Source organism: Pituophis catenifer, unplaced genomic scaffold (assembly GCF_029215685.1).
Source record: "Pituophis catenifer annectens isolate HBS135680 unplaced genomic scaffold, rPitCat1.0.hap2 SCAF_1, whole genome shotgun sequence".
Classification (NCBI taxonomy): Eukaryota; Metazoa; Chordata; class Lepidosauria; order Squamata; family Colubridae; genus Pituophis; species Pituophis catenifer.
Genome location: NW_027256881.1, coordinates 308,757,213 through 308,901,391, shown reverse-complemented (window position 1 = coordinate 308,901,391; position 144,179 = coordinate 308,757,213). Strand labels below are relative to the sequence as shown.

Sequence of the window (144,179 nt, the reverse complement as noted above, 5' to 3'; positions counted from 1 at the left end):
GCGCATGCGCAAGACTACGCAGACGGTCCGGGAAGACATGAACTGGCGAGGAGACCGTGCAGACTCGTTGCGAGCATCCCCACGCCGTTTTGTAACTTTCTGCATTTGCGAGACCACGGACTACCTCAGGTTGTAAGTAATGGACATAATAATGTCGGAAATTTACCCAGTGACTTCCCAAAGCTAAGGATAGATGGCATTAATTTGCAAGAATGGTATCAGCAGCTCCAGGTTGTCTTTATGAAGGAAAACTTACTGTTTTTTATCACTAGTCCCCCAAAAAGACCTTGGACTCTAAAAATAGACTGCTTACACCATAGAGCATTTTTCTTATTAATATCTAGCGTGTCTCCTGCAATGTATCATAGCATTAAGCAAAATATGACTGTATCAGAAATTATTCAATGCATGTTCAATTTGTTTTACAGTGACAGTGTAGCTACCACCACAAGGATGTCTAAAGATTTCTTTTCATCTAGGATAAAACCAGGGGTTTCCATAAGTGAGCATTTAGTATCTTTAAACAAAATAAGAGCTGAGCTGCATTTAAGGGGGGAGGTGATTTCAGATCAAACAATGAAAAGTGTTATTATCAACTCACTTGATCCATCATGGGACAATTATATGTCACATTTAGACACAATCAATCTAGGATACTTATCCATAGAAAGTCTATCCAATAAATTAATAGCAGAAGACAATTCAAGAAGGAATCGTTCTAACAATCACATAGAACACAAACCATATAGGAAAGTAGCTTTCCAAGAAAAATATAATGAAACATTTAAATGTCACAACTGTGGATCCAGGGAACACAATAGAAGAGATTGCCCCAAAATTTCAAAAGAAAGACATAGGTCAGAATATAGAAACAAATACAATTATAGACAGTCTTCCATGGATAGACATAGATACAGAAGCCCACCAAATTACAAAGACAATAGAGGGGGCAGAGATAATTCTAAGGATAGAAAATCTGGTTCATTGAATGGATTAAATAAGCAAGACAACACTAACACACAGCAGAATGAAAATAGTAATTGGCTTATTGATTCTGGAGCAACTAATCACACCACTAATAACAAAGATATATTGTCTTCATTTGTAGAAGATAAATTTGTAATAAAGGTAGCTAACCAAGAAAAGGTTCAAGTATTAGGCAGAGGGAATGTAATACTGCCAGGTCTAGGGAAAATAGAGGGGGTATTGCTAATACCTGAAATACCTCATAACATACTAAGTGCCATAAAACTAAGTAGAGATTCTGATATTAACATAGTTTTTTCTAAAGGAAAGGCGACTTTTAAGAAAAATGAAATAGATATAGGCACTGTAGTAATTAAAGGAGGCCTACCTTATCTAATAACAAAGGAAAAATGGTTACACAACATTGATTCAAATATGGAAGATTGTATTGAAGTAGATGATGGAAACATTAGCAACAGTGACAATGATGAATGTAAAATATCTCATGATCACAAAGATGTACACAATGAAAAAAAACCAAAAATAGGTAAGCCAATTCATGATGAGTGCGCTCACATCTTACATAGGAAGTTAGGACATGCCAGTTTTCCTGTAGTACAAAAAATGACTGAACACGCAGAAGGTGTCAAAATAAAAAATTGTGAAAACTATTTGGAATGCTCAGTATGTAAATCTACAAAACTAAAGACTAGCCCCAGGCCAAGAAAATCCACCAGATCAACCAACCAAATTTTTGATTTAGTACACATGGACTTAGTTGGTCCACTAACTCCATCAATCACTTATAGAAAACGTTACTTCCTAACCATAGTAGACGATTATAGCCGTTATGGATTTGTCTATACATTAAAACACAAGGACGAAACCTTCCAAAAATTTAAAGAATTTTATAAACGCATAGAAACACAACACAATATCAGAATAAAACAAATTATGACAGATAGGGGATGTGAATTCATGTCTAAAGAATTCTCCCAATGGTTAAAGGACAAAGGAATGTTACATTACACGTCTAGTCCATTTTCTGCGTTCCAGAACGGGATTGCAGAGAGGAAGAACTCAACATTACAAACCATGATTAGATGCACATTGGAAGATGCTGGCTTAAGCAAACAATTCTGGTCAGAAGCCTTACATTATTCCAATTATACACAGAATAGAACCTGGTCCAGCATTATAAATAAAACACCATATGAAGTAATGTATAATAGAAAACCAAAATTGGCACACATGCACATATTTGGGGTCACTGCAGACGTACACATACCTAAGCAACTGAGAAGAAAGGGAGAAAACGTATCCAGAAGACTCAGATTTATGGGATATGAGACAGGTACTAAAGGGTACAGATTCATTGATAGTAATAACAAATTTATAGTCTCCAGAACAGCTGTGTTCCATGAACAGGCCAACTGGTCTAAAATACATCTTAATGAAATATTTCCAAGTGACAACAAAGATACAAAATCTCAAGAGAAAGAGACCATAGAAAAACAAAACATCAACAAATATAAAAACAAAAACAAAACATGGACAAATAGCCAACACAAAATAAAGACAGACACACTAACAAAAAAGGAAGCAAGATATTTGCATGATAACAATAGTAAACCTGAAAAAACAATTAGAAACACCAGAAATCAGATGCCAAATAGATATAAGGACTATATAATGCATATGGATGATGAGTCAAAGACACCTAATACATATGAGGAAGTGTTAAAACTCCCTCGTGAAGAAAAAGAAAAATGGGAATTAGCAATGAAAAAAGAAATGGAAAGTTTACAAGGACTAAATGTATTTACACCTGCAATCGCACCAAAGGATAAAACAATTATTGGTACCAGGTGGATATATAAAATTAAGAACTTAGAGGGAGGTAATACCCTATACAAAGCCAGACTAGTTGCACAAGGTTATGCACAGAAATATCCGGAGGATTACACTGACACGTATTCCCCCACAGTAAGAACCGAGAGTGTCAAAACAGCTCTAGTGGTAGCATCAGCACTTAATCTCGATGTATTCCAATATGACATACAGACTGCGTACCTACACGCAAAACTAGATAAGGAAATATATGTAAGAGCACCCCACAGTCAATACACTAACAGAAATGAGACTTGGTTGTTAAACAAGAGTTTATACGGGTTAAAACAATCTGGTAAACGATGGTATGATTGTTTAGTAAAAGTACTTAAAACCATGGACTTCAATGCCACCACTGCTGATAACTGTTTTTTCGTTAAAAAGGGTGATGATTACATGGAATTTGTATTGATTTATGTGGATGACATTTTATACATAGGAAAACATAAAGAGAGAAGAGAAACTTTTGTAACTAAGCTAAATGAACATTTCTCATTGAAATCTTTAGGCAAAGTAAACAAATATCTTGGTGTTCAAATTAATAAAACAAAAAGAGGATTCAAACTTACTCAGAGAGATAAGATCATAGAGCTCTTAAACAAATGCAATCTAAGTAATGCCAAACCTTGCGATACTCCTATGCAAACTGACTTTCTAAGAAATACTGATGAATCATCCCCTGAATTCAAAGATAACACATTTTATAGATCAGTCATAGGTTCACTTCTTTATATATCTAATTGGACAAGACCAGATATCGCTTTACCCCTCAATTTATTATCCAGACATGTCAGCAAGCCAACAATGTACCACTGGGAAGCTGTTAAAAGAATATTAAGATATCTGAAAAGTACACTAGACTTTTGTTTAATGTTGGAACCTAACGATAATAAAGAACCAAAGCTTACATGTTATGCAGATGCAGACTGGGCTGGAGACACATCATGTAGAAAAAGTACATCTGGTTATATATTCCTCTTAAATGACTGTCCAGTTTACTGGTACACTGGTAAACAAGAATTAGTGGCCACTTCAACGACAGAAGCAGAATATGTTTGTTTATCTAAAGCTGCAAATAACCTTGTATGGTTTAATGATTTGATTTCAGATGTTTGGAAAAAACCTGCTTTACCTTTTGTTATGCATGAAGATAATAAAGCAGCTATTGAAATATCCAGATCTGACGCCATTGGACAAAGGTCCAGACACATAGATATAAAATTTAAACATGTGAGACAATTATCTCAGGATGGATTTATTAAAGCTGTGCATTGTGAAACTTCAGAACAATTAGCTGACATATTGACAAAATCTTTACCTGCCAAACAGCATAAATACTTAACTTCTAAATTGTATGTTTTGTACTGTCCTGAATCTGAATGTAATTGGTGTTGTATAACGAATCGGCATTCAGAGGGGGATTTGTCAGATGTAAATGCCTTATTCTGTAATGTGTAAATAATATATGAACGGGGTATCAAGGGTTAACTTATTCTTCACTGCTTAATGTATTCATGATTCACCACTCCCACATCTAGCTCCACCCATTGTATATATAAGGAGCTGTTTGTCCCCTTTTACTCGCTTCTACCTATGAATATTCAGTGAATATAGAATGCCTATTGTAAATAAAAGGAGATATATTTAAACCTTTAACTCTTACTAAATTTATTGAGTCTGATCCTGAAAAATATTGCAACACATCTGATCTGAGCAGTTCCTTGGAATTATGAAACAGAAGCAGATTATTAGTTATTTAACTATTACTACATACTAACTGCAAGGAAGCTCAGTTAAAATCCTGCATTTTCTGTTTCAGATGTAAATAAATAATAATTTAACCAGCTTTAAATGATACACGCTTTGCCTGTATGACTCAAGCAGCAAAATATTTTAGATTGCCATGCCCCCTTCGGAGTCTGAATTTGCGGGGGAAGATGAGCTGGAACAAGAGCCAACAGAGACTGAGAGGGCTGCTCTGTTGTCCTTGGAGGAAACTGGAGAACAGTAGAGTCAATCCGGGCAAGGCTTTTCAGGATCAGAACATCTTGCTGACAGGGAGGAGCAGGAGAGACAGAGCTCAGGCAAAGAGCAAGGACCACCGCCTCCTGATCCTAGAGCACAGAGAGAAGAGAGAAAGTGAGACCAACACAGACTGAGCCAACTACAAGGGAGGAGAGTGCCCTGCTCCCCTTCACAAGGCACACCTGGGGACTGAGATGTAAGGAGGTGCTGGTGGGAGGGGCATTTGTCAGGAACAAATGTTGAATCTGTGGAGCCTCGTGTACACTTGCCAATGCCAAGAGATTACTGTGCTCTGTTTTATGGGGCTTTCCCGGTTTGCCTGCTTCGCTGAACTTCTTGCTCTGGTGACTGTTTGGATAACCTGGCTTACTGGACTGCTGGCCCTGGTTACTGATTGGCTAAACCTCGCTTACTAGACTGCTGGTCCTCTTACTGCTTGGCTAACCTGGCTTACTGGACTACTTGCAGCCAGAAGCTACTGAAGTTGCATGTGAGAGCTTTGCTCCAAGACTTGTAGTAAATGTGGGGACGTTTGGGGCAGTGGTGGGTTTCAAAAATGTTTATTACCAGTTCTGTGGGTGTGGCTTGGTGGGCGTGGCTTGGTGGGCATGGCAGGGAAAGGATACTGTAAAATCTCCATTTCCACCCCCTCCAGGGGAAGGTTACTGCAAAATCCCCATTTCCTCCTGATCAGCTGGGACTTGGGAGGCAGAGAATAGATGGGGGCAGGGCCAGTCAGAATTTTTACTACCGGTTCTCCAAACTACTCAAAATTTCCACTACCAGTTCTCCAGAACTGGTCAGAACCTGCTGAAACCCACCTATGGTTTGGGGGCAAAGTTGGAGCAATAAAGGGGAGTTAGACCTGTTCTCTGGCTGTGGTGCTTTCTTGCCACACCCTGGGTCATCACATAGATACACCTGCAGATTCGCAGCTGCTGTGGCTCCAATGTTATATAGGTACAAAGAAGTTATACAATCTAAAAATGTTCTTGAGAAATACAGTTGACCCTAGTGCTAAATCTTTAAATGGTCATGAGTATCATTTAAGTTGTGGAGCGTACAACTAACATTTTTCTTTTCTACAACTACCATTTAGTTTTCATTTGCTTTTATGTTCCTGATATGTTTGCGGAAAAACTAAAAAACAAAAACTTTCAGGACAAAAACAGATGATATATTTTAAAAAATAAAGTGAACATCTGTAGCAATGGACATCTTTAACTAGACGATGCTTTATTTTCAAATACCAGAATATGCTACTGGTAAGTAATATTCAATGAGGATAGATCCTGATTTTTTTCCATGTCAATTTACTCCTCTATTATTATTATTGTCTGGAAGATGATTTGGGGCCTTAGGACCTAGATTTCAGTTCTGGGATCCAACTTTTGTTGTGCCACTGGTCCTGATCAGATTTAGTTCAACCCAATTCATACTTTTCTCTGTATCCCTTACTTCTCTAAAGAGAAAAAAAAAAGTCACTATCTTTAGCAAAGGGAAAGGAACTTATTCTCTCCATCTCCGCTGATGAATACATTGGCAGAAGAGCCCCTCAGTGAGTTCTGCTTCTGTGTCAGTGGGTGATGGGTTGTGTTCCTCGTAAGGGCAGCCAGAGCTGCAGCGTTTTACAGAGCTTAAGCCCACGAGTCCTAGCAGACTGTCAGCATTAACTAAATAAGCCCTGAGCATGAACTGAGGTGGCATTAAGACTAACAACTTGTCTTCCTAAGAGGAGTTGTTTACCTAACTACAATATATTCCATCCCCATTACTACTGGAGAATGCTGATATCAAGCTGCTGAGGTGTCACATGCTAGCAGCCTGCCTTTCTTTTAGACATTAATCCCCACTTTGGGATCTGCCACTGAATACTCTAAACTGTCATTCTTGGAAGGACGTTGGTTGTGTAATCAGTCAGAGGGAATCATTAAACAGAAGACAACAGAAGTAAACTTTAAATGAGATGCTAAATGAAGGGAAGGGAAAGAATCCATCAAAGTGTCAGGGTTAATGTTTTCATAAAATCAACCAGGGGCTTAGAACTATTAAACTAAACAAAGAAACAAACCTTTAAATTGTTCGCATAAAGTTTTACCCTAGATAATCAGGAAGTAGCCTGCTGGGTTACATTCTCAAAGACTTAGATGCTCTATCAAGCGGCAACAATTTTATATCATGTAGCCATTTGATATAATGCAGATTCAGAAACACAAAATGATGTGAATCTGTGCCGTGCTTTGCTTACTAATATGGCATGCAATTGTCCCATAAGAAAAGAAAATAGAGAAAGCTGGAGGAATGGATAATCCATTTATTGCTGAAATGGAGATGGCCACAAAAGGACATGATATGTGAATTGTATTAAAGCATGACCTAAAAATACAGAAATGTCAAGAGTGTGTGAATCTTTCTCAAAGACGTCATTGAAAATTTATAGTATTCTGCATTCTGCGACACACACACAAAAACTTCCCTTCTCACCCCACGAGTCTTCCTTAGTTTCAGATCCTCTACCAGACACTTAAGTGTTTGAAGGTTCTGTGCGGTAGCTGTTTTTAGCACTGTATTCTTCTGGGAAGAAAGCTCTAATAATTTTCCTGAGATCTGTTGGAGTCAACTCCCCAGCTTTGAAGTCACAGCCCCGAGGGCTATATGGTATAGCTGTATATATGAAGAAGAATCATAACATTAACATCCCAGCTTCCCATAAGATGTCTAGAATTTCCTGAACTAAAACTAAGTTACCTTTCTCCTTTTCTTCTCTCTTCCCACCAAGTCTGTTTTCTGAATACATTAATGTTCGCCTCTCCTTTTTCCCATCTTCCTGGAAGGAAGAAGAAAGAAAAATGTGGCTTTTTTTCTTTCAATCTACCACACTTAGGCCTGCCTATACAAGTAATCCTCGACTTATGACCACAATTGAGCCCAAAAGGTATGTTGCTAAGTGAGAAAATTTTAAAGTGAGTTTTGCCCCATTTAACGACCTTTCTTGCCACATTTGTTGAATGAATCACTGCAACTGTTAAATTAGTAACACGGTTGTTAAGTGAATCTGGATTCCCCATTGACTTTGCTTGTCAGAAGATCACAAAAGAGGCCCTGGGACACTAAAACCGTCATACATGTGAGTCAGTTGTCAAGCATCCAAATGTAAATCACATGACCACGGCGATGCTGCAATGGTGTGAAAAATAGTATGTCACTTTTTTCAATGCCATTGTAACTTTGAATGGTCAATAAACAAACTGCTATAAGTCGAGGACTACCTGTATTTCAAAGGCATTGCTAGAAAGTTGCCTTTCATCAGCTGCAATTGTCAGCCATAGAGCTGCGCTCACAACTATCTTTTTTTCAGGCCTTGAATTGCTACCTCAGAGCAAGTCCATCACTATTGCAAGTAGTTCCATGTTTTTATGCATTTTCTTACCATTCCTATTTAATATGGAAGGCAATCAGTCTTCAGTTCTTTCACAAAAGGGGGAAAAAAAGCAGTGAAACTGTCTTAGAAATTAGTGAGAGGGAGTCAAGATATATGCGTGTTGTGTCTTTCATTATACAGTTATTTCTCTAGCAAGTTGCAACATTCCCAGCTTCCCATGTTTCCGATAAACCCTCAGGGGAGAAATGAAATAATGCTTCCCATAGGTTTGTTGCATCATTAAGCCTGAATAACCACCAAGCAATGGTGAGGATGTATGACAGATAACAAAAGAAACTCAGAATTCTCCTGCTGTAAATCAGACTGAAAATCCCTTCCAAAAGAAGTTGTAAGGAAATTCCAAAAGAATCAGAGTGAGATGCAAAATCAGGAGCCTCATTTGTAAAAGAAGAAATCTCTGGGGATGGTAAATTTCATTGGTCTTAAACTAAACTTATAGAAATCTTAAAGCAGATCTGGGCTAACTACTTCATATGCCTTCAAAACTGGCTGGCATCTGTTTCTGGAGAGTAGAAATAAACATAACCTCCTCAATCTGAAAGTAGTCTCCATGCGTGCCCATTTGCCCAAGTGTCTCAGTTCAAACATTATTTTCTAAATAATGACTTTTGTTGAAGACAGCATGAACTGGATGGAAACAGCTTAAGTGATGGTAGAGATATACCCAACTCTGGAGTTCAAATTAGCCATCTTTCAGTCCTAAACATCCTCTTCTAACATGTTTAAAATTGTTAGAAGAATTATCTGAGCTAGGCAAAAAAAACACGGGTCATGCTGCTAGGAGCAAAGATTGGTTTATTCAACTGCATAACATGGAATATAGCAACAATAAGAAATTTCCAAAAAGAAAATCACCAAAATAGAACATAGAATAACAGAGTCAAACCATGGAGGACATCTAGTTCACCCCCCTACTCAACCAGGAGATTCTATACCATTCCAGATGAATGGCTGTCCAACTTCTTCTTCAATATCTCCAGTGAAAGAGACCTACAACTTTTCCTTCACTAGATATCTCTCTCTCTCTCTCTCTCTCTCTCTTTTTCTCTCTCTCTCTACCTCTCTATCTCTCTATAGCTATAACTATATCTATATCAATCACCAGAAGCTGAAAGTCAAAAGTATGCTACGTTTAATAGCTGTTAGTATATCATTTGTGCAGATTTATCTCTTATGATTCATTATGTTTTCTGATGTGGTAAGTGATAATTCTGACTGCAGGGGGGGAGAGGTTCTGGGCAGTGGTGAAATCCAATTTTTTTAACTACCGGTTCTGTGGGCATGGCGTGGTGGGCGTGGTGTGGCTTGGTGGACATGGCTTGGTGGACATGGCTTGGTGGACATGGCAGGGGAAGGATATGGATTTCACCCCTGGTTGGGTGAAGGGGAGGAGAACAAACAGTTCTACCTATAGACAAAGTTAGGCCCTTCCACACGTATAATTTGATACACCGCAAATGGTTCATTTAGGGACTGAGTTGCCTTTTTTAACTGGTTTATTGGAAACAAGAGCAATGTTTTTGCAATGTTAGGGCTTTCAGACAATTTGTATTTCTACCAACTTTGTTCCCAGTTGTTAGGAGTAGGCAGGCCTCTGGTCACCCAACACTAGAGTTCAACTATATTACAAAAGAAATACAGAAAACCTTCTCAACAAATCCAGTCTTAATCCTTCTTGTCAGTTCCATAATAGTGTAAAAAAACGTCCGTGTTTATCAGCTCCATTAGTCAGTGAACTTACCTTAATTCTTCTAGTTAGTTGTACAGTCCCTATAAGAATTGCCTGGTTTGAGTTTTCCCTCTTATATAAGAAGTGGATCACAGTACCTGTGTATTTTAATACAGCCATATCTGGTATTACTGAATTGCTTTCAGTGCATTTATCAACTGATTTATATATGATCTGTTCTGAAATATTCCCAGGCAAAAATGTCAAACTGAGTGGTCCTTAATTCCCTAGGGCGTTTTTCTAAAGATAAGAACACCCTTCATTTTTTCAGTGAACCAGCACTTCACCCATTTTCCATTATTCTGCAAAAACTCAACTTCATATCCCATTTGCCATGGTGTAAAGATGCCGTGATAATCATTTTTAAAAGACATACCCTCTTGATCTTGTCTCTTGTCATCCCCATCTCACTGTGGAGGGAGCCTGAAATTATACTTCGTTGTTCCATTGTTAAAGCCATATTTTCCCTCTTTCTCACAATTCTTGTCATATGAAGAATCTACAGTGCTTTGATAACAAAGTTGATAGTGATACGGTCAGGATTAGGCCACTCCTTTCATTAGCTAGGACTATTTTTCTCTTTTGGATTGCAAAAGAGATTGGACACTCAACTTGACCAACCTTTTTGTTATTATGTCATGGAAATACCAAACTTCTGGAAAACTGACATTTTCTGACTGATGTATTAAATCTGTAAGAAGAGCACCTCTTGCCTGCCCTGTGAATGGCAGTAAAGCTTAGCCACAGAGGCAGCATGAATTCAATCAACATACTTTTCAGCCAACTATACGATAGGGGGAATGCTTTGTAAGGTGTTCAGAAGGAAGCATCCTTTGCACAATGCATAAGGGTTCACTATAATCCCTACAGTTGTGTCAGATTTTGTTGCAGAAATGAAATCCAGAAAGCAGACACAGGTAACTGAATCAGCAGGATTCATTAACTTCTCTTTATATATAATAACACATGAAATCAATATACAATACCAATGGCAGATTCTCCAATGTGGTAGTAGTTACAAGCAAAACACAGGCAGAGGAGAGCACAGTAGAGATGAGTTTCAGTTTTGGTCAGCAGACTAGTTTCGTTCCTTTTTTCACAGACTCAGAGCTGAGCCAGCCTCCAAAACTGTTTGAGTTTCCAAACAGTCCCCATTGGCTGACCTGTTACCATGTCTATCCAAACAATCCCCATTGGCTGACTTAGTTGCTATGCCTATTTATTGGCTGACCTTGTTACCATGTCTTCCCAGTCTCATACACACTGACAAGTTGCCTGAGATGCAAGCCACATGGGCCTGATGATCTGAACTCATTCAATTTAAATAAGAAACACATAACCTGTTTTTGGAGAAGAGTGGGACACATATTGTAGGAGCCAAGCTGCTTTTCTTTTCTTTTTCATTTGTCTGCATGTTTAGGGATTAAAGACTGTGAAATGTTTGATGCTAGCATATGTTTTATATGTGGTTTATTCTCACCTACTGGCTTTTTAAGTGCCTTCTTTAGATTGTATCTGTTCCTTTATGGATTTCTTCACTGTATAGCATTCTGCAAGCTTTTCCTAGTGGACGTTCTTTGATCAGCATAAAATCATTGGAAAACAAATAAGTCTCTAAAAAACTCTGGATGGCTTTTGCCTCCAATTGTATTCAGAACAACCCTGATTTAACCAAGTCATGTGAAATACAGAAGGGGGCAAGATAAGGATATCCTTGGTCCCATTTGCTTTTTTTATTTCAAAGTTTAAAAATACAAAAAGAGACTTATAAATTGAGGGCATTTGATGATGATCTAGCTTTGAGTTTTCAAGAGCCAAATAATGGCACTGAATACTTAATGAAGAAACTGAAGAACTTTGGTGCATTAGCCAGTTTTAAAATTCATAAACCAAAAGACAAAGACGTTGATTGAAATATGACTACAGAAGATGAAGAGGCTTTGATGAAAATGTCTAGTTACAAAATTGAGAAGAAGGTTAAATATCTTAAATATGAACTACGGTATATAATGTTTCAAAATGACTACAGTAAGACCTAGAATGATATTAAAAAGGATTTGTCAAAGAGGGATAAATTATAATTGTCATTAATAGTAGAATTTCAATGATTAAGAAGAATGTTTACCTAGGATGTGATTTTTATTTCAAATAATAGAGATATTGACATCAGATGTACCCTCAAACCATTGCAAAAAGATATTTCTAAGTTTGTATGGTAAGGAGAAAAAAAAACAAGAATTAAATATAAATTGTTGCAAGATGCCAAAGAAAGAGGAAAGTTAGCATTAGCTGATTTAAAGTTGTATTTTGCAACTTGCTGTTTGGCATGAACAAAAGATGGGGTGATTTGAAAAACAAGAGGTTGTTAGAATTGGATGAATATGATTTGAGTTTTGGGTGGCATGCCTATATATGGTATGACAAATTCAATGATAATAGAGATTTCCAAAATCATTTTGTTAGGCATGACATATTAAAGTCTGGGATGGATATAAACCAGACTGACTCCCCAAACTCCCTTATGGTTACCATCCCAAGAAAATTTTCACAGAAGATAGCTAGACAAACTTAGTTGACTTAGGCTGATTTATCTGACCTTTTTTTAAAGGAGAATCTAAATTGAAAACAAGGGAAGAACTGGAAAATGAGGGTTTTATTTATCAATAGTTCACATATTCAGATGTCAGAAAGATTTAAATTGGATAAGAAGAATTTTGATTTTACAAATGAGAAAATTGACTTTGACCTAGATTTATGATAAACATGTTAATGTCAAGATGTATAGACTTTTATTGAAAATGAATATGCAAGATGAATATGTTAAAATATTGAACATTAAATATTAATGATTTAATGGGCTAAAACTTGTGGATCTAATATAATTCTGGATCAGTGGGAAAATATGTGGAATAAGAGATTGAAATATACATTGAAGAATAATTTGAAAGAGAATATTTGCAAGATGATATATTATTGGTATTTAACACCTGATAAACTGTCAAAGATGTATAATGGTATGTCAAATATATACAGGAAATGTAATCAGTCTGAAGGCACCTTTGGTGGACATGTAAGAAACCTAAGAGTTATTTTAAAATAAGTGTATAACTGAAATCAGATGCTTTTCTTCTAGTGTGATGGATAAGTAATTGGAAAACACAGGACTTGATCCATTGATCCCCACAACAAAAGGATAGATGGTGAAATTAATGAAATTGGCCAAGATGGAAAAATATAGTATTCCAACTTTGTTTCTATGTGGAAATCACTTCTGGATTTTTCCTTGAGACCAAAAGAAGTGCTGTACTAATTTTGGGGTTTGATGATTAGAATTGTTTATGATTATAGAACTACTGTGTATTATTGAATTTCAGGTCAAAAGGTAAACGTATTTTATATCTGTAACTGCATTGAAGAAAGTTGGAAGTTATCTCTATCCCTTTCACTTGTGCCTCTCTATTTTTTCATTTATTACTATTATTTATTATTAAATGATGAAATTTAATAAACTATTTTTTTTAAAAAAAAAAAGAACAACCAAATAATTAAGAAACAGTGGAGCAGGAATTTAGTATTAGATGTGCATGTTCTCATAGAAAGGTGGATTTCTTATGCCAGAAATATGGTTGGACTATTATTTGCTACCATAATACTTTTTAAAATACCCAGTATTTGCAAAATGACATTTTTAGAAAGTAAATAAAAATATTTCCTGTCCTTATTGGGATATTATATGCAAGTTGAACTCTCCACCAAACAGAAATAACAGGGTTACTAAGACCTTGAAAATTAATGAAAGATAATCTTTGCAGATTTCAAAAACATCAACATGCTATGATGATGATGATGATGATGATGATGATGATGATGATGATGATAATAACTTTATTGTCATTGTACGTGTATACACAGTATACCCATAAAACAAAATTCACTTAGCACCCAAAGAACAGGTCCAACACATATAACAATCCCCAAATACACTCCTACCCACCACAAATTCTCCACCTCTAAACCACCCAAACATCCACACAACAGACCAAGTAATGCTATCCAACAGCTCACTGATGGTGGCCCTTTTGTTCATTGTTGAGTGCAATTATAGCTCTGGGATAAAAACTATTCAGAAAACGTGTGGTCCGAGTTTTAATTGTTCTGTATCTTCTGCCAGAAGGCAACAGTCCAAAAAGATTGTAAACAGGATGGGAAGAGTTTCTGAGAATGTTATGCAACTTCCTCAAACAGCGAGATTCAAAGATGTCGTCCAGGGCTGGTAGCTGGAGCCTGATGATATTCTGGGCAGTTTGAATGATTCTCTATAGAGCTTTTCTGTCCGCTACAGAGCTGTTCCCATAATAAGTGATGGGAGCGTGGGAGCAGCACTGATCTCACATTTGGTCTGAATGCCGTTATTATGATCTGGAGAGGCCATGCAGTAATAATGCCCAATGAGATCAAGAATGTGGCAACCTGCAAACACTGGTCTCATTAGCAAAGATGCCTACTGACAGGGAAAGTCCACACAACTGACTTGCTTTTCTGCTTCAGCTAATTAAATAATGTAAGCTGGAAGAAAGTCAAGTTTTATGTTGTCAGAGTTGGAGCATATCTGGAACAGTGACTTTTCCATTGAACACTTTTTAGATATGGCAGATAAGAACAAGGCCTTAATCAAGGCAATTAAAAAGCTGACATTTCTGTTCTATATATAGGTTTTATCCAAACACAGCCAAACCAACTCCATTTTCTCTATCAGTTTCCCTTTTATCAACTTCCCCAAGCTATGTCTTTTAGAAATATTAACAATATTTTTATCTGAGAATCATTATAAAATGTGGTACAGATGGTATCTAGCTCCTTCAAGGCTAGCAAAAATGTACCCGAATGTAAAATCTGTTTGCTGGAAATGTAAACAAGCTCAGGGTACTTTCTTCCATGCCTGGTGGCTTTGCCCGGAAATCAAGAAATATTGGAGGAAAATAAAAACATGGATAGTAGAAATAATAGACGAAAAATTGAATTAGAACCAGAAATCTTTTTATTAGGCATGATTAAAGGGAACATTAGAAAAGACATAAAATATCTAACACTACATATAATTACGGCGGCTAGATTGGCACTAGCACAATCTGGAAAACAGATCGTTTGCCAATGGACCAGGAGGTAATTCAAAAAATTTATACATGTGCAGAAATGGACAAATTAGCCTTAGAATTAAAAAACAAGGAAGACTCAAAATATTTTAAAGTATGGAATAGATGGTACAAGTGGATAAATCAAAAGGAAAAAAAGTAAAGACAAAATTTAGGAAAAATTAAAAGTAATAAATAGGCACCGTCATGTAGATATAGTAGGTAATAAGTCACTGTTTATATATGGATGTATATATAATTACATATATTCAGTTTATTTGTTCGTGGTGATTTGTATTGTATATCTAATTTTATGATTGAAAATAATTTGTATATTTTTATCTTTTTAAAGTTAATAAAGTTTGTTTTTAAAATAAAAAAAACAATATTTTTATCTGGCTGTTAGTAATACTTTCATATAAGGTCTTATATAAAATTATAATAAATACATGGATAGATTAATAAGGGCATACAGCATTGTTTTATCCTCTTCAACTAAAATAGTGAAGCAAATGGGTTTGTTCACAAGAGCAGATATTTAATTACCGTATTTAATTACGCAGTTTGTTTTTTAAACATAGCAAGTGGATCAAAGAAAGGAAGATTGATTCCCCTTTCTATGCAAAATTTGTATTTCCAGAATGGCTATTTGCCCCTGAAAGTGCCATTATCTATCTTTTACCCAATGTAATAACTTTTGCAAGAATTAGGGAGAATGCAGGCAGATAGATATAGAATTTAATTGATTTTACAGTCCTTTCAAACAAAATTCATTACTGGTTTCCTAAACTCTCTTCATTTGCAGCAATCAGATTTAGATGGAAGTCATTTTGTTGATCAAAATGCTTATGTATTGTTTAAGACATTGAGGACAATTGATATTTGATAGTTCACTATAAAATTCTATTTGTAAATTCTGGAGTTTATAATATTTTCATTTCAATATGGATTTATTGGGATTTTTAGATCATTGTTCTGTAAGATTGCCAATGTTCAGGAAAGTGATTAAAAATCCCATGAATATTTACAATTAAAAATAAATAAATAACTCTCTCACCATATCCATTTAACAGAACAAGTGGTGCCCTTTCTGTTGATGCATGTACTTTCTTGAATGTATCTTTACCTGGTCCAAAAACTCTAAGCAGTTTATACCAGGAAAGGTGCCCTAGAAAGGGCAATCCAGAAATTGGATGCCATGATTAAAAAGGACTATTTTCTGCTCACCATCCACCAAAATTCAGATGGTTGGAAGAATATGGTAAACACTCTTTTGTCTGAGGCGCTAATGTATAGAAGAGGCATCTTTGAGTACCCAGCTCCCATGTTACAATAGCTTAAGGCATCTTCTACTCAGAAGCTGGCAAACAAAGAAATAATTTCACTAAACATAGCTTACTTCATTTCTGTGAATATCTTAAACTAATTTACTGGAACCTGGATGAAGAAACAGCATTAGTGGGGACTTGCTTGAATCAGTCAGTGAAGAAGATTTCTGTGTCAGATGTACCAAAGTGCATTTGATAAAAATGTATTAGTCATGCTTGTCTTGAACATAATGAAAAATCATATGGCAACTTTCAAATAATTTCCCATTAGATTTCCTGTGAGGACAGCTATTCAATGCGATCAAAGACTCAGTCTTTGGGTATGGACTCATTGTGTTAGATGGAGAGAGCCAGTTCTGCATCTGCAGGCTCCCTAAATGCCCTCTTTGGTTTTGGGGAGCATGTGAATCTTTCTAATGTTCTCCAAAGTTCCAAGTGATGAACTGAGTCAAAATATGACCAAGCATACATGATGTAAGAATTACCTTGAGGCTGATTATGAATACCCTAAGGCATTCAGTCACGGCAATTGCATGGAAGTGAAGTAGACAAAGAAAGCTTCGTTTGTGGCTTCCATTGCATCCACATGTAGCAGTCCAGTACAAATCTTAAAAATAGCCAGACTGAGAAAATGCATTGTTATGATAGTATTTGTAACCTGAGAAAGTGAACAAAATGCTGCTGAAACCCCAGTGTTAATTAAAGGTAATTGAGGGAAATTAATTGTTGCATCCAGACACTACTGAGCACACCTTTATCTGATGAAGTACTTCCACTGATCCAGTGGTGAAATCCAAATTTTTTTACTACTGGTTGTGTGGGCATGGCTTGGTGGGAGAAGGATACTACAAAATCTTGGGCTCCTGTATCAGGCAGAGACATTCCTCTTTTCCCTACTTGAACATAACTTTTTTTTTTCTGAATATCAAAACTGGCGGGACCCAAACACAATCACAACAGTGGAGTCATTTCAGCAGAACTCATACTATAATGATAAAATTTGAGAATCAGACTACTAGGGAAATTATATATATTTTTCTTCTCTGGCTATGATTACATCTGTAAATCTCAAACTGCCTCATCGACAATACCTTCACAACATGAAATATATATATATATATATATATTATGTATTTTTGAACAAAATTTAAAAATAGATCTAAAGAAATCCCAAACAGACAAATCCCTGTTGGCATCCTTTGCATCAATTTTGCTGCCATAGAGAAATCAGGAAACATGAGATGATGAATTGCAGCACAGGAACTTTACCCAATGACACAAACAACTGCAGGGGGTAAGACTGGTAGCTGTAAAAAGGTATCTTCAGTTGCTCTAAAACTGAATTAGCAAACAATTGGCTCTAAAAATGTCAAAAACACTCTTGTGTTTTTGGTGAACTGATCTTGAGAAATAAAGTTCAATCTTCTAAATAAGAATAATACTGATTTTTGCTTAAGGAAGACTTTTCATTTCTGAGTTAGATTTCTGTCCATTTCTTCTTTTGTATACTTTGCTCCATGTGGAGAGCAACAGGGCATGGCTAATACATAGTATATCTCTATCAGCCCCATAGTCTCATTTGATAGGCTAGGAGCGCCTGCAAGAGTTCGTGCAACTCTGCAAGAGTTTGTGCAAGGCCAACCAAATCAGCCAGGCTTCAGTGGGTTTACATAATATCTCACAAGATTTTCAGCACGATCAGACAAGATTTTATGAGATATTATACAAGAGCTCATAAATGTCAATATCTTGCAAGGTTTTGGAGGGATTATTTTTTTCTATCCAACAGAATGTTGGAACAAACCAATGTAAGGAGGTTGGATATATCTGCTTTTATTATTAATACTGCTCCTGTCTTGTGCAAATGCTGGCTAAACTCTAAACCACTTTAAGGAAATCCTGCCAGGACTGAAGAGACTTTCCTGTCCAGCCTATTAGCTCTCAAAATTCTCTCCCAGCATAAGAAAGGGTCTAGGACAACTCGCCGCAGCCAATTCAACATGGCCAACTTGCCACAGCCGACTTGCTGGAGGGCAACTTGCTGTGGGCAACTCGCCATGGGACAACTCGCCATGCAACAATTCAACCTTGTATTAATTGTTTCGGTCAGTTACTTTTATTATTGGTGACCACGTTTTCAGTGAAATTATTAACTCTTGTATTTCTGCATTGACTGCCTTTATTTTATTATTATTGGCCACAGTTATGTCAAAATTAATTTAACTTTTCGTTAAATTGTCCTGCGGCATGGTGTCCCGCAGCAAGTTGGCTGTGGCAAGTTGACCGTGGTGAGTTGTTCTGCAGCAAGTTGGCTGCAATGAGTTGACCATGGTGAGTTGTCCCTTTTCAGCAAAGGAACTCCAATTCCAACAGTTGGGACTACATCCCTAAATTAGAAAAAGCTCATTGAAGAAGATGGAGCCAGAGTTTTACTTACTTTGAGGCTGGTTTTGCTTGTTTCCGTAGGGCAGGTATCCAATTGTTTGATGTCTGTACATGAAGGCTTTGATCTTGCACTGCTTGTAGCTAACTTCTTTTCTTTAACATAAAACAACCTTGGTATCCTCTGTAGTTCAAATAACTTTTCATAACTCAGCCCCCTCTTTCCTCACTCTCGCTTCCCCTCTGTCACAAAGTTTATTCAACATCAAAGAGGAAAATCTTTTCATCTTTCTTCAAGGAGTCAGGTCAATACCAAGAATTCTTTATTAAGGTAAAACATTGCTTTGGTATGAAAAGCAACAGGAGGTAAGATACATCGTTCCCACAAGGGCAGTATAACCCTATATTCTCTTTAGGACCATGCTAAATGGGCAAATTGTCAATGGCCAAAGGCTCTGCATAATATTTGTGAGGAGATGAGTCAAAAAGTAGGTGGAGCCATATTATGCATGCAGGCAAGATATTTTCCTGATTTTTTAAAAAAGATTGCTTCCTTCCTTCCTTCCTTCCTTCCTTCCTTCCTTCCTTCCTTCCTTCCTTCCTTTCTTCCATCCATCCTCTGTGATACACCTATTTTAGGGCTTGTTTTATACCTTTCATGCATAGAACTTGCTCAGATGGCAAGACGTTCCAAGGGACATTTATTAAGATTGAATTTCCGTTATGAGATTTTTATATTATTGTACATTATTTGAGTTTCTTTACAGAAATATACAGATTTCTCTCTCTCTTGTCAATCAGTTCAGACTTGGAAGTGCCATGTATTAGTTCTCTTGCCTCCTCTTCCTAACTTGGAGGGCAAAAAGATTCATGAGTCACCTGCAATCCACTAATAGCCATCTTGGATCAATTTTGCAATAGATTTTCACAGAATATATATATTTTTTTAATTTGATTTATATGCCTCCCTTCTCCGGAGACTCAGGGTGGCTTACAATGCGTTAAGCAATAGCCTACATTCTTTTGTATATTTTCTACAAAGTCAGCTTATTGCCCCCACAAACTGGGTCCTCATTTCACCTACCTTAGAAAGGATGGAAGGCTGAGTCAACCTTGAGCCTTGGAGAGATTCGAACCAGCAGAAATTGCAGGCAGCTGTGTTAATAACAGGGTGCACTAAACCACTGTACTATCAAGGCTCTTTGCAATCATGCAACCCAATCAGCTCTTTCCTATCCCTATTTCCTTGCAATCCTATCCATATTCCCTTGCATTTATATTTTTACCTTCACATGTCTATGACAGAATTTAGTGACCCAGCAGATCTTAATAGTTAATAGTAAAAATCTTAATAGTAAAACTGATAACTATCCTTAAAAAGAATTAAAGGCACAAATAAAATTTAAATAGGGAAGTGGTTGATTTTTTTTTTGTTATTATATTTATATGTAAAACTTCTAAGAAGTGGTAGTGAACTCTTTTATTCATTTTTCCTTCTTTCTTTCTTTCTTCCAAAATATGATGCAAAGTAAAGCATGTGCTTCCACAACAGAGATGTTAGCTATTTCTCTGTGCTTCCTACTTTTATATATAACTGAACAAATGTCTGCATTGCTGGTGACCCATTTTGAGTTATCGAGCCAAGAGTAATTTCTACAGCCTGAATGACACCTCAAAGATGCACAAAAACACTAACCTCTTTAGCAGCAAGTGTGATGCTGCACAAGGGGAGAATACCAATCAGATTGAGATAAAAATGAGGAAGGGGGAAAAAAAAGAAGTTTATGAGAAAAGTGAGATTATTGCTTGGAGAATGAGAAACCTAATTCAAGTATTAATGGAAAGCCCAACAATGAGAAAAGACTTGTGACAATAAAGTAAAATAGTTTGCTATTAATTAAAAAAAACTTTAGTGTGAATCATATGTATTTAAAGATGCAGCCAAACTTATATACAATGATATATACTATTGATATGATTATAAATAGATTTCTTGTAAATTAATCAATGTTAGGAATTGCTAAGTACCAGAACAAAAGTTTATAATGGTGTCAAAGAACAGTTAAATGTTTGGTAGTCCTTGTATATTTCAAAGAATATAATAGTAATATCTTCATACTTTGAAGGACACCTTCAAGGGATACCTTTGTTTGTTATCGCATATCGGTTGAAATTCAGAATTATTTTCAATATGCACTTGCTTTGAAACAACAGCCAGTATCTGATCTTTGTAATCCTGAAATACTTATTCTTGCCTATTTGCGTGCAGGAGACTGGCAACTCATTGTAACCATCTAGCTTTAGGATTAAAAGATTTTGTATCATAATAGACAAGTTACTGTTCTGAGATCTTTGCCATGTTCTCCTTTGTAAGAAAAATCCATTTTTTGGCCTGTGGAGTCCCTGATGCTCTCTGAGCTTAGTTGTTTTCCTGCAGAGAATTCATTATCAACATCTTCAGTGCTAGAGGGGAGTGCAGTTTGCTCTCTGTTCATATACTTTGGCTTGCCCAGTCAAAGTTGGTGGGGGGTATTGTTTTGTCCTTTGTGGTTCCTTGATTGGGCAGTTGTTTACTGCTTTCTTGTTTCTTTTGAGTTGGTAGTTCCTTGATTAGAGTATTGTTTACGATTTGTTTGTCTGGTGTTACTCCTGGTGTTAAATCCCTGCTTATCTCAGCGTGATTGCTGATGAGGGGTTTTGTTGTTCTGATCCTTTTGTTTTCTTTTTAGTTTTTTTATTGTCTCTTCTGAATGGTGTGCAAATGTGTATAATCTCTATGTACCTGTTGATGGCTAATTTGTCTCAGAGTCAAGGTTCCAGGAATTCCCTAGCATTTTTGGATTTAGTTTGGTCTAAGATGCTCACAGTTTTCCAGTTGAAACTATGGTTAAGTCTATTCATGTATTGTGAAATGAAGGAGCTTTGCACTGTGTCTTCTAACTGCCATTTGGTGTTCATGGGTACACTCTGCTTGTCTTCGGCCTTTCCCACATAGTGGCTGTTACAGTTCTTACACTGTATGTTTTAAATGACTTCTGTTTCTTTTTTCTTCTTCTTCTAGGGGTACTGGGGCTTTTGGCTTACATAAGGTCTTTGGAGAGCATTAGTTGGTTTGTGTGCTACAGTGATGCTGTGCGAGCATAATAGTCTTGTTGTTTCTGAATTGTTTTTGACATATGGAAATGTTATCTTTTCCATAACTTGTATTGGTTGTGTTGTAGTGAGTTGATGGTCAGGCGTTTTTTGATAAAGTTGTTTGAGTACCCATTTTGTTGGAAGATGTTGTATAGATTGTCTGTTTTCTTTTTCTGGTGTTCTGGGTTGCTGCACTGTGTTTGCAGTTGAATTACTACTTTGGTAGTGGAGCACTAGTGTGGGTAGTTTTTACAATATTGTGTTTTTAAGCTGAACCATTTGTTCTGTTGATGAGAATATCCAGGAAGAATAATATGTTATTCTAGTATGTAAACTTTATTCCTCTGAAGATGTAGATGGTTTCATGAATCTTTCCTAGCTGTTCCTTTTTTTTTTTTTTTAATGACAAAGGTGTCCACTACATGCTGAATCCATAATTTTGGTTGTGTTTTCTGGCGTGCAGCAGAGATCTCAGATGAGCCCCTTCCAGTTCTATGATTATAAAGAAGTGCCAAGGACACAAACATTGTTTCACTACATCACAGGCCAAACTTTCCCTAATCATTAGATTGTAATTCAGAGCTCAGAAGCAGGACATTCTTTGTATTTGTGATTCATTGTTATCTGAAGTATTTACTGTGTTTTCATAGAAAGATTCCAATATTCCAACATTCAAAAAAGGCCAAATAGCCAGTGACAGACCAGTCCTGCAAATATTTCAAAGTCACAACTTTTTTTCTTCGAGTTTAGGTTAGGGTTAGGTAACACTGTATTGTGTTATAAGAATGCCAGTGTACCAGTGTGATATACAGTAAAGGTATAAATTAACTTTCTTTTCAGCTGCATTGACCCCTAAAGCTTTTCGGCCAAACTTTAATGCATAAACCAGTGGAGTAAATAGATAGAAATATATTAAATTTGAGCCTATATTCATTCCATAGACTACCAAAGGAATACTGACAGGAAAATCTTAATATATAGCAGGAACAAAGGCTATTTAATCTCATGAGCCAATCTAAATGTAAGTAGAGTGGAACTTTGAGCTCTACTCTTCTAATAAGGCAAATAAATCAATTCTGAGAAACCAATTACCATATAGCTATATAACCGCAGGGATGATAATCTGAGTTCCCAGGAAGTAAACCCCTGGGATTTGATGTTAGGATGCTTTAGGAAAGGGCATTGGGCATTAATGAAACTATAGAATGGTTTGGAGAAGTCCAAATTTTGGTAGAAAGTCACAATATACTGATGGGACAAATAAAATCCAGAAAAAAAAAGTATAAGTAAAATTGCAAATGCAGTTCATTTGGGAGGACCAATTATAAATGACCAAATTTACTGTAGACATTTTTAATGAAAAAGATTGGAATATAAGCCAATCTTTATACACCAGTGAGAAATACTGGGATCTTAGTTCAGCAACATCTACACCAGAGTTAAGTTGGGGACTATGGCATGGCTGGCTAAGGAATTCTGAGAGTTGAAGACTACAAGTCATAAAAGGGCCATAGTTCCCTACCCCTGATATAGACAATAAAGCTAGGACATTCCTAGTTTATATCATAATATTAAGGCCCTTGATGTTGACAATGATGATGATTCAGTTGCACTACAAAATACGGACCAAAACGTATTTACAGATTAATTGATTTATGAAAATAAATTATTCTTATTGATAAAATGTTCAACTATAAACGTATTAGTTTCTCCCAACACTTTCTATTTAAATACCGAAGCACCTAGACAAATCTGAACAGATGTACCATATCTAATAGACAAATACAGATAATCCTGAATTTACAACCATTCAGTTAGTGATTGTTTGAAGTTACAATGGCACTATAAAAAGAGATTTATGATAATCTTCCACACTTAAAACTGTTGCAACACACCCACAGTCACATGATCAAAATTTGGATGTTTGGCAACTGGCATGTTTCTATGTTGTCTTGAAGTCATGTGTCCCTGTCTTACTGTCCCCATTATCTGTATTTACTTTCTTTGTTCATGTTTATGTTCATACTTATACTTGCTACCATGTACATGTTTGACAAATAAATAAATAAATAAATAAATAAATAAATAAATAAATAATATTTTTCAACCCTCTGACAAGCAAAGTCAATGGGGGAGCCAGGTTCACTTAACAATCACGTTACTAACTTAACAACTGCAGTGATTCACTTAACAACTGTGACAGGAAAGGTCATAAAATGGGACAAAATTTACTTAACAACTGTTTTGCTTAGCAATGAAAATTTTGGGCTCAGTTGTGGTTGTAAGTGAAGGCTACCGGCACACAAATTTACTAGCTCTGCTTGAGAAAACCCTTTCACTTCTATACAGCAATTTTATACCTGTTTAAAACTAATCTCATTATTTCTGGCTCAGCTCTGGTGCATTTGAAAACAACAATAAAGCTTACTATAGAGGCTCTGTGCTGCTTACGAGCAATCTATTTTCTCATCTTATCTATCAGCATTTCAAGGTTTTCATAGGGAGGGTGGTATGATGTCCATTTATTTTCAGTCATAAGAGTATTGGGACCTTTTGGGGAATGCCGTGGCACAGAGGTTTAATGACGCTGGATGTGCTGAGCAATCCGGTGGTTTGAGTCCAGTTCCATGGAACAGGGGGAGCTCCTGTCTCTTGTCCCTAGCTCCTGCTCACCTAGCAATTCAAAAGCTTTGTTTGTGGGTAGATAGACAGGTACAGGGGTGGGTTCTACTTACCTTTACTACCGGTTTGCAGTGGGGCATGCGCAGAAACATTTTGATGACGTCAGGGTCAGTGGGTGGAGCCTCCTGCCGGTTTTACTACCGGTTCTATAGAAACAGTGCGAACCGGGGGCAACCCACCACTGGACAGGTACCACCATTTAGTGGTGGGAAAGTGCTGACTGCTTTCTGCATGGGGAACTGGAACTGGCTCTGAATCTGCCCAGATGCTATCAGCAGAGGAACAGTGGAGGAAAGTCCCATATGAGCTGACTTCCTCTGAAAACGCTGCAGGACAAGCTGATGTGAAGTTAGTTCGCTCTCTTGTGGTACACCAGTGCAACAAATGGACTAACAACTGTCGGCTGCCAGAACTTCTACATGTGCATAGCTTTGTAGCCTCCTTGACCTTGTATGTCATATGATTGATAAATAAATAAATAAATAAATAAATAAATAAATAAATAAATAAATAAATAAAACCTTTTTCATACATACATGTTATATATTTTTTATATCTAGAGATCAGACTGAGCCAATATATAGTTTAATAAATGAATACGAAAACCTAATTGGGGTCCAGTAGAGTTCTATGTAACCATGTATACTTTACTTTTCATCATATAATTTCTGGCAACAATTGAGGCAAGGCGATGCTAGCAGGTACCTGGCTCAACAACAGTGACTGTGAGGGCAATCTAGCTGTGCTGGTGGATCACCGCTTAAGTATGGGTCAGCAATGTGCAGCAGCTATCAAAAAAAGCCAACACAGTTCTAGGCTGCATCAACAGGCGACAGCATCAAGATCACAGGAAGTGATAGTACTGCTTTGTACTGTACTAGTGAGCTCACATTTGGAATATTGCATCCTGTTCTGGTCACCAAAGATGCTGAGGCCCTAGAAAGAGTGCAGAGAAGAGCAACAAAGATGATAAGGAGTTTGGAGGCTAAATCATACAATGAATGGCTAAGAGAACTAGATAAGTTTAGCCTAATGAAGAGAAGGCTCAGGGGAGACATGATAGCAGCCTTCCAATACTTGAAGGGCTGTCACAGGGAAGAGGGTGTCAATTTATTTTCCATAGAATCCGAGGACAGGACAAGAAGCAGTGGGTGGAAGCTAGTCAGAGGAAGGTTCAACCTGGAAATAAGGAAGAATTATGACAGTGAGAATGATTAATCAATGGAACAGTTTGTCTTCCAGAACTATGAGTGCTCCATCACTGTAGGTTTTCAAAAAAAGTTTGAACAACCAGTTTTCCAGGATAATATAAGGAATCCTGTCTTGGGCTGGGAATTGAACTAGAAGACCTCTAAGGTCCTTGCCAGTTCTATGATTCCCTGCCATTTAATGGTCTCCAGCCTTTTCAGGCCAGATACAGTAGTCCTAATCATATTATTGTAAGGGAATATTGGAGTACGTCTATCTGGAATCCTTCAGGTCATTCTCTTTGATCAGCCTTTAGCTGAGCAGAAAATGGACACAAGCCTGCTAACCATATCTAAGAGACAGACCTTTAAAGTCCAAAAGGACAAATAAAGCTTACTAAGGAAGTTATCAGCTCTAACACAAAGCTGCCTCTCAGCAATTTCTCTCTTCATGGTAGGGTAAAGAAGATGAAAGATGCCACTTTATCCTTCTAATAGGAAGACAAGTGAAGGGGAAATCTAAAAATATCAGTTTTCTAATATGGGAAAGAAGAAAAACAAAATTCCTGGCTTGTATCTCTACTCTTGTAGAGTAGAGATACACTGGATGTACTGGATAAAAGATGCAAAGAGTTGATGTTTCTTGAGGTGTGGTTCCCAAGGTGTTAGCTTTCTAGTGGTGGGGCATAGGGAGGAGAACACAGTGGCTTTTCTTAACAGTTGCGCAAGGCAGACTTAAGGTTTACTTGGAGATAAAGCCTACGGAGTTTTTCTTTATCAAGATATGTTTTCCTTTTCTGTGTTGTCATTGAAACTTGTTTTTGTAGACGATAAAGCAATTGGCCTCTGCATAGATTTGGCATTGCTTTGGCTAGTATAATGCTAAAAATAGTTCAGAGAAAAACACACTGTTCCCTATTCAAATGCACACAGTTTCTCCAAGACAATAACCAAGCATTCATTTTTCAGCTTAGTAGCACCATCTACTGTTGGTCATCGAGCATTTTGATTTTAAAAAAATTAAGATTACTGTATAATGAAAAACATAAACATTGGATCATGTGTGTTCCATTGTAGAAAGATACAAACAGTACAACCCTGCTTTGTAATATGGAAGCGAAATGTATGTATGTCAGGAAAAGCATAAAAGTAATAATGAATATGGACAAGATTGAGCGGGTATGGAATAGAACTAAATAGAAATAGGAGTGACCTGTATGAAAGAAGCGTTTTGAGCAGTCTGTTCATGACAGAGAGGATTGAATGAAAATTGTCTCATACAACAAATATATGAAGGAAGCGTGAAAGAAGGCACAGGAAGAAGAAAAGCAAAAAAAATACATGTTTGGATGGAGTTCATATGACCCTCAAAAAGAGTCAAGTGAGAAGCTTAAAGTGCAGAGGGCAGTGTCTGAATTCCTTTCTGAATCTAGTATAAGCAAAGATGATTTTCAAGGATAGAAAAGCATGGAGAGGTATATGTGAATGGTGTGATGCAAACTTTTACCTTATCTCCAGTCTTTTATATGCTTGCTACTTTCTATCCCTTTTCAGCACTGCCGTAATGTTGCTTATTCCAAAAGAGATTAGCATGCTAGGGATGGATATGTATCTACAGTACGTATCCATGTAGCAATAGCAGTAACACTTAGACTTGTATATCACTTCACAGTGCTTTACAGCCCTCACTAAGTGGTTTACTGAGTCAGCGTATTGCCCCCAACAATCTGAGTCCTCATTTTACTGACCTCAGAAGGATGGAAGGCCGAGTTAACCTTGAGCCGGTGAGAATCAAACTGCCAAACTGCTGGTTGGCAGTCAGCAGAATTAGCCTGCAATACTGCATTCTAACCACTGCACCACAAGTCTTAAAGTTGCCAATGTTGGAGACCCCTGCTCCAAAGCATCTGAGAGCAGGACAAGAAGTAACGGGTGGAAGACTGTTAAAGAGAGATCCAACCTAACACTGGGAGAAGAAATTTCCTGACCGTGAGAACAATTAATCCATGAAAGTGGCCGCTAGGGGGAGCTGCAATCCAGGACAAGCTCTCTTCTGGAAAGAGAAACAGAACTGAGACATTGATTGACTGTTGAATGCTAGGAATTAGAAGCATCTGCAAAACTATCTGTTCTTTTATGTTTGTCTGTAGAACTATTTGTTCTTTTATGTTTTTGTTTACAGTTTCCAATACCACTTGATAGCAACTCCTCTGCCTAATACGCAGACAAAACATAGAATCATAAAATGTAAACAGATACAATGGAACACGAACCTAAAGGCATGGGAAAACAGCATCAGAATGAAATCAGCAAAAGCAGCGTTCAAGGTCTAAAGCAGGGGTGAAATGCCCCCAGTTCAGACCGGATCGCCCGATCCAGTAGTGATGGAGGCGGGTGGTTCGGAGAACCGGTAGCAAAAATCCCTGCCACTCCCCCCCCCCATACCCAGCTGAGCCGCACAATCATCAGAGGCTTTTTTTTAACTTTTAAAAGCATTTCTTGTACGACCTCTTCAGCTGAAAAATGCTTTTAAAAGTAAAAAAAAAAAGCCTCTGATGATCGCGCAGCTCAGCTGGGATCGTCAGAGGCTTTTAAAAGCATTTTTTCTACAACCTCTTCAGAGGTTGTAGAAAAAATGCCTTTAAAAGCCTCTGACGATCCCAGCTGAGTTGCCTGATCGTCAAAGGCATTTAAAAGAAAAAAAGCCTCTGCCGATCAGCTGGGATCGTCAGAGCCTTTTGAAAGCATTTTTTTACAACCTCTTCACCAAAGAGGTTGTAGAAAAAATGGCTTTAAAAGTAAAAAAAAAAAATTGGCCACACCCACCCAGTCACATTACCCCCCCAAGCCACGCCCACAGAACTGATGAAAATTTTAGATTTCACCACTGGTCTAAAGTATGCTAAGACACGTTTTATTGGAATTCATTCTTGTATGTATTTGCACAAATTCTGCTTTCTTTAGTGAACAAGAGTTTCTCCAGACTAACAATTTGTCTTGGTTTTACTTTAAGTCTAATTATAGTAGTACATAGCGTTTGAATGCCCTCAACATCCTACATGCAAATCCCACATTAATTTTTAAATCTTAGTTTGTCTTGGCTGATCTTTCCAAGATGTATTTCCTTCCTTCCTCCATCCAATTATTAACTGAAAGAAACATTGTTATTAACAAAATAATATACAGTAATCAAAATAACAGAAGTCCCCACAAAAAGAAGACACAAAAGGCTTGGAAAATTATTTCAAAAACAAACACACCTAAGAATTTTTACCAGTTTTCTCAAAGGTCCTCGTTTGTTCCTGTTCCACAAAATACTAATTCAGATACTGACAGGCCACACAGCCTCATCATTTTCATCCAGCATCTGAAAATAGGATGCTATATTTCTAGCAGCTGTTGCTTCATAAGTATTTGTTACAAGCAATTATGACATCTTGATATTATCATAGAAATGAAGTTAGCAATAAGTGGTTTGGTGACCAGTCTCATTCTGGGACTAGTTTCATTGCAATGGTTAATAAAAAAATATTAACTTCAAATTCTATTAATTCTTTGAGTGTGAGTCAGTGCTGGGTTGCCCCCGGTTTGGACCGGTTCTATAGAACCAGTAATAAAACTGTCGGGAGGCTCCGCCCACTGACCCTGATGCCATCAGGAAGCTTCTGCGCATGCGCAGAAGAACATGCGCACGACCCCGTTGTGAACTGGTAGTAAAGGTAACCCACCCCTGATGTGAGTGCTGGTGAATGTATTACCTTAACATTTATCATTAGTAGTGAATCTTCCTCATAATTTTCAGTTTTAGATTTGAAACTGTAGGCTGAATTCCCACCTATTGTACAGAAAGGAGAGTGAGTGAGGAAGAGAGAACAAGAGGAAGGAAGAGTGAGGGAGTGAATGTTTTATTTCAACAGAATGTCTTGTTGAAATAATGAAAATCTACAAGATTTGATATAAAGTCTTGTTAAACCAATACAAATTATATCTGAATGTAGATTAAAAAAACATAATAGAAAGTGCCTATTTTAAAGGCTACTGTCCTGCTTCTAAAAATTACACTGTACCCAAACAACTCTTAACATTTGTCTGCCAGCTATTGTTCAGTCATTTTAACCACTCTCTTGGGCATCTTATCACAGGAAATGCATGAAATTGTTCCAGAGATGCCTGCCAGTGGAAGATGAAAACACATCCACCATCAGGCCCAAAAAGATATAACAAAGAATGAAAAATATATTGCAGTTTTTCAATCCTTCCCTTAATTGTAAACCTAAGGCATGAAATCTGGTGAGGCTCTAAATAATTGGTTAAATTCTGTCTCACTTATAATTTCACTTATAAATTGGTCAGTAGTGTGATTACTCAGTTGAATAATGAAACCTATTAAAATTAAATCTGATGTGCAAATTTATTTGTTTATTTCATTAACTAGTTGCTAGCCCACACAGCTCCAAAACAAGACTGGACAGCTTTACAAAAATAAAAGAATAAGACTGCATATATACAGCAATATATATAAAACAACAACCCCTCTGAGGGAACAGAGCAGTGGTGGGTTCCTCCTGATTTGGCCCGGTTCTTCCAAGCCGGTAGCGGTGACGATATGATGTCACCGAACCAGTTCTGCCCCCCCGCTCCCCTGCCCCCCCCTGCCCCCCACGCCCCCCACTTCCGCATTATTCTTACCTTTTATTTGGCCCCATCCCCAATCTATTGCTGCCTCCTGAGTCCCAGCTGATGGCTAGAGGGGAAAAAACTGTTTAAACTCTTGCCGCAGGGCTTCAAAGGGCCGCCCAAGAGTTGATCAGTGTTAAAAGAAAACAAATGAGTAGACCAGTGCCTGCAAAAATACATGAGTAGATCAGTGCCTGCAAAAATAAATTGGTAGACCAGTGCCTGCAAAAAATAAATGGGTAGATCGGTACAGCTCTGCAAGCAGTTAAAAGCCTTGTAGATCAGTACTTCTGCTAAATCCTAAATAATTGTCACATGACCATCAAGCCACACCCACAAAATAAGCCACGCCCACAGAACCGGTAGTAAAAAAAATTAGAACCCACCCCTGGAACAGAGTCATCCTTCAGCATCCCCCTCCAACTTAAAGAGACCCACCCAGTCATCCTAACCAAAGACCCAAGCCTTTGAGGAACACTTAAAGAGGCAGGCAAAGTATGTGTATGTCTGGGGGTGGGGGTGGGGGTGGGGGTGGGAATACAAATCTCCAGGGGATGCTTTTGCAAGAGCAGATGCAGTGATCAAGAGATTCTACTGCCTGGATCCTGTTATGTGACATTCATTGATGGGACCTAAAACAAGTTCACCTTCTTGGAGCATACAGGATGGGCAGAGAGAGAGAGAGAGAGAGAGAGAGTGGGGGGGGAGAGCAGTCCTCCAAATAGCTATGTCCTATGTTGTATATGCTGCGTAGCAGTGGTGGGTATCAAAAATTTTTACTACTGGTTCTGTGGGCATGGCTTGGTGGGTGTGGCAGGGGAAGGATACAGTAAAATTTCCATTCCCACCCCACTCCAGGGTAAAGTTACTGCAAAATCCCCATTTCCTCCCAATCAGCTGGGACTCGGGAGGCAGAGAATAGATGGGGGCGGGGCCAGTCAGAGGTGGTATTTACTGGTTCTCCGAACTACTCAAAATTTCCATTACCGGTTCTCCAGAACTGGTCAGAACCTGCTGAAACCCACCTCTGCTGCATAGGTGACATGCTATGTTGTACATGTTGCATAGGTGACAAATGCACCTGGAACTATCCCCAGAAGCCAGTCAGTTTAGCTCAGGTAGCAGGAGTGTTATGTAGACATAGCAAGGCTTACCCAACACTGTTCATGCCAAGTGTTCAAAGCCTTTTTATCCTCCCTGCTGTCACTAAGGATTTTGGCAAGTAGAGGAATGTAATTATTTATATAGAGATTTAGACGGGTCTCACTCTGATGATATCCAGGAAGGTATATAAAGATCTAGCTTTTAGGGTTATACGTTGTTTTTGAATTGCTTTCTTGTCTTTTGTACTTTTTAAAAAAATCTTTTTTTTTAATTGTAAGCAGTGCAGAATCATTGGAGTAATGCAATGTACAAATTGTATATAAGGCAAAGGTTTACCTTTTCCAATAGTGTCTGACTCTAAAGGGCATTGCTCATCTCCATTTCTTAGTCAAGGAAGCCAGCATTGTCCGAAGACACTTCTGAGGTCATGTGGCCAGCATGATTATACCCCGAGGCATTTGAAATGCTGTTACCTTCCCACCAAAGTGGTACCTATTTATTTACTTGCATTTGCATGCTTTTGAACTGCTAGGTGGGCAGGAACTGAGGCAAGCTCACCCATTGCACAGCACTCATGTCTCAAACCTGGGCTCAGAGTCTTTAGCCACTGAGCCATCATGCCCCATACAAATTGTATACATAAACAAACAAACAAACAAAAATTAGAAATAAATTGAAGGCAAGGCTATAAAATGGCCAGTCTTTGAATTTCAGGAACCTCCCTAGATGACAAGGTCACTGTCTCTCAGCATATTTTGCAACCCTACTGTTAAAATTAAAATTAGTTTGGGACACCTGAAACAAAGTGAAACAAGTGGGATCAAAGTTGAATTTAGCACAGCCACTGTTTGCTTCTTTAAAGGATATGGGTTATGGAACTGGGTGTCAGGGGGCAATGGGGCATTTTATTTATGTGTGCTGCTCCATTTGTAACTATCAAGCTATTTAAGGGATAGGCAGCTGCTACATGGGATTAAAATTGGCTGATTGTAGACAGAGGGGAGTCCTATAGAAAGTCAGATGGTGTCTGTCATTTATTGCTTGTGACACATTTCCTAGGACAGTGTTTATCAACCCTGGCAACTTTAAAATGCAAGGACTTCAACTCCCAGAACGGAAGTGACTGGGGAAATCTGGGAGTTGAAGTCTTACATTTTAAAGTTGCCAGGGTTGAGAAAAACAATCAGCCATAGAGTCTGCATCTCATGCTTGTTTCCCATTGGGCAAATTAGATGCTATGTAACTCCCTCCCACTGAAACAAATGGGATTTATGATGCCAAAACTTCCTTGAAGCTGTCCCTTTTAACCATTTCCTTTCTTGAGCTGTCTCCTTTTACAAATTCCTTGGAACTGCTTCATCCAATATTCTTTATCATATAATGGTAGAAACAGCAGAGGGACCAGCAATAGAGATAATTTAGTTATATCATAGACTGTATGCATTGTCTTTTGACCATGAATGAGGGAAAATCCCGAATACCAAATTCATTTTTCAAAGTGACATGAAGAGCTTAAACATAACAAAAGCACGGGGTACCCCAATGTTGAGAAGCCTACTGAAGCATTGTTTGAAAACTTTATTGTGGGCTAGGATGCATGCAATAACTTGGGTTTTACATCAACAGTCACACAGTGGTTTAGCATTAATAACTAACTGTGTTAATTTAATTGTGTAGATTGCTTTGAATATATAACTTTAGCTGCTACTCTTCCTAAGATTCTGGAACAGCGTGGGTTACAAATATTAATTACATTCATTGTTTCCTTAATCACCCCTTCAATCAGACTGAAGCTAGATGAAAAAGACAAAAAGAAAACATCTTCACAAATACCCTTTCTTCTTGTTCACCCCATCATGAGACAAAGAAGAAACATGGATCATGAAAACATTGACAATTTAATTTGAATAATTGATTTGACAATATAGTGTTTGCTGCATGAGAGAACCAAGGTTCAGTCCTATAGTACATATACTGTGACAATCAGCCAGATAGTATTTTGATTCAGAGATGGGAATCCAAAATAACTTCAGAAAAAGATACTTTGGTGCATTTGCAACTGTTAGTAACTCTTAACCCAAACACATCTTTTCCAGGTTGTACAGTCCTAGCTACAAATGTAGCTGTTTTAAGTGGCTGTCAGCAGATGCCAGCTAGACAAACACCCCATATGCTCTGAAACACTTTTAAATTCAGACCATCATTCTTTCATACTTCTTAGCAAACATGAATGGGATTGCAGTCTATTCTATAAACTTACCCTAATTTTCTTCCCTTGTAATTGCTATGTGCTGCCTTAGGAAGGAACTGTACTTTAAGGTTGTTGAGAATCGTGAACACTCTTAAATAGCTTAGCACATAAACTAAGTTATCCAGAACTGCAGGAACCATTTATTACTCATTACTGAGTCCTCCTGTACAATAAACGTGAACTTTTTTCAAAAAATGATTTTATTATTTGATACAATAAAAACAAAAGAAACTATACACAAAATTATAAAACAAGAAAACAAAGTAAAACTTGGAAAAAAGAAACAATGAATTTATGCTCATAAATGATGGTCATAGCTCATTGTAAAATCATAGCTAAACTATATTAATAAGAAATTCATTTCTCTGTTGTTAATGATACCAATATTGTAAAGCATTGAATAGTTGGAGCCATGTTTAACCTTCAACCAATGCCGAAGAAGTGTTTTTGCTAAAAGCAGAGCAGAGAACCTATTTTCTTCCAGCAGGTGACAATGTCCACGTGACAGAGATATCACTCAAAAGGATATGAATCTCTTGAGAATATTACATCAGTTAATATTATATAGAAACACAGAAGTTATGGTGAAAAAAGACCTAACGGTCCATTGAGTCTGCCTTTGAGTTGATTTCTTTTTTGTTTATTTTTTTAATTTATACATTTTTAATTATTATGTTTATGTTTTATTAATGTTTGTGTTCTATTTTTTTGTTGGATGATGGACATGTGTTTATCCAAAGCATGTTGAAACTCAGTTACTGATGATTGACCAACTATCTCTGCTGGAAGTTGGTTCCAACATTCTATTATTCTTTCCACAAATATAAATAAATCCTGGAATTTTAATAGCACCTATTAACTGGGTCACATAGTGCTACTTATACCATAGTTTATTATAAAGTTTAATTTCTTTTGACGAAGCTATATTAACAGTTTGTAAATGTTTTTGACTTTCTTAGAAAGTCAAAAGTTCCGTCACTTTTCCTTAGAAAAGTGCGGCTTTTTGCTTTTATTATTTCAATGTGAAATGAATAAATATTTCATAGTATCATTTTGGGAGGGAGGATTGGCTTCCAGTCAGCAGTGACACCTGGTGACTGGACAATTCCATGCAATTTTCTTGGCAAGATTTTGGATCCTGGGCCTTTTTCCAATGCTGAGAGTGAGTGAGAAGGACTGGCCCAAGATCACCCACTTGGCTTTCACCAGACTAGTCTTCTAGTTTCTATGTTGGTGCCTTAGTAGTTTAGTAGTAGTAGTAGTAGCAGTAGTAGTAGTAGTAGTAGTAGTAATAGTAGTACAGTGGTGGGTTTCAAAAAATTTTACTACGGTTCCGTGGGCATGGCTTGGTGGGCGTGACAGGGGAAGGATACTGTAAAATCTCCATTCCCTCCCCACTCCAGGGGAAGGTTACTGCAAAATCCCCATTTCCTCCCCATCAGCTGGGTCTTGGGAGGCAGAGAATAGATGGGGGTGGGGCCAGTCAGAATCTTTACCAGCGGTTCTCCCAACTACTCAAAAGTTCCGCTACTGGTTCTCCTGAACTGGTCAGAACCTGCTGAAACCCACCTCTGTAGTAGTAGTACTACTAGTACTACACGATACTAATTAGCCTTTAAGTGAATTGCTGAAAATATGGCAATTTTTGAATGTCTCTCACGTTTCTTGCAAAGAATTTCCCTCTAATATAGCAACAGCAACCGCACCAAACTGATTCCCCCCTCAGGCGTTTGGAGAGTCAAACTGGGTCTTGTGACCGCCATGCTTTCCGCCACCATTCCGAGTGGCCGTCTCCCTTTTCATCATATAGGCTTCTTTATGCGGTCATCGCGGGCACATTCTGCCCACTGACCGAAATAGGTTTCCAACGGCGCGGGGAGATGGGAGCGGCGAGAGTCGTCCCATACAAACCCTTTCCCCGGCGTGGTCAGGCGAAGTGGAAAAAACGCCCGCACCGCCTTCCCTCTGCTGAGGGAAACTTAATCTGGCCGAGAGCGACGGACAGTAACGGGAGTAGAAAACGACGTCGCGGCCACGGCAGAGACGGAGAGACCGCGGCCGCCAGGAAATGCTGGAAGGCGTCCGAGACCCGCTCAGATGACAGTAAACAATCTTTTAATAGGAGGGAAAAGGAACCTGGGACTCATTTGCGCGGCCGCGGCCTGTGAAAGGCTCGGCCGTTGCGTAAGCTCCGTTCGGTCGCTAAGCGGTTCGCCACTCGGTTACATAAGCGTGCCGCTTTGGCAAGCGCGCCGGGTCTCGCCTGCCCAGGCGTGCGAGGGGGAGAACGAAAGAGCGGAGAAAACCCGGCCGTCCGCCTCCCGAGAATCGCAACTAGCGGATCTGAGGCAAGGGCGCGCAAAGCCGACGGCCGCGATCCTCCCTCTCGGGTCCCGGGCCCTCCCTTTCTCTCTCCCCCACCCCCACTCCTCCCCGAGATCATTTCTGCGCAGCGCTCTGCGGCGAAAAGATGAGTCAAGCGGCGCTTCGCCCGCAGCAGGAAGCGGGCGAGAGACGGGGAAGGCCGAGAGGGAGGAGCCGCTGCCAGCGCCATTGATTCAAACGCGCCGCAGCTCCGGGTCCTGGAGCCCTCCAGCTGCAGGGCGGTCTTGGCGGAGGGGCTCTTCGGAGGCGCTTCTTGGGGAGGTGAGCGGATCTCTAGCCGTCGGAGGAGGGAGCGGGGGGAGTCGAGGATGATGTGGGAGGGGGCCGGCGGGGCAGGTGGCTTGCGTCAGTCCCGACTCTCCGGCTTGTCTGTCACTTTCGCTTTGAAATCGGAATCTGAATAGAGCTGGAAGGGGACCTTGGAGGTCTTCTAGTCCAGCCCCCTGCGCAAGCAGGGGACCCTATAGCGTTTCAGACAAGTGGCCGTCCAGTCTCTTCTTAAAAACCTCCAGGGATGGAGCGCCCACGACTTCGGAAGGCAAAACTGTCCCGCTGGTTAATTGTCCAGCTGCCAACCTGGTAATCTCTGCCCAGCTGCGGTGAGTGATGGGCTGCTTTTATTGACTGGCGGAGGGGAAAGCAAACTTGGCTTCCTCTCGCGGAGTCGGTCACCCGCGGGGAAGAGGAATATCGCCTGTGGAAGCGTGGCGGCCGGGCTGTAATGTAAGGGAAGGCAAGGGGACTCCGGGGTGGGTTGCCCGGCCCAACTTCCCACCTTCCCAGCCTTTTAGTTTTCAAACTGTTCCAGTTCCAGCTGGAAAAAAAAGTTATTTTATGCAAAAAAAGTTACTTTATGCAAAAAGTTACAAATCTCCTGATCTCTTGGGGGGGGTTTTAGTTTTAACGGTCGGGGATTTTAATTGGATTGTTTAATAAAAATAAAAAATAAAATAAATACTTTATGCGTAGGTACTGCTATCGTTGTATCGCAGTTGTCTTTGCCGCTTCCATTTCCCTCTTATTTCCTGCCATAATGACTCCATCCTCAAAACGCCTCTTGTGCGGGCGATGTCGGGAGGCTGTTTGCTTTCTCTGAAATCAATTCCAGGGTGTTTGAACTGGCTCAGTTCTTTGGTATAGAGCAGTGTTTCTCAACCTTGGAAGCTTGAAGATGGGTGGAATTCAAATCCCAGAATCCCCCAGCCAGCAGCGCTGGCTGGGGGATTCTGGGAGTTGAAGTCCACCCATCTTCAAGCTTCCAAGGTTGAGAAACACTGGTATAGAGGAAGAACCGGCCGCGTTGGCTGTTAAGAACTCCCCCCACACACACACACTCCCTTCAAGATAATTGTTGTACCACCAGAATAATTAAAATTCATTTAGGTGCACATTTTGACGGCCCCGCTGTGTTGTTGTGTGACTGCGCAGAGTTAGACTGCAGAATTGGCAGGCGAGTTGGTTGGCGATGCCTGGTGAAAAAGGCACGTGGAGGAAGATGGAAGAGAGGCTTTGAAGAACCAGATGTGTCCTTGCCCTCGCCAGGGTTGGCTTCACAAAATGGGTGTGCCTAAAAATAAGAAAAGAAGAAGAACTTGGCTTTTTTAAAAAAGTGGGTGTGCCTATAAATAAGGGAAAACACCTTCTGCGGGATGGGGGGGGAGTGCTAGTGCAAAAGAGAAGTGAAGGTGGGTTGTGCAACTGAGTACTTGTGCTATTTATATTGTAACTTTGCTGAATCAATTTAAAGAGGTCTAGTTGATACATTTTGTTGAATGTATAGCTCAGAGTTGGGCTGGCATTTTCTGGAAAAGATACTTCTGGTTAATCCTCTGAGAAGATTTACTTATGGGTGTTTCTACTGAAATGTTGAAACATATCTATTCCAGCCTCTAGAATGATTTTTTTTCCTCATTTAGGCCAGGGAATTTCAGGAGCATCAGGAGTTATAATCTTACTATAACTTCGCTTATTTTTTTCTTAACAGATCTTTTATCTGTTTTTCCTGGTATAGCCACAGGGTAGAGTCATTCAGTAATAACGGACATCAGATTTATTAGAAGTGAACTTTGGAAGAATCCTTCTTGTTACCAAAGATGCAGAATAGATCTCTCAATATACACAAAATATACACAAAAATTGCTGAGCACATTGTAAGCCGCCCTGAGTCTTCGGAGAAGGGCGGCATATAAATCAAATAAAAAAAAAATGTTCAGCAGCATTTTCCCCTCCCAATTCACTTGGAATGTATTGAGACTGTCATCAAGGACAATCCTTGGCATGTTCTGGACTGAACTTGACAAGTACAATCCTTGGCATGTTCTGGAAAAAAAAATAAGAACACATGCTGTAAATTGTAAACCTGACATCCTTTAAGTGTGTTTATATCTCCCAAACATCCTTCACTGGGACCACTGACTGTAATAACCATGAGCATAATTGAACACATTTGCAGTGTATCAGTTGGAGAAAGACAATATCCAAGGCTGCTGTCTCTAACTCTTTGGGAGAGAGTCATGTGTTAAGACCTTGGTGCTTTCTGACCTTGTAGACATTTAATTTCATGCACTGGTGATATTACCTAGTTAGACATGAAACATCTGCAAGCAAACAAAGTTCAGAGAGCACCAAGGATTCCATAGTTCAACCCTGAGTTACATATATTCTTTGTGATTGGAAAGAATATATAGTTCATATATACTTGCACACTTATGGCAGTGCAACTGACTGGAAATTTAAAATCAAAATGAGCAAAAATATTTGCTGTGCACACATGATAGGCTGTTACCTCCTGCATGGTTTGTAGTATTAATATGTAGTGTAGTAGATTGGTAAACTCAAAAAACCCAAGTTCAAAACCCCCTTGATTATGGAGATTTACTGGGTAATTTGGGACCAGTTGGTTTTTCAATTTAACCCCATACACACTGTCTTATGTACCATAAAGAAAAGACAGGTAATATATAAATAAATAGGATGAGGGTTTCTGTTCTTTTTAAGGTCGAACAGTATTGTCAAGTCACCATCAAGATTGAAGGCTCCAGATCAATTGTACTAAGAATTGCACTTTTTACAGATGAAAAATACTGTGGAGTATATATGAATTTTACTTACATATGTACTTATTTGCAAAGCCTAAAGGCCACTATAATCTGCTGACTCTGAGCAACAACTAAAGCATTCATAATAATACACGGCAACTCATTCTCCAAACCAGTTCCAAGAGGCAATTGCAATCAACCAGACTTCCTGGCTTGATGGAAGAACCAGCTTTCACCAGCTTCCTGAAAACCAAAAGGGAAGGCGCCAATCCTATTTTTCTGAAGGGGAAACACTGGAAAAGTGTTTTATGTGGTCCCCAAAGGTGACAGTCTCTAACTGGGGAGACATCTAGCGAGCTTGCCATGTTACATTTTATCAGACAGAAAGATATTATATGGAAAAGATAATTTCATAACTGTGTTCTGAACATGAAGGGCTTTAAAGGTGACAACCGACACCTTGAATTTCACCCAAAAGCCAACTGGCAACCAAGGCAGTTCTCAGAGTAAAAGTGTGACATCGGTGCCTCAAAGGACACCCACCATTTCCTGACCTGAGGCATTCTGGACCAGCTGTAGCTTTCTAATGCCCAAGCCCCAGAATTTGCTGGTAGTCCTGCATCTAAGTACTAATCTTGGGCAACCCTGTTTCGGAGATCATCCAAGATCAACTAGGTGTTGCCCTGCTGGTGTATATATATAATTAATAGTAATACAGTCGAACCACTGGTCACGAAGGCTTCTGATCACAACCAAATCGGGTTCCGACCAAAAAATTCACATTTTTTCCCCCGCAGCCGATTTCCCCTTCCGTGCCATTTTTTTTGTAAGTGCCAAATTTCCAAAACTGGTTCGAGTCACAACCAAATCAGTTTGTGACCAAAGTTATGGAAGAGGTTCTACTGTATAGTAGAGAGCCAGCTTGGTGTAGTAGTTGCATCAGGCTAGAAACTATGAGATCATGAATTTTATTCCATTAAATGCCCTGGTGACACAGTGGTTAGAATGCAGTATTGCAGGGAAACTCTGCCCACAGCCTTGAGTTCAATCCTGATGGGGCTTGAGATTGACTCAGCTTTCCATTCTTCTGAGGTCGGTAAAATGAGGACCCCAGATTGTTAGGAGCAATAGGCTGACTTATAAATCCCTCAGAGAGTGCTGTAAAAGCACTATGGAGCGGTATATAAGTGCTGTTGCTGTTAAGGCACGAAAGCAACTTAGGCAAGTCACTTTTTCTCAGCCCTAGGAAGGATGCAATGGCAAGCCATTTCTGAAATCTTGCCAAGAAAACTGCAAGGACTTATTCAAGCAATTTCTCCGAGAATCTGACACGACTGAATAGAAGGAAAGAAAGAAAAGGTAATATGATGTGCTAATCCTTTCAGCCAAAACAAAAACCCTGAAAAAGCAACAATAAGTTTCTGCAATTCATCAGAAATCAGCAACACTGGGCCGGCACTGTTTTGTCATCTGAGTTGCAGTTTAAGAAGATAAACCTGTTCTGTGTTCCAGTAATCAAGGTGATAAAAGGGTGTTCAAGATGAGAGATTTATTAGAAATATTAACTATTATGGACCATTTTTTAGAAAGCAACTCACATTGTACTCTGCTAAGATTGCAGCCTAATATTACTTTGCACTAGATAAAATTATTTAACACCCAATTTTAAGAATTTTAAACTTCTTAAATTTAGTTCTTTGCTATTTTACATTGGTTTTACCATCCTCTGTATTCCCTGTTGACCCGACTTTGTTGAAAATATTATTGCAATGAGATACATAAAGCATTTTTGGTACTTTGAAATGCAGTATTATAATCCACGTTAAGGAAAAGTGCAAGTACAGTGGAATTTACAATAGAATTTAGAAGTTTACCGAAACATACACTTAGCATGTTTGTCTTCTTTTATTAAGTGATTAATAAATCTCTCCAAGAGGAAAGAATATGTATATACCACATATATGTATGTGTAACATTCTGGCTTTCTCTTTATGTGTAATACATTTATTATTAATCTATTAGGACTCTGGATTGGTCTTGATTTTGGTTCAGAGAGTTAACTTGCAAAAGAGCTTCTCTCTTGGATATAATTAAAGCTGGGCACAACTGCTTTTCACATTGTTGACATGTGTTGTTGGCACAGTTTTTTAGGGAATTCTGCCCATGTGATTTAACTGACTGTTGTTGGTATTCTCCGTATGCAAGGGGTAAACATTCATTATTTCCAGAAAGGGAAGAGCTGCTGTGAGAAAGGCTGGGAACAAAATTGTATTTGATTGCCTAAAGGAATAAAAGTGGGTGGAACAAACAGTTTGTCTTTGGCAAACTCCAAACCATGTGTGCCAAACCTCCCTCATTCTTTCTTTGCTTTCATGCTATGTGAAAACAAGCAACCTTTTTATGCTCATTAATTATGAGAACAGATGCCCTTCATTTTTCATGAACTTGGTAACATGAATTTATTCATGTCATTAAAGAAAGAACATATGTATAAATTGGGGGACCAGGACTACATTTTCTCCTGAAAAACTTTGGTTGTGGCTAAGAATTCCTTCAGATAGGCTACAGGGTAATCTGCAGTATTACAAAATGGAACAATGATTAAATACCAGATTAAATAGCATTATTTTATCCATAGTTAAGTAATTTAATTCTTAGTGAACCAAATCAGATTTGATTTTGTCTTTATCCACTTCGTTACTACAGCCCCACCCAATTTTTGTTTAATTCAAAACTAAGTAGCGTGTTGGATTCCAGGTCCATATTATGTTGCTGAGTGTTGGCAGTATTATGAAGCAGGATTGCAAGCTTCAAAAATGGTTAGGAGGAAGTATTTTAGATCTTGTGCAAACTAAACACCCCATTTTTTCTCCATTAAAACACTCACTTTTTCTGTGCAAAGCTAAAATAATGTTGCTGTTACTTTAAGAGTCAAGTTAATAAATCAGGTTCTTAAAGCAGCTGCATATTTTTTTTCAAGATCTCCTAGAAAAGAAAATTGTTTTCAGTCAAGAAGAAATGCAATGAAACACATCCTTCATTTCTATCTTTGAAGAACTCATTTGTTCTGAGTTTCTTGCTCATTCCCAAGTGAGACTGACGCAAACATTTATAGACCAAAAATAGGATTTTTTCGCCTAAATTAAATGCAGATCAGTGCAACACTGACAATTTGGAGGTCATCATGTTGATTAGTCAACAACTTTTTAATACAGGAAATAAGTCTTCAGGTTAATTACTGATGATAGGAACAGAAATCAAGAATTTTAAGTTTGTTTGTTTGTTTGTTTATCCTATTTCTAAACTGCCTATCTCCCTCAGAGGTGTCTTAAGAGGTAGCAGTCTCCCTAAAGTTTGCTGCTCAGAATCATGTTTTTGTGATGGGCAGCCTACAAACTGAATGAATGAATGAAGAATGAGCGAGGGAGTTGATCTTTGTCTAGTACTGCATTGGTAGTAGACAGGTTGGAATAACATTGAGTTACCTATTAATGGTTGTAAATATTTTTTGTAGGTGGCTCCACCCAAAGCAGGGTGAGTATATTGTACTTCAGCAAGCTGTGCTGGGATTAATATATAAAAAAGAGCAATATAATTTTTAGTGATGATGAATCAAAATGTTAAAAAGTCATGAGCTATTTGAGATATTTTTTTTTAGAATCCTAATCTCTGCAGGATTATTAAAGTTGTAGAATATGAAAAAATGTTAGATATTGGAGACCCAAAAAAGCAATGTTTAGTACTGTGCTTGGAAAACAGAATGTATTAGGAAGCTAAATTCCAACAAGAACTGGGGAAGTTAAGGAATACAAAATGGTCTATTATTAATGGCCTATTATTAGGCTGTTAAACAACAGCCTAATCAGGGGACCCCCAAGGAGAAAAAACCACCCCACCAAAAGGACAAGCTATTGTATATAAATAGTTAACAAATCCCATTTTCTTCTAGCAGTAAAGATGTTACCTAACCAGGTAATGAAATGTCTGCAAGAAAACAACCAAACTAGCACCAAGGACTCCACTTTACACATAAAAAAGTACATATGTTCTAAATCTTTAAATAAAATAGACATGTTTTCTGTTAGTAAGACAAAAAAAAATACAAAGAAATATGGGAGATTTTCAACATGGTATTCTTTACTACTTGTCAAAAATTAAGCACTGGGAAATATTCCAAAGAGATTCTGGGACAAGAATTCAATTCCACTCTTCAATACTGGACAAGACAATTCTTCTTTTTCTAAGTAGGTCTTTGACTATCCAATACCTTCCAGAAATGTTGGAATACAGTTACCATCATCTTACGCTGAATGGAACTGACAAGAATTGCAATCTTAAGACTTCTGGAAGGCTACAGATTGGAGAAGTCTGACAGGTCAGCCTACATAATTTAATTTAATTTAATTTAGATAAGATACTTTTCAATAAAATTTTTGCAGGTATAACACTATTAAGTCATTTGAGTTTCATCCAAACAACACGCTGTGCTTTGAGAAATGAGCTTTAAGGATAAATCTAGGTTTTTTCCCTTCCCGCACAAATTTTGTAGTTATTCTATTCTTTTTTTTTTCTATTCGAATTATTGAAAAAATTTTTATCTAATTTTACCAGAATTGTTTGAAATAAATAAAGGAGTCTCGGCAGTATGTTCATTTTTATCGCTGCAATCCTCCCTAATGGAGATAATTTCAATTTCAATTTTATTTTTTGAACTAAAATTCCATAATTGTTCTCCTTTATGTTTGCACATCTGGCTGTCAAAGTTATACCTAAATATTTCACCTTTTTTACCACCTGTAATCCTAATTGATTAACTAATTCTTCTATTTGTCTTGCTGTTATATTTTTCGTTAAGAGTCTTATCTTTGTTAATTTTTAAACCCGCTACTTTTCCAAATTCTTCTATCTCTTTTATTAAAATTGGTCCTGTTTTTAATGGTTCTTCTATGAAGAATACAAGGTCATCAGCAAATTACTGCAGGTTCGAATCTCGCCAAGGCTCAAGGTTGACTCAGCCTTCCATCCTTTCTAAGGTAGGTAAATTGAGGACCCAGTTGTGGGGGCAATAAGCTGACTTTGTATAATTATACAAAAGAATGAAGGCTATTACTTAGTGCATTGTAAGCCGCCCTGAGTCTCCAGAGAAGGGCGGCATATAAATCAAATAAAAAAAAATGCTTGGACCTTGTATTCTTCTCATTTTACATTTAGTCCTTTTATTCCTTTATTTGACCTAATTCTTATAAGTAGATTTTCCAATGTTAAAATAAACATGTAAAGATGAGAGTGGACATCCCTGCCATACTCCCTTATTTATTTCATTTTTTTTCCAATTTTTATTTATAAGTATAAACTAAACAGAACAATGAAACGTACAAAACATAAAAACATATAAACATCCATTTCAATACATGTCTAGTTTGTCGCAACTGTAATATACATTTCCCTTTGTATTTTGACTCTTCCTTATTTGGTCATTCCCTTTTGTCTATCTACTATTGATCTTTGTTGACCTATGTCTGTTCTTTGTTTCCATCATATTATATTTGGTCATTTTGTTTACTTCCTATTGCTTCATCTCTTTCCTATCTTTCAACCAACTATACCACTTTTCCCATACTAAGTAAAAGTCATGTTCTTCCCTATTTTGTAATTCCTTTGTGAGTCTATCTAATTCCGCACATTCCATAATTTTATTGATTAGTTTATCTGGTGTTGGTATATCACTACTCTTCCAATGTTGCGCGTATAGTATTCGTGCTGCTGTTATCATATGTATAATTAAATATGTTGTTTCTTTTTCGTAGTATCCATTCACTATGCCTAGTAAGAAGCTTTCTGGTCTTAGTTCTATCTTTTGGTGTGTTATTTCCTCTATTTGTATTTTGATCTTTTGCCAATATTGTTTCGCCATTGGGCAGGTCCACCACATATGGTAATAGGTGCCTTTGTGGTGGTTGCATTTCCAACATGTTGATGGCGTGGCAGGGAACATTCTTGTCAATCTGGCTTGTGGCAAGTGCCACCTATAAAACATTTTATAGTGATTTTCTTTATAGGGTACAGACATTGTCAATTTATAATTTATTTTCCATAGTTTTTCCCATTTGTCTAATTGAATACTATAACCGAAATTTTTTGCCCAGGTTATCATATTTTCTTTCACTACCTCTTCTTCTAATTTATATCCTCGTAAATAATTGTAAATTTTTTTGATCAGTTTGTCCTGTGTCCCTTGCAAAATTTTATCTAATTCGGTTTGACCTTTTTGGAATTCAAATTTAGCCAAATCTTTATTGTATCTTGATTTTATTTGTATATATGGCCACCAGTCAATGTCTGTACCCATCTCTTTTAGTTCTTGCCTCGTTCTTAGTTCCCCCTGATTGTTTAACAGATCTTTATAAGTTTTCGTTTTGTTATAGTCCATGGCATTTGGATAGATCTGGGCTTCCATCATTGACAACCACTCTGGGATTTTGTAATAATGTGCCTTTTTAATACTCTGCCATGTTTGGTATAATGCATGTCTGATTGTATGTCTCTGAAAATATTCATGCCTTTTGTCTGTGCCCTCCCATAAGAAGGCATGCCATCCTCGCTGAAGATCGAATCCTTCCAAATTCAATAGTCTATAGTTTTTGAGTTCCATCCACTCCTTGATCCAAATTAATGCTGATGCTTTGTAATATATTTCCCAATCGGGCAATGCCAATCCTCCTCTCTCTCTTGAGTCCTGTAGGTGTTTTAGTTTAATTCTTGCCTTCTTCCCTTGCCATATGTAGTCTGCAATTAGTTTATTAAAGTCCTTGAAGAAGTTCTTCCCCGGTTTTATTGGAATCACTTGGAACAAGAATAGTATTCGAGGCAACACATTCATTTTAATGGAGGCGATCCTTCCCAAAAGAGATAGCTGTAACTTTTTCCAAATTTCTAAGTCTTTCTTAATTTGTTTTGTTAATTTATCATAATTATCTTCTCTAATTGATGAACTTTTATTGGTCAGCCATATCCCTAGGTATTTTACTCTTTTTGTCGTTTGTATGCCTAATTTATCTTCTAATTGTTTTTCTTGTTGATTGGTAAGGTTCTTAGTCAATATTTTTGTTTTCTGTTTATTAATTTTGAGCCCAGCTACTCTCCCGTATTTCTCTATCTTGTCTAGTAACTTGTTATTGGTTGTTCTGTAATGAATACAATATCATCAGCAAAAGCTTGGAGTTTGTACTCTTCGCGTTTGATCTTTAGGCCTTTTATTTCATTATCTCTTCTGATTTGTTTTAGGAGGGTTTCCAGGACTAATATAAATAATAGACTAATATAAATAATAGACTAATATAAATAATAATAATACTCCCTTATTTATTTCAAAGAATTTAGTAGAGTCTCCAGTATAGTCTCAAGAATCAAATTAAGTATATTGCAGGACGATAGAACTAGAGGTGGATTTGGTTTGCCAGCATGGGAAACATACTACAAAGCAACAAGTCTGACATGGATTAGAGAATGGGTGAATTTGGAAAATCAAAGACTATTAAAATTAGAAGGACATGATTTGATGATGGGGTGGCACGCCTTCTTATGGAACACTGGGAACAAAACATATAAAAATTTCAGTAATCATATATTAAGAAACTCATTAATTTGTACATGGCGAGAAATTAAAAACAAACATTATATAAAAGTTCCCGGATGGTTATCCACAATGGAGGCGCTAATGCACCCCAACACACTAGCAATACAAAAAATGATAAGATATAAGGAAATACTAGATTCCCAGGGAGTATTAAAAACACAAGAAGAACTTAGAGAACAAGGAATATTGATAGACTGGTGGCCCTATTTACAGATAAAAATAAGATATAAAAAGGATCAAGAGGAAGGAGGAATTGAACTAAAACCGAACCGATTAGATAAACTGTTAGAAGCCAAGGAAGAAAAATTAATTTCAAAAATTTACAAATACCTATTGGAATTCGACCTAGCAGAGGAATTAGTAAAAGGACAAATGATAGCATGGGCAAGAAACATTGGACATAATATACAATTAGAAGACTGGGAAAACGCATGGGAAACTAATTATATCATGACAAAATCAGCAGTTTATAGAGAGAATCAGTATAAAATGTGGTGTAGATGGTATTTGGCCCCTTTGAGGTTAGCGAAGATGTATCCGAACTTAAACCCAATTTGTTGGAAATGTAAACAAGCACAGGGCACATTCTTTCATGTCTGGTGGCTTTGCCCAAAAATTAGGAAATACTGGGAAAAAATAAAAACTTGACTAACAGAAATAACAGCAGAGGAAATAGAGTTGAAACCAGAAATTTTTCTATTAGGCATGATCAAAGGAAACCATAGCAAAGAAACAAAATATTTAATATTACATATAATTACAGCAGCCAGATTGGCATTAGCGCAACATTGGAAAATTGCCAACAGATCATCTAGTAATCCAAAAAAATAACAGTTGTGCAGAAATGGCTAAATTAACATTTGAGTTAAAAGACAAGGTAGACTCAAAATATTATACTGTATGGAATAGATGGTACGATTGGATAAGTCAAAAGAAAGGAGAGTAAATGTAAAATTCTATAAGAAAATAAAATTAACAACAAGCAACAAGATAAAATATCAAATCAAGTACATACAAAATACATTTATATTCACCCCATAAAATAGAAAAACAAAACAAAACAAAACAAAACAAAACAAAACAAAACAAAACAAATATACATACATACATACATACATACATACATACATACATACATACAGTTTGTTTTGTATGTACCTGATTTGCTATTTTATCTTTTTATGTTTAATAGTTTGTTTTAAAACTCAAAAAAAAAAAGGATAAATCTAATCTTTTCATTATTTGTTGAAACCCATATTGAGATCAAAAAATTAAACTGCATTTTTCAAGGAAGCCATCAGCCTGCATAAAAAGGAAGGTAGCGACTCATGGGAAAATGAGCTAGCTGATAAATAGCCTAGCCCTATTTTATGATGGGCACTTCTGGCTTATTTTATAGAAAGAGAAAGTGTTTTTTCCATTAATGACTTTTACAATACTGTAATAATGTTTATGCCTATAACAAATGTGGTTTTTGACCCTTAGCTTCACCCACATTCTGCAGAACTTAATGTTTTAATTGCTTTTCATGGAAAAGGTGGTGTTTTCTACAGTACGTGCAAACTTTGATCCTATTTTCCCCCCCCAGTAAATGACACAGCTTTGATGAAGTACAGATGAATTGGAGTTTAGGAGTTTGTGAGGTAAATTCTTTCCAGACTAAGATGAAATAAGGGCAATCCTCCCATATTGCCAAAGTGCTATGGGTAAATGTATGGATTTGAGCTTCTGGCATTTGAAATTTTTTTTCTGTAAATGGATGGTTCTTTGGGTCTGAGTTCTTGGAAGGGAATTAAAGCAAGCTGTTTGTGCTTTGATCACTTGGGGGTGGGGGCTTGTTAGAACTTCACGCAACCCAAACCTTAAAACAGTTCTTTACTGATGAACCTTGAGGTAGATGCTACTGTAGATAAAGGAGCAAGTCATACAAGATCTCACAATATTGAACAGGACATACAGTTAAATAACAAGGCAAAGAATATGGGGTGGTTTGGAATTAAGAAGCAATAGGATATACATCTGTTTGTATCAGAACCAGTGGTGGGTTTCAAAAATTTTTACTACCAGTTCTATGGGTGTGGCTTGGTGGGCATGGCACGGCTTGGTGGGCATGGCTTGGTGGTGTGGCAGGGGAAGGATACTGTAAAATCTCCATTCCCTCCCCACTCCAGGGGAAGGTTACTGCAAAATCCCCATTTCCTCCCGATCAGCTGGGGCAGTCAGGGGTGGTATTTACCGGTTCTCCGAACTACTCAAAATTTCCACTACCGGTTCTCCAGAACTGGTCAGAACCTCCTGAAACCAACCTCTGATCAGAACATCTTTCATACAGCAGCCTAGCCTTCCACAAGGATTCAGTGATAACATTTTGTCTTCTCACTTTATATTTCATGGAAGTTTCTTTTAATTTTTTTAAGCTTAAAAATATACATATCTGTTTTTTAAAATTTAATTTAATTTAGGAAACCATATATTAGTGAGCAATTCAAACCAGTAACTCTCACCAGCTGCAGCAATGAAAGGTAACTCATACTTCTCCATGGAGATTTAGAAGTCAATTGCAGATGTCCTCATACATGTACTGTATATTAGGATAAAATGGATCTGCAAGTCATTATATTCCATGTGATAAGGAATATAATAAGGAAAAAAAAGTGGATATTTTTGGGCACAAAATAAGTTTGGTGGTAGAAATCTTTTCTAGATCTGTATATTGTTGCTAGGGGCATCCAGAGAGTTAGTTCTGAAAAGGAAAGGTAGCATTAATGTGATCAAAGCCACACCCATTTTAATAGGTGTTGATGCCTACCCACTTTGCTGAAATTATTGAGCATTTTGATAAATTTGTTCTCTTGCAAGGATCTGCAAAACTTCATAGGCTTCCTGTAGGTATGGAGCAAAAAAGCCAAGCACATCTTCAAGGACAGTGTCTTCCCTAGAGTAGGGAACCCTAGCTAAGAAATCCTGCTTTCTAACCCATGGGGAAAAATCTTAAGGAGGGCAGCCCCCTCCCCCATGATCTGAAACGCATAACTGTCTAAATGGACCTTGAAGTCTGCTAAAGTAATATAATGGTGTGTGGAAGTGACCTTGAGGAATGAGGGGAAGAGATGCTGCCTAGGAAATGATCAGACAAGAGAAGGAGGAGTTGACTGTCAGAGGAAGAAACTTAGAAAGGAGGCATCCTAATTGATTGAGCAATTAAAAGTGGTGGCAGTAGATTCTGTTAATGTTGCCTTACAATAAAGTAGAATTAGCTCATCTGGCTGAGTTTTCAGTCTAGTTTATCTGGGAGAGTTGACTGCTTGACAAGCAGTGAACAGGTTTGTAAGGATTTTTTTTAAAATTAGGTCAAAGTAAACTGCAAGGAACACTTTTTCATAGACTTCGGGGAGAAGCTAAACCTGCTATTCTTATAAGACCTGCAATTTGGGAAGTATTTATGAGGATAATTATTTGGAAACCTTGAACATACATGTAGATGTAATGTCATGTTTGTGTCTTAACATGTGAGTGCAATTACTGATCAAAACTGACTAAAGCGATTTTATTGTTTTTCTGTTTTAATATCTGCAGTTTCTAACAGCATAAAGATTACTGATGAAAACAAAGCCAGACAAAGCAAAATATATATTTATGCACTGATTCAATAATTCGATTATCCCCATTAATCAGCTAAAGCTTAGTATATGGTATAGTATTTAGTTTACTGATTAAATTAATTAAAAGCTACATCGTCTGTACTATCATTCATTCTTATCTACTGAATTAATGAATAAAGTTCAAAAAGGCAGTTAGTAATATTTTATAAATATAGTCCCCATAACATTAAAGTAAACTGTTCCATAGAATTTTAATGAAAAGATTTGCAACCTCTAGATGAATGGAACCAAATAAAGTCACCATGGAAGAAATGGGGGCAGGTTAATGAGAGCAGATATTTATAATGTGGTCTGCAACAAGTTTTTCTTTGTTATAAGGTTCTTTGTTATAGGTTGCCAAAAATGCTACAAAGCTTAAAAAGTGACCATTTAGTTTTTATAGAGAGGGGTCCTTGGTACTCTCTGAGCTTGGTTGATTTCTTGCAGACATTTCATTACCCAATATGGTAACATCATCAGTGCTAGAAAGGATTGGGGATTGTTCTCGGTTAGGCTTAGGGTTATGAACCAGTGTACTGTATTAAAAAGGAGATGAAAATAATATGTGTCTTAGAATTAATATCCATAAAAAGGAATTGGATAAAATTCATCACATTTAATTACCTGAATTTGTACAATATGTTCAATCAAAAACTAATCAAATGGGTCACCTATAACAAAAACAATATCAGGGTGATTAGAAAACCAGCTAAGAATATTATGCAAATATATCTATTGGTTCTTTAAATAAATTGCAGAAATGTGTGGTGAGAACACAACCATAGCAGGACAACTAGACTTCATATTATCTCTTCTCTGACTTACTGCTGAGGGTTAGCATAATTGGACAGATGTGAAAATCAGCCTTATAGACAGTGACACATCTGAGTGAGAGTTGGGTCTCAGAGAGTTGAGTTTTACTTATGTTAGGGCTACAAAATCTGATTTGCAAAAATCCAGGTGACAATAGCAATGTTTAAATTTTCTGTACCTATTTTTTGTGATCTAACAGTCATCCAGATTTTTGCAGTCATGTGCCAATATCCCCATTTCTACCTTATGTGGGCTATCTGCATTAGATTTTTCCAAATTATTAATTTCCTCTTGGAGGAAGAGTGATTACTGTATCATCATTATCAACCTGGTTTGACACCAATACAAGATCTTGTATTGGGGGCAATATAATCATGTTCATACTTATATCTGTTATCTTATACATGCTTGACAAATAAATAAATAAACAAATAAAGAAGGAAAGAAGGAAGGAAGGAAGGAAGAAAGAAAGAAAGGAAAGAAGGAAGGAAGGAAGGAAGGCAGGCAGGCAGGCTGCAGGCTGCTATTTCCTTTATATCACACTCATCCTCCTCACTACTCCATACTTATGCCACCAGACTTGAAATTTTGGCCTTAGGCAATTTAGAACTACGCGACTTCGGTCTGACCTAAGCGTAGTACATAAAATTATCTGCCACAATGTCCTACCTGTCAATGACTACTTCAGCTTCAACCACAACAATATACAAGCACACAATAGATGCAAATTCATGGTAAACCGCTCCAAACTTGATTGCAGAAAATATGACTTCAGTAACAGAGTGGTCAATGCCTGAAATGCACTACCTGATTCTGTGGTTTCTTCCCCAACCCCCCCAAACTTTAACCTTAAACTATCTACTGTTGACCTCACCCCATTCCTAAGAGGTCTGTAAGGGGCGTGCATAAGTGCACCAGCTTGCCTTCCATCCCTGTCCTAATATTCCTTTTTACTTGTATCCTTTTCATGTATTCAAATTATGTTTATACTTTTATCTGTTATCTTATATATGCTTGACAAATAAAATAAATAAAATATGCTTTCCCACCCAACAACAGCTGAATCAGCATTTAGCTCTGCTCTGAGGACTCCTTCAAGGATAGGATCCGCCTGTTTCCAGGATCAGAAGCAGTGGGCTTCCAATAAATGCCACGTGTTAGGAAACAAGGAGAGAAGGCTTTTACATATTTTGCATGTGGCTTCCCATAAGTTGGACTTAGCATGACTTGCTAAAATAAAGAATGAACCTTCACCCATGAATACAACTTTGATTTCAATGGCATTTAGACAGGGCAAAATATAACTATATCACTTTTATTTATCCTATTTTAATACCAATATGACAAAGTTTGTCAGACTTGATGGAACTGCCACTGTCTGTCATAGGCTTGCCCAGGCAAAGCATGGAGCTAAGTTTTGTTTCTGCTTCGCTTGGGCAAGTCTGCAGCTGGTTTAGCCAGGCTAAGCCAGGAACAAAGCCCACAGTGAGTTTTGAGATTCTGGGCAAGCGTCTTAAAGTTTAAAAAGATGTTTGTGACTCCATCTAAATGAGACTTCCAGAATGACATAAATGCTCATATTTGCAACAGAGATTTCTGGGTTTCTGTTCAGTTGCTTTTAAATGTAATGACACCCTAGGTGATTCTTCTCTTAGTGCTGGCTATTGGCTTCATATTATAAGCTACCTATGAGTGCCATGGCAAAAGGCTTAGAATCATGAATCAAGATCATGGAAGTCTTCTAGTCCAAGCAGTGCTAGCAACAATGGAATATAGAATAACAGAGTTGGAAGGGGCCATGGAGGTGTTCCTGCTCAGGCAGGAAACCCTATATCCGTGATGGCAAACCTATGGCACGCTTGCCACAGGTGGCATACAGAGCCATATCTGTGAGCATGTGAGCGTTGCCCTAGCTCAGCTACAGGACGCATGTGCATGCTGGCCAGCTGATTTTTGGGCCTTCCGGGCCCACCGGAGGGGCCTCTGGGGGGGTGGGGAAGGCTGTTTTCACCCTCCCCAGGCTTCAAGAAAGCCTCTGGAGCCTGGGGAGGATTAAAACTAATAGCCTGTTATTAACATTCAGCTGCCTGCAATTACTGCAAATTTGAATCTCCCCAGGCTCAAGGTTGACTCAGTCGTCTATCCTTTCTAAAGTAGGTAAATTGAGGACCCAGTTTGTGGGGGCAATAAGCTGACTTTGTATAAATATACAAAAGTATGAAGGCTATTGCTTAACGCATTGTAAGCTGCCCTGAGTCTCCAGAGAAGGGCGGCATATAAATCAAATTTAAAAAAAAAAAAAAGGCCTTCCGGGCCCACCAGTAACTTTTTTGCTGCCGCATGCCAAAAGTGGGGGGAGTGCAGGGGGGTTGCTCTCGCATGTGCGGAGGGGCGGGGCATGGGGGTCATTGAATTATGGATGTGGGCACGGGCACGCATGACCCCCCCATGCTCCCCCCGCTTTTGGCACACGACGGCAAAAAGGTTAGCCATCACTCCCCTATACCATTTCAGACAAATGGTTGCCCGATATCTTGTTAGAAACTTCCAGTGTTGGAGCAGTCACAACTTCTGCAGGCAAGTTGCTCCACTGTTTAATTGCTCTAACTGTCAGGAAATTTCTAGGTTGCTTCTCTCCTTGATTAGTTTCCACCCATTGCTTCTTGTCCTACTCTCAGGTGCTTTGGAGAATAGCTCTTCTTTGTAGCAACCTGTGAGATATTGGAACACTGCTATCATGTCACCCCAAGTCCTTCTTTTCATTAAACTAGACATACCCAATTCCAGCAATCATTGTTTATATATTTTAGCTTCAAGTTCCCAAATCATCTTTTGTTGCTCTTCTCTGAACTTTTTCCAAAGTCTCAGCATCTTTTTTACATCGTGGCAACCAAAACGAGATGTGGTACTCCAAGTTTGGTGTTACTATGGCATGGGTTAATATAATCAGACTGCAGAAGGACAGAATGTGGAGTTGCCCTCTTAGCAGAACTGAATGTGCCCACTAGATGGCAAAGGAATTGCTTCTGGGATTGAAAACATATGTTTGTAATCCAGCACATTCTTAGGCACACACACAAACTCATATGCACAGACTTGGTAGGAGTACTTTATGGAAAATAGAAGTGCAGGCAAAAGTGAGTCATAAGGAAATAGCCTATTTTACTTTATTCCCAAATATACAGTATATGTCTTAGCTCTAAATATATCTGCAATATGAAGGGTGTTGATTTTGTTTCTGAAGAAGCCACACAGAGATGAAGTTGTCAGTAGCTGCCTTATCTACTTGGTCAGGCAAGTTTTTGCACTACTGGTGTTTGTTTTTGTCAGTGCTATTTTGCAGCCTAATCCACTTGGGGCCCAAACTGCCATGAAAAGGCATTGAATGGCTGGATTGTCTAGAAGTATGTAGCTTTGGGACTATTGCAAAATAAAGTTCAGAACAATTTTGGTCAGAGAATCTTAATTAATGAACCTTGTCCCATAACAAAACAGCAAGGATTGTTTTCTTTGAGCCAATTCTTATTGCTTCCAACTTTAATATGATACTTTTGCATGTGAATTTCATTTGTCATGGCAAACATCCATTTTACAGGGCTGATGATTAATATCCAAGTCTAAACACAGTTGAGCTTTACTTTAGAATTCTTTATTTCTAATCTAAATGAGGTTTAATTTGAGGTTTGTAAATTAAGTACGTAAACAACACTTTCTACATTTAGGAAAATTAAATCATGGGTTGGGGTGCAGGAAATGAGTGAAGAATGAACATAGCCACAGAATAATTAAATACAATATATAATTTTTCTTGTAGGGATAAATGGGTAATTTTTAAGCAAATTGTAATACATATCTCCAAGATTAATAATAGTTTGGATTATTCTATTTTGGATTATATCTTTCAATAAAAAACTCTGAAAAAATCCTGGTATTTGGGGAAATTGCATACAAAATTATATATATTTCAGCTAGATGATTTACAAATGTATACTGTATTTGTAAGTACACATACATAAAGTCACATACACACAACTTGTAAGTCGTGTGTTTCTAACAAACAGAAACAAAGCTGTCTGTCTATATCTATCTATTTATTTATCTATCTATCTATCTTCATGCATTCTTCATGCATTCAATTCACTTTGTTCTTCTAATGTAACCAAGCCACATAATTAAGTAAGCAGAAACATTCTTTTGCACACATTTTTGCATGCTTCAGAAATATTCATTCTTCATAATAAACTACACTGTTTACAACTGTACTGCTATCATCAGCATATCATAAAATTAGCAACATTTTTTCAGTGAGATTTAATTCCTCATCTTTATCTAACTCTATACCTGAGCCCGATTCTAATCCAGTTATTATGATAAATGTGTCTAGCTGGAGCTTTAGAGTTTATTTAGAGAATTACTTTGTATTTTTTAAGTAACCAAGCAATATACTATTATGCAACTTGATTTTGTTAATCAGAAATATATAAAAATCACCTGCTATTTGATTTGAAAATAATTTTAATCAAAACACTGATGAGAGCAATATGAATGAAGAAACTGAAAAGTCACATACAGTATATGATAAAATAATTGTAATCAGGATAATTGGAATTATAGCTTACAGCATTCTGAATTTTCAACTATTTCCACTTTTTCCGTCCCTGTTCCATGGTGCAGTTTTCCCTCTACCTAGTCACCTCTAGCCAATTTAGAGTTATGGGAGTTATTCTTCAGCAAATCGAGGGTGGGGGGAGGCTGGACACAGTACTTTAAATATGTACAAAATATTCTACAATTTCCTTCCAAGAGTTTTACAATAGTTTACATTTTTTTATTTAATTCCAAAAATGTCCTTAATTTACAACTCTTTAAAGCAGCTGCACCTTTTCCTGGGATTCCAAGGCACCTGTCAGAAGAGTCTGAGAAAAATGATGATGCATTGAGATTCTTTGAAGTACTTTGAAGCACTTTTTCACAATGAAGTCTGAAGCACTTCAAAGTCCACATGAACCGACAGCTTCCATCCATGCTGCATTTGGGGGTGGGGAGGAGTTGAAGAGTCTTCTTCCATGCATACTAAATTGCCACCACAAAATATTATCTTTTTTCTTCATTATGAAGAAACACACCCAGTCCCTAAATGAACTCTGCCTTCTGTCAAGGAAGCTTCAGTTTTGCGCCAAGTTCCACTTTATTACATGCCTGAGGACATTTGTGCTGTGAGATTGTTAAACAAGAATGAGGAGTGGCAATAAAAACAAAATAATGACTTTCGAACTTCAGGTGTAACTCAGTTATGATAACCTTGATTGAAATGACAAAAGCAGATTTTATCTCAGCATAAATCGTTTGTGATCTCAAAAGACAATGTGTGCAATTATCACCAGTTCTTCTTCCCTCTTGCTCTTCATCCACTGAGGTTTATGGGACTCCCAGAATAATGTAACAATGATTTTTATGTAAGTGGCAGGTGAGAATCTGAGATTTCTCACCTTCCATAAATAGAAGGACTTTATACTAGCACAAAAACTTAATCTATTATGGTAAGCTTAGAGCAGGGGTCTCCAACCTGGGCAACTTTAAGACTTGTGGACTTCAACTCCCAGAATTCCTCGGCCAGAAATTATGGGAGTTGAAGTCCACAAGTCTTAAAGTTGCCCAGGTTGGAGACCCCTGACTTAGAGGACACACAATGCAAGGAACTAAGGAAGAACTGCATCTCTCGAAGAAGAACAAATAGAACCAAGGAATTATTATTAGATACCATAATGGTACAGTATGTGGAAATGACCTTGAGAGATGGGGAAGACCTGCAGGCAGGGGAACAGTCAGATAAGAGGCAGCTTAGCCTGCCAAAGGAATGTGGACATGGCAAACAGAAAGGATCCTCCCTAGCTTTTGTAAAAGTATATTAGTATCACATAAACATGCATGCCATTCATGTAAATCCATGCATACAGTGGACCCATTTAAGAATTAGTCATATAGGTATAGGGAAACATGTAGATTTCAAACCTGAATTGTTTTTATTAGGCATAATATCAGAAAAAACTTGATAAGAAAAATATGTATTTAATATTACCTGTCTTAACAGCAGTGAGGATTATTTTTGCACAATACTGGGAAAAATGAAGATACACCGCGAGAGGAAGAAATAGTCAAGAACATATTAGACTGTGCAGAAATGGATAGATTGACATTGAAAACTAAATAGAAAGAAAACATAGAATATTATCAAACATGGAATCTATTCTACTAATGGTTGGAAAAAAGGGGTGGAGATTAAGAATGTAATCTGTAATGTTAAACAAATTAAATATCCAGACAACATGATCTACATTAAGCACTAAGAAATGTATTTAATAGAAAAATCAATTTTAAAAAAAGAATTAGTCATATAGGTTTCTGACAAAGGGGATATGCTTTCAGTCTGTGAATGGAAATTTGAAACAAAGGTTCAGTTCTTCAAACTGTAGGCATGAGCTAATATAATTAGATTCTTTTTAATATGGCGGTGAAAGTGATGGTAGTGGGGCTGATGATGGTACCTACAGTATATAGAAATAGCAGGGTGAGAAAACTTGCTTTCTGACATGCTAATTTCATAGCTGATTTGGATGTGAAGGTGATTTGGCTGTGACATCTGTCACTGTTGTGGCCCGCCAGCGGCCTGTGCAGATCGTGGCTGATCCCGACGATGAGGAGGCTGGTGTGGGGTCGCGCCAGCAGCCTGCGCAGCTGGCACTCACATCGGACAGTGAGGAGGCTGAAGAAGATGTGGTGCCAGAGGTAGAGACTCAGCCAGGGCCTTCAGAACCTCCAGAGGCTCCTTCAAGTGGAGAGAGTGAAGTGGAGGAGCCTCTCCTCAATGCTCGAGCACACAGGGCTGCCAAAAGGCAGGAGTGGCTACTCAGGAGGAGGAGGTCTCCTCGAGAGTAAGGTTTGAGGATAATTGGCCACTCCCTTAGCCTATTTAAGTCGCACGCAGTTAGTAATTTCTTGCTGGAAACAACATGTAATTATTACAGAGCATTTTGGAGAGTGAGTGTCTTATCGTATCTTGTTTTCTGGGCTGGTTGCCAATCTTTGCCGGGCTTTGTTTATTCTTGGTCCATTATAACTTTGATAAGAACCGTTGGTGTGTGTCACAATCCTTGGGAATCCGGAGCTGGGGCAGAACAGTCATCCCATTGATCACCAGGGTTGACTCAGCTGATCTGGCGGCTACATGGGTGTCTCCTTCCTCCCTTACCGTTCCATGTGTGTCCTTTCTGAAGGTGCATGCTTGGTGGAAGAGGACGACTGCCTCAGATAGAAGGAGTGTACTGATCTTTAGCCAAGGGTATAAGATAGCTGCACTCCCCTACTAGAACTTCCAAACAAGCTCATAGTTGATTTGTGGTAATGATTGGTTGGTTGGTTGATATTTAGAAGATATATTTGGTCATGTATTTGATCGTGACTCCATTTTGAAAATCAGATCTAACGTTTGAAATCTGTATCAATTTAACTGAGCTTAGTTGGACTTATTTATTGATAAACACTATTACTTACATTATTCACACTTTAAATAATGTAAGTGATAGTGTCCCTGGCTTTGATATCTCCACATAACACACCAAATTTGCTCTGAATTAGGGAACATTGCACCCTATCTCTACTCCTCCTGTTTGAAATGTTTTTATGTTCATTTCTCTCTGCCCAGCCTCTTCTAATGCAATGATCCAGCAGTCACAAAATGAATTTGACAGCAGTGTGGAGAAAGCAGAAGATTGGATGAAGGCCATCCAGGAGAGGCTGCGGATCAATGACAATACTAAAGGGCCTCGGTCTGCCTTGGAGGCCAGACTCAGGGACACAGAGGTAAAAGAAACATGTTTGCAGAAACAATATTTTGATAGCTGTGATTATTATATGGAGGCATATTCTGAAATCTTGCTTCAGTTGCCCCTCCTGACTCAGATGTGCAATGGAGACACCAAAACAATTATGCCAATAGATACAGTGTCATACACATAGAGTGAAAAAGAAACCAAGGTCCTTCCCATGCTCTCTAGTTTCTTCTATTCAAAAATACAGGTAGTCCTCATCTTATGACCATGATTGAGCCCCAAATTTCTGTTGTTAAGTGAGACATTTGTTAAGTGAATGTTGCCCATTTTACAACCTTTATTGCCATACTTGTTAAGTGAATCACTGCAGTTGTTAAGTTAGTAGCACGGTTGTTCAGTCAATCTGGTTTCCCCGTTGACTTTGTTTGTCGGAAGGTCGCAAAAGGTTTATCACATGGTCCCGGGACACTGAAACCATCATAAATATGAGTCAGTTGCCAAGCATCCGAATTTTGATCACGTGGCCATTGGGATGCTGCAATGTTCGTAAGTGTGAAACATAGTCATAAGTCACTTTTTTCAGTGCCATGGTAACTTCAAACGGTCACTAAATGAACTGTTGTAAGCCAAGGACTATCTTATGCTATTTCAGTCTATGGAGGTTGCATTTATCACAATTCATTGACAAGCATGAATCTTTTAGTCAGATAATTCCATTATAGCATTCAGTGTTGATGAAGCCTTCGTGGTCACAAGGCCCCTGCTGTGAGAACTTCTACTGCAGCCCAGGACTATGGGGGTATGAGGACCATGCTCTATACCAGTGATGGCTAATCTTTTTGCCGTCGCATGCTAAAAGCAGGGGGAGCATGGGGGGGGTCTCGCACACCTGTGCCCACACCCATAATTCAATGCGCCCTGCCCCCTGCGCATGCACGTGCACCCCCCCTGCTTTTGGCACATGATGGCACAGTGGGTCCAGTAGGCCTGTTTTTCACCCTCCCCAGGCTCCAGAGGCTTTCTTGGAGCCTGGAGAGGGCAAAAACAGCCTTCCCCATCCACACACCCCCGAGGCCCTCTGGAGGCCAGAAACGGCAAATGGGCCATTTCCGGCCTCCAGAGGGCCTCCGGGGGGGTGGGGAAGGCCATTTTTGCCCTCCTCAGGCTCCTAGAAAGCCTCTGGAGCCTGGGGAGAGCGAAAAATGCCCCCCCCGAGGCCCTCTGGAGGCCAGAAACAGCCTGTTTCCTGACTTCCGGTGGGCCTGAAAATCAGCTGGAGCTGAGCTAGGGCAACGCTCGCGTGCCCACCGATATGGCTTCGCGTGCCACCTGTGGTTCGCCATCATGGCTCTATACTTTTCTCTAATTAACTTAAAATTATTAAAGATTTGATGTTAATTTGTAACTATTGCTATAATTAAATTATCCTGGCTAATATCACCTGTTTTTGCTGTTGCCTACAAGCCTCTGTTTACTGTATTTTCTCCTGGGTTGTCTTACATGTGCACACTCTGACACTTTCTAAACTGGACTTTTTATAGAGTCGCTTGTGAGATGAGCAGGTATATAAATATGATGAATAAATAAAATATATTCAAACTAGTCTCTTCCTATAGTTGTTCTCCTTGACTTTAGTCTTAGAGATAGTGAGGAAACTTCCTGACTAATATCCATTATCATGAATATTGAGACAGGAGATTTCTGGAGCTCAATAGCATCATCAGGAAATTTATTTGGGAGGGAAAGAAACCAAGGATAGCAATTAGGAATTTACAGGACAAGAAGGAAAGAGGGGGTTTCGGATTACCTAAATGGGAGTTATATCAAAAAGCTGCAAACCTAGTATGGCTGAAAGAATGGGCAACCCTAAGAAATAAAAGACTGTTAACTCTAGAAGGGTATGATCTCCAGAAGGGTTGGCATGCATATCTCTGGGATACTGGGAAGAAGATAAAAACTTACTTCCATAGACATAAAATAAGGGAGATCTTGATACAAATATGGGGAGAGATGAGACAGAAGCACTATAGGAAAATTCCGAGATGGCTTTCCACCATGGAGGCTATAATATATCCAAATGTATTAGAAATGGGTAAAACGTTCAGATACAATGAATTATTAGATGGGGGAGGGAACCTTAAAACAAGGGAAGAATTGATGGAACAAGGTATTTCTATAGACTGGTGGCCATATAACCAAATTAAATCCAGATATAAAAAAGATAAGGAGGAATTCGGCATTGAAATGAGCATAAATGGATTTGATAAGATATGGATGGGTACGGACGACAAAATTTTAGCTAAATTATATAATTATTTATTGGAGTATGATATGGCAGAGGAAGTAGTTAAAGAACCGATGTTAGCATGGGCCAAAAATATAGGACAGAATATAAATTTGAACGAATGGGATTCAATATGGAATAATAACCTTAAAATGACAAAGGCGACGGCTTATAAGGAAAACCAATACAAGCTGTTTTATAGATGGCATATGGCCCCAGCCAGGATAGCGAAGATCTACCCCAATTCGAGCCCTAAATGTTGGAAATGTGACCATCAGCAGGGTACTTTTTATCATTGCTGGTGGACATGTAATCAGGCACAAAAATTCTGGAGGATGATATGGGTGTGGATTAGAGAAATAATAAAAGAAAATTTTGATTTTGACCCAAAAGCTTTTCTCCTGGGAATTTTGAAAACTGAATATGCAAAAAAGAAAAAGTATTTAATTATACATATTCTGACAGCCGCTAGAATTTCCTTTGCCCAGTATTGGAAAGAAAAACAAATACCACCTCAAGAACATGTTATTGGAAAAATATTGGAGTGCGCCGAAATGAACAAATTGACTTCAGAAATTAATGACAGAGAAGATTCAGAATTTTATAGCGTGTGGGACATGTGGTACGAATGGATGGGGGAAAGAAATAAAGAAGGTAATAGAGATTAAATTTTAACTAATTAACAAAATCTATATGAATAGTATTAGATTTAGTCTGAGGGAGCTGAGCACTATTATTTTTAAGTGTTTGAAATTAAATCTAGCTCCAAGAAACAATATCAACAAAAGACAAGCAATAATGTATGCAGATGTATATATGTATATAACTGCACCAATGAACCGAAAATGTACCGATTGTATTACTATATGTTATAATAAAATCTAATTAAAAAAAAAAAAAAAAAAAAAAAAGAGACAGGAGATACAAGCGAGGGACAAATAATGTCATGCCTATACTTACAACATTATGCAAATGACGCAGTTTATGTACTTTATGTGTCAAACATCATAATGTCATTACATAATTGTGCATTTGTGAAATTATATCTTGACATACCAACTATTTCCAAAGCCACCTCTTAAACTGCATTTTTGGATAAAAATTAAGCTCACAAGTTGCACTGCACTGTAGGCATTAATGGGTGTGGATTTTTTCTACATGCATCAGGATTTGTGAATCATCTTGCAGAAACATGGCATATTTACAGAGCCATCAATTATAATTTGATATCCTTTAGGCAATCATAAATGATGCTTATTATGTGGAGTTGTGGAGTCAGGCTATTTTAAATCCTTCAAATAATAGCCTTCCCTAAAATTGTGCTGTCTGGTCATCTAGATGGGGAATTAAGAGAGTAAAACTGTATTCAGCACTCTTTTCAGAGATATAATTGATAGAAGGAAAGTTTTAAAATTTATTGTATTTACTAATGGCCATTAAGTAAGTCAGTAGTATTTCTCCAAATATTGCTAACAACATTTTCCTAGTGTTTGTCATCTATGATTATCTGCTAGGAATTATATAATTCATTAATAGCTGAAGGGTAACCTGTTCCACCCCACCAGTGGTGGGTTGCTCCCGGTTCGCACCGGTTCACAAGAACCGGTAGTAAAAATTTGTAGTAGTTCCGAGAACCGGTAATAACATTCACTGACCACACCCCCAAACCGGTCCCTGGCCCAGTCGCCGCTCGTTTACCTCGCCCACCTCATCAAAGGCTTTTTTTTTTTTAACTTTTAAAAGCATTTTTTCTACAACCTCTTTGGTCAAAAAAATGCTTTTAAAAGTAAAAAAAAAAAAAAAGCCTCTGATGATCCCATGGCTCAGCTGAAGAGGTGGTAAAAAAAATGCTTTGAAAAGCCTCTGACAATCTCAGCTGAGTTGCTTGATCGGCAGAGGCTTTTCAAAGCATTGTTTTCTGCAACCTCTTCAGCCAAAGAGGTGGTAAAAAAAATGCTTTGAAAAGCCTCTGACGATCCCAGATGAGTTGCCACACCCACAAAATAAGCCACGCCCACAGAACCAGTAGTAAAAAAGTTTAGAACCCACCCCTGCACCCCACCTTTCAACTAAAGGAGCTGTGCTCCACCGGAGCATGTATACGAAACATCAAGATGGCAGGCATGACTATGCAATCTAGTCGCAATCATGTGATCTTTTAAAAATAGACATGGTTTTGATCACATGGTTGTGGCCACCATCATTTTGAACTACGTCTCTGGATGTCCCCCGGTGCCTCAAACTGGGTGCTGCTCCAGAGCCATTGCAGAAAAGTGGATAAACCTAATGTGCCTAAAGACTGGATGAGATACGATTTTTATCAATGGGACCTTAATTTAATCCACTGTTCTTCATTTTTTTCACGCAAGTAGTTGGGTATAGTGTCCGTTTGGTTATATAATCCCCCTTTCAAATAGCCCATAATACATAAATAAGAGCAAGACATATTGGAGATAAATAGAATTTGGCAAATGTTTCCTACATAGCATACAACTCTTTCTCCATGTGTGGATTATCCTGGGACTAACGTAGCACTCATCCATACACAAGAGGAAAGTAGGCATAAACTCGGGGAAACCTCATGCATGCATATCCATTGTGCTATTGTACCTTGCAATTAGCAACAGAAAAGAGCAGAAAAGAGTGTAGGAAAGGAGTAAGAAAGTAAAAGTCAAAAATGTAAGTCAGGAGATAAGAAAACGAAAACTTTACTAAAATTAATTTACAGCAACACTATCCATCATACCTCTCCAAATCTTACTACATTGTCAAGCAACCCTTGCAAGGGAATTCCCAGTGTCAACAAAATCATAAAGAAAAAAAGATATTTAGCAGATAAAACATCTAAAAGCAACAGTGTTCGCCTCACCTGTCAACCACTGAAGTCCTATGGAAATCTGCTGAATGGCTTTAGAACGGGTGTCAAACTTGATTTCATTCAGGGTTGTGTTTGACTTTGGGAGGGGGGCAGAGTGGGTGTGGCCAGTTTGACATCACTCATATCAGGGGGCCTCTGTGGTGGCCTGAGCTCTCTGCCAACAAAAACGGGTTCCTGAGTTCTGTTTTCTGCCGTGACAGCCTCCTGCAGTCCTCTGCCAGTGAAAATGGAGCTTGTGGGGTAGGGCAGATGGCTGCAGCAGGATGTCATGGCCAAAAAAGGAGGGCTGCACATGATCCTCCCGAGCTCCGTTTTTGCTGGCAGAGGCACTGCGGGATAGTCCTTTGCTATTTCCAGGGCGGCCCCATGGGCCAGATCTAAACACCGTGCAGGCTGGATCCAGCCCCCGGCCTTGAGTTTGACACCCCTGCTTTAGAATAATAACTACTAAGGGTAAGCTTGGTATTACAGAAATGCTGAAGATAAGGTTGCATCTGCTTTGAAGATCACAAAAGCAGTTCCAAAAAGGTGGGGGGAGGAAGGAGGGAGAGGAAAGAAAAAAGTCACTATTTTAAAATAAATAATCTCAGCAATATCATCTAACACACACACACACACACACACACACTTTCTTTGACATACATACATGCATCTATCCTAGCAGCTCTTTGTCTCCTGTCCAGTATTTCTCAGAGCAAAATGCACAAAATTGCACCATAAACGTGGAGGTCTAATTCTGCTTATATGTCCTCCTTGCTAGAAGATTATTTTGCAGTTCATTAACTTAATTAAATCAATTGATGTGACTTTCAGTTAAAATGTGCCCCTAATAGCATAATCCTAACCCGGCTTTATTTACTGGGAACCGATGACATATAATCATATAATATATATATACACACACACACAATTTATATTAAATTGTCCCTGTGCATGAATTATTTTAAAGCACAGAATGGGAAGATTGAATTAACCCTATTATGAGAAAGCCTCCTTTATCCATTTTCTTCCTTTCCATTTACTCACTCAGTGCATTTCCTTCTGTTTACTCTGAATGAAGCAACCAATATTCTGTAGTCCGTAATTTTCCAGTGTCAAAAGAGTATGGCTCTAGTTTTCTTTCTTTTTAAGTATGTTTCTGAAAAAAAAAAAACCTCATTAAAGAATATATACATGTTTTACTTTTCATGTACAATTCTTCCTAATAGAAAATTTGTGCATTGGAACCTGAAGGCCGGTTGAAAATGGACCTGGTCCTAATGAAAGCTGATGCTCTGCTTCAGTGTATCAGTGAGGAACAAAAGCATGAAGTATTATCTAGGCTAAAGGATATAAAAGCCATGTGGGAAGAAACAGCCATATACATTACTCATTGTCACAGGTAAGATTCCCAAGTGCCCCCAATTAGGTCTCCCATCAAATGGCTTTTAAGAGTTTTCTGAGCAGAAAACTCTTAAGCCAGACAGAAAATGACAATTTTGTCCGTCTTTGTCACCAGTTTCTGAAGATTCTGAAAAATGTATCTGCTCTAACTAGGTGAAGCTGGATGGGTAGCAAGTAATCGTGGCAAATGAAATCTAATCCTTAGGGATTTATCCAGAGATAATATCGCATCATAATAAGTCAGTTTAGATCATTTCATATGGTTCAAATACCTGTTTCCAGACATCCAGATCATGGGCCCAGATTCCCTTGAAAAAGTGATAAATACGACATAAAGGGAGCATTTGATGCCATGGCATCCTCCTGGTCTTCATTTAACAAATAGGATGCCTGCACTTTTTTTATATAGTATTCTGTATGATGGAAGAAGGCGAATTGTGATAATTGCAGTGGGAATAAATATACGATAAGAATACAAAGAACCATTGGTGCAGTAGCCCAATCTTGACACTACCAGTATTGATAAAATTGTAAAAGACGGCTATTCAAGCAAGAATTTGGTAATTAGGTATGTGATAATTACATACACACAGCAAAAAAGGTGGTATGCTCACCTGGGGAGGATGTCTTGGGATTCCATATATAACAACATCAACTAACTATGGTTGAGGCCACCAGAGGAGCAAGAACCAGAACTTTGTAGCTCCCTTGACACCTGAAGTGGTAAAAGAGGAGGAGGAGGAGGAGGAGGTCGTGGTGTCTGGGACTTTATGAAATTAATTTGAATAAATGTTTGTGATTTTGTAGACTATATTCTTATTTATTTTGTAATATGTTATATGTTTTATTATTAGCCACATTTAAGTAGGAATTTCAGGCAGTAAATTTTCCAGTACTACTGAGATACCAAGGAATGGTCCAAGGCTCTTCTCCATGCAAAGCATGTGATATCTTAGTTTGTTACAAATGCCTTTAACTTTATAGGCACAGGAATAACAAGTCATATTTTCCCAATTCCAAAATTATAGCCCATCAGAAAGGAAAGAAATAAATTGTAGTAAAGGAAGAAGGTGCCCAAGAATACTTTAAGGCTTGTTTGCACAAGATCATGGATTAATATGATGACTAAAGCTAAATTCATTCAAAATCTCTTTAAAAAGTTGAAAGAACAGTAATATGAGGAGAAAGTACATGTGCTGGAACTGGAAAGCAACCATCTTGGCAGTATTTACATGGAACAGGTTGAGGGCCATGGATTGTCACTGGTATGGCAGAAACTGGTCCATGCAAGCAAGCGAAGCCCCATCTATAGGATGCAGGCAGCACATGAAACCATGCCGCCTCCGGTCCATGGAAAAACCTTTCTCCATGGAACCAGTCCCTGGTGCCTAAAAGTTTGGGGGCCACTGCCTTAGACGAATGCCATATTTTAGTGTTGGAATTTATTGGCAAGTACCATTTTTACTTTGTAGACTATCAAGTTTAGTCCCTCTGGATACAAACTATCACCTGCTACTGGTCATACTATCTGGAGATGATGTAATGATGTAGGACTGGTCATACTATCCAGAGATGATTCTCTTTAATGTTGGAGAAGGCAGAATTAATGTACCTAGCTGTCTTTTTTGTTCCAATAGCCGCATTGAGTGGGTGTGGTTGCATTGGAGTGAATACTTGAAGGCCCAGGATGAATTTTACACCTGGCTTCACAACATGAAGGTGACCCTGGAACCTGACATAGAGTTGCAGCTTGGCTTAAAGGAGAAGCAGTGGCAGTTTAGCCACGCTCAGGTCCTACTGAAAGATGTTCAGAATCGGTCATCTTTGCTGGATCGGCTACTAGAAGAAGCCATATCTCTGTATAACCGGATTGGAGATACAAGTGTTGATGAAGATGCCAGGGAAAAGATGAAGGAAGAATATGAAGAAATTAAGAATGAAGCAGAGGTGAGAAAAATTTGGAGTGAAGGCCAAATAGAAGAGCAAAGTAGATGTTGTAGTAGGTGTCTTCTGCTCCTGTCCCCTATATTTAAATTGCCCCCCAGCTGTACAGATCAGCAAATTCCTTTTTGTTTTGATCGGGAGTTGCAGATGTTGGCAGAGATCATATGATTTACCATGATTCTCTTTGGCCCTGATGGTTGAGTAAACCACAATGCCCAGGTTCACACATACTTTACAAATCATAAAGATTAGATTTACACATTAAACTGAGCCACATAAATCAGTCGGTGGGTTGAGGTCTGAGGCAGACAAATTTGATCAGGATAGACATGAGCTCTTTTCTATGTGTTCTTTTCTCATGTTTATGGAATATTTTAGGCCTCTTGTAAATAATGGCCTTTCCTCTCTTAAGCTGAGCGGTTTTAATGCTTCCATTGAATATCAGCTAGGAGTAACATGCATTCTTCCACCCTACTAATTAAGAGTATTTTCACTGTTCTGCCTTCATTCTTCTCAGTTTGGTCAATTGCACTACTGAAATATTTCCATATCTTTTTTCCATCTCTGTTCTCATTACATTTTCAGCTATGTATACCCTAAAAACTTGGGTGACCATTTATTATTACAATAATAGTATAAATAATTACTAGAGACAGCTTCTCATTCTATCTTTAGTTGAAATATCAATGGTATTTCAATAGTTAGACACAGTCTAAATTAGTAGAAAACTTTTGCCAGAAGCCTTTCATTTGGAACCAGATCCAAATGAAAGGCTTAGGGCAGGTGTCTGCAACCTGCAGCTCCGGAGTCGCATGCGGTTCTTTGGGCCCTCTGCTGTGGCTCCCTGTTGGATGATCCCACCGCTGGCTGACCCCACCCCTCCCCCTCCCTTCCCAGTCACTCCTCGCCTGGCCTGAGATGGTAAGGGTGATGGGGGGGATGGAGAAGCGGCCAGGGCAGAGACAGAGAGATACAGAGAGAGGGGGAGAGAGAGGGAGAGAGAGAGAGAGGTCAAAAGGGTTTTGTGGTTCCCGAACCGGTTCTCTGTCCTAATGACCGGCTGGGTAGACGTGCCTGGGGGGGGGTTCATGTGACTGGTGAAACTGAGTGACGTTGATTTGGCCATGCCCACTGAGGTTTTGTGGCTCCTGGTGTTTTCTTTTCTGTGGGAAACAGGTCCAAATGGTTCTTTGAGTGTTTAAGGTTGCAGACCCGTGGCTTAGGGCAAAAGTTGTCTACTAATTTAGAAATATTTCATATTATAGTTGACAAAACTGAGAAGAATGGAGGTAGAACAGTAGAAATACTCTTTATTAGTAGGGTGGAAGAAAACCTTTTTTATTGACCACTTAATGAATGGGTAAGATTATTGATAGACAAGTTGAGTAGAAAATCAGGAACAGTCTAAACCAGGGGTCTCCAAGCTTGGCAACTTTAAGCCTGGAGGACTTCAACTCCCTCTAGAATTCTGGGAGTTGAAGTCCTCCAGGCTTAAAGTTGCCAAGGTTGGAGACCCCTGGTCTAAACATTCTGCAGTATCTGGATACGTGATGTCATACTATTCTGAATCTCATTATTGGTTTTTCTCATCTGTTTATTTTCACATTTCAGACTGAACCTAGACACAGGAATAATTTATATACTGCTCAGCCTCTTGCTCATCCTTCCAAATAACTTCTAAAGCTTCCAAATCGAATTGGGATACCACATCTGTCTTGGGTTTAATTTTAAACCTTCCTCCCAATCACATAATCCCCTAAATCTTTGAGTCATAGAGACATTTATATGAAATGACTTTCATATTTTATATAATGGACATAATAAAGTTACCGCTACAACTCTGCCCCAAATTTGAAAGCAAATAACAAGAAAAACCATTACGATATGCATTTTTTGAAATGTATGCAGTTTAAGAGGAGGCAACCATGACTGAAAAGAAAATATTCATTTGCTAACAAATTTATTTTTTGTCTAATTGTTGCATTGGTTAGACTTGAAGAACAGTTACAGAACTTTATTCTTTGGTTTTCCAAAGCTCTTATTGTACATTGTGTTCCAGAGAAAGTGGTGTTCCTGATGCACAAGGCACAAATCATTCTTTGTGATACATTAATTCAAATTTATGATTCAAAGTAACCTTTTTGGTAGAGCACTCTTTGAGGTGGTTCCTGTGAAAAATATTATAGTCCCTATTCTTCTGACAAATGATTCATTGTATTTCCAAAACACTCTGTTTTCAATAATGATAATTGGTATTGAGAGACACTAAAATGTAGTTTCTTGGTTTTAAATTAACCTTGCTAACATTTTATTTTTGTACTTTATTTTTATTCTGATTTTAGAAAAGTAAATAAATTATCCTTATAAACAAAGAGATAACCAGAAAGAAAGGAGTGTGGGGGTCAGGAGGAAAATGTTTGAAACAAATAAACAGAAAAACAGCAAATCACAAGCAGTTTTTTTTTTTCTGTTAAAATTCATAGCTTTTTTTTTTTTTAACCAAGCAGCCCTTTCTGTCTATTTGTACCAATTCAGTAGAGCCTCATCCCTCAGAAATGAAACAGATCTACACCAAATTACACTTTAGGGATACCCTAAAATATGTTTTAGTCATAAAGAAAACCATGATAGTATTGTAAATAATCATATACCCTTCTTCCTTTGGCAAATAATTCCTTTTGTTTTTTGTTTTTCAACTCTGCTAATAGTCTGTCACTTGCAGGAATCCTGCATTGCTCCCTTCTCACGTTAGCAGTGCAAAATTTTAAACAGCCATTGCTATTTGTTTGTTTGTTTGAATTTATTGTTTAACTCCAGAGGACTCTGTGAAATCCCTTCTCCAGGGTTAGGACTCTTTTTGTGAGATGGAGAAATTCTCAACTGTTTTTTTTCTCTTCTCAGTTGCAATGAAAATGTCTGTCCATGCCGCCCAGGGGTGAAATCCAGCAGGTTCTGATAGGTTCTGGAGAACCGGTAGTGGAAATTTTGAGTAATTCGGAGAACCGGCAAATGCCACCTCTGGCTGGCACCAGAGTGGGGTGGGAATGAGGTTTTTACAATATCCTTCCCCTGGAGTAGGGTGGGAATGAAGATTTTGCAGTATCCTTCTGCTGCCATGCCCACCAAACCAAACCAAGCCACGCCCACCAAGCCACGCCCACAGAACCGGTAGTAAAAAAAAATTGGATTTCACCACTGCCGCCGCCCAAAATGGTCTGAGGTAAGAAGGGGAGAGCCATTCCTACCGGTGGAAGGCTCTCTCTCCAGAGTCTAATAGGAGATTTTGGAAAAAGCATTTTTATCTAATACGTGACAGAACAAGTTTTATTCCTTTTTTATTCCAATTGCAGTCACAAGCAATTGGGGCATTCACAAGAGGGTGTCAAAAAAGTCAAAATGCTGGCTTCACTCATGCAGTTGTGGCTTCCACCTTGACTTTTTTTTTGTTTTTACACTCCCCAAGAACACTCCTATCTGCAGTTGACTTCTGGTTGTAATACTGTTATAAAGAGGAGAGAGTAACTCAGAAAAAATTAAATCTATCTCTGCTTGTAGTCCTGCTAATATTGAGGTCTGAATGGAACTTCCATATTCCAAGGCAGTATAACTGGAAAACATTGGAGGAGAGTTATTGCCTTACTGGCTTGTCAGTAAGTTGCCACTGTAGAAAACTGGATGCTGGATATTTGATAGGTGGGTCCTTGGTCTCATCTAGAAACCTTCTCTCTTGCCTTTAGCAGAAAATTATCCAATTGATGAGGAGTGTGAGCTAACCCTGGAGCTACACTAATACTGGTTTGCATGTTTGCATATTTGCCCTGAGGGAACTGCCTGTATAAATTTCCTTTATATTGTCCCACAAAAGTGTGTGGGGGGGGATTAAAAAAATTGAATAACTCATAAGGGCCCCCTAGTGGAACATTACATTGAAAAACCTGCAGGGATAATGCATATTGAACTGTGTATTTTTTCTTAAATGTTTTCCATGTTATTTCCTACAAGTATTTTTATTTTCAACACAGTAGCTGAAATGCTGTCATTAATGAGAAATTGGCTTATTAAACCTTTCTTCCGGCACTATCTTTCCTTCCTTGAAAAAGAAATGAAAGTCTTTAAAATATTGTATTTACTTAATTAAATGCTAAATAATTACAGTTTGCTTGGACCTGGGATACGTATGTTAACTGTTTCAAATTCCTGAAAACAACCAAATGACATATGAGGAGAAGAGTTCTTTGTGCTCTGAGTTTATTAAAAAAAAAACACACAGTCTGGGATATTTCTCTTGTTTCAGAGAAGAGTGATGTTACTTGAAAAGATAACAACAGAGCACAAGCTATATAAGACCAACGTTGACCAGTTTCGGCTATGGCTGACTCAGCTAACTGAAAGATTAAACTGCTGCCTCAATCAAGAATCAAAGCTGCCAGCAGAAAATAGAATCAAAGCATTGCAGGTATTTGATTGCTGAAGTTAGTTCTGTGAAGGTGTTGTTTTGCTAACATGTTGGAGTTCTGTTTTTTAAGCTTCCAGGAACCTCTATGGAGGAACCTTTAAAAAAAAAAAATCAATATGACTTTATTTCTGCAGTTGTAACCAACTTCTTGACTTGTTTAATTTCTTTGAAACATGCCCATCATTTTCCATAGGCAGGGGGACCTATGACTTACTGAATCCTGCTCCCTGCACTACTTGTATTAACAGGGCATCGGTCAAAAAACACTAGTTTTTCCCCTCATCGAATGAAAAATCATTTGTAGAAAATGATTTCTAAATGTAGATTCCTCCAGAGTTATTTTTATTTTTAAAGAATTGTGCTGTTTTTTGCATGCTGTTTTACAGTTTACTGAGCTTTCTGCTCCAGAAAAATCCAAAGAATGGTAATATCCATGTTGATTATTACTGGAAATGCGTATAATAATAATAATAATAATAATAATAATAATAATAATAATAATAATAATAATAATAATAATAATAATAATTTTATTTCTATACCGCCCTTCTCCCGAAGGACTCAGGATGGTGAAAGCCTATTAAAAGCACAAAGACAAACAACATTATGACAATGTTGACAATTATGACAATTATGACAATTATGACAATTCATTATGACAATGAATCATGCCTTGCACCCTAAAAGTGATGTTGACCGATTATATTTACCAAGAGCAGAGGGTGGTCGAGGACTCCTACAAGTAAAGCAGACTGTGGAAGAAGAAAAATGCAGCTTGAATGATTACATCCAGAAAAGTGAAGAACCAATGATTAAGGAAGTAAATAAAGGAGGCCTTTTAAAGACAACTAAAACAAAAGCAGAATATAAGAAAGAAGTAATTGAGCAGCGAGCTGAAAATTGGAAACACAGAGCTCTGCATGGCCAATACTTGAAAAGTATTGAAGGCAAAGCTGACCAGAAACTAACTTGGAACTGGTTAAGATCAGGAGTACTGAAAAAAGAAACAGAAAGCTTTATTTTGGCAGCTCAAGAACAAGCCCTAGCCACAAACTGCATGAAGGCAAAAATTCAACATGTTACCACCAACAGCAAATGCCGCCTCTGCAATGAGAAAGATGAGACAATCGACCACCTGATCAGTGGGTGCAGCAAAATTTCACAAACTGACTACCTACAACGCCATGACCGTGTTGCTAAAATCATTCACTGGAAATTGTGCCAGAAGTTTGGATTTGAGTACAGCAAAAACCACTGGGAACATCAGGTTGAGAAAGTTTTAGAGAATGAGAAACTCAAGATCCTGTGGGACTTTAGGATTCAGACTGACAGGCACTTGGTCCACAACACACCTGACATAACAATAGTTGAAAAGAAAAAAGTATGGTTCATTGACATTGCAATACCTGGTGATGCACGAATTGAAGATAAGCAGCAAGAAAAAATCACAAAGTACCGGGACTTACAAATTGAAGTTGAGCGACTGTGGAAAAAGAAATCGTGTGTTGTCCCGATTGTAATTGGAGCCCTCGGAGCAATACCCAAAGGGCTACCCCGCTATTTAGAAATCCTAAATTTGCCGGACTTGAACATTTTGACTCTACAAAAAACCACCTTACTCAGAACAGCTTACATCCTCTGACGATACCTTAACAGTTCCTAGGTCCTTGGTTAGGACTCGAGCTGCTGAGCTATTAACCAGCCTCAAAGGCTGTGAATCTCACTAAAGATTAACCAATAAATTATTATTATTATTATTATTATTATTACTATTATTATTATTTTATTTCTATACCGCCCTTCTCCCGAAGGACTCAGGACGGTGAAAGCCTATTAAAAGCACAAAGACAAACAACAATTAAAATAAATTTAAAATTATTAAATAATTTCGGCTCAATATTAAAACCCCCAAAAATTTAAAACATCCAATTTAAAATCATTACATTGAAAAAAGTACCTTTACATCCATATTAAAGAATAATTAATATGTAACATGAAATATAAAATCAAATTTGAATTTATTTTTCATTTCTGTTTTTAAACTGTCTGGATTTACTACAGCCATGAGATCCAGTTTATTAGAATTTGGAAGTTTTGCCCTGCTTCAGAGGCTGAAACTCTGTTACTATAAGATATAAAATATAGAACATTCTTGAAAATATTTCTGGAATCATTTTTTCCTATATCTACATGCCTACCATCCCAATCTTGTAAGAATTTTTGGGACTAGTCAGAAGCATACTTAGAATGGAGTAAGCAACATTGTGAGCCATAAGTTGTTGGACAAAATGATTTTTAAGGAACAGAGTGTGGCGTCAATGCAGTTAAACCAGTCTTTAACTGAGATATATACATTTGCTTCTTTATATGATACTTAATACAGAGTTCATTGTACAAATGCAAAGAGGAGGAGAAAACCAAACTATATGTTAGGGATGCTAACCCAGGAAGATTAGAACCCAATATGACTGGTGTGATCTGCAAGCTTAATACACACATATGTTTTGTATGCACTGATCACAAACACATGTGTAGAGCGATGTTTGGTGATCAATCCAGTTCATGGATTATATGTATTGAGTGAGATCATTGTATATGTATGGAAAGTCTACCCAAGCTGTGTTTGACTATATTTATTACGTTACCTTGGGAAAGTTGCCATTTCTGCCACCAGGATATTGTATGGATTCAAAAATAAAGAATTCTTGTTGCCAAATCCTAAATCCTGCTGAATTGCTAGCAGTCAGGGGTTTTATATTATATTTTGTTTTGATGAATGGACCAAGCATTTAGAGGTGCTCCATCTTTTGAAGATGATAGTACCATACAGATGTATAATCATATCAGAAGTGGTCAGGCACGCTGAACTGGTAAGAGAAGAAGATGCACACAATTGTTCCCCAACAAAGATGTGACATAAATCCAAGAACCAATGTTGCCTGATCCAGTCTTGGTCTGGTGGATTCATGGTTATAACATTCCTGGCATGATGGCCATTCAAAAGAATTTGGTTAACTAGGCACAAGGCATGAGGCCTTTTCTTATGTCCATAGGCAGCAATGCATGGTGGGTTTATGCTGCCTCAGTATGCATATATTCAACATGTGAGATTGGGAATCACTTACTTTGCAGCTCTTTTTTCCTGCAGGACATTACAAAAGATGTAAGGGGTGGAGAAAAGAAATTGAAACATCTGGAAGCACAGTCTATAGATGTGATGCAAAACACCTCTCCCCTGGGTGCAGAAAAGATGAAGGCTGAACTTGAGGAGCTGAAAAAACTCCTGGAGAATATAAAGCTAGTGAGTGTGGAGGAAGAGGAGAAACTGCTGAAGAGCCTTCAGTCCGAAAACACCTACCACACCCAGGCCAGGATGCTCGAAACTGATGTTCAAGAATTCCGTAAAAGGCTGCAAAGACTAGGAAACCACTTTGAAAAGGATGATATTGTGAGAAGTGATGAGGATTTAATTTCTCTATGGAGAGAATACATGGTGAGTAGTTATTGGACAGAAACCAACTGGGAACAAAGACAGATGGCCACATAATGAAATTACAATGAAATTCAAGCTTGTTCGTCTATGCAGATGCGATTACTGTATATTAAAATAAATGGTTGAGACATCTTCATGGCAACATTTTAATGGGTCCTAATGAATTATGCCCTTATCCAGGATGTTCCATTTCATTGGAGCAGGCATACTTTACTCTATTCCCACTAAGAAACTGATATTAACATGAGGTAATTCTAGGTCTTTTTTTTTGTGTCCTAATTTTTTTTAAATGTTGATGGAAATAAGTCACTTTTACCTGTAGCTAATTTATGAAATAATGAAAGACGCCATTGTTTGTTTCCTCTTGAACTTTCATCACAAGCTGATGAGTTTTCTTCAGTTGAAGTTTCGGGATGTTTTTAACGTATGATTTTATGAAGCATTGGGATGGGAGAAGTTGCCACTGTAAGTTTGCTTTTATTGTGAAATGTACATTTATGCTATATTGTGGCTATTTTTTGTATGTCAATATTTCTTGACAATGATTTTGTTTTTTAAGGCAACAAAGGCAAACCTTACAGCAGAAGAGCCAAAGGCTGAGAAACTGAAGATTCAACTGAAGGAGTTGTTCAAATTTTCACAAGACTTGCAGCCTCTTTCTGAGAGTGTGATCCATGCCATACGAGAACATCAAAGGTATTTTGCTGCAGGAAGTGGCACAACTCAGAATAAATGACAGCAAGGGGATTAGATCGCTCCAAAAATACATTTCAATGAAAGGACTGATATAGACAGTTTGTTTCAAAATTAAGAAACATAAATGGGGCGAAAGTTGGAGGAGCCATTTCGTGGATTGGTGGTTTGTGTATTGGGTGACTCACACTCTTTTAATGCTGATTCTGCTCTCAATTCACCTCAGGAACATCCCACCTTCGTCGCCAGTGTTATATTGTTGCAATATATATTGAGGCACTCACGATTGTAACTGTAACTCTTTATTGCTTCACCATGTAACTGTAACTGTAACTGATCAGCTAGAAAATGGCAGTTGACAGCTCTTATATATGAATAGCTCAACTGCTCTAGCCAATGGCTAACAAAAGAATCTTCCGTGCTGATGACGTCATCGGTTTCATCCAATAACAACACTACAACTATAACTAAACCCTGCTAGACATAACACCTTTTATATGTTTCCCTCACTTCCTGCAATAGTTCATCTCATAATAATACTGTGGAGACAGGCTGAAACATAATAACTGGCTCATGTTCACCCGTGGTTGGATGGGGATTTAAACCTGGATTCTTCAGCCCCAATATGGACAAACCATTGTGGAACTCTGGCTCAAATGTAGTTGGTTGCCATCCAGATTGGATTTTTTTTCCCCCACATCGTAGGAAAGAGAGATTTGTAGAGGCATGTCAAAGATCTCCCAGCCCTGGTGAGAAGTTGCTTATTTTAATTGGCTTTCAGTTTCCAGATGGAACATTATGAAATAACACCCATGTAATAGGTAGAATGTAGGCACCAAAGTATGTGTATGAATGGAAAATAATCAGGTATTTTTCAGTGCAATCACTCCATAGTAATCCTCTCAGGAAGGGAATTTGGGCAGATGTAATCAGAGGTGGGTTTCAGCAGGTTCTGACCAGTTCTGGAGAACTAATAGTGGAAATTTTGAGTAGTTCGGAGAACCGGTAAATACCACCTCTGACTGGCCCCGCCCCCATCTATTCTCTGTCTCCCAAGTCCCATCTGATCGGGAGGAAATGAGGATTTTGCAGTAACCTTCCCCTGAAGTGGGGAGGGAATGGAGATTTTACAGTATCCTTCCCCTGCCACGCCCACCAAGCCACGCCCACCAAGCCACACCCATAGAACCGGTAGTAAAAAATTTTGAAACCCACCACTGGATGTAATATAAGGAAACCTGTATCTGCTTTCAAAATACCCCTCTCATCTGGCTGTTCAAATAAATGTCTTTTTCACGTCTTCCTAAACATTAAATCGGTTCCTTTATCATTATATTACAGCTCTTAAAAAAAAAAAACCACCTGAAGACTGAAAATATTCCAACTTTTTGGAAAGAGGCATATAATGTGGTTTATGCTCTCATGTCCTCTAGAGACATTTGCTATCCACATTCCTAGGATATGCTTTCTGACTTTTCTTGGCAGATAGTGACATTGGTGATTCAGGATAAATCATTGGTGAACATACAAAAATGCCTTTTATGGAATCAGTTCTTTGGTCATCTAGTTCTGTACCCTCTACTGACTGACAGTAACTCACCAGAATTTCAGACTAAATTTTTCTCAGTTCTACCTGTAAGAGACCAGGTATTGAATCCAAGTTCTCTGCATCGGAAGCTGTATTGTTGCATTATGACTCTTTCCTGAAATGGTGGTGGGTCCCATTCATTATTTGATATAGAAAGAATGTCGATTTATTTCATCTTTGAGATCTTACTCATGGGTTGATTTTGTAGCTTTTCTTTATCAGTAGCTTTTGATTAGGAAAAGCTATAGTTGTACAACTACCAGTTTCCAAAATGAAACTCTGTCCAACTAGAAAAGTCATCAGAAAACTAGCCAGAAAACTAGTTAATATTGATAATACTGAGTCATCTTGAATAATCTTCTGAGAAAAGTAAGAAATACTTACCATATCTGCTTTTTGCACTGCTGTCTTGTTATGGATGATACAAGGGACAATGAAGAGAGAGGAAAGGAAAAGGGAAGGAAAAATCATTCTAGTTAACTTTGTATCCTACTTTTCCTCCTGCTTTTTGGAAGTCTGGACATGGCAGGATTCTTTGAAAATGGAGCAAAATAATTGAATCACTGGCTCACGCTATATAAGTCATTATCTTATTGTGTGCTGTCTTGTACTTGTGTATATATGTACAATTGTACATATTATCAGAGGTGTTAGCCAAATGTTATGCAGGTAGCAACAGTAATGATAAGAAGGCTTCTTCTCCATGTGTTCTTTCCTGATTTTTTTCCATGCATGTTTTTCTGGATAGACATAGTCCCCCCTCCCGCTTCTAGCTTTACTAAAACATTTTTGCTTCCATGCTAAATGCAGTCAGGAAATTATTTGCATAATCTTTTTTTTCAGATCTGGGAAAAGGGTTGTCAACAGCTGGTTAAGGCACAGACAAATGTTTGCTTGTATCTAAATACTGGCTTTCTTGTGATAAGCATAGACTGTTTTGGCAAGCTAAAAAGGCTTTCTGTTAATGAAATTAGTTACTGCAGGAGAAACATTAATTCAGAGTTAAGGAAGCAAGTCTGGGATTCTTGCCAGTGAGGAAAAGTAAGAATGGAATGTTTGAACATTTGCCACAGTAGAGATGACAGATCATTGGTATCATCTTCCAAAGAGGCATTGCTTCCTTTGTAGGAAATGATAATCTCACTAATGATTATGAAGAGACAGAAGAAACAACAGTGAAGGTAGTGAAGGTAGTGATCAAAGGACTTGTGCTCTTCCAAAAGTATGTTAAACATAGACTGTCCTTATAGGATAGCTACTATCACAAGAGCATTGTGGCATGCTGAGTGGGATAATCCCTTTTCTATTGTTTTGTTTAACTGAAAACAAAATATGTTTCCTAAGGAAAGCTTTATGTTTGTTTTCTAAAAACCTGTGTATTGGCCATTACTGCCTGCCAGGTCCCTTCAAGCTAGAGAATGAAATTAAAAATAAGCTGTGCCTTAGGTTGTGAGCCAGAGACACAAGCAGGTTGGAATTTTCAGCAAGTAAAAACAAGTTTTTCTTTTTCAGTCAGTGGATAGAAGGAGCCAGACACCTGCAGAGAGGATGAGATTAATTTTGTTCAGATTTAAACATAAACCAGTATTTTTTTTAACTAAAACACAAACAGAATCAGAGTTCACACAAAACGCTGTTTCCAGGTATGCTCAGAGGCAAACTGAAAATAACTTCTTAATACAAAATCACTGAAGAATTTTTAAACAGTAACAAAACTGTGCTTTTCGGAATTGAACCGGATACATAGCTACATTTTCTAGGTATTTTTCACCACACAGTTTCAAGTATAGCTAGTTCATTCTAAAGAGTATTTTGACAGTAATACTAAAATTAGGTGGAGGAGAAGCCACAAAACACATCTGTTAACTCTGTCAAATCAGAGTGAACTTTCTGCTTCATGGCTGCCCCTTTTTAAGAGCAGAATGGGGAAATAAAAAGATCTATCATCCCAACCTCATATTTTAAATCCAATATTTTGTACATGCAGACAATATAATATATAGAAAGGGGGTATTCTACAATAAACACACTTAAACTTGTGGCTGCACGTCTTGCTCCAGCTGCTAAATTTTAACCTTGATCACATGCCTTATTATGTAAATCCACCTCATTGGTGAGTATATGATTCAATATTATTTCAGTAACCTACTAAATAAGTTAGTTCAAATGCAGACAAGATGATGCACTGTGCCAGCCTACCTAACTAAGGGATCCCAGAATGGAGAATACTGCTAAATTGGACTCCCTTGATACCTAGTGTGCATATTTCTTGTTAATTGTTATTTGTAAATAAATTAGATAATGTTAATATTATGGCTATATGGCTGAGTTTAAAGCTAGATTTCAGTGGTGTATGTCTTGAATTGTAAATACCTTAGGCCATCTCTGTAATTAAGATGATACAAAGTCACATGAATAAATACCAACAAAATCACTATGATCGTCATTGTGAAGGGAAAAATCCACCTTTTGGTAGTTATTTTCCCCCTTTAGTGTCTCTGTTGTCTTTCTGTTCTAGGCCTGTAATAGATGGTGGGTGGGTGAATCTTAAAGCTGATCTTTAAGAGGCTATTGGGGAATCCAAGCTGCACAGCTAGCTTCTTGTAATTCCCTGCAGCAGGTGCAAAGAAAATGCATCTAAAAACGGTTTTGTGGATTATCTGATTGGCAAAGGCAGCTGTGGAAAGAAGAAGCCAGGAGAATATAGGAAGCAGAAAAAGAGCTGCTTTGTGTTAAGAAAGCAGATTACATGCCCAGGCTTTTCGTCCCTTTCAGTCCAACTTGGGAGTTACTTCTCCCTTCTGCCAAGGAAGAAATGAAATCCTTCTTCGTAGTTCATTAATAAAACTTCATCATTTTGTTAATTTATTTTTTCAGTCTGAAGGGGAAAATGTTTAAATTGAGTACAGAGATTGAAACAGAGTTGAGGCAGCGCTTCCAAAACCCCCTGAGGGAGTTTCAGCTGTGGAAACCATCAGCTCAGCGACTCCTGGACACCACAGTCCATGTTTCTGATCCTGCATTGACAGATGCATTCCTGCGTCAGATTGAGGTGATGACTTTATAACATTTGGAATCTTAAACTTGATGTGTTCAGAAACCAAAACATAAACCAACACAGTAATCTTGTAAGAATTTAAGACTATTCTGTATTTGCATGGGAAACATTTTTAGCCTGTACAACAATCATCACAATGTCAGGAGAACTTGTAAATTGTGAACATTCATATGCATCATTTTTCCTCATCCTGGTCAAATAGTGATCAGTAAGTAAATATCAATAAATATTTGAATACCAGGCTAATTTAACCATCATCGTCATAATCTTCAGCAAGTTTAACAATTTAGCATTGTATATTGGAATAAACAGTTGAAGTAAAAGATAAAGACATAGTAGTAATGCAAGGTTCTAGAAATCAAACAACCCCTATTAATATATTTTGTCTGTTTTATCATTTATTTATTAGTCTGACTAGTCTCTCTCTCTCTCTCTCTCTCTCTCTCTCTCACACACACACACACACACACACACACACACACACAGTCCATGTGTGTGTCTGTGTGTGTGTGTGTACTCTGCAAAAACATCATAGTGTATCTCTAGCCTGTACCAGAACGTATTATAATAGTGCATAGCGGGAAAAGTTCAACATGCATTCACCCTAAATCCCCCTTTGCTGCTAAATGCTTATAAAGTTAACTCTCACCTAATAACAGTTGGAGCAAGTCAATTCCTCTACTTTGTCCTCCTGCCCACTTTGGAATTTCTTTTTTATGTCTCCCTAAATTGAAATGTCAATGTCCTGGAACCTTCTGGAACTCTACAGATCCTCACAAGCTCACCAGGAAACCAGGATTTCCTTAGAATGTGGTTGGAAAACAGTTGTAGGAGATTATTAGAAGCCTTGCATAGCTAAGACCATTCTCTCAAATATAAAGCTCTGAATTCTGAGTCCAAGGCTCTGTTCTCTGGTTCATCTGAAAAAAAAGACAAGGCTTCTTTAATAGCAGAACTATAGTTGTAAAATGCTCTCTCCAGTTACATTCCCCCTTTCCCATTTTTCAGGAGCTTTAGGAACTTTCCCCAATGCCATCTGTATAAAATTGTGCAGTTTTATATTTCTTTAATTTTTGTAGAGATTGATTGCCATCTAATTGGTGCCTGCCCATAGTGACCCCATAGACGTTACTTTCTTTTTTTAAAACTGTTTTTCTACTTCTATTTTAAAAATAATTTTATATTCATCTCCAAAATTAAAATACAGAATAAAAAGAAAAAAGATGTCGGTTGTATATAAACCAGCCAAGCAAAAAACAATAATAAAATGTGTGTAGAACAAATAACAACTATATCATTAATATTAATAATCAACATAAAATGTACACCTTGATTTAAAGCTGAAACATATATCTCAAATATCTGATACACTTTCCTCCCCCTTGCATAACAGGTCTACAACTATTTCGCCATCTATAGTTTCTTACTAAAAATACTATGTTACATAAAAAGATGTCACTGATCTGTTGTCCATCTATCAAGTCGACCCACCATCTCTTCACTTAAAAGAGAAAGTTAATAGGTAACCCCAGAAACAAAAGTAGTCTTCAAATCTTTGTTAACAGTCTGTTATTGTACTTAACATTCTAAAAGGCCGCAAATGACTTCCAATCTCTTATAACCTTGTCTAATCCATTGTCTCTAATCAATGTGGTTAATATAGAGATTACTTTCCAAATAGATTTTTCCCCACTATGATCTATTCTTAACCTTTTCTTCAGATCTTCAAATGAGACACCCTCTGTCATTGAAACTGACAGAGAACTTTTTCCAGAGAAATAGTCTTTGAATAATACATTCAAAGAGAAATAATATGAGTCTGGTCATTTGTGTTCAAGTGAAAATTCTGGGTTGATCCAGTTATCCATTTATTTGTTTCCTTGGATGTCCATAGTACCCTCCAAAAGCAATGTTGAAAAGCATCAACAAACTTTCTGACCTGGTTCTTCATAGTCCAACTTCCAATTTTCATCTAGTGTTACAGAGAATACCATTGCTGCATTGTTCTGATATTTGTAGGTAAAGATACATTACGCTGACATATTTATATGTTGTTATAAATTGCATGCTGATAAACGTATTTAATAATATTTCTGAGTTGTAATTGGGGTTTTTAAAATTATTATTCTAATTATTCCTGTTTGGGGAAAATATTTTCAAAGTAGGAAAATAAAAATGATTGACATAAATGCATAACAATCAATTATTCTCTTTTGTAGATTTTTCTGGTTGAAAGCTCCCATCTTAAGGAACAACTCTTGAAAGTCCAGATGAAAAAAGATTTCCTGGGCAATATTTTCAAACAGGAGAGAGCAAAGTTACTCTTGGAGGAAGTTAGTGATGCTACAAAGGAATTAGAAAACCTGCACAAAGGGCTACTCCAGAGGAAAAGCAGGTTACAGGTAAGCTTCTTCTAAAAAGCCAGCTGATAAGAAGAATAATTGTGATTTAATAGTGCAGCAATTAATACACCACCAACTACAATGATTAATACATCATTCAGTTTTTACTTCAGTCAGGTTGTTATTTTCATTCTGATGTACTCACAGGTCTGTGTTGTGAGTTGGCAGAAAGCATTCATGCTCTCAGGACTGGCATGAAATCAGCTTTTTCTCTCTGGCTAGGCTTTGGTATCACAGCATAAAGACTTTGATGCATCCTTCAAGCTTCTGCAAACACAGCTGTCTGCTCTCAGAGTCAAGCTAAATGCAGAAAAAGAACTGCTGCCAGATCTTATGGGTAAAGAAGCCCGGTTGCAAAGGCTAGAGGTAAGTGGCATCAAAAACCATCCAAAATAATTCCTTTCCAAAATGTGTCATCAATAGGCATAGTGTGTCACACAAACAAAAGCCCCCAAGCTGTCATTTTTGGAGCATTAGAGCAGTGAGACTTGTATCTCCTTAACGTCTTTTTCTTGGCTCGCACAGCAGCCATTCAGTTTCAAGAATAAGTGTTAATTTCTTGAAACTGTATGGCTGCAGTGTGAGGCAGGAAAAGGTGTGTTTCCTGTAAGGAGGCATCAACTGGTACAGGAAGCATGCCTGGTTCTCTGATGCAGCACTTCTTTCCATTTTGGAACTAAAAAGGTGTACATCCCTAATCTATCTCATAATATTATGAGTTTGTTGTGAAGCTTAAAGAAAAGAGGACCGGTGTAATTGGCAAAGGTGGGATGAAAAAGTAAGACGCACATTAAAAGAATAAACATCTCCTTCAAAATAAATTTCATTTGCTAGTCCTCACCTGTGTTGCCACCTGTCTGGACACTACAGTTCATGTTTCTGATCCTGTCTTGACAGGTGAAGAACCAAGACTCTAAAACAGGGCTGTCAAACTCATGGCCTGTGGGCCGGATGTGACACGCACTGGCCACACCCACACCCGGTTTAGCGAAGGGGGAAAAAGTCTCAATATGTCATGTGATGCCACCATGACACTGTGAGTTTGACACTCATGCCCTAAAAGATGTGGAATCTTAAAATAAGTGTGTTAAACGAAACCAAAAAGCACAAAACGCACAAACCAATATAGGAAAAGCATGATATAATTAAAATAGAACCTCCCCCCCCCCCATTTGCAAATTTATTCCAGTGGGTTATGTTGCAGAATATAAGCTTTGAGTCTAGGAGGTGGTAGATTATTCATTTTTCTGCAACTCCAATTAAGGATATAGGTTAGCATGATTAGGACTAACTTTTACTTGTAGATTATCCTCTGAATGTATCCCTTTGAAATACAACAATGTGCATTTTCAAACAGGTTCTTTGTGTGTTCTTTTAAGATGTTTTCAAGTATGCAATGATTCCTTGAACAGCATCGTGCATGGCAACTTATTCAAAATGCAATTTTATTCTACAGAACATTCAAGGACACCTGGATGAATGTGCAATCCAAATGGAAGAAATAGAGAAACTTGTTCAATCAGACCCAGCACAGATGCATAAAATAAAACAGAGTTCTTCTGACTATCAAATACTTAAGAGATCATTGGAGGTAACTCATTTTGGTGAAGGATTCTCAAAAGATGGCAGCACTCAGCTAATCTTTTCTGGGCTCAGAAGCTAAGCAGAGTCAGGCCTTATTAGTATTTAAATGGGAGACATTCAGGGAATCCCAGACATACCAAAGAAGACAATGACAAATCACTTACTGTTGCTAAGATGACTACATAAATGGGTCCAAGAAGCCACCAGGAACTGAACTCAAGTTGAAGGAGGTTTTTTCCCTAATTTTTTTCCTAAATTGTATGATTTCGCCCTGGTGCATGTCTATGGAGATTCTCAGTCATTCTTTCAAAAGGCAACTGGACTTCCTTTGTTTTTCCAAGATGATCTTTCGCTTCTCATCCAGCGCAGCAATTATTGCACTGGTGCAGCAATTGCTTCTTATGCTTCTTAGATGAGAGCCAAGCAGAAAAAACGTGTTCATCAGCCCATACAACCTGCATCTTTTCTTGTGGCTCATAATGGACCCTTATGACAGGGTTTCTACTCCTCTTGGGATTCCAAACAAGCAGAAGAAAATGTGGGGTAACATCCCAATTTTCATGATAATAATAACAGTCCTGTTCTTTGGTAAACACAAGTAAGTAAAATGGTCCATCTCTATAGGCCCTCACCCTCCCACCAATCATTATGTAGATGTTACCATTATGGAGATGTTGCCTCCAGGTCTTCTTTTAATGATTTGTCAGACATGCTCCAAATAGAGATGAATAATAATGAGCCAAAGTCCAGGACCTCATTATTCAGGAGATCAGATTATTTGGGTAAATAAAGGGGGGAATAACATTGATTTTATTGATTTTATTAAATTTTATGCCACCCATCTCACAATAAAGTGAATCTAGGCAGCTGGATTTATGCTAATGCCTTGCGCACGGATTTATGCCTTGCACACGGTCACTCATGCCCTCGTCCCGTCCCTTCCCATCTGGACTACTGTAACACTCTCTACATGGAGCTACCCTTGAAGAGCACTCGGAGGCTCCAACTGGTCCAGAATGCGGCCGCGCGGGTGATTATGGGGGAGACACGTCGCACCCATGTAATACCTCCCCTGAGCGAGCTGCACTGGCTCCCGGTGGTCTTCCGGGTGCGATTCAAGGTGTTGGTCACCACCTTTAAAGCGCTCCATGGCTTAGGACCTGGGCATATATGAGATCGCCTTCTGCCACTGATAGCCTCCCACCGGCCAATACGCTCCTACAGAGAGGGACTCCTCAGGATGCCGTTGGCCAAACAATGTCAACTGGCGACACCTAGGGGGAGAGCCTTCTCTGTGGGGGCACCTGGCCTCTGGAATGAGCTGCCCCTAGAGGTGCATATGATCCCTGACCTGCGTACCTTCCGCCGCGCCCTTAAGACTCTTGTTCCAACAGGCCGGGCTGGCTTAATATGAATTTTAAATCGGGTGTTAGCTTTTAACCTTGTGGGCCAAATTTTATATATTCGTTTTAAATTGTTTTTAAATTTTGTGAGTTTATATGTGTTTTAATATGGCTGTACACTGCCCTGAGTCCTTTGGGAGAAGGGCGGTATAGAAGTTTAATAAATTCAAATTCAATTCAATTCTAATTCTTATAATAGCAATAGCACTTAGACTTATATATCACTTCACAGTCTTTACCGTCCTCTCTAAGCAGCTAGTGATGTATCTTGTATTGGCATTTTTCATTACAATTCAGAAGGTAATGCAATATTGGGAAGAAATTGGAGCCAATGTAGTAAATTTATGTTTGTTACATCTTATGTAACATTTGCTATGTAAAATGACTGTTCTATCTAATGATAGAGCAAACCTTGGAGTGTGTAATTTTATCATCAGTCTACTTCCAAGAAGTTGCTTAGTGATGGAAGTTTAGTGATTGAAGCTGTTGCTATGTGATCTAAAAGTTTCACTTGCAAATGGTGAGCAAATCAAGCTGCTTTTACCAAGGCAAGCTTTGATAAAAGTGTAAAGGAATCTACATGCACTTATAAAATAAAGATGACAAGTTATTTGATTCTGAGCAATTAAAACAATGAATGTAGAAGCACAATAAAAATTAAGTATTAATAATATATTAGAAATACAGTATTTCCTTGGCTGCGTTTCCTTTACATTATTATGTACATTATTACATTATTATGTACATTAGAAAGAGATGCATAAGGCATTTTTATTCGTGGAGCACCACTCTGTGGCCAAATTCAGATCTGCAGCTCTAGATTTTTTTGCTAGTGAAGGTAAAATTATGTTAAATATTCATTCACCTTAACAGATTACTTCACATTTTTTTAATTTAGTGAAATTCTTTTTCTTAATAAGAAAACAATGTATAAAATGAAGATAGAGTATGAATCTGGAACTCATAAAATGTGCAGTACGGTCTTATGCATGCCTACTTTGACGGAAGTTGTATTAGGTTCAATAGAACGTGCTCCTAAGGCAGGGGTCCTCAAACTTGGCAGCTTTAAGACTTGTGGACTTTAACTGCCAGAATTCTCCAGCCAGCTATGCTGGCTAGAGAATTCTGGGAATTGAAGTCCATAAGTCTTAAAGCTGCCAAGTTTGAAGACTTCTGTCCTAAGGAAACACTGCAGACTTAAATTAGCGATTGCCTTCACTTACTGCCTGCAAATGGAACTAGCACTCTTGCTAAGTGATGCAGACGTAAAGTGAAAAATTACATATCAGAGCTTGACTTATGACAGTAGTTCCACCTGCTGTGATCACCCACAGTTGTTAAATGTGATGTCACATGACCACAACTTGCAACTTCCTGCTGGCTTTCTCATTCACATTGCTGATCAGAAGCTGTCTGTGAGGGTAATAAATAATAACTAAGTGATTGAAATGTAGCCCAATAACCAGGTGACCCGGGGACAGTGCACCCATTGTAAATGCACACTGATTACCAAGTGTCCAAATAATACTCACATGACAGCAGGGATGCTGCAATGGCCACAGCTTCAACCACCAAACATACTACAAGTCTCTTTTTTTCAGTGCCATCACAACTTTGAAGGGTAGCTGAATGACTGGTTAGTAAACAAGGACTACCCGTATTTCGCTTTTGATGACTTATAGCATCCTTTAGAGTTGTTGAGATGATAAAAAAAAAAACAGTCCTCATTAATATCAACACAACTCTGGCTGAATGATTCTAGAAGATGCTGTAAGGCACTGGTAAGGTCCTGTCTTCATCTTGGTATGTTCATTTTGGGGATGATAATAAGGTGTATTTTGGAAGTTACGAAGAAAGGTTCTACACAATTTTTTTGATCCAAAGAAAGAAATCCAATGAGTTCCCTTATTAATGACGATGGGTCTTCCTGTGGTTCTTTGCAGATCATGATTGCACAAAGTAAGCAACATATTCAGAAGCACTGGGCTTTTAATGACAAATTATCAGATCTCCAACAGTGGCTTACTGTGACCAAACAGAAACTGGAATATTATTGTGATGCTACAACTCACAATGCAATTTTGGACTTGGAGGTAAAGAACCTTTCTTCTTTTGTGAGGTTACTAGCAAGCTTTCCAGTGGGTAGAAATATGAGGATTCAGCTGAGATTTATATTTCACCTAGAAAGGTCTAGGAATCTGCAAAATATTTGCAAGGTGCCATGTTACTGTTTTTTGAAAGTACTATTTATTTTGAATTACCGTATTTTTCGGAGTATAAGAGGCACCAGACTATAAGACGCACCTACCTTTTTTGGTGAGGAAAACAAGAAAAAGAAATCTGCCTCTGCCTCCCAGCAATTTGCCTTGTTGGAGCAAACAGCAAATAGCCTGCTTTATTTTCATTTTCGTTTTCAGCATAGCTTGATTAGCACAAGAAAACAAAAATATGCTCCAGCAATTTACCTCCTTGCAGCAAGCAGCAGAGGCACGCACAAAAGTCGGGAGGCCGATCCAATCAACTTGTGCTAATTAGGCTGTGTTGAAGCTGAAATACGCTGTTTCTTCTTGCTGCTTGCTACAAGGAGGTAACTGCTGGGAGGCAGAGGCCAAAGGGTGGGGGCCAGTGGGTGGGCGGGGCTACATTCGGTGTATAAGACACACCTAAATTTTCACCCCCTTTCACGGGGGCGGAAAGGTGTGTCTTATACTCTGAAAAATACAGTACACTGTTTTTAAAGGCCATATGAACACTAAAAACAAGAGAAATTTATATACATCTGTATTAATGGAACGTGAATTAATACTGTATGTAGTTGACACAACAGTATAAAAATGGGACCTCCAGATTTAGAGACAATATGCTCCTAAATGTCATTGCTGAGAAGCCATATTATTTGAAGTATATTACTTTCCATTTCTTGCTGGTTGATTTTTTGATTCACATCTGATATCACCAAGGGAAAGAAATTATTAAACTATTTATCTATGAAGGATACAGTGATCTGTAAAAATTGTGTATTCTAGCAGGCTGCCAAGGTACAAACCGATTAATCTTACTAGAAGCTTGAAATGATTACTTCCAAGATTTTTGGAACTTAGACCAAAAGCCATTTGTGGCCTTAACATTGTTCATTCTTCATTGCTAGTTTAAAGGGGACCTTGGTCTGATTCAGAAGAGTATTTCTGCTATTCTTGGACATAGAGTTTGTCATCAGTACATAGGATTCCATTAATAATATTTGGCAGCTTTTCATAGCAAATGGCAAAGATCCTGCTCTAGATATGCACTTTGTCTTTCATTTATATTAATGAAACAAATGCTGTAAATGTTAACAAAAATTAATTTGAATCAGAGCTAAATATGCAAATAGAATAATGATCCTAAACATTCATTCTCATTTATCATCTACATTGATTTGGAGTGCTTGGTACTATTTGAACTTGGTGGTTTTCTTGCAGACGTATCACTACCAAGTTAGGTAACATCATCAGTGCACTGATCATTGCCTAGTTTGGTAATGAAACATCTGCATCTGAAAACCACCAAGCTCAGGGAGCACCAAGGACCCCACAGTTCAACTGTGAACTGCAAATATTCTCTTCCATCAGTACATTGATGTGTTTGTATCTTGTGCCTTTTAGAGATTGCAAACTGAGTTTCCAGGTAGAGAGATCCAGTTACATCTCATTGAAGCCCATGGGCATTTGGTTATAAAAGATACTTCTCCAGAGGGAGCTGTGAATATTCAGGCTGAAATGAAGAAGCTGAAGGACTCATTCAAGTTTCTTGAAAACCTAATGTCAAGGTAAGAGGCTCTTGCACTTTCGTTTCAGCTGGTGAAAAGAGAAAACAAAAGGATGGAGAATATGCAATGACTGTATTGTCATTTTCTTCTTGTTCAATATTTAAAAGGGTTGTGCAGCTGTTTTCCAGATTGTAGACTGTACTAAATACTGGCTACAGCTTAGAACATTATTTATTATTTATTAAATTTCTATCCTCCTTCACTCCCACTGGACCAGGGGTGAAATCTACTTATTTCCCCAACCAGTTTGGAAGTGCACGTGCCATGCGGGCGTACATCCTCTGCGCATGCGCAAACCCTTCTGTGCATGCGCAGAGGGTAAAAAAGCAGAGGGTTAAAACCAGGAAGTAACGACGACTGGGCAGGTGGGCGGAGCCTTGCACCGCCATTGCTACCGGTTCTCCGAACCACCGGCCGCCATTGCTACCGGTTCAGTCGAACCGGTCCGAATCAAGAGCATTTCACCCCTGCACTGGACCCTGAGCAGTGTTAAGAATACAAACATTAAAACATCAGAATTAATAAAATCCAGGAACAGAAAACACATCCACCAAAAACCAAAAAATTCAAAACATCCAAACTGGTGCAAATGAAGAGGTATCAAGCCCCAACTATTCCCCAAAGAGCTTTGTTTTCAACTGCTTAGGGAAGGTAGCTAAGGTCAGGGCTAATCTAATAAACTGAGGGAGTCCATCCCAGATGGCTGGCATTGCTACCAAAAAGCAGCCCTTTTGTGCTTCATTCTCCCACTCCTCCCAAAATGGGGAACCATCAGTAACTTTTCTCAGTAAGAACCAATATATTTATAAATGTTGTCTGTACTACATTAAGAATCTTCCCCTCTTTGGTTGCTATGTTGCTAATTTTAGTCGCTTTCCATCCAAATAGGACAGCAGTTGATGTGAATAAGAAGATAACCTGTTTAGAGAACACGCAAGTCAAAAAAGTGGATGTTTCTGAGCACCTACAGGTAAGAAAACCATATAGGCTTAATGAAATACAGGTAGTCCTCAGCTTACAACTGTTCCTTCAAAGTTACAATGCCACTGAAAAAAGTGACCTATGAATGTTTTTCATATTTAGGACCATTGCAGCATCCCCATGATCACCTGATCAAAATTCAGATGTTTTGCCACTGGTTCATATTTATGACGGTTGCAGTGTCCCAGGGTCGTGTGATCACCTTTTGTGACCTTCTGTCAAGCAAAGTCAATGGGAAAACCAGATTCACTTAACAACCATTTTAATAACTTAACAACTGCAGTGATTCACTTAACAACTGTGGCAAGAAAGACTGTAAAATGGGCCAAAATTCACTTAACAAATACCTGGCTTAGCAACAGAAATTTGGGGCTCAGTTGTGCTCATAAATTGAAGACTACCTGTACTTTTACTATATAAAGGTTTAATTGGAATGACCTTTCCATATTCGTAATGAGAGCTATTTATGAAGTTAGTGCAGTGATGGCTAACCTTTTTGCCATCATATGCCAAAAGCAGGGGGATTGTGGGAGTCACACCCATAATTCTATGCGTCCCGTGCATGCATACGCAATCCCCCTGTGCTCCCCCCGCTTTTGGCACGTGATGGCACTGTGGGCCCGGTAGGCCTGATTTTTGCTCTCCCCAGGCTCCAGAGCTCTCTAGGAGCCTGGGGAGGGCAAAAACGGCCTTCTCCACACACACACCCCTGGAGGCCCTCCGGAGGCTGGAAACAGCCCATTTGCCAACTTCAGAAGTGGGGAAGGCCGTTTTTGTCCTCCCCAGGCTTCTAGAGAGGCTCTGGAGCCTGGAGAGAGCAAAAACCGGGCCTTCCCCACCCCCCCCAGGCCTTCTGGAGGCAGGAAACAGTCTGTTTCTCTACTTCTGGTGGGCCCAAAAGGCCCAAAAATTAGCTGGCTGGTGCGCACATGTGTGCCAGAGCTGAGCTCACGTGCCCACCGATATGGCTCCGTGTGCCACCTGTGGCACACATGCCATAGGTTCGCCATCACGGTGTTAGTGTATCCTAGTTGAATTGGTTAATGCCTTATTTGAATAGAACAATTTCTTTCCTTTATCCCCATTTCTACCACACATTCTATAGTAAAAAGCACATGGCCTAAAAATAAAAACTTTGTGCTACTAACATAATTATTTCTAACCATCGCAGAAAAATTACAAAGCTGCAGCAGTTTTTTAACTGGCAGTATTTCCAAAGGTCAGATAAAATACATTTTGCCAACTTCCCAAGTAGAAACAGGATTGGATGAGTCCTGTGCCTTCTTTGTCAAAATATTCTGGGAAGGTGATCCTTTGGGACTTCCTTATCAAAAATAGAAGCTGTCTTATCAGTACAGGCTCCAAAACTGGTGCTTTCTTTTCAGTTAGCCCTCTTCTCATTGGACTCGATTTGTAATAACACATTGTCATTTCTTTGTTTTCAATCTTTGTTTCTATTCCGGATTAAAAGAGACTAAAATTAGCAACATAGCAACCAAAGAAGGGAGGATTCTTAATATAGTACAGACAAGCTTTTCTTCCAGTAGTTTGTAACTGCTGGCCCTGGTTGCTCAGCCAACAATCCTGAGTCCTATGACACATGCAGGAACTCCAACACCTAACATGGTTCTTGTTGACCCAAGTGACAACTGATCCGGTATGGGTTTCTGTAAATTACCTCCCACCATATTGTTTATGGAGAGACAGTCTTCATCCAGCTCCTCTGATGAGACCTATCCAGTATAAGTTGAGCCTCTGGCATAGCTCTCATGTTCCTGAGAGCACAAAAGTCCCACAATCAAGTCAAAGTAGCCCCACAACCACCTCAAAGAAGTGCCTCACTATTTTTATGACATTTGGTGTGCCACAGGTTGCTTACCCATGATTTAAACTTTGCAATCTCAAAAGTAACTATAGCAAATTATTTAATAATAGTTATTTACCAGTGCAAGTGTGTATAAGGATGATACTTAAAATCTTTTCAATATATCTGTCATTTCTCCCCTAGTTCAATCTATCAATAAGTGTGAAATAATTCCTTTCTCTTCTGTACACTAAAAAGCAATTTACTTTCAGAAAATGTGTGTATATATGAAAGAGATGATTTACTAGTTTGCATCTACATTATGTCTTTTTCTTTGTTTTCTATAATTCAGAGGAAAGTGGCTAAGGGGGAAGATACCAATGAGCTCCAACTTATTAAGAACTTTGAACAATGGTTGCAAAGAGAAAACAACAAGCTATCTAAAATTCTTGCCTTGAATCCATCAAACAATGAAGAGGTTGAGGCAAGGTACAGCAAGCTAAAGGTTAGTTCAACCCCAGAATTTCCACATTAACCTTGAAGCATTTTGGTACCATGTTGTTAAATGTGTTTATGAATTCAGTTTTGACTACTGGGCTAGTTAGAAGTACATTTTCAGAGTTCTCTACAGGGGCCTTTTCTATCTCTCCTTGAAGATGCTAAAACTGAATTTGGACTCTTCTGCAAGCAAATTTCAGTAGCGTCATTAGAAACTCTGATTAGTGAAACTTCCAAACTCCAATGTGGGTTGGGGCAGTGGTGAAATACTCTTTGAATCACCACTAGTTTGCTGCCTGCACATGCGCAGTGTGCGCCAAATGCACGCTGTGCACATGCACGGTGCATGCCAAAAGCATGCTGCGCACACATGCACATTGCACACCAAACACGTGCTTCACACAGAAAAAGAAGACTTCACTAGGTAAGTAGAACAGCGAGGGGGGGAACAGTTGTGCCGCACAATTTAGCTTTGCTAGAAAGCAGGATTTCCTGCTTTCTAGCGAAGCTAAACCGCACAGCAGAGCTGATCATTGGAAATACCAGTTCAGACGAACCAGTAGCTTTTTTAAACTATCGGTTCCACCGGTTTCACTGGTTTTTTAACTACCAGTTCAACCAAACTGGTAGCTAACTACCGGTTTACCCAAACCAGTAGCTTTTTTTAACTACTGGTTCGCCTGAACTGGTAGTTTTTATCACTACTGATTCACCCGAACCGGAGTGAACCGGTAGCATTTCACCCCTGGTTGGGAGTGGGAGGAGGAGCTCTTGAAGCCATGTCTTTCCAGTTGCTCCTGAGCTTTAACTTCCAGTCATGCAGGTAGAGTTGCTGTAGTACAGTTTAGTGACAATCAGAGGAACAAGTTCCCCATCTCTGATTTAAGACTTTCAAGATCAAAACAACATGTTCAAATCCTAGAAACAAATTGGAGGCCAGTAAGATGATTCCAAGAATTGTGTGAATTGGTCTATTTACTGGAGTCTTTGTTGCTGTCTGAGCTTGGTTGTTTGCTTTCAGATGTTTTGACTGGTTAGCATCATTAGTGTGAGTGAGTGTTGGGCTTGCTCCCTGTTTATATACAGTAGCTTGTCCTGCTTGTGTTGGTGGGGGTGTGATTTTCTCCTTGGTAGTTGCTTGATCAGAATTATTTTCTGCTTGATAGTTTGTCTGTGATTAATCCTTGTTTATCTCGGTGTTGGGTGCTGGTGAGGATGGGTTTTGGTCTTTTTGTTTTATTGTTAGCTCTTATTGTGTCCTTTGAATAGTTGTAAATGTTGTTTAAATGTATCTATCGATGGCTGAATTGATGGCTATAAAATGCATTGTTGGGGAGAAAAACAAATTGTGGCTAAAGACAAACACTTAATTATAATCCAAATAGACCCATAAATCTGATCCGATTTTTCCTTCCCCAAAATGGCATAGCTTGTGACCAGCCTCATTCTTAGATCTGATTCCCTGATCAATACAGATCCAAGAATACTTCAAAGTCTATATTTTAAGGTAATTGAAAGTCTGATTAATACTAAACATGAAGTTTCAAGCCAGGGAATGACATTGTATTATAAGTTTATGCTTTAACGTATTTGTGGAATTGATAATCCTGCTACAATTTTTTCTGTTTGAAAATACTTCTGAAATTCTTCCAATATGTACTACTATTGGACCTTGTTTGTGCTTCGCTGATATGCAATGAGAGTCTGTCGTGAACTATGGAGAAGGGTTATGAAAGGAGGCATGCTTGGGAAAACGGAAGTAGAGTGCCATCTTGGGAAGCTGCTTCAAGGTCTGTCAGCTAAAAGAAGGAGGGAGTGGCATACCAGAGCACAATTGAACTGACCATTAAGAAAACAGCTCGCAATAGTTTAATTGGTAACCTTGGGGTGGGAAAAAGTATAACATAGAGATTTTGGCTCAGTTCTGGCTATGCATTACTGCAATACACTTTATCTCTAATAAAATATACCTTTCTCAGCAAATGGAGCCAAGGATTGTTTTCTAATTAGAGGTTTAAGTTTGTGCCAGGTCTGACACTATCCATAAGAATAAATTCCTATATCGTTTTCAAAGTTGGCAGAGCTCTATTCATTCCCTCTCTCAAGCCTTCAACATCGATACCTCTTTTCCCTACAGGAGCTTCAGCTAAGGGTCCCTGAAGGTCAATATCATTTTGAAGAACTTCTCCATCTTCAACCAGCTGGCCGGAACTGGGATGAACTAGAGGAATTGCGTTACCAATGGATGCTTTATAAATCCAAACTGAAGGACTCCAATAAGATATTGGTAGGTTTTATGACTTCTGCCAACCTAGCAGTTCGAAAGTACGTAAAAAATGCAAATAGAAAAATAGGGACCACCTTTGGTGGGAAGGTAACAGCGTTCCGTGCGCCTTTGGCATTTAGTCATGCCAGCCACATGACCACAGAGATGTCTTCAGACCGTGCTGGCTCTTTGGCTTTGAAACGGAGATGAGCACCGCCCCCTAGAGTCGGGAGCAACTAGCACATATTGCGAGGGGAACCTTTACCTTTATTTTTAGGTTTTATGATCTGAGGACAGTAGAAGCAGTGTGATTATGAATTTCTTCAAATTATTCTGTACATTCTTAAATTTTATTTTAAAATTATTCTACAGACTGCCTCCTGCCCAACAGAACAACTATGTTTAATATAAATCTAATCAGTCCACTCAAAAATTGTCTAGGATCAAATATTACAGAAAATACAAAACAGCTCATCTCATAGTGGTTATGCAAATTCCTTGGCAGCATAAAACTAAAGGAACAGCAAATAGCTTATTTATGAAAAAATCAACCATGTTTCTTCCCTCAAAAAATTTACGCTTATTTTGATTGTTTAGTGTATGAATACACATTAGATAGCTGCCATTAAAGATGGTAGTACCTATACTTTCCAGGAGAAGGATGGAAAACAGATGTATCCCAGAAATTGTTAATACTGGAGCACTCAGCAGTCCCAGCCAGCATGGGTAGTTGTGAAAGATATTAATTTGCAACACCTGGAGGGACACAGCCTTCTTTCCATAATTGAATATGATTTGTATAACATTTCTACCTTAGTCTAATAAATTTATTCCATTGGCTCCTCCTCCTCGAGAAATTATAGCTTGTTAGTACTGTATGCCTTGTTATTTTATACATATCATTCGGAAAGAGACGAAAAAGAGATGCCAAATATATATTCTATGGGACTTTTGTTTAGTGTCCTCAAACCTAGCACCACTCAGCTTGTTGGAATTGTAAAGTTGGATTTCTCAGCCAGTTTTGCTTTTCGCTGGTCTGGTTCTAATCTTTGCTTTCTGATATTTAGAAAGTAAAACCTATTTTAGTAGGTGCAGAGTATTTTGTTTTTCCTCAATACCCACGTTTGAATTAAACATAATACCAGGAAAAGTTAATGTGTTTAATTTTTTATGGGTCTATATTTTTTATCCATCTTACTTCCTGCAAAGTAATATCACATCAGTAGGGGTCAGTAATACCTAAATCATTTCTGCCTTAAGCTGATGTCTGATTTAAATTGTTAAGAAACCAAACTATTTAGAATTTAAATGGTATAGTACAGGGGTAGGTTATACTTACCTTTACTACCGGTTCGCAACGGGACCACGCACAGAAACTTCCTGATGACATCCGGGTCAGTGGGTGGAGCCTCCCACTGGTTTTACTACCGGTTCTTGCAAAACGGTCTGAACCGGGGGCAACCCACCACTGGTATGGTACTATAAAATTCAGTAGATAAGCTGTCTGCTCTTCTAAGCCATCCAAATGAAGGCACTTTTTAAAACAGTATCCCACCCTGTGAAGCAAAGTGTTGCACTTTAAATTGTACTAGCATTGATTAATGCTTTATAATTTGTATATTTTTAAACAGATGACAAGCTATTTCAAAGAACCAAACCCATTCAGAAAGGTAAGGCTATTTTTGTCCAAAAAAAAAAGGTAGGGATGTGTATGTGTACATACCGTACATACATACATACATACATACTATTGTATTACATATGCATAGCCTTCAGAGATTCTTGAAGTAAAATTATTATGTTATGGAGAGTATAATTGTTGAATTATTCCTTTAAACCATCAGTTAGATGGCCAATGTCTTTTGGTTTAGGTAATTACAGGTAATAGATACAGTATATTTCTTGATCACTGTTTCCAGAATTGAAAAAGAGAGACGTTCTTGATAAAGACAGAATAATAGTTTGCATAGAGCTATGGAAAGTGTTTGTTTCTTTGGGTGTTTAAGTACATATAAACTGTAGTTCAAGTTTGGCTTTTCTTAGACAAATAGGCCTTTATCTCTTTGTTCCCAAAAGTTTATGCTGTGAATAGAAGAGGAACTAAATTAGACTTCAACAGACAGCTTGTCTGAAGAATTTTCAGATAAGCAGTCAATAACTATTAGTTCTCCGTAGACTAGCCACGTAATCCTAATACTTTAACCTTCATAATCTCCATGTTGGCTTGGATTCATTATAATAACTTTATGTCCTGCTTCATCCTCTGTACTTCTGTGGCCATGTGTTGCTTTGTGGTAAATCATGCTATTTAACAGTACCTAATCATTTGAAGAGTTTACAACCTGTCAGGGGTTAAGTAGGGAATTTTGACTGATGGGATAGTCAATCCATGGGACCTTGCAGACTAGGCATCCCCAAGATGGTGCCGTAGTTGTGAAATTGAAGAGATCTGGAAAACATCACACTGAGAAAATTATTCAGACTGTTGCAATCTCTGATTAGTTAAGCCAGAGGCAGTCAAATTTGGGGGCTGGTATTCATATTCGAAAGCATATTGTGGGTCTCTCACAAGTTAGCTATTACATGGGAAATGTTATCTGAAATGTTGCTAAAGTGGATGTGAATAACTAACAATGCTGAAGTAAGATATCCAAGGGCACATTGGTGCCCTTTTGCACTACGCTGCCTATCTGTGTTGATTCAGACAGAAACGCCTGTCTTTACTTTCACACAGTGTGTCGGTCTGTCATATTTCTACCTCTAAGAGTACACATAGGAACAGCAATATTGATCTTAATTATCCAGTCACAAGCTCTGGTCAGATATCTCAAAATCCAATTTTATGCATTACATAATGAATTTCCTATATGGCAAAACCAAGTAGCTTCAGGTTATCTAAATCTACATTGTTAAGCATTCCAAAATATCCATGTGGAATTCTTCCTCTTCCTTTGATCACATCTCTTATTGATCTTTAAATTCATATAATTATTCATATAGGATAGCTCCCTTGAAACCCAAGGTAGTTTTTTTCCTTCTCTATTAGCCAACTTGCTTTGGATATTTGGGGATTTCCTGGAATAATTCTAGATGATAAAATTTCAAAGCCTTTTTCAGGAAACTTCTCCTTAGCTTCAAATAATTGCTGGGAGCAACCAAGGCAATTACGAGAGTGGTTAACAGCCTTGTTTTATTCCAGGATATTAAAAAAATGCAAGAGATCCTTTAAAATGCTAAAGAGAAAGCTGTTTCTCTCTACCCCCTATTACTTTCCAATGGCTTTTCCAATGTGCGGTTAAGATGTGAGACTATGATTAAGGAGCCCAAGATTCTAATACACCTTCAGCCATAAAAGCCTACAAGGAGATTTTGGATTCCCTCTTGAGTACAACTATCCAAAGGGTTGTTTGATGGAGGGAAAATACAAGGAAAATCCATGTATGGAATATGAATCTCTAAGTGTTCTGAAAAAATACAAGAAAAAAATGCAATAAATCTAGTAAAACAAAGAATGATTAGAGAGTATACATTCCCAGAAATCATTGTTTTTGCAGGATTGCTGGCAACATTCCCAATGGGGAAGCTGAAGTCTAGGATAATTTCTTTCACATTTGTGTCTAGAATCATAAATGGATGCATGTCAGCCAAGGGGTTTTAGATGCCTTGCCTTCAAATAACTTTTTACATATTGACTTGCCATCTACTGAGATAATCATTGAGTATCTGCTGCAAAATCTCAATGTACTGTATCACAAAGGAACCAGGAAATATATATATAGTCTAATTTTACCCATATTAAGGCAAATTATTTAATCCTAATATTTCGGTTACTTTGTTCATTTGTTTGGGGGTGAAGGATCTTCCTGGGATTGAAAATGACCCAAAAATGATCCATTCTGAGAAATGGAGTACATGGACTGCAAAATCTGCAGTTTTGTATATGTTATTGCTCATTTTCAGAAGTAAATCCTAGAATTCTGCAGGGATTATTCCTAGGTAAAGAGGCATCAGATTTCATTCTTGATCAATGTACAAGGACTCAAGGGGGAGTTATTTATTTCAACATTTTAAACAAGCCACAGATAATGTCAGGCCTTACATTCCTAAGGTGGATAAAAACTTGCTTTATTTAATTCTGGTTGGAAGATTGCCAGATATTGAGACAAAAAATCTCATGAAAAGGGTACCAAAACAAAAAGTTCAAGGAACATACCAAGGCCATTTTTCATTATTTATTGTAAGATATATATATTTTATTTGGCTGTGCGGTTCTGGCTGAGAAGCAATAGTTGTATCTGCCTATAATAACCATTTTTTATTAAAAATAGAGGTGGCCATATGCAGTGCAGTCCTATGCATTAATTTCCACTGAGAAAAGTTGTATGTATAGCCTGAAATCCTAAGAAAGGGTTTATACAATCCCCCCATGTAAAATACAGTTGGATAGTTTGTAAATCAGTGGGTTATGATAATTCAACAATCAGAATCAGGATGAATGGTTCAGATTAAAAATATACACTAATGCAATTTCATCATAAACAAGAGATTAGAAGATTAAAATGAGAAATTGAAGATCCTGGATCCTGTGGCTATTCCATAATTCGACAATGAGCAATAATTCTTCGGCTCCTTGCATACCTCAGAGCATTGTAAAAACAAATATAAAAATAATGAAGATAAATGTTTACTTCCCTGTTATGGAAAATATTGCCCAAGTGTACTTACATCAATAAAAAAAAAAAGAAAGATTGGGGTTTATTGGGGTTCAGAAGTTTGATTTGCTTTTCTTTGCACAGTGCACAATCTTATTAAAGTTCTTTGCTATACAAATAATTAAGATTTATTAAATTCCTATTGCCTGACTCGCTTTCTCTGGGATGCTACAGGATGTCATCTCACAGTGTAACTTGAAAGGAAGGATAGGCAATTTAATCTTATTTAGATGTTGTGTTATTACTGAAATTAGTCCAGCTGCCCAGGAATAATATTAGTACAGCCCTTTTTGTCTGACAAGCAATTGTGTTCAGGCGTCCATATAAAAAAACCCAGGAGTTATATGCAGAATGGCAAGAAATATAGTAAGACATTGTCATATATTGAGAACAGTTCCTAGCACCTGCTGCATTCAAAACAGAGACTTTGTCACTTAACAGTGGGGGTTTTTCTTCTTTTTCTTGAAAATAAGAAAATCAGCAATGATAGGAAATCTGTGATCCCTCAAATATGTCTGAATAAAATTCTCCGCACCCTGTATCATTGGCTATGTTGGCTGGGATCGCAGGAATTGTAGGATTGCAAGAACCAGACTTGAAATTTTGGCCTTAGACAATTTAGAACTTAGCTGTCTTCAGTCTGATCTAAGCGTAGTATATAAAATCATCTGCTACAATGTCCTACCAGCCAATGAATACTTCAGCTTCCATGAAAACAATACAAGAGCACACAATAGATGCAAGCTCATGGTAAATCGATCCAAACTTGACTGCAGAAAATACTACTTCAGTAACAGAGTTGTCAACGCCTGGAATGCACTACCTGACTCTGTGGTTTCTTCCCCAAACCCCCAAAACTTTAACCTTAGACTGTCTACTGTAGAGCTCACCCCATTCCTAAGAGGTCTTTAAGGGGCGTGCTTAAGCGCACCAGTGTGCCTACCATTCCTTGTCCTAATGTTTCCTTTTATTCGTATCCATTTCATGTATTCATAATTATGTTTACACTTGTATCTGTTATCAGATACGTGCTTGACAAAATACAAATAAATAAATAAATTGTAGTTTAGCCAAAGTAACAGTGCTATCTTTTGTATTAATCTTGTAGGGGAATTGGTAGCTATTATACAGTATATCTTATTGTATTATATCTCACTGCATACTTAGTAACCCTCTGAGAGCAACAAGCTGAGACGGTCCTTTTCTTTGAATTTCACTGAGCTTCATGCCAGTTTTGAAATATGTTTTTTAACCACAAGAATTGTGTTCTGATGTATCTAGACACAAGAATTAAGGAAGGTTAATGAAGACCAGTCTTCCCCAGCCATTGTCCAATGGAAGTGTTTAGTCTGAGATTTTTAGAATACACAGCTGCATTAGCCAGAAGATGGTGGCTGAAAATTCTGGGAGTCGGCATTCCCAGAGCTTCTGAAGGATGTTGGGTGGAAGACGCTGATGTAGACAACTCTAATCTAGTCAGATTAAGGGAATAACTTGGTATAAAGCAGCTTGTTGTAAACCTGAAAGTCCTTGTTATACAGGTAGTCCTCAACTTACAACTGTAATGGAGCATGCAAATTGTGACAGTTGTTAAGCAAAGCAAACATCTGATTGCCTCACCTAATGACCCCAGTTCTTATTTATGGAGTTTGTAAACTCCAGATTGATTGTACAGTATGGAGACAATGTGATGCTGTTCCAGAAGCAGGTGCCATTTTGGAGCAGCCAGAATTCATTGCAGCCAGTCCCAAAATGGTGCCATTTCTGGGACAGCTCCACATGGCCTCAATGTAAGAAGACCACACAGCAAATTGCCTGCTTCCCAAAGGAGATCTATGGAAAAGGTAAGTGACTGAGCCATAATGAGGGTGTTGGGGTGGGGGGCGACAGTGTGGGATCCAGTGGGTTGGGAAGCAGGCTCAAGGCCCGGGAGGCCCAGTGGAATGGGATGGGGGGATGTTAGGTGGGGGAACCACTGCAGTATACTTGTGGTTGGTCATTAGAGCATGCATATTGCCAAAGACTCAAACTTTGTTCACATTGCTGCAGGGGTGCTAGAGCAGCTGTAACTTTGGGCAGGGACTGTAAATTCTTTTGTTCAGTGCCATCGCAATTTTTAACAGTCATTGAATGAACAGTCATAAGTTAAGGACTACCTGTATTGCATCTATCCTTCCTCTGGTCATTCCCCCTTTTGCATTTAAACTTGCTGTCTTCACAGGCCTTCAAAAGAAGGTTTTGGCTTCAGATAGTGCAGTTCTCTGCTCACATTGCTAAACTAAGAAAGTAACATTTTGACTGACTCTCGATTTGTAATAAGCATGTGTGCTTCCTACTCCTAGATCCTGCAGAGGCATCACAATGCTGAAGTTGTGACAGCCTGGGCATTTCCATGGTAACTGGCCGAGTTATTAACACAAGATAACAGGCTCTGCTGATGATCTGGCAAAAACCAAGGGAGAAGGTGGGAGGCCGAGTATTGCAGGAATGCTAAATTTGCAAATACTTTTTTTTTTCCTGTGGGTCTAACTTCAGGGTAGCAGAGATGGGTTAGAAAATTACATCCTGAGGGCAAGATGCAAGTAGAAAAGACCATTTCTATTTATATCCCACCTTTCTGTGCAAATAGGTAGATGTATGGAAAAAATAGATCTCATAACGGACATGTTTTGGAATAAGACTGAAAATCAATCAGGGCTCACAAACTGTATTAAAAATCAGTCACAGATTAGACTCATACTCAGTGGTGGAATACTGCCAGTTTAACAACCGGTTCAGTGAGCGTGCGTGCCTAAGGCGCTTGCGCACAGCGCATTTAGAAGCTCCGCTGCTTACCTTCCAAGTCAGCAACAGTAAGTAGAACAGCAAGGAGGGGAAATCAGCTGTGCCGCGCAATTGAGATGCGCTACAAAGCAGGAAATAAAGGACAGGATAGCGCGGGGACAGGTAGGCGGAGTCAACTGATCGTCGGAGCTACCGGTTGGCCCGAACCGGCTGAATACCACCTCTGCTCATACTACATTTAATTCTGGGCAGGTTGATCATGAAAAAAGATTGTAGGCATAGACAATCTGTTTTTTGTAGATTTTTCCACCCAGTTTGGAAAAAAAGAGAGGGATATAAATTGAATTAATATTTCCATTATTTATGTCTGATCTATAGGTAGCTTTTGCTACTTAACCAGGAATCAAGTGTTGGATTGCTAAAGGAAGTATTTTTAGCAATGCTGTCTTCTGTTCCAGTCCCCAATTTGCTGGATTTTATCTTCCATAACTTCTTTCTGTCTGCTGATCAAATTTGTCTGGCAAAACTATAAATGTGAATGTAGTGATACAAACTCAGATCGTTAATTCATATGCTTTGTTTTTTGATTTTGCCTCTTGCCTCCACCTCCTCCGCCGCCTCCTCATTTACATTTAGTATAGCCACTTCCACTCCAAAAAACTTATAGGTCAAGGTTGTTTGATAAAATTCTACCATTGACAGCTTAACCCTTTGATGTTTTCTTCTTAGGTCCCAAGAGCAAATCAGTTAAGAAATTAACTGCCTAATTTATTCACTTTTAAGGCTAGGAAAATTCATGTCCAGTTGTCAAGGACATAAAGGTCATTGCGTTTTTAAAACCTCGGTGAGATTGAGGATTGGTATTGTAAAGAAAATACAAAAAATTATTACCAGCACATCAAGAATTCAGTGTTCAAGAGATAGGTCATTCTATGAGCATCTGCCCCTTATGCCTCAAGATTAAGACAACTTTGATTCAGATGCTTTGCATGTTTATTGAAGTTTCCCAGGCTCTGTTTGAAGTTAAGACTCACTCACTCTGAAATTTCATCCAGAATAAAGGAAACACAGGAAGGGCAATGGACCCAAAATAGCATAACCTTTAAAGCATGGGAATATTTCATTTCTGTGCTGAGAACTTTACCTGAAAGAAGGCATTATAACCCTTTTGAACTTGGAATTCCTGTCCCCTTGTTGCAATCTTTTCCCTGCACTGTCCAAACAAAACTGCTAACTTGAAATGAATGGTTATTTTCATTCATCCTAGTTCTTCATCCTAATCCCTATCAGATGTTTTGGACCACAGCTTCCAGAATCCCAAAAGCCATGTAAATGTGCTCTCAACACGTAAGGAGGGCCCTAGGTCATGAGAAGCTGCTACAGTATATACTTTGGAAATATTCCTTGTCTTAGAGTGTAGCCATCCTGTAGAAGCAGTGAATCTGGAAAATGCTATTTATAGTAAGGCCCTAGAGATTGGTAGGCCAACTCCTGAAACTTGTCTATCCATTTATAGAATTAGTGCAGTGTGCTTTGAGTTGTACAAGTAGAAAGGACTGATTTATTCCAAAACAGTCCAGTAAGGTTTTCAAGCAAAATGAGAAATTATAATTCATAGAAACTTTCTCAGGTGGGTTTGCAAAAGGGGTGCATGCACTACCCAAAAGATTCATATAATCTCATTCAAGATGTGATTGTGCAAATATAGCCACTGTTTCCCCTGCTGTCCCCTTGCTACTATTCTGTGCAAGCTGCATAATTCCCCTCCAGGAAAGAGGTTGGTAAAGCAACCAAGTGAGACGCAGAGCAGATTAAATTCACTCTTATCTCCCCAGAGATTGGCTACTCAGAGACAGTTTGGTCAAGTGATTAAGGCACCAGGCTAGAAAGAGAGAGACCATGAGTTCAAGACCCACCTTAGCCAGGAAATCCAGCTGGATGACTTCACAGGATTGTTGTGTGGAAAATAAGAGGAAGGTGTGTTGGATATCCTCACTGCCTTGAATTAATAATAAAGGTGGGACACAAATAAATAAAATGAAAAATAAAATAAATAAAACAGCAACTGTAGCATCCAAGGCCACCTTTTGTGATACCATTGCATTCAATGTGTAGAAGGTGTTATTACATGACACTGTGATGATTTATATCTCTGCTATTGTTAAGAAAAATCAGGTGCCAGCTATATTTTGTGATACAGGTCATGATTTGATTTCGGTCCACATTTCTTTTCACATATCTTTATTATATTGCTAAGCAGCAGAAATAACCAAGGTTACTGAACTGAGTTCAAATTTCACCATCTGTTCCATTTCCTTTTTCATTCCCTTTGCTAAGATTCCCTTTTCCATTCCCTTAGCCATTGCTAAGCAGCAGAAATAACCAAGGCTACTGAATTGAGTTCAAATTTCACCATCTGTTCCACTTCCTTTTTCATTCCCTGGCAGCTTGAAAAATATAAAATTGTACAAGAATAATAATAATTTAAAAAGATTTTAATGGGGGACTTTTCTGCTGCCCTCCAATGATTAAGGTGAGCAAGACAATCAAGTGCTAAATGCTGAACAAGCCAACATGGTAGATGCCTCAAATGCAGGAAATGCACACAAGTAAGAAACTTTTCTGCCAGGAGGAAAGAGTGTGAAACTTGCACTTCCATATAATTAAGTCCCTGCTTGGCATGAAAACCATTTGGAAAAACTAGCCAACACTTGGCAATCACAAAACAAATATTTAAAAAAAAAAACAGTGTTTTCCCTTAAGGCAGAAAAATTGTCTGGAAAAGTTATTTCATAATACAGAACGTTTTCTTAGCGACTGAAGGGTTGGCAAGCTAATACTGAGTTGATCCAGGTTTTTGACTGCTGAAAAGAGGTTTTAGGCACCCCAGAAATGTTTGCCTTTTATGTTCATTACTTGTTTTCTAAAGGCTGTGGAGTAGGCCACTACAGAAGTTTTGCTTACAGTATTTACACAGAAGATACTATTCAATATAATTTTAAAAAATGGCTTGCGTTATTCAGCAATTGTTGAAAGTTGGTTAAAAATCAAATGCCCTATAAATTTACAAGGCATCTGATGTGCAGGGTTTCAGCGTCTGCTTAAGAGATAGCAGCTAATCAAATTGGGTCAGAGAAGAAACAGTGTTTGTTTATTTTGTTCTTTACAGTATTTATAAGGCCACCCCAATCAATTAAGACTCTGGGTAGCAAAGAAATCAAAATAGAAATAGTAATAGCCAAATAGAAACAGTACTATATGTCCAAAAGAAATGCTCATAATAATTTGAACTGAACACCCAATGCTTTTAACAGTCTTGTGAAATGTGAGGAGGGAGGGTTGAACATACCTCTTGAGAAAGCATGTTCTAGGGAGTGCACACTATGCTGGAGAAGGTTGGCCACCTACCCCAACCCCCATGCACTTCTCGTAGGTAAAGAATTATTTGCAGACCTTCACTTGATGTTCACCAGAGTGACAGATTCAATTCTGGTAAGGCTGTGCCTGATATAACCCAGAACTACACCATAGTGAGTTTTAAAGGTGATAACTAGCACTTTGAATTGGACTCAGATGTTTACTTGGAGTCTATGCAGCAATCTCAAAATTTGTGCTATTTTGCAGAAATGGGCTTAGCCCTTCAAGCATTCTGGTTACTCCATTCTGCACAGCTGCAGATGCTGAGTCATGTTCAAGAGCACCCTAACTTACATTACTTATAGTAGCCCAGTTGAAGGCAGAAGTCACTATCTATCCCTAAGGTATGGGTATCATGGACTAGAGGAAATCATAATTGGTGCATCAGCTGGGCAAGGATTTTCCTGGCACAGGATTGACCTACTGCTTGTATGGGAACCTAAGTCCAAAAGGACCACCAAGTACATGAACTAACTTCTTAAGGGACAGCACTACTCATCCAAAATAACTTCTAGGAATGGTGTTACAACATGCTCTAATGCTGGCCAAACAACTTTATCCTGGAAGGTTGTAATTTGAGCACGTTTCATGTCATCCAGTTCTTGACATCTTCAGTTTCAATAGCATTTATGGCACAACATGGAGTGGCAAAGTACCCTTCACCCCCAACTACTAAATGTTTTCCAAATACCTTTATACTACTGGAATAACCAAATGCTGGAGTTCTTCTTAATAATAATTACCAACTGGAACCATCCAATAAGCTGGGAGCAAAACTATCTTAAAGGGTACCCCAACTTTCATCTCTTGCAGGTGATATAAAATATAAAGCAATAACATGTTGCTAATGCTGTTAAATAGCAAATGTTGCTAATTTGCTAGCAGAACCAAAACACACACACTTGCCCACTTAGGTTCTAACAAAAATTATCAACCAGTGCTTAATGTGGTTTTTATCCCATGTTTGAGAGTGCACTGGATGCTAAATAGTAGGAATACAGATATAGGAGCCTCTACAGTTGACTCATCACCACCTTCTCAACAACCTTCCCAAAAGAGAGGTAGGGAAGAAGTTGTCAATGTTGGCTAAATCAAGGAAGGACTTTTTCAAGATATCAAGATTAGCATTAGGTACTACCTTCTTCAAAATCCATTTTTTTAAAAAAATCCTCTATTGCTCTTTTGCTATGAAAAAATTGTACTTCATTTGAGGGGGGGTTGTTTCAAATTTCCATTTTCTAAAGTTTTCTAAATTTATTTTGTTCAACAGATTTCAGTGACACATTCTAAAGACTTTGTTGGTTATTCCTGCTGATGAATTTTTGGATTTTGTGATCTATTTCCTGACAGGGGATATATCTTTTAAGTTAGAGCTATTATTATAGTTTTGAGTGATCCCACAAGTGTTCTAGAGAAATTTGATTTTCTTGACTTACCCTTTCAGCTCTTCATTTTAACTAAGAAGTAACTTAAAACACAATTAAGACTCTGTTGGACTACCTTAACAATGTTCTTAAATTAATTTAGATTAATTAAATTAAATTCTTCTGTGTAAAGTAAATTTGATGATGATGCTGTTATCAAAATTCACAGCTTTACTTAAAATTAAAACTTTGAGGCATCTGCAGAGCTATCCTCCAAATCCCTTAAAGAAAGACTTGGTAAATTTTTCAGATCTGCAGGTCCTGCAAAAAAAATCAAAACAAAATAAAAGACAGCCCAAACCCAAACAAATCTACAAGATTTCAGTAAATGAAATTTCACATGAGAATCTTGAAATTTCAAAGACCCAAAACAAAATGTCACAAGATGTTGTCATCATGCTCGTAGAACATTTTTGGGATTACTTGATCTTTAAATAGTAATACTAGTAATAACGATGATTAAGATTAGTGGACTGTGGATGCTGTTGCATTTTGAAAGATGGGTATGGTATTTATCACTTCTGTCTCAATGCCGTACAAAGCAGTGCATGATCAGCACAACCAGCCAAAAGGCTGAGCTTACCCTGAGAAGATAATTCCCTTATTATTTTACGCTTCCATTGCCTAGGAAATGCCTGATTCAGTTCAGAGTCATGTATTAGCTTCCATTAATGCCTGTGGCTTCTGTCTTTCAGGGTCGACCAGTAAGTGCATGTTCCTTCCTACGTCGTGTGTGCTGTGCAGCTTTACCCCTCCAGCTGCTGCTGTTGCTTCTGCTACTCCTTGCTTTTCTGCTCCCACTAGCAGAGGAGACACACAGTTGCAAGCTCACCAACAACTTTGCCCACTCCTTCAACTTAATGCTGAGACACGATCGCCCACCGCCAATTTAAGTTCTCCTTGCCTGCAGTGCAGCTAAGTTGACAGATTGCATTTTTCCTAGCGGTTTTTCCCCCCCGCAGATCTTTATCTTGTATAAGTCCTTCAAGAATCATGGCAACTGCTAAGGAGTCCATTTAAACTGGAAATTTGGTTAAATGACCGCCATTATCCAATATACGCTCAGGCTGGAGAGATGAAGTATTCATATTTAGAGCTAAATTACGTTTTTAAAATATATGACTATATTTATATTGTATATATGATTTATATATATATATATATATATATATATATGTGTGTGTATCAAAAATGTCCTGACATCGATGTTTTCAACAAATCCTACTCTTTATTTGAGTATGTCTTTGTTGAAAAATAGTCTGTGTTAAGCACAAAAATGAAAAGAATAATATAAGAAGGTATGAAAAATGATTTACCACCCAAAGGCAGCAGCAGCCATGTGTCATTTTCCTTCCTGTGTTTTTACATACATCATGTTTAGGATTGCCATCTGATTGAAAAAAGGTAATCGATTAATTGTATTAGCCAGTTAACTTCTTATTGAATTTATATAGTATGCACAATCCAGATGTGGATTTTCTACTCAATCCTTCCCATTGATCACCATGGCTATTGCTGATAGGATATTCATCTGACAAAATACAGATGTATTCGAATGCCTGAATGCAGAAGATGCACACCTAAACTGGAACCTAAACTAAACCTTAACTTATATCTTGGGAAGGGAATGAGGGATGCCTCTTAAGATGCCATTTGCCCTCTGTAAATTTTATGTGTGCCTGTAATCAGAAACAGTATATTTTTAAAAAATATACTGTCCAGTTAATTATAATTGATTACTGTTAAAGGGAGGGCCATAACATTTTATGTGCAAAGGATTCCAGTTGCCATCTATAGCAGGGTCTCCAACCTGGAGGGGTTGCCATCTATAGCAGGGGTCTCCAATCTGGCGGACTTCAACTCCCAGAATACCCCAGGCAGCAAAACTGGGGAATTCTGGGAGTTGAAGTCCACCAGGCTTAACGTTGCCAAGGTTGGAGACCCCTGATCTATAGCATTGAAGTTTGGGTTAGTTTGAATCTCTGGAGATTTGCTACCGAAAACATTGCACTAAGTGGTCCAGTGGTCTGAATAAATGTGTTGCTGCTTCCTATTTCCCCATATTCATTGGTTAATGTTGTCACCCTACAGATCATGTGTCTTGCATTGTGGCTGTTGCCAATATCCTCATCTCACATCTTTTTATGTGTTCACCTTACTAGCAGAAAGAGAAGCCACCATGGGGTTGCCCTTTGGATCCCCACCATGATATATTTTAAATCACATCTCATTATACTTAATGCTGAAATATTGTGAAAATAACAAAATTAACAAGGGATTCCTTGTTAAATTCCCTTGTTAATGTTATATGATACCAAAATGCTTAGAAATACAGAAGCAAATGGCATACAGTCATATTTTTTTTCTTTTTTTTTTTTAAAAAAGGCTGATTCTTTGGAGCAGAGGTCTTCAAACCTGGCAGCTTTAAGACTTGTGGACTTCAACTTCCAGAATTCTCCAGCCAGCTATGCTGGCTGGAGAATTCTAGGAGTTGAAGTCCACATGTCTTAAAGATGCCAAGTTTGAAGACCTCTGCTTTGGAGCAACCATTCTCTCTCAGCCCAGCCCGTCTCACACCCCTGCTCATATTCCCCAAGAGCAAGTATTAATGGCATAAAACATCTGATCTTCAGGGTGGCATATAGTCAGCATAATTAGTAATTATTGAAAATCTTATTTGTCCCATCAGCTTATCTGATCCCTTTTATACAAGCAGTAGGTGATGAGACTTAGATTCACATCAGTGAAACAGTTCACACTGCAGAGACAATATGATTCATTCCACCAAGGCTGAAGTGAATCATGACCCATATTGCCTCAACAAAACCATTTGGGTGGCCTCCTACCACATGGGTCAGTTTGTAGGAGAAGATTCTTCCCAGGTTTTTCTCAATAAGACAGTTCCCAGGATAGGCAGTTTTGGGATTGCTCACATTGTACCTCAGAACTTCCTGGCCTGGAAGACCTCAGTGTGGGGGTTCTGGCAAATAGTTTGGATAAGACAAGCACCATGGACTAGGGTTGCAGAGAAGACATCGCTTACCTCCTTGAAACTACATGTAGGACATTTCTGGAAGACCATCAACCTGGGCTCCAGGTTGACTGCTTTGGATGCACATTACAATCAGTCACAGTATTCACTGAAATAGCCATACCAAGAAGCCCTTGAGCAATATGGTGGGAGAAAGCTCCTTTAAGTCTTCTCCTGTAGCACTCCACAAGGAGCTCCTCTCGGCCTTCTACCACAGACAAAGCTCTGTAGGAGATTGTTGAAAGGTGGTACACAATATGGTGAGGTGAACCAACATGGTCGCTTCACTCTTAGAACCATTAGGATCACATTGCTTTCCAAAGGTGCTTTATGAAAATCTCTATTGAAGTCAAAACTTTACATAGCTCTATTTTCTCCATGTTGTGGAAAGAAATGCCAATATAACTACATGCTGCATGAAAAAGGATTTCTTTTTGTTTATTCTCAATTTCATACTATTCAGCTAGATTGGATGACTTGGAATTCTCCTAAAAAGTAAACAGGCATTTAGAATATGTATCTGATTGTTCCCCTTAGCATAGTTAAATCAGAGTTGGCAACATTGTAGTTCAGATAGAATCGTATAATGTGCTTTTAAATGTTCTGCCAAAGGGAAGAGAAGTCAACTATAGTTTCATGGTGTGTGTGTGTACTTTAGCTGGGTCCACATATCATGCTAAATCATAGTGTGGTTTTCTCTGGTTTTTAGTTTACCATGTAAATCATGGTTTGTGGCTTGGCACAATTTGGTTTCTTCAAACAGCATTGTTAAAAAAATTAAACAGCTGTGATTTATTGCACTGTACGAACCCGATCAGTTTCTGTAAATAATCAGCTTTCTGTTCCAGGTAGATAACCCAATAAAGGACCTATTAAGGCCTTCTTAAATCTTACAAAATATTAAATATGGTTGAACATGGTATGGATAGTGCAGCTGGAATCCTGAGCTGTAATATGAATCTGCAAAGGCACTCCAGTGTATCCAGGAGATACAAGAAAGCATGAAAAGAAGGGTGGGTGGAGAGAATAGAGAAGAGGGGCAATGAGGGGAGGAAAATTGGCCAGCACGGAAGAATAGTCCTGAGATGCTCTCATAAAATGATTTTGTTAGTTCAGAATAGGACTGCTGGCTTTCCAACAATTCATTTCCAACAATGTTCCAATAACATGACAGATGTGTAGAGGTGAACGTTTTATCTCAAAGATGTGAAAAGCTTCATCGGCCAATTTTTACACATCAAGTAGAGGAGTACAAGAGAAGGTTGGGCTGATTTGTTTCTTTTATTTGTACTTCCCCCTTTATTATTTTTATAAATAATGCAAGTTCAACATACCGTATTTTTCTGGGTATAAAACGCACTTCCCCCCCCCCAAAAAAGGGTGAAAATTTGGGTGCATCTTATACATCGAATGTAGCCCCGCCCACCCATTGGCCCTCACCCTTCGGCCTCCGCGCGTCCTCTCAAACAGAGCTTTTGGAGGCTGCAAATACAGCCTCCCAAACAGAGAGCCTCTCAAGCAGAATTTTATTTTCTTATTTTCCTCCCCCCAAAAATAAGGTGTGTCTTATAATCCGGAACATCTTATACTCCGAAAATTATGGTGTCTAATACTCCTTCTTCCTACAATTTTCCTGACAACCATCACCCAATGAGGTGAGGTGAGGTGAGCTGAGAGATTGTGGCTGGCCCAAAGTCACCCAGTTGGCTTTCATGCCTAAAGTGGGACTAGAATTTATGGCTTTCTGGTTTCTAGTCTGAAGACTTAATTGCTGCCAAATCTTTTGCCAGCTCTAGGCAAGACACTGTTTTCAGGGTCATAGCGTAGGTTGTTTCAGACTACAGACTGATGTAATTGGCAAGATGCAAAATTACACCTGCAAAACAATGTTAATACCAGATTAGCCTTCTAACATGTTTACCAATATTACTCCAAGAAAAAAAAATCCTTCTGCAATTTGAGTTGGTCCCCCAACCCCTCCCCCCCCTCAGAGCATGAAAAATGTCTTGTGCACAATTGTGCAACAGATCCAAAGCCTCCAGCTTGTCTCTGTAAATTTCCTAGAGTCCAGAAAGCAAAAGTAGGACTTCCCTCCCAACTACAGCCAAAAGACAGATCACAAAGGAGCAGCTAATAGAATGTAGGAAAAGTTGTGTCCACTTGACTTCAACCCTAATTCAAGGAAGAAGCTAATTTACCTCTTACTGCCGATGTTTCAGTAATTCCCTAGGTAACACTTAGCTATTGCAGTGAATGTTTTGCTTCATGTATTATGTGGTTTGCAAACCATGATTTCTGGTTTAGTATGTTGGCCAAAGCTATTTATGTTTTATTCAGTATACCACATCTATGGTTTAGCATATGTGAAATCCCAACTGATGTCCCACACAAATCTTTTAGTAAGGTTTTCTGCAAAGGAAAGTCCCAGAGATTCATATTATAAGAATGTATGGATCTCCTGTGGAAAATAATGGTTGCATTCTGTGAATATGTGCCATCAAAGGCCATCTGGGAAGGGAAAAAAAGCCTTATGTGACTCTCCCTCCCCTTTGTACAAAGCTTGGGTTTGCAAGAAAACTCACTGTATTCATTGTTAGCAACAACAACAACAAGACCAGCTGCAGCACATTCAGTCCGAAGGCTTAGAGTCTAGCAAAAGGGGTATTACTAGTTCATTCAGCAATTCCAATCCTTTTCCTTAAATACAGAAATAAGTATTGAAATGCTGAAAAATGGGAATTGGCCACTCTTCAGTGCACGTTAATCTATAATATCTCTTACAGCCTGTTACTCTTTGGAAAGATTATTATTGTTATTAGAGGTAGACGTGAACTGAGACATCATTCAAATGAGTTCAGGTATTTTTCTTTCCAATTTTGCATGGAGATGCATTTCTCTTTTGTAACTCAGAATATTTATGGAGACAAAATTGCATTTCCTGAAGTTCCATGGAATGCAAACATATGAAAGCTGAAAAGCAATGCTTGTATCTGATTTGTTATTTGCCATTTAATCCATGTTTTGAATGCTAAATCCTTTGCCAGGATGCCTGCTAGTTGAATAAGCAAACTGCATGAACAATCCAATGTAAAAACTGATTCCAGTCTTGGGAAAAACAAAAGAGAAAAATGTCATTCTGCTTCATAACCATGTATGGTTCCAGTCAGCTATTCTGACTTTATTAAATATTACTGAGGCCAAAACTTACAGTGAAGAAATTGTGCTTTCCTCTATGAAAACACTCTGAAACAACATACTGTAGTTTGGCTTGCATGTTCAGGAAGGTTGACAAATGTCCTCTTGACATTTTTATTAACCGTTCTCTCTTATTGACCACATAGCCTGGAATTGGTTAATATTGGTCCATACCACCAGGGGGTGCCAGGTTGCCTATCTCTGACAGGAGATTCCTCTCTGCTTCTCCACCGTTTGTATTCCTATCTAGCCCTTCATTTGGACATAGAAGCAAGTTAGTTACGGACTGCATGCATGCCTCAATTTTTTATTCTGTATAATGTCTGGCTTAGTAGTTATCTGACTTTGGCTGACCTTGAAAAAAACAAGCTGTGTTTGATTTGATTAGTAGTTGGATAGGAGACTACCAAGGTTGTGAACCAGATTGTGAAGTCAGAAACATTCTGGGTGAAAGCAATTGCAAACCACTTCCATATTGTTGTAAAGACGGATGCATTCATAACGTCATCAGGAGTTGAACTTAACTGAAAGGGGGCTTTGTATATCTACATCCCTCAGGCATACCAGCTCAGAGTATGAGAGAACTTAAAGGCTAATTCAGCTGTTATAAGACAAGGCTTTGGGCAGTAACATTATTTTTCTGTGAAAATGCTTTTTGCCTTTTTCATATATTTCATCAAGTCTCACTCAGATCTGCATAATAGTCCCTGTGCATCTGCTAAAGTGGAAGATATTATATTTATCATTGTTTATAGCAGTGAGACCAGCACTAAAGATTAAACTTCCCCTTTTAAGTTATTAAAATAAACTTTTCTTCAGTGCTAAACAATAAGTTTTTAGTGTGCATGTGTTGAAATGAATCTGACCTGCACAAATGCACAGATGGCCCTTATTAAATCATGGTTTCATTATCTGTGGTTTCATGATCAGACTTCAGTGGTAACAGTTTTCACATACCTGTGGTTTGGGGCCGTTTTCTAAAACTATGCATATAGCATGCAAGATCATGGGCAAACATTTGTGTATGCAGAAAGTATATTTTTTCAAGGCCTCATTACCTGTAGCATCATTATCCACAGTTGCTAAACTGGATTTGAATCTTGCAAATTTCCCAGTAGAAAGAGGGAATCCCATTATTTCTCCACCTATGCCAGTGGCACATCACCCCAAAACCAGCTGCCTTTCTTACCTTAATTTCCACATTAAACTGGTAAGACATCAAGGTGCAACAGCTTTTTGAAATTCTGGTCCTTCCCACTACCACCACCAAATTTCTTAAAAGAAAATTCAGATGTCTTTACTTGGTTTTGGACTTTCTACACTGTGGATTAAAAGCAACAGCTGTTCTGCACATAAGCTGCTTCAAATGATTTAAGCAGAGGGCTGAAGACTAGAATCCAGAGCTCTGAAGCTGCTGAAATGCACGTCACTTTATTGCATTACTCCAGTAATATTCTGATGTTCAACTTCATTCATGTCTGCTTGCTTAAAACCTAGATATGGTTGGCCTTCTGGGGCTATAGTCACATTAGTTGTTAGTCATTAATCCCCCCCCCTTTCTGTTGATTAGTGTGTCATTTTAAATATTGCTAAGACTTTGTCTTTCATTTATTGCTTTAGTCCTGTGGAATTAAATCTGCATTTTTAAAGTTAGCTGTAATGTGCATATTGTAAATGGAATATGCATACAGATGCTCTTTTTCTCTACTATGCCTCTACAGTATAAAATTTGAAAAGGCTTCTGCTACTGTCTTAATTTTGGAGAGGTGAAAAAAATCCTATTTTTCAAACCACCTTCCTCTTTTTAAAATGAGCCTTCATTTTGTTTAATTTAAAACTTACATGTTTACTAAATAATTACCAGATGTTCCTGTAGGGTAAGATTTACCCTCAAACCATAGGATTTGATCTGTAATTTGAACAGCATCATCATAATTGTATGTTGGATTCATAAGACAAGCAACCTATTGTTAGTCTCTCTGTATTAATCAAAAGGGCCAACACCCATCACATATGGGTGTCAATTACTTCTTATAAGCATCTGCATATTACTGGTGAAGGTTACAATCCAAAGGGAAAAATAGGTGCAAGACTTAAAACAGGAATATCAGAAGTGAAAGCCAAACAATTGAAAGCAGCTAAAAAGAAGGCAGTGGTACTTCTTATATAGCCAAGTATTCATTTTGCCCCATTTCTGTTTTTACCATACAAGGCTTTTTACAGAATTTTTGAAACAGTATTAAAAACAGTGCTAATAATGTTTTTTTTTCCTTGTTATTAAAAATTCTCACCCTTTTTTTCTTAAAAAGTAGAGCCAGATTTGTATCAGAGAACTTAATATTGGAACTAAAACACAATGGTGTTTGGTTTGCTGAATGTGTTTAGTACATTCTGAGCCAGGTATCAGAAGAATGTTGAGCTCACAGTCCTTTTAAACAAAAAAAAAAAACCTTCTGCTTACATGAAGTTATTTTTCATTATAGCAATCTAATTCAGGTGGAACAAAGTCACATTGCTGCTGCTAATATTTGGAAAATAGAAACACTTGTCTGTCTATTGCAAATGAAGGGATCTATTAGTGCAGGGGTATCAAACTGGCAGTCCACGGGCCAGATGCATCTTGCACAGGCCATGCCCACCCCAGCTCCGCGAATGGGGAAAACATCACAAATGTCATGTGATGGCAAAGCGACGCAGCGGGTTTGACACCGTGTATTAGTAGAACCCAGGTACCTTCTATCTAATTCTGCTAGAAATGACCTCATTTTCCTGGTTGTTGTACCATTTAATTATAGGATGGAGAGACATTTTGGGTAGATAAAGGTGATATATTGCAGCTTGTTGCCTTTGCTGTAATGAAGTCTTTACTGCAAGAGATTATGTTTACAAGCAAAATCTTCTTCAGCCAGGCCTTCTTCAAAAATGTGACTCCAACACATACTCCCTAATTATCATATCCAGAAGGCACAAAAATCTAGAGGCTAAATCAATATCTCTGAAGCAAGCTCATAGAATTGCTCTGTAGAGATTCTCCAGGGTTTTGTTTCTGGTGGAGAATAAATAATTATCCCTCACATGCTTTCTTTTCCAAGCTCCAAGAAACTGGTCTCTAATGTTCATTGTTGTTGCAAACTGCTTCAACTCTGTTGATCCTTTTGAGCTTCAACCTCAGTTTCTGAAAGTTGAACTTGAGATTTCCTGTGAGTTGCTGGGAATCTATGAATAATATCCCATTTAGGAATCTTCACACAACAGGATCTTTATCCCAAACAAAATAAGCAATCTCCGTGCTAGCTGCCTGGAGTAACAAGAATTTATAACAAGCTTTTTATAAGCCATGGACAAATGGTTTTATTCCATTCTCCTTGTTTCTTACCTTTGGAGCCTGTACCCACAGATTTACTAATCTAAGCATACCATATGTCAACTCCAATAAGATTTAAACACTGCAGGCTTTGGAGTGGTCTGCAAACACACATATCTCTTTGCTCTGTAAACATAATTTAATGTTACTGGGATCTCTATATAATAGCAAGTGTCATAATTGTACTGTTTTTAACATGGTAACATTCCACTCCTCTATAATTTTTGTGTGCAGCTCTTAGCAAGAATAAAGGGGGAATGCTTTCTAGAAAAGAAGAAAAGGTGCTTACTCCAATTTCCCGTTCTGTTAATGCCTTTGTTTTTGAAAGAACATTACATTCTCATATGTTCATATTTTTTTTGGTTTTAGAATCTAACGATGTGATCTTTTTGTTATATCAGCTTTGGCTTCCTGATGTTTTAATCTGAATACTGTATCACTCTGAACTTAATATGGATGCTAAAGGTTTTATGCAAAAATTATCAGGGATCTTAACTCAAATATATACAGCAAACTGGTTGCTTTGTTTAGTTTTGTTTAGGTTTTTTTTCCCCTTCCCCTTTACTCATTTACATTACAGATGTTCTGTTCCATTACCCATGTAAATTTTTAAAAAAATTAAAATAATTTGAATGGCTTCAAAGAATCATGAAATAAATTTCATGATATATGATGTTATGAATGTATAATATGAGATATGATTTGAAGATTTGGGTTATAATTTCCCCCTTAATCTTGCAACATTGCATCCACGATTGGCATTCCAAGATATAACAGCTTAGAAGTAATTGCAGAGAAAAAGCCATTCATTCTAGAACCTAGTCTAAAGTTTTCCATTTGCGAAGCATTTCAAATAGGTATGGAGAAGAAATTAATGCGAGTTATTTTAATGCAAACTAATATAATTATATTTTTCTAGCAAATATGTAAAGGAAATACAAATATTATTTGAAATGTGTAATTCCCTAAATTTTGAAAAGAGTTGTCAGTAAGAATGCATATTATTAAAAATATTTCATAAAAATGCATATATTTAGAAAAATAATGTATAAAATGTCCAATCAGGGCAAAGCAGTTCAGTATAGAATGTAGATCTTTAAAGTCACACAGCTAAATTATGGCATTAATCTTTTTTATTGTATCTGATGAAATTGTGTCTCAAATTAATCTTCTGGATATGCTTTATGATACCATAAGCAACTTCAGTGCTTTCAGATCATGTATTATGTGTCTAACACAGAATTTTACAGGAGATCCAGATGATTTTGTGTTCTGCTTGCAGCCCTCATTTATTTCTCTACAATTCCTTTTTTCTTCTTCTTACTATCGAAACTGTTGAGGAGAGAAAGGTGGAGTAACTGTTCAAAAGCTTTTTAATAGCAGTAGTCCATCTGGAAGCGCTTATGATTGTTTTAGGTAGATCAGCTAAACATAATTACCACTCAGGACTTTCTGAATTTAATGAATATGGAACATCCGTGGATGCAATTATGAATAGGACTGTAAGTTCTAAAATTCTGGAAACTTGTGTGAACATCTCATGTATTGCGCTATAGTACCCATCAAAGAAACCAACAAACCATATATCAATGTTAATCTCAGGGCACAAACCACTGTCCCAGTGGTGGGATTCTACCGATTCAGACCAGTTCAGGTGAACCATTAGCTCCGACTTTCAGCCGTGAGCTAACCGGTTTGTTCTGACTTTGAAGTGGGCCTGCCTGACCGCCCCTGCATTATACTCACCTATATTTCCATTTCCTAAATCCAACTGATCGGTGCGGCAGAGTGGATTGCTGCGCCTCAGCTGTTTTCCTCGCCGGCTGCAATGCGAAAGGTGACTTTTCTCGAAAGTGTGCGTCAGGCATGCGCGCGCTCAGTGAACCAGTTGTTAAACTGGTAGAATCCCACCCCTGCACTGTCCCATGCTCTTTTAACACAAGGAATTGCCCAATACACAGTAAAATAACTTCATGTTAAACTTAAGTAACACAAGTTAAGATTGGCAACTCTGAAGCTGAAGCCAAATCACTATGTTGCTCACCATTAGTACTTTATTGTAATAAGAAGTAACATTCTGTTTCTTTCTCTTACTATCAAATGCAAAACTAATGCCCACGGAAACTCTCCCATGTATAGTAATGGGATTATACCACTGAAAGGAAAGGAAAAATGCAGGAAGGTTATCACTGTTTGTCCCACAATGAAAATAGTGTGTCTCTATAGGCTTTCATAATTTATAATTAAACTGATAATGCATTCTTTGTCTTTCTGCTTCCAGGCAGAACTGGAAACTACTCCAGTCAGACTTTGTGGTCACCTGTTGCCAAATATTATAGATAATAATGAGCTAGAAGAGCCAACAGGTTAGACTTGATTTAAAACAGCCTCCCATATTTCTTGAATACATTAAACCACATTGTAAACCATAAGAAAAAAACAATACAAGAACAAGATCTTATATTGTTTCCCAGACAAATTGTTTCCCTAACCCAGATCTTTTTTCTAAGCTCTCTTAGAGTCCTGAAAAATCTTGTTCAAAATGTCTCTGACGTCTTGACTTGGAGATGCCAGCATATTACAAAAAAAATTACAACACCACCTAGGCCCTTCCGAGTCCTCAGTATTACAGATCACATCCAGATAATTAGCGTAACCTTGTAGATCTGCTCTAACTGTCCTTGCTTCCTACTTTTCTGAAAAATAAACTCTGCACATAATCCGACTGCAAAAAGGTTGTGAAGGGGTTGTTTGAATTATTGGACATTTCTGGAGCCCCTTCCCACCCAACAACAGTTCTCAGAGTGCCTTGGTTGTTGCAGTCCGTACATAGGTGCTAAATTGAATGTCAGTTGGTTTCATTTTCTAGTATTGAAGATGCATTGCACAAATCAGACTGCTGGTTTGGAGTTTTCTGCATAGGTCAAGGTTCAGTAAAACAATCTAGATGGTGGAAGGAAGCATGCATATTCCCTCTCTTACCTCAAGAGAGAGGCAAGAGGATGCCCTGGGATATCGGGCAATCTGTCTATTCTGTGCCCCCATTACCAATATTTTAATCTTGAATCAATTTATTCAACATACATATTATAAAGGTCACTTCCTCTCTACTGTCATAGGATATAGTTTTGAAATGCATTTGAAGAAAATTAGGCTCATTTTAATGAGCCAAACTTCTGCCTCATTTTCTCTACATATGCAAATTATCGCCATTTATACCTGCACCTACTTAATTTGGTGAAGCAAGCCTTTTCCTTCCATTTCTGGCTTTCTAAATAAAAACGCAGACCAGCCTGATTCCTTCTTCAAAACCTGTTGTGCACTTTTCTTCTAAAAAGAAATAATAATCCTCTGTAGCTGCATTTAATGAAACTGGTATTTTTGTACATGGCTTACCTACTGTATGTTTGGGAATTGTAAAAATGCATTTATTTTTATTTCAATAAATACCAGACGGTTTATAACTCTGTTGTTCAAGTATTATCTTTTGTTCAAAAAAAAAAAAAAAGGAGATTGTATATTGTGTATGAACAGATCCAAAACTATCCCAAGAGTGCTAACCTGGTTGGTAGCTGTGGATAAGAAGCCTTTGCAGAAATTCAATTAGCATGTCAAGTGACATCCAGGTCTAGACTGAAAAACACTGAGTCTCTTAGACTAGAGCTTTTGTGAAAATTGCAATCAGTGGGCAGTTGCAGAATTTGCTACATTCCAAATCGCTAAGTCTGATGACCACTCCAGTTTCCTTAAAAGCAAATTGTGAAATTTCAGCAAATGAATAGAAAACAGTACCTATCAACCAGCATTGTCCTTCCTCAAAAACACCATTAATCCAATTTCAAATAAATTAGAGGAATGCCTGCTCTCTTCGGTATCAGTGAACATTGGGATGAGGAAATCTAATGCTGATATAAAAGTAGCACAAAAACTCTACACAGAAGACCCCTTTGTGAACCTTGAAAGCATTAAGCATTAGAATAGGATTGCTTCCCTTTTACTTGGATTTGGCAAAACCCTTATGAAAGACTCTTCAGCAAACTTTAAGCCCTCTCCTCATGGACCTGCAGCAAATTAAAGAACACAAGTGCAGAGAAAGGTAAATGGGGCATTTGTTAAAATAAAAGATGGGATCCTCTTAAGAGTCTGAATGAGGCCTTGGGCTTTTAAGTTTATTCAGAAATCATGTGGAATTGTGAGCAGCAAACCAACCATTTATCTGTTCCTTTTCTCTGTGCTGATACGAGATGTGGTGGCTCAGTGGCTAAGATGCTGAGCTTGTAAATTGAAAGGTTAGTAGTTCAGCGGTTCGAATCCCTAGGTCGCGTAATGGTGTGAGCTCCCGTTACTTGTCCCAGCTTCTGCCAACCTAGCAGTTCAAAAGCACATAAAAAATGCAAGTAGAAAAATAGGGACCACCTTTGGTGGGAAGGTAATAGCGTTCCATGCTCCTTTGGCGTTTAGTCATGACGGCCACATGACCACGGAGACTTCTTCGGACAGCGCTGGCTCTTTGGCTTCGAAACGGAGATGAGCACTGCCTCCTAGAGTCGGGGACGACTAGCACATATGTGTAAGGGGAACCTTTACCTTTACCTTTGTGCTGGATGAGTAACATGCTAATTGCCTGTTGACAGAATTTTCACTACACTCATTTCAGAAGTTACCTTTTGGATGCGCTTTCCTTACTCAAATTATTTCCTCCTTTTCTTTCAAATGCAGCAGCGTGAGACATGAACTAGCAACCATTGTTTAAATCTGCAATGCAGAGAAAAAAGGATAACAGGACTAATATGCATCCTGCCTTCTCCCACATGTTTTGCTGTACCTTTGAGTCATCTTGTCCAATTAAAAAACTGATTGATTCTAGCAGTTTACATGAGAAATTGCCCATCTAACCATCTTTATGTCAGTTATGAAGTGTGAATGCCAAACAAATTGAGGGTAAAACACAAAGAATAATAATGAAAATTGGCCACACCTGGAGAACCAGTTTATAAGTAGTTCCTTAGGCAAGTGAAAGTGGGCATCCTTCTTTAATTCTGATAGCTAGACACCACATGGAATTCCTTCTAAAATCCTTCATCCTTTCATTTATTGAACATTTGAGCCTGTTATTTCCATGCTTTTGATACCTGACCACAGTTCATTATTGAGCCCAAAGACAAACTTCATCAAAACTAGATGTATGCCTACAGTCCATCTACATCTATCTACATGTATATACATACACACATGATCTATCTATCTATGCCAGGCAAATAATATTATATAATTCTTTATAAACTTTCAAAAAAATTGCTATGCATTTACCCTTTAGCTGCACAACAGCAGAGTTAAATTTGCTTCTTGGTACATGTTTTCCCTTCTGCCTGGTCAAGGCTCTAAGATTCACGATTACAATACTGATGTGTCTGGAGTTCGATAAGGCTAATTGTCTTTGTGCAAACTTCACTAGACATTCTCTAGTAAAACCCCACACATGTTTATTTAGAAGTCCTATTGTTTTTGGTAATACTTACTCCCAGATAAATGTATCTAGAATGCCAGTCTCCCTGGATGTTGTCACACTCATGTATTGTGAACAAATGGGAAACTGGAAACATTCTACCTAATAGTAATTAAATTATGCATGTTTCTTAGATGGTGATTTAATCTTGCAAAGTACATTTCCACCATTCTATACAGAGAATAACTGATCAGTACTATTTTACTTGCAAGACAGTGTTAGCATACAGTTGTTCCCGGTTAGGCAAAGTCTTGTTTAAGTTAAACTCAGCTCTTGATATTTCTCACAAAAATCCTCCTACAGCATTTTTTTCTGTGCAGAGCCAACCCATGGCCATCACTGAGATCAAGTAGTTCAGTTGATGGTAGGACTGAGCTGTTTCTTAGAGCTAAGAATGTTCAGTTCCTACTGTCATTTCTTATTAGTTTAGCTGTACTAGCCAAGGTAAATCAAAATGTCAGAATAGTATTTTGCTGTCTACTTTGTCCTCTGGATTTCTGCCTTGGTTGTAGAACTGGGAAGGGATCTGAAAAAGAAAAGGTCCAACCATTAAACTTAGTGGAAACTTTGCCAATATATTCTGCTCACTGCACATCAGAGGTGGTACTCAGCAGGTTCTGACCAGTTCTGGAGAACCAGTAGCGGAAATTATGAGTAGTTCAGAGAATTGGTAAATACCACCTCTGACTGGCCCCGATCCCATCTGCCTCCCGAGTCCCAGCTGATCGGGATTCAATGGGGATTTTGCAGTAATCTTCCCCTGGAGTGGGGAGGGAATGGAGACTTTACAGTATCCTTCCCCTGCCACGCCCACCAAGCCACGCCATGCCATGCCATGCCCCGCCCACCAAGCCACACCGACAAAACTGGTAGTAAAAAATTTTGAATCCCACCACTGCTGCACATCTCTATTAAACTGAACTGTTTGAATCAAAAACAGTTTTTATTTCTCAAAAGAAGTCCATACTTCCTGAAATCTAGGGTAATGCATAACGACCAGGGCTATTTTTACATCACCCATATTTTCATTCTACAATCCTTCCATAAATCCTGCAGTACTTTCTTTACCTGCTAGGAGTGTCCCTAACAAAGCAGGACAAGATACACAAGCACTTTTGCTATATGCCTGCTCTGTGACACAGCTGCAGGGCAGGGCTTACACCATGACAGCCCAGTACACACTCAAGATATTGTCAAAGGGTATCTTGTTCCTCGCTTGTTGGCAGAGAACAGGCAGGCAGGCAAGCTGGCCATCCACCTTGTTTTCTGTCCGTAATTGCCAATTCTCGGCCACAAGCAGACCAATTCGAGCCGCAGATGCTGGCCTGTTCTTTTCCAGCAAGGAATAACTAAATTGCCTCCTCCGCCCCCGACCTTACTTTGATTCTTTAAAAAAAAAAAAAAATCTGGGAATGGAGTTTTGTGAATTGATTTCACTGGCTATACTCTAGCAAGAAAATCCCTCCCTTGTCTGCTCGTGTTTGTTTTCATGGTGTATGTGTTTTGTGGGGGGCAGGGGGGCTTGGATGCCCAGAAACCAGATGCCAAAACAATGAGGTTCTTGTTCGCATGAGTGGGAATGCTATCTGGGTTTTTATTGGCCATACCTTTTTGCTTTTGTAGAGTCTTACTTGTACCTACTGCTTCACACACAGCAGTGAGGACTAAGCAGGAAAAACCATGCAATCCTATCAACCAGTTGTTTGGGGGGGGGAGCCATAGGGTTAATTAAAATATTCTTTCTGTCACAGATTCCCATAAATTATCAGTTTATTACTAATTGTCTTGTGGAATTACATGAACACTGTAGATTCCTTGTCCAATAAGGCCTTGGTGGTGGGTGGGGATGGAGGTGGTGGGTGGGGAGGGCAGGTCTCTCTCTCTCTCTCTCTCTCTCTCTCTCTCTCTCTCTCTCTCTCTCTCTCTCTCTCTCTCTCCCTCCCTCCCTCCCTCCCTCCTTCCCTCTCTCTCTCTCTCTCCCTCCCTCCTCTCTCTCTCTCCCTCCCTCCCTCTCTCTCTCTCTCTCCCTCCCTCCCTCCCTTCCTCCTTCTCTCTCTCCCTCCCTCCCTCCTTCTCTCTCTCTCTCTCTCCCTCCCTTCCTCCCTCCCTCCTTCTCTCTCTCTCTCCCTCCCTCCTTCTCTCTCTCTCTCCCTCCCTCCCTCCTTCTCTCTCTCTCTCTCCCTCCCTTCTACTCTGTCTCTCTCTCCCTCTCTTCTTCTCTCTCTCTCTCTCCCTCCCTCCCTCCCTCCCTCCCTCTCCCTCTCCTTAAGAAAGCTCCTAGCTGGGCTGAAGCATGAAAACATTCACCACATCTAACCTGACTTACCATATAAGACTTAAACCAGCCAATCAGTTTATGTTTTAGGCCAATGTTTTCTGTACTAGTCATATTATGTATCAAGCCTCTGGATTTCTTTCTCAAAATGGAATTTCTTTGGAAGAGTGGTTTTGAGTGCTGAAACCTTTGCGTGCGTCCTCCTAATCTGTCCAAAAGGCACCTTCACTGCTAATTCTAGGCAAGTGGATTGAATGGGGCACGTCTGCCAAAGAGGGCGGCTCCTAATGAATGCTACCCCTCTATGTTGATTGGCAGCCATAAGGCTTGGTGCTGTTCCTGCTGCAGCGATGCTCAGAATCATGTAGTGTTGGCTACCTGATCATAGCTGGAGTGGAGGGAGTTAATAGACGTGTTTTCCAGGAAACATTTAAGGTGGAGGAGTTAGAGACTCCCACCCTTTAAACTTTGTTTATTTCTTGTGATTCTGCACAGAGGAAAAACTCTGCTTCCAATGGTGGAAAAAATCTCTTCCAAGAAAAACCTATCTTACTGACAAAGAATGAAACTGAAATCTCATCCAGTTTCCCTGTCAAATTTGTGGCATTACCAAGGCTTGTAATATAATCCTCAGCAAATACACCAAACAGATGGTATCAGCTGGACTGCACTCTATCGGCTGTAGACCTCTTCGTACAGCTCCCTCAGTGGAAGCTTTGTTCATAAATTGTTCTAATGGGCTGTTTAATTTTTTTTCCAAGAGTGTGCATGTACTTCATCAGAATAATGTGGGAGAGATGTGGTTAACAGTATCTATAAATATGTATTATTCCCATCTGCTCTCCATTACAACTGCAACTAAGCATTTCATGCCTCATTTTTTTCCCTTTACTGTACAAGCAAATAAAAGGAGAACTAATCTTTTAGCTGACTGTTTCCTGATTGGCAGTTTTAACACATAAATAATATAAGAGTATAGCTGCATTTTTTTTTTCCAACGGATCCCCTAAAGGCTTTTAGTTGAACCAAAGAAAGTCTTCGTGAACTTTCAAAGTTACTTTCTCCCCTTCCTTCCCTTCAACTATTGATGATATATTTTGAAAAGAGAAAACAAAAGATGATGGATGATCTGCCCAACCTGTGGGGACTTCCTGGCTTCCAAAGAGATAACACAATGAAATGAAAATGGAGACGGGCAGCAGATCCTAGATTGGATGCGTTTGCCATCTGGGGAACATTTGGAAGCTACCTAAATGGTGTTACACTTCTCATCAGCAGTTTTATTACTATTGACTTTGAGGTACTTTATCATGATGGAAGAGCTTAAGTACTGCAAGTGCAGATTGTGACAAGCAGTTGTTATTTTCCAGATTTTAAAGGTTCTTGACATCCACTAAGTATAGCCATTGTAAATCAAATAAAGGATACATTCTTTAGAGCATTGTTTCTCAACCTTGGCAACTTTAAGGTGGGTGGACTTCAACTCCCAAAATTCCCCAGCCAGTCTGGAGAATTCTGGAAGTTGAAATCCACTCATCTTAAAGTTGTCAAGGTTGAGAAACATTGCTTTAGAGCAGGGGTGTGAATCCCGCGTTGTTACAGCAGCATCACGTGACAAATCGCGATCTTTCCCCCCTTCGCTAAACTGGGCGTCGGCATGGCCAGCACATGATGCATCTGGCCCGCAGGCTGTGAGTTTGACAGCCCTGCTTTAGAGCCTATAAAACCTAGTGAATTTGATAATCTACCAAAAACTTTCTGGGATATTAAATAGCCATGACATTGATCATATGTCATACGTCTTGTGGATATTTCTCAAGAGACAACTAAAACATTTTTTAAAAATATACTTGATATCAGTATGGTAGCTCCCAATAACCAGGCACACATTGTTCTCCGTGGGAGAACAAAACACCTGTAGAACATGTACATAGCATAAATTTTATGACTTAATTTTTCATTTTCTTTCAGGTTGTTTCTTGTCTCTACTGGGAAACATGTCTGTTAAAGACTGTGCCTGTTGAAATCTCATAAACCAAAGAATTGGCTGAATGCATATGTCAGTAATCAGCGCCTCTTCAAAACTCCTTGCCTTTTTCCAGGATATGATTAAAAAATAATAAAGATGGCAGCAACAATGGCACAATCAAAACTCCACCCATTTTGAAATGCACACTGCCTTTTCCCGTAATTAAATTTTACAAACAGTTTTAACATATGGATAAATTTATAAAGACACTTAGCCCTGCAAATTATCCTCAATATCACTGTTTCTGAATGCAGACAGATACTGATGGGGGGAGATCTCTCTCTAGCATCACTCATTTTCAATTTTAAAAGAATTTGAAGGACTAAAAGCAAAATAGTTGTGGTGCAAAGCCTAAAAGATGCAAACAAAAATGAGATAGGAAAACAAAACAAGGTTCCAAAACCAAAAGATGATCCAAATAACTTGGAAAAAGGGGAAAAGTGAATCCACAGTCAAGAGAAATTTGTTTAAAGGGGAAAAAAAAACCAAATCTCTCAAATTTCACTCACAAATCCAATGGGGATAAAAAAAAAAAATCCAGAAAAAAACTTGCCATGACATTTCAGCATCAATCCCTGAGCTTTCAAATCAAATTGCTCACATCAGGTGCAGACAGCTGGACAGTCTAGTGCTCAGCTCGAATTGAAAATGTATTTTCACTTAGTTGAGTTTTCATTATAGCATTAGACTGACTGGTAGCAAAAATTGTCTGGGTGGATTGCAAGATTAAAAAGTAAATGCATAAAGTTGAGCCATAATAGGAATACCATGTGATTGCATCATGGATGGTTATGTTTTATTTTCCAAGGGGAAGTCTGCTGGTGACCTACATCAGAGCCCTAGTATGAGACAGGCTGTTTAATAGGAACACTTTGCCTTCTCTTTTTTCGAAAGGCATTGTTGGGCAAATTATGAACCACTGACTGTTTATATGCTTTCTTCACATCTGGGTCATAAAACATTGAGATTGATGACAATGTGAATAAAATGACGTTACACATGCTTTCACACTCCTGTTGTCTAAAACTGGGCTTCCCAAACTCCATAAATGTTCATAGATTTATTTTTTTGTTACAAGGTGGCTGCAGCTCCGTAATTTGTCAAAAATGAATTCACCTGCCTAGAAATGGGATGCACGTAGATAAACACGTTTGAAGTAAGTGTTTGAAGCAAGAGGGAGAGGCTAATGGTGGGGAGGCGTTCTGGTCAATGTGTATTTTGTTATTAGTTATATCACAATAGCAGCTATTTTAGGCTGAGCAAGACCCCATAGCAGTCATTATATTACAGCATTCAGCACATTATGTTACTCATGCACTCAGGCAGCTAAAATGATTAAAGGTCTGAAGACTAAAGCATATGAAGAGCGGTTGCAGGATTTGGGTTTAGCTAGTCTAGAGAAAAGAAGGACTAGGTGGGACATGATAGCACAATTCCAATATTTGAGGGGCTGCCAGAAAGAAGAGGAGGTCAATTTATTTCCCAAAGCACCAGAGGACAAGACAAGAAACAATGGGTGGAAACTAATCAAGGAGAGAAGCAACATGGAATTAAGGAGAAACTTCTTAATAGTGAGGACAATTCCAGTGGAACAGCTTTGCCTTCAGAAGTTGTGGGTGCTTCATCACTGGGGTTTTTTAAGAAAAGACTGGGCAGCCACCTGTCTGAAATAGTATAGGATCTTCTGCTTGAGGAGAAGATTCCAGCTCTATTCTGATTCTGATGTATGTATTTTACACCAAACCTAAGCAGGTCCCATGGAAATGAAACCACACTTGGTTAGGCATGGATCAATTCATTTGGAGAATTTATAGTTGAGCATTTTGTAAAGAAAAGGGCAGGTGTTTTCCCCATCCATCCATTCATCCATCCATCCATCTATCCATCTATTTATTCAGCCAAATTCTAGGTTGTCTCAGTCATTGATCATTTGTTCTTCATACATCAACATAGAGAAGAAAAATCTTGCTGTGTAGTGTGCCAGGATATATCCTCAAATCGAGAGTCTCCACAATTATCTTGGATTTCCAGGAATGCAAATTAGATTTGACTAAACAAAATATTGCTTCAGTGCACAAGCATTCATAGATATGGAAATATGAGTGGGCCCTATTAAATTTGAATATAACCTTGTTTAACTTTTGTCCTGCTCCTGTTCCCTCTCTCACTACCCCACGCCTTGCTTCTGCCCCTACTTTTCAAATAATACCTTCAGCACGTTAATCAAAAGTCAAATATGCCCCCAGTCTGAAGAAGTGGGATATCCCTAAGAGAGAGTTGACACCTTGTGAACAGTTCTGCTCCTGACTTAAACCACAGACAAAGGCCCTAAATCTCATCACAAGGGCAATTGTGTTTCAGGAACCTTGGAATTCCTCATTAAAGTTAAACACTTGTTCATTAAACAATCACCAGGAAGCATTGATACCTGGAGAATGAAAAGTTCAGGGCAGTACAGATAGTCCTCGACTTACAACACTTTGTTTAGTGATCGTTCAAAGTTACAACGGCCCTGAAAAAGGTGGCTTCTGACCATTTTTCATACTTACGACTGTTGCAGTATCTCCATGGTCACATGATCAAATTTTGGATGCTTGGGCAACTGATTCATATTTATGGCGATTGCAGTAACCCGGGGTCACCGGATGACCTTTTGCGACCTTCTTAGAAGCAAAGTGAATGGGGAAGCCAGTTTCACTTAACAACCGTGTTACTAACTTAACGACTGCAGTGATTCACTTAACAGCTATGGTAAGCAAGGTCGTAAAATGAGGCAAAACTCACTTAACAGATGTCTCACTTAGCAACAAGAATTTTGTAGCTCAGTTGTCATAAATCAAGGACTACCTGTAGGTATTCCTGTGTGATAGGGCTTCATATGCTATTTTTCATGTTCAGCAATACTAAATGATGAGTCATGTGCTAGTTTAGTATCGTGCAGCTTGCAAGTGGACCTGGCAGTGCCTGATCTGCTGTCACTGATAATACCCGCATGAGATTAGAGTTATGGGTTCTCTCCCCCTCTTCTCCTTTTATATTATTGTACAAATGAAGTGCAGCATGTATGAAATCTCTCTAGGCCATCTGTGGCAGTAATTCATTTAGCTGCAGCTTACAGAACAGATATTTCCCAACACAATTAGAAGTGAAGGGGAACAGGGAAGGGGGGGATAGAATTTAACGTGGGGAAAAGATCTGTGACCCATGTACTATTTATACACACATACACACGAGTGTGTGTGTCTATGTGACTTTATCCATAAGAACTGACTACTGACTCTGTCTGTGTATCTGTTGTCATTTTTGATGGATCAAGTGCCTGACATGCAAGCATAGCAACTAGATAAATATATTTTATAAACATTTAACTTTGATACACTGGAGCAAGCTGTAACAGTGGAAGTGGGAGGAGGGGGAAGGGGGTCTGGCCAAAATTGAAATGAAACAGGCATTCCGGCTCCTCTGAAATTGTTTAACTTGGAGGAAATGTTCCTGGAGATAACTTGGAAGCACAAGAGGAAGTTTCTCTTCATACCCAACAAAGCACTTCTGAGGATGCTCAAAAATTTCCCTTTCTTCATCATCTGTTCCCTTCTAAGTGCCAGATCAAGTTAAGACCTGATTTGCATTAGACCAGACAAGCCTTCCAGCCAAGTCAACAGCAGGCACTTGGCTTTGGGCTTTCCGATGAAATAAACACACCCGAGTTTATGACTTTAAAAGAAGCATGTCCAACTGTAGGCTTTGGGTGTTTTGTTTTATTTTTTAAAAAAAAATAAACGCTCTTCGTCTTGCTTCAGATCATGTACTGTCAATATTTATGCAACATGTGGCCATGATGGGAGAACTGGTAACTGGTCAGATAGTTAAACGAGAATGCAAAGGGAACAGATGGATATTACAGCAGCTGGCTAAACTCCAGAGCTACCTGCTCATGGGCTTGTAGAGTGACCTCTGAAAAGAGGTTTTATGGAAGCTTGCAGTAAACATTTTCATTAGAACAGTCAGCATTGCAGAGATTTATAGATTCTCTGTCAGCCATCTTTCCAGGGGCTTATAGAACCTATAAGATCGGAGTAATTTAAATCCAGGGCACCAAATGAAAGCATTTCAAAGTGGAAGAGTGCTTGAAAAATGACAAGTTGGGTGGTGCAAGATGAACTTCCTTACATGGAGAATTCCACAAAGCACCAGCACTGAGAAAGTGCCTCCTTTAGTCTTCATCTGATGTGATGGAAGCATTTGGAAGCAGAATGGGACAATTCTCCATGACCAACTCACCATGGCCATCTTGCCATGATCATCTTGCCACAGTTAACTCACTGCAGCCTTCTCACCACAGCCAGCTCACCTCAGGACAACTCGCCATGGCCAACCCGCCACAGAAAATTCCATGTTATTCACTACTGTTTCTTTGACATTATTTCCACGTTTGTCAATGGAAATAATGTCAAAGAAACAGTGGCAGATAACATTTATCGCATTGAGTTATCCCACATGGAATTGTCTGCTGTGAGTTGTTCCATGGTGAGTTGGCTGCAGAGAGTTGCCTCATGGTGAGATGGCTGTGATGAAATGGCCATGGTGAGTTGGCCATGGAGAATTGTCCTAAACCCTTCAGAAGAGTACCCCGATGTTGGTATTGGATTGCCCTTAAAAATGTGAAGGGATTAAGAGCCTTGGTAGTACAGTGGTCTAAGGCACCCTGTTATTAAGCTGGTTATTAAGACCAGCTGCCTGCAATTACTGCAGGTTCGAATCTCGCCAAGGCTCAAGGTTGACTCAGCCTTCCATCCTTTCTAAGGTAGGTAAATTGAGGACCCAGTTGTGGGGGCAATAAGCTGACTTTGTATAAATATATAAAAGAATGAAGGCTATTGCTTAGCGCATTGTAAGCCGCCCTGAGTCTCCGGAGAAGGGCGGCATATAAATCAAATAAATAAATAAATGAAATAGATAAATAGCAATAGCACTTAAACTTATACACCACTTCACAGTGCTTTGCAGCCCTCTCTAAGCGGTTTACAGAGTCAGCATATTGCCCCCAACAATCTAGGTTCTCATTTTACCCACCACGGAAGGATGGAAGGCTGAGTCAACCTTGAGCCTGGTGAGATTCGAACTGCTGGCAGTCGACAGCTGACAGAATTAGCTCACAATACTACATTCTAACCACTGAGCCACCACAGCTATAAAAAGCAGGGTCACTCATAATGCAACCAGGAGCCCTGGTAGCGCAGCAGACTAAAGCAGACTAAAGCACTGTTATTAACACAGCTGCCTGCAATTTACTGCTGGTTCGAATCTCTCCAAGGTTCAAGGTTGACTCAGCCTTCCATCCTTTCTAAGGTAGGCAAAATGAGGACCCAGATTGTGGGGGCAATAAGCTGACTTTGTATAAAATATACAAAAGTATGAAGGCTATTGCTTAACGCATTATAAGCCGCCCTGAGTCTCCGGAGAAGGGCAGCATATAAATCAAATTAAAAACAACAACAACAAAAAAAAACTCTAATCTAGCAATTCTTCAGTCATCCTCTGTGTAACAACCAAGTGAAGCCAAATTGTTTTTTTGAATAAGCTTTATTGCTGTAAAAAGTCTGCTACCTATAATTTACATACAGGACTATGCTGAAATGTTCTGCTTAAACACCATTTTTGCTGCTTTAAATTTTGCCACCCTCTTTTACTTCTGAACCTAGTGAAGTGTGTTAAATTCTTGAGTTCAGACTGTCCTTTAAATAAATTGTGCTTATATGGAGCATCAGCTGGATGATTTGTATGTAAGAGTTTTTTCACAAATCAAGGTAAGAAACAAACACCACAGATATTATCTGTGGCTCCACAGATTTGGCCTATTTACTGTTCAGTCTTAGGAGAAATCCTATGGGAAGGACTGGGACACCTGGTGCTTCGGTTCCCCAGGTGCTTTGCCCAGGGAAGAGAAATGTTGGGACATTTCCTAAAAATGAGTTGAAATGACTCTGATTGAGGTCAGCAGTGCTGGGCTGAATAGTACGTTTGGTTCCAGATCTGTAAGTGTCTATGGAGATTTTCAATCATCCAGGTGATGATTGTCCCAAAGGTGCTTTTTCCAAAAGGCAATTGGACTTTTTTGAGTTTTTCTTTAAAAATGTTTCACTTCTTCGTTCTGAAGAAGCTTCTTGGATGAACAGCGAAATGTTTTCAAAGAAACAAACCAAGAAAATCTGGTTGTCCTTTGGAAAAAGCACCTTTGGGACAGGAGATCTGTGCTCTCCCCGTGGAACCTTATGGGATCATTCTCTGAACTAGAGCTGGAAACCAACCTATCAGCTCCCAATTTTGCACCATGGGACAGGCACTTGAGTCTTCTAGCCCAGGGGTCTCCAACCTTGGCAATTTTACCTCAGCCAGCACATGCTGGCTGAGGTATTCTGGGAGTTGAAGTCCACAAGTCGTAAAGTTGCCAAGGTTGGAGACCCCTGGGCTAGCCCATTCATCTTGGACAAAAGCTGGGGTTGACAGTGCATGTGTGAGAGGGAGCTATTACAAGATTCCCCCCCCTTTGGGCTGCCAAATACTTTGAACAATTGCAGCCCAGATTTGAAGAAAACAGTGTTTTTCAGAAATTACCACAAAAAAAGTGTTCAGGAGAAAATAAGAGGGAATAAAGCCCTTGTTGCTGACAAGTGAGTTTGGCCAGGGACAGAGGAGGAAGAAAAAAAACTGTTGCCTCTGCCTCCTGAACTGTTTTCCTATAGTTATTCAAGCACTCCACCGCAAAAAAAGAAGAAGAAGAAGCGGTGGAGAAAGGCAATGCTTGTCCCTAAATACACAAAGGAAAAATATTAATATGGTAATGAGAAAGCTTAATCCAGAGCAGATGCACATAAACGTTTGCTGCACATAATAGATCAGGAAGAGCAAGAACTTAAACCAAGTGAAAAAAATTCAACGCGAGAGCTAAAATGTTAAGGTTAAAACATCACTCGCATATGGTTAATCCAAAGGGCCGTGTGTGAAAAGTGAAACGACAGCTTTCGAGCAAAACGAAAGAAACAGAAGTAAAAGCAGATGGAAATGCTACGGCAGAACAAAAGTGGAACAAACAAAGAATAATCCAGGAAGAGATGGGAGTCAAACCAGACAGAAGAGCTTAAAAATTATCAAAGCGAGGCAATGATGCAGAGGGAGAGTGATGCAGAGGTAATGGAATAAGCTAATGGTGAGTCTAAGGCTTCCATTCAATCTCAGGGCCATTAGCAAGTGTCAAGTTGAGAAACATTTGTGCTTATGCATATAATAAGTGCTAGAGCAAGGAATATTTTTGTTCTGCCTCTTACTGTAAGTATCCCAGTCCATTCTGCATGCTCAGTGGCCCCATTTTTCTCCTTTCCAACCACCGGAAATGTACTGTGTTTGGACCATTCGGTCCCTTTCAGCTTTTTGTTCTACTTGTGTTTGTTCTTGCTCCATGTTTCAGGAGAGGCGGGGTTAAAAGTTGCGTGTTTGTGACAGTCCCTACTAAATTTGGTTATTTGGTTTCTCTGTTACTGTTTATGGGAAGATTTTTCTTCCAACTTTGGGGTTATTTTTAAAATAGCTTGTCAATATAAAACAGCTATCTAAACAGTATGAATATTCTTTCAGAATTCTCTGGCTATCTATTCAGCTTCTCCTTTTACCATCTCTGTTAAACCTCAGCTTGCCAGCTAGCCTGTCACTTGCCATGGTTGTTATAAGACTTTGGGAAATATTTTCTTTTACCCTTTTTTCTTAAAACTTTTCTTTTTAAAAAAAACACAACCTTGTTTGTATTCCTGATTCTAATGATTTCTGTCTTGTATATTTATTTACCAGTATTTATGAGATTTACTGTATATCCCAACTGTCTTTCCTTAAAGCAGCATATGTAGCATTCCCTATTTTTTCCCCAATAATGACAACCCAGTGAGGTAGATTTGGCTGAGATAGGCCAATAGGCCTGAGCTACCCAGTGAATTTCTATAGTTGGTGGTTTGAACCTATGTCTAATACCAGTCCAACTCCTTGTCCACTACATCACTTCCTCTCCAAATTCTCTTCTCATTTGAGGTCCTCTGCTGAGGACTTCATGTCTAAGTCCATGACTTTTCTTGGTTCCTTTTTTTCTTGAGATATTTCTTGATTTTACAGTCTATCCCAAGGATTTCCAAGTAGTTCCCAATTCAGATCGGATTAACTTTATCAGTTTGGCTCTAGCCTCATAAAATAGGAATGTTCAGATCAGCATTAGAGCAAATATTCTAATTCCCAGGGACCATTCTTTAATAAGCACACTTGATACCTTACCCTATTTCTCTTGAATTCAAACAATGAAGAATTACATAAAAGCAATTTTTTACCGCTTTCCTGAGGAATGCTGTTTAAAAATTTAGGTCTAAATTTAGTTCTTTCCAGATAAACCTAGTCTCATTCAGAAGGAGTATGTATGTGTGTCATTATTTTTTTCTTAAAGAGCAATAGCTCACAACTACATATTCTTGACCGAATGTAAAAGCTGCATTACAGCAGCAGTGAAGAGATCCAGAAAATTAATCATTAGTGAAACATCTACATGTACAAATGAGCTTCCTAAACTGACTGCCTTTATCTCCCTCAAAGGCATAAAGGACAGTCCTTCTTTGAACAGCAGGCACACACAGTTGTGGCTCCCCAGGATGAGGCAGCCATGGCTGTGTCAACAATGAAGAACTCTGTCATCAGTTGCAGGGAAATCACATTCAAGAGTAAGCAATAGCTGGTCTTTGAATGACACGCAACCTCAGGAATTCCAGATGCAAGAACTCATGGGATATCAGGTACTTTCTGGAGAAAATGGGTTGGGTTCCAGTACCTCCAAAATGGTGGCCTAGTTAGGGTGATGCTGTACTGACAGAAACATCCATAAGAAAATTTGACTGGGGTAATGTAGTGAGATATATGGTATTTCTCAGTCCTAAAAGAAAAATAAGCAGCAGGGTTGCTGCTATAATGCTGGAATATTTGCTTGAAAAGAAAACTTTACTTTTCCATAGTCAGGAATGTTCTTTTCTGAAAGAAAATTGAATGGTCTGCTCTTGATTAGCTTCTGGAGTTGTGAGGAAGGAAGTAGGCAAGAAGGGGAGCATATTCCTGACAGCGCTGCCAAAAAAAAAAAAAATCTCTTAATTTCCATCTCTAATGCTGATAACAGCTGGTGAGTGTTTTTCAAGGATTTCTTAATTAATCCAGCTCAATTTTCTGGTTTTAAATCCAATGAAATATAGCCAAATGTGAATTGGAGATCTCTGGTGCAATTCTAGGTTCTAAAGATTTGGCTGCGCATATTTGCTGTATGAATGTAGTTGTATGATCTGTTAGGGTAAATATTAATTTTGTACTAGTATGGAAATACAGCAGAACTTGTTGCAGGGTGCTCAGGCTGTGACAGATAACCTGTACCCTAGAGCTACAGATGGCTCCCCCCACAGTTAAAAGCCTCAGCTAAAAATCTGTTGAATATGCAAGTAGGAGTGAGTCTTATATCAGCCTTCACTCATTGGGAGGGGTCTTGAATATGCAAGTAGGAGTGAGTCTTACATCAGCCTTCACTCACTGGTTCATTTTCCCGCCAGCAGGAAAATGAATAAGCATCAGTGGCTGACAGGCTGGACAGCTCCTGGTAAAAGGAGCTGCAGCCTCGGGTAGTTCTCAGTTCGTAGTTTGTTGTTGTTCCCTGTTGCCTGCAATAAACGGTTGTTTTACTTAACTACAATCATCCTGCCTCTCTTTTCGTGTCCGGACTTAACAAAATCAGTTGGCAACCCTAACCCTCTCTATACTAAGGGTCTTCCAGGGAATTATATAACATAACTTTTTGTGGGATTCAGGATTGAGGAATCAAATGGAGAGGTGATCCATGCTTCAATGTCTTTCCTCAAATATAGTTCTTAGAACCAGCAAGGCACTTCCGGTGCCTTGCTGGTTCAACTTCAACTTTGCTCCATTGCCAATTGAAGTCTACTCCAGACACCTACTGAAGTTGCCAATGTGAGTTGAGCTGTCAAGTAAATGATTCATTTGGACTGTGAGAGTTTGCTACTGTGCCAAGAAGGAACAAGGAAAAAGAGAACTCATATGAAAGTATATTTTAAAAGTTCGCTTTCCCATGGGGAGCCCAACAATACCAGTTTTAATAGAATGTTCCTCTGGGAGGGAGTAATATTTGGAACATTGAGTGCCTGCCAGCTGTTCTGAACAGCCATTCTGCTGCCAAGTTCCTCCTATGACGTGTCCTCCTTGCCCCTGCTGTTAGAAAAGCTCCAGAAGAAGCCTTCCCAGAGGTGGAATAAAAAAGAAAGAAAGGAACCTGCAAGTATAGTTCATGCCAATGCCCCATCTGGATGCATGTCTCTCAGGATCTCTTGCTAACTGGAAAGGATCATTGGGAGATTGATGAAGTCAGTCTGCAGTAGGCAGCAAGGGGTAGATGCAGCTTGTAACCTGTTGCCATTTATGCAAGCATTTTTTCCTGATCAGCTCAGCCAGCAGAAGGCAAAACTCCAGGGAGACAACAGAAGATTATGAACATAGTGGGGGGGCGGGTTTGGGGGGGAGCCCCTCTTTAGTTGTGTTTATTTTTAAATCAAATTACAGCTGTGTGTACTAATATTCCTTGGCATTTGGAAGAGGGTCCATAAAAATCTATCTGTATTGCTATAAAGAGAACTTTCTCTCAAAAAAGTTTGTTGGGGCTGCAGACCAGCAGTAGATCACAGTTAAATGGCATATCTTCTTGTGTATGTGTTTGTGCTAAGCCATGGATTGATTTAATAAATAATGATTGAAAGCACAGAATATATATAAAACTAGTCCTGGTGACTCCAATCTCTCTTTCTTTTCTTTTTTTCTTTTTTCTTTTTCTTATTTGGAGGACTAGTCATTCCTTTTTTAAAATTATGCTAAGGGATACAAAAAAATTAGGCCAAGGATTGAACATATCCTCAGGGATTTGAATTGCCCACAATAGATTTAATTTGGAGCTCTATTATATTAGAATCTTTTCTTGGTGAGGTTTTCCCCATGGGAGAGAATCAGAGTCAGCCCTGGTGTGTAAAAGGTAAGTATGAAGTTGAATAAATATACAATTTCAGAGTGCTGCTCCACATTGGAGAAGGGCATTTGAACTTCTGTCCAGGAAGCAAGCATGCCTTGAGATAACTCTACATTAATTTTTAATTCTGCAAATTGGTTTTATAAATATGTGAGTTGTGGAGTTCTTATTTCTACCATGGCAATAATTTATGCCAGGCCATCATTTAGTGTCTTGTACTTTTTGTAAAGTCAAATCCTAAACCTGTACAGATTTAATTGAACAAGAGTTATAAAAAAAAGAGTTCAACTCAGTGGGGCTACTACAAAAGTTTGCTTTTTTATTTCTTGACATGTTGTCCTCTGTGTCAAGAGGAGAGGAGAGGAGAGGAGAGGAGGGGAGGGGAGGGGAGGGGAGAGGAGAGGAGAGGAGAAGAGAAGAGAAGAGAAGAGAAGAGAAGAGAAGAGAAGAGAAGAGAAGAGAAGAGAAGAGAAGAGAAGAGAAGAGAAGAGAAGAGAAGCTGTGTTTTTAAAATTCCACCTGATGTAAGGCACAGCTTTATATCTGCTACCAGATGAAATGAAACTGACTCAGGAAAAACAGTTCAATTCAATAGACGATAGATTTTTAAACAGTCAAGATATACCTCAATAAACAAAAACACATTGGAAAGAGCTCAGAAGGGAAATCAGACCGCTGCTGAAAGAGGTGCTTAACATTTCGGTGGATGCACAGATTCAATAAACACAAATAAAGAAATCATCTAAGGAACTCCAATGGTAGGCCTAATACAAGTTTCAGACAAATAGCCAGAAGGTCCTATAAATGTAACCTCTACTGCAATAAAAATGCAAGTCATAAAGGAAACGTTAAGGGGAGAAATAAGTCTATACTCTGCAAAAAATAGTTCCAGCATAAACCCTGGGGACACACAACCAAAGATACTATAAAACTCCTGCATTTGGTGAAACAAGTATAAAAAAACAAGCAACAAAAATGAACACAAAGAAACCCCAGATCCATGTAAATGAAAGTAGGAGTTCTGCACAAGTTGTTATAAAGCAAACAAGTGGGAAAAAAGCAATGGTTGCAACTTCACCAGAAATGCAGTGCAAATGTTTATGGAAAGCTTCATTAGCCCATTGAAATCTGACTATATCTGAGACATATATGCAAAGGGTAACAAAATTAAAGTTGGACATGATCCAAAGAAATTTAACCTGTTGCTTATGTTCTTATAATTTCAAAAAGATTTGGGCACCATTGATTGGGAGTAACTCTGTTTGTACAAGCTCTTTTTTACATTGCAAACTCAATTTACACTATTAGGGATAGCTTACAGGGACTTAGTGTGACTTGGGCCATATTGTTTAAGGGACCAACTCCTTCTCAAGTACCAGTTAAGAAACTTATTCATAACTACCTTTTTGTGTTCTAAGCTTAGACCAACAAGGACAAGATGTTGTTTTGTGACTGGATGTACCAATTGTGTTAAGATGCAGTTGACTGAATAAATCACAATTGAGTTTGCACAATATGGTACACCAAAAACGTATCCTTACAAATGATAAATGAGGTCTATAGCACACTAAGACCACGCCAATCAAGCCACATTATACAATGGCTGCTTCTGAATGTGAAACAGTTTTCTCCCAGATTGAAAACTCTAAAGTCTCTGCATCTTCCAGGAATTTGTAATTTATTTTTATTCAAAATAGGTGTTGCTTAGAGATAGGTTAGAAAAAAATAGCATACTGTTCTCCCTCTCACCCCTCAAGTATGTATTGTTAGATATTTCCTATTGTCTTCCTAATACTCTCTTTTGATGTCAAGAACCATAATCCTTAGCCAGTAAGCCATTCCATTTGCTTTCATCTTAGTCAAATCATAGCTAAATGGATTATGAAATACTGAATTGCTAATGCTAAATATATAATAGATCCATGATGATGAACCTATGGCATGCATGCCAGAGGTGCCCTCTCTGATGGCATGTGAACTGGTCACCCCAGTTCAGCTCCACTGTGCATAAGTGCATGCCTCCTGCCAGCCAGCTGGTCTTCAGGTCTCTGCCATGCATGCGTGGGGGGCAGAGGGTGTGTGGGAGGGCCATGTACGCATGCGTGGGAAAGTGGGATGCATGCGGGGGCCACATGTGCATGTGCAGGGGGAGCGTGCAGGGGGCTTTGTGCACATGTACAGGAAGGCAGAGTGCATGCAGGAGGTGGGGTGTGGGGCATATGTGAAGGGGCCACACATACATTGCATCTTGGGAGTTCGGGAGTCCACACGCGCATTCACACACACACACACACACACGTGTGGAGGCACTCGGTCTGGAAAAGGTTAGCCATCACTGTAATAGATAATAAATGACCATCACATTACTTCACTAATATATAATAGCAGCTAGATATTTCTGACATTTTTATAAAAATATGTGTTCAGCTACCATTCGCACCGCAATGAGCCAATACTGTTTTACCTCTATTACTTGCTTTTTTTCTACTGCAGAAAATAGATAATTTATGGAACACATTTATGAGGCTGCTTTTATCAGAAAAATGTGAGTCTTTCTTAATTTTAATAGCTTTTTAATCCAAGGACTATAAATAAATAAATAAATAAATAAATAAATAAATAAATAAATAAATAAGATAAATAAGATAAATAAGATAAATAAGATAAATAAGATAGATGATGATGATGATGATGATGATGATGATGATGATGATGATGATGATGATGATGATGGATGGATAGATAAGAGGAAAGGGGAACATTAGAGGTTTCTTGTCAATGGGCACTTTTTATTCTCAAATTTCTTTTCCTAATAGGATAGATTCAGTTTCAACAAGTAATTTTGTCCTGATGATATGCAGTTTTGTCAACTTGAAGTAGAGTACCCTGCCAAGTTCTTAGAGAACTTTATATCATCTGCTTTCTGATCCTTGCTCATGGTGATAGCAAACAAACACCAGCCCTAGTGTGTCAGTGGCAGAGAAAGAATTTTGGAAGTGGAGAACAAATGAGTAAGTGGTTGATTGGGATGGTCCTTGCTGTACAAAGACATTTTTTCTGCTTTCAAATGATCTCATGCAAACAAAGGCAAATACATCCCACCAGCAGGACTATGCACATGTATTTGGGGTAAGTGCCATGCATACAGTGAGTCAGCAATTCACCAACTCCACCTTCCATGAAATGACACATTCCCAGGAGGCATTTCTCCTCGTGGCAGGATGGGGAAAGGAAAACAACAGCAGAGAAACAAGAGTTGCTTCCAGGCAATACTTTTATTGTGTCATTACTGTCCCCAAACTTTTTTAAAAAATACATGGGGAGTTCACCAACATTGTATTTCCCTTGCATCTCTCCCACGGTTTCACGCTGTTCTATCCGTTTCTTCACAAGAGAAAATCAGAAAAGGAAATCAGAAGACTGTAAAGTATAGAATGAGTTAGAATGAGGAGTTGTTACCATTGGGAGGAAGCCAGGAACTTTGGTTTCTTCTGCTTTTCAATACTCCCTTTCTATTTCAGTTTGTCATAAAAGATTGCATAACAAAGTATTGATACCCAAATTCGCATTCATAGTTTTCCTCCTCTTTCTTCATTCTGGTTCCTTTTGTGGTAAATCTTTTAGGATTATGTTATTTTTATACTTTCTATATTGCCCTCAAAAATATTTTTGGCCAATGGCTGGGATAAAATATATATATAAATAAATAAATAGCTTATCAGGTACTTAACAAATAGATTCAGCCAAGACTTTACATAGAATACCAAAAATCCAATAGACTTTTCCTTAACATCTGGAAGAAGATTAGAAACCAAATATAAATTATGAATGAAGCAAAACACTTTCTAAAGTAAATTATTCTCTTCCTCCCTCCCCCCCCTCATATTGATTATAGAGGTCTTGTTTCAAATATTTATGTAGGCTGCCAAGCAACAAAGTACATTTTGATCTGAAACCAAAAAAATACACAATGGCACCTCACAGAATGTACATTTTAATTTAACTGGCTGTTGGTGGCCACAATCAGTATTCAATGGTAGTTTTGTATGTAGAAATGCATACTGCAAAAATGTGCTTCATAGCATGCATAGTTAGCAGCTCTCCAACCTCTCTTGAACAAAAGGGCGAGGAGTGGGGAGAAAATCAAATGCTAGAAACAGAATATCAGCTCTTGAATAAAGCAGCAGTTAATATGCAAGAACTGTCAGAGTTTATTCTGGCTTTGAATTATGTGATAAATATTTTCTCCCATACCTTGATGCATGGTAAATAGAAGCTATTCAATGCAATGTGTTATTTCTTTTTATTTATTTACTAGACAACCCATGTCCTTTGGGTCATTGTTTCAGAGATATTTCTTACCTGAACAGAGAAACAGACTGACCAGGGTGGATAAAAAAGCAGTGGGAGTGGAAGTGACTTCCCTTCCCATCCCATTCAACAGGCAGGTGAGTGGCTACTGCTAGCTGGGGAAAGGAATGAGGAATTGCAAGAATGGTTGGGAAAATGTCACAGAACATGATTATCATGTAACTGCAGAAGCAGCCCAAAGAAGAAGCAGCCTGAAGCAGCCACAGGTTTCCCAAATGTCAGTCCTTTAGGAGTTAGGGGCCTTGGATTTTGGTTACATTCTATAAGTTAGCCCATTGATGTACCTTGGTTCAAAAATGGTTGCCCTAAGATGCACTGTTATCACCCAACTAAAGGTTCTAGAAATGAGAATTTTAGTAGTATGAAGAAAACTCAAGTGACAGAATGTCTTTAGGACCCTATCAAAAGTGTATTATAGCATGAACTGGCAATGATCTGTGTTGTTTTAAATCCTAGTCTTAACAATCTGAGGTGAGGTGAGGTAGAGACTGAAGATGGCCATCAAGCTGTCAGCCCTGGAGGCCATCTTTTCTTTGAAACTTCAGGGCTGCCACATTTAGTGCCTGGGAAAAGGGGAAGGTGTATTTGCAAGGAGTTGGTGAAGATATATAGCCAGTGGTGGCATTCAAATAATTTAACAACCAGTTCTCTGCCCTACTGACTGACTGGGTGGGTGTGGCCATGGTGGGTGTAACCAGGGGGTGTGACAGGCAGTACTTGGCCTCCTGCACCCCCCTGGGAGCAAAAACGGGCCATGGGGGGCACCACACCCCCACACGTCCAATTTTGGGCCTAGTAGGCCTCCCTGCACTTACCTGGGAGCCAAAACAGGGTGCGTGGGGACTCCTGGAGGGGGTGGGGAGGGGAGGGGCCAGCCAGCAATTTAACAACTGGTTCACCCAAACCGGCCTGAACTCCCATCACTGTATATAGCCATAACAACATTCTTTTCTCTTGGGAGTCAAGGACGTTCAGCCTGCAGCTGGGTAGGAGTGATTGGGGGCTGTTTCCAGTTCAGACAGTGGATTGATTTGATCATGTGGTGGACATGTGGGTGCAGGGGATGGGTCTTTGACTTTCTTTTGGGTGGGGAAAACCCAGGAACTTTCAGATTCAGGTTTTCCCAGATGTGCCAATATAATATCTCTAATAAAATGGATCTTTGAGGAATTGCTAGTCTC

General features: G+C 38.5%; 1 protein-coding gene across 3 annotated transcripts; it reads left to right on the top strand.

Moving 5' to 3' along the window:
- The first annotated feature begins 36,503 nt into the window (after nt 1–36,503).
- On the top strand, nt 36,504–127,544 carry SYNE3 (spectrin repeat containing nuclear envelope family member 3). Of its 3 annotated transcripts, none has more exons than XM_070931541.1 (18): nt 36,504–36,576; nt 59,146–59,303; nt 65,643–65,815; nt 67,455–67,764; nt 72,056–72,217; nt 75,366–75,710; nt 76,270–76,406; nt 80,869–81,043; nt 83,269–83,451; nt 83,674–83,817; nt 84,908–85,042; nt 88,382–88,531; nt 90,083–90,246; nt 91,135–91,216; nt 93,384–93,536; nt 95,667–95,816; nt 97,427–97,465; nt 127,475–127,544. In XM_070931541.1, the coding sequence occupies exons 2-18, from the start codon at nt 59,160–59,162 to the stop codon at nt 127,535–127,537; spliced, it is 2,709 nt and encodes a 902-aa protein (XP_070787642.1). In that variant the 5' UTR covers nt 36,504–36,576; nt 59,146–59,159; the 3' UTR covers nt 127,538–127,544. The 3 variants fall into 3 exon arrangements, with proteins under 3 accessions (XP_070787642.1, XP_070787640.1, XP_070787641.1); XM_070931539.1 differs by lacking the exon at nt 127,475–127,544 and adding an exon at nt 108,828–109,302; XM_070931540.1 differs by lacking the exons at nt 97,427–97,465; nt 127,475–127,544 and adding an exon at nt 108,828–109,302.
- The last annotated feature ends 16,635 nt before the right edge of the window (nt 127,545–144,179 follow it).

What these genes read in the sequence shown, in the direction of transcription:
- SYNE3 (XM_070931539.1), top strand. Translation starts at nt 59,160, where the DNA reads ATGATCCAGCAGTCACAAAATGAATTTGACAGCAGTGTGGAGAAAGCA. An exon ending in GCCATACGAGAACATCAAAG is followed by an intron (nt 76,407 to 80,868) that starts GTATTTTGCTGC and finishes TTATTTTTTCAG; the next exon opens with TCTGAAGGGGAAAATGTTTA. An exon ending in CCCGGTTGCAAAGGCTAGAG is followed by an intron (nt 83,818 to 84,907) that starts GTAAGTGGCATC and finishes TTTATTCTACAG; the next exon opens with AACATTCAAGGACACCTGGA.